Below are 127,504 nucleotides of genomic sequence, written 5' to 3' on the forward strand. Positions count from 1 at the left end.
TTTCAGAAATTTTAGAACTGCTGGTTCAGCTATTCCTTCCCCTAAAGGCAGATTTTCTTTTCGGTGGCAGTTATGAGTGACCTTGAAACAACCACACACTTTCCAGATGATTTGTGGACAGCGTTCATTAGCTGTCCCACCAGTGTTGTGAGGCTGAGGATATCTGGCCTGCTTGTGATGCTTCATGAATCTGTTAGCTTGTGTTTGGATCTTTCCTACGGACACCTCCAAATTCTACGGTCGCTTTTAGGGAACTTGCGTGACAGAACCGCAGGGCAAATATCGTGATTAAAATTCATTTGGATCTGCAGGAAAGTTACACCTCCTAGTTGCCCGTGTTTTGCAAGGAAAGAACCAATAACCCGTATCGGCCGTGAACAGTGTTGATCAGCGTGAAAACCAATACAAGGTTTTTGGCCCTTAATCTGGAACGGGAGGTTTGTTTCTTGTTTCCCCGATAAGGCGAAATCTGCCCCGGACTTGGGAAAATAACTATAATGAGACTTTAACTTGCCTTGGTAGGTTCAAAAAAAAGGGGGATTATTCAACTGAATGGTTCAGTAAGCACCACAGTCATTCTCCTGAGTGTAAAACCAACCAGTTAGTGTGAGTTGTATTTAAAAAAAAAAAAGGGGGGATTTCAGAAAAGCAAACACACATAGTGTCAAACACATACATTTGGTGGCAGTTGGTGTGTGCCTCATTGCTGGAACAATTTTGGGGGGAAAAATGCTTTATTTTTTTGCAGCTGACGTGGCTTCTTCCTGGTTCTCGCCTCAGCAATACTATACACAATTTGTGGTTTCACTTTATTGTATCTCTTTGACAGTATCACAATAAAAACTTTCCGTTGTTTTGTTGAATGTGACTTTTTATTTTCTCTCTCTCTCTCTCGGGCCACATTTTCCTCCCCAAATGGTTGATGCGTCATTTTTGTTTGGTGAGAAAGCAGTTTGGAGACGGGCCTCAAAGTCTTGCTCCCCAAGAGATAGTCCTTGACTTATGACTGTAACCGAGCCCAGGACTTGTGTTGCTAAGCGAGACAGTTGGATACAGAGTCAAGGTTTTATTCCCATAGATAGTCCTCGTCTTACAACCAAAACTCAGCCAAGAATTTCCGTTGCTAAGCAAGATACTTGTGGGTTTTGCCTCATTTTACAACCTTTCTTGCCACAGTCGATAAGTGAATCCTTGCAGTTATTAATTAACACGGTTGTTCAGTGAATCTGGCTTCCCCACGGACTTTGCTCGTGAGAAGGCCGCTAAAGGGATCACACAGCCCCCGGGACTCTCCAGCCGTCATAAAAATGAGTCAGTTGCCAAGCATCCAAATTCAAATTGCATCACAGTGGGGATCGTGTAATGGCCGTAAGCGTTGTGTCCATTTTTTTCAGGGCGCTTGCGATTTCAGTCACTAAACAGTTATAGGTCGACACCTATTTGCATTTCAGAAAATATTTCAATTTTTTATTTGTTTATTAAATGTATATGCTGACAACCCCCCCACCCCCGACAAGAACTCCGGGTGGCAAAAACGGATAGTTTGGGTTGTTTGAAAAAAAAAAAACCCACCCTACTCCTGTTCATTTTCTCCCTCCCTGCTTGCCTGCCTCCCCAGTGTGTGTGGCAACAGCACAAAGGCCGATTGTCACAAACCCTTGCTGATCTGGCAGAAAGATCCCCCTTTCTTCCCGTTGCGGCTCTAATCTGGAGGCGATGAGACACGGAGGCCAAGAATGAGGAGAAACGGCTGTGGGCACAATCCACACAATGGTTGGCGCTGTTCGCTTCGGCTCACCAACGCAGGCAGCTAAGCCGCATCGTCTCCCTACGACGTTCAGCCTCCCTCTCTTATCTGAGTTGTCCTTCCACCCGTCATCTCTGCGCTGAATCCTCGTAGAACTTTCCCTCTTTGTTTTTTGGAGAGCTCTGCGCCATCCCCACTTAAATCGATACGTCCGTGCAATAACTTGGAAAACCTCCAGTTGGTGCCCGGGAAAGTTTTATTTTATTTGTTGATAAATTTATATGCTGCTCGCTGTCGAGCGACTCCGGGCAGCTCACAGACATTCGCAAAAGCGAGTACAAGTCATCCTTCCGTCCTTCATCTTTGCGCTGGATGTCCTGAATTAGACTTTCCTCTGTATATTTGGAGAGCTTTGCGCAATCCCTGAACTGCAGAAGCTTCCCTATGGCACGTGGGGAGAGCCAATATGGACTGAGTCCCAACGGGCAATCTAGGAATCAAGGTGTGCTGTTGTGCCCTCTCTCTCTCACACACACACATAACTCTGGTTTAGTGGGTTTATTAACACTCCCCAGTAACTCCCTGCATCCAAAACCCAGAACTGTCCCGATTAAGTCCAGCCACAAGCAGACCGATGTTAAGTCTCCAGGACAATGGCCAAAGAGTCCGTGAAGCCCTTGAAAGTTTCCCAATCGAGATAAAACCCACCAGTCAAAATTAAATCCACAATACAAGAGGGTTCACGAGGCAAGGCAAGTCCAGAGTTTGCAAGACATGATCTGAGTTCGAGGCATGAGGTCCATCTGAAGCGAGGCAAGAATCACAACAGCCAGAAAACACACAGCTAGCAAATCGTTCCAAGCATCACACAGCCCATCAAGAGAGGCGAGGCTGCCTCCGCGTGAGTAATCTGGCTGCCCTATGTGTTTTTGGATCAAGTGCAGAAGGCAGTTGTTCCTCCTCCTTGTTGACTGGCTGTAGCTGCATCCTTTCCCCACTTGAAGCCTCTGGGCTGTCCTGCTGCAGCTGTGGTTGAGCCAAATCTCTCTCAGATAGCTGCTCAGGGCCACTGATCAAATCCTTTCCAGATGTGCCCAGAACCGGTTCATTATCCTCCGAGCTGACATCTGGAGAAAGGGTATCTGGGGAAGCATTCAGGAGAGTCGTCACACAAAGTGGGGACCAATCCTTTGCTTAAATTCCACAATTGCCCGCGGATGGTAAGTTTTCTTAGCCAGTTGATAAATACAAACGTGGGGATTGGCTAATTCAGAACCGGGTTAGCCAAAATGTTAAAAAAGGGTTTGCAAAGGAAAAGAGAAACCACGAAGACCGAAGTGCCCGTCAATTCATTTTCCTCCTTGCTCTTAATTCAATTTAGGGCTTCCTTCCCAAGTGGTTTGACATCACTTCCAGTTGAGAGACCATCACTGCCGCAGGGAAGCCGGTAAGCATTCAAGGCCGCTCTATCCAGCATTGTTTAGGACTTCCTTTTCCCGAAAAAAACAAAAACAAACCCCGTGTCTGAAACATTTGCCTCTGGTCTTTAAAGAAAGCAGGAAAGGCATCGGCTCAAAAAATTGCAGAGAATAGATCCTAAAGCATATAAAACATTCAACTGGAACAAAAGGATCATAGGGTCGCATGGGACTCTAAACCAACTCCCTGCTCAAGGCAGAAGACATAACCATCCCGGTCAAATGACTGTCCAGTCTTATTGTTGAAAACGTCCAGTTTGGTACCCTGGCAACATTTATTTATTAAATTTATATGCTGCTCACCATCAAGTTAACTCTGGGCAGCTTACGACAATGCAACAGCAAGTACATGAGGTTAAAACGTAGAGAAAAGAAACAGATTAAATAAGAAAAATCAAAATACAACAGGGCGAAGTAGGGATTTTCCTTCTCGTTTACTAACCATCTCTGGTGTGGAGTACCCCACCCATTGGAGCCCCCAAATATTTCTCCAAAGTAGAAGAAGCCAAGACTTGTTGGGGAAAACTGGGGCCTGAAGTCCACAGGTCTTAAAATTACCAAGATTGGATACTCCGTTCCAGAGCGGGATTAGATGAAAAGGCTGTTTTTATTTTTCAATTCAGCTGAAGTGGCTTTTGTTATCCTGGATCAGATCATTCATTGTAAAAAAAAAAAGAAAAGCATAATACCTGGAACCGATAATAGAATTACAAGAAAGACATAGTTTTGGTATAGGGAAATAATGAGTACGAGGGCACTTGGATCAGGAAAAAAAAAAATATTTCCATTTTTTATTTAGCTCTGCTTGGTTGTTCCGTGCCGAACAATGTCTTCTTCTGATCAGGAAATCATTTTAGAAATCGTGCATTGGAGTCTTCTATATAAAATTAGAACTTTCCAATAAAACATAAATAATACAGCCTGCATAACCTTTCTTAATAGGAATGACTCACTTGGCTGCAGACATTAAAAGCTTTCGTTAAATGCTCTTTATGGAAAATGGTTACAGCCACTAATGGCCCCTTTCTCCTGAGCCTTCAGAGTATAACTCAACCCCAGAACAATTTTTCAGGTTCTTGTTGGCTTCTTCCTCCAATGGAGCCCCTAAGGGATTGGAACAACTCCATCCAAGGTATTATAGGTTTTTCTTGAGGGCAGTACTAACTTAATACAAGTTTGTGAAGTCCTTGGTGCTCTCTGAGCTTGGTTGTTTTCTAGCAGACGTTTTATGACCTGCCTAGGTAACATCATCAATGCTTAGAAGGGTGTGGGGTCTGCAGAGTGGAGGAGAAGTGGGGGAGGAGGAGAAGATGGGGAGGAAGAGAAGGTGGAGGTTCTCTGAGCTTGGTTGTTTTCTAGCAGACATTTCATGACCTGCCTAGGTAACATCATCAGTGCTCTGATGCATTCATATAGTGCTGTTGGCCTTACTTTTGGGGGTTTAAACTGCCCTAAACGGTTTATGCAGCTTTCCTCAGCATTGCTCTCTGCTGATGATTCGCTTCACTCTTCTTTTGTTGGCCTAAAAATCAGTCTGCGGAAAACTGGGTTGTTTTCCTTCTTTACAACATATTCATACTTTTAGATCATTCTGAACTTGGCAAGTTTCACCAGCCTCCTTTCAGCTTCGTAATTTTTCTTCCACTTCTTGCCCTGCCTCCTTCTTTCTATTTTCATACGCAGGCAAAACTACAACCTTTTCTTCAAAAGGACTCGAGGCCCATTACAAACCTTGGAATGGAATGGAATAATGGGATGGAATGGAAGAATAAGAATAGAAGAATGAAAGAATAAGAAAGAATAGAATAGAATAGAATAGAATAATGGAATGGAAGAATAAGAATAAGAATAAAGAATAGAATATTAGAATAGAATAATGGAAGAAGAAGGAGGAGGAGGAGGAGGAGGAGGGATAGGATAGGATAGGATAGGATAGGATAGGATAGGATAGGATAGGATAGGATAGGATAGAATAGAATAGAACTGGAAGGGAGCCTTGGAGGCCTTCTAGTACAGCCCCCTGCTGAAGCAGGAAAACCTATATCGTTTCAGACAAGTGACTGTCCAGTCTCTTTTTAAAAATATGGGTGACTTCATTTTTCTGGCAATGAAATGATTGGGGTGGGGGAAAATCCTAAGTCAGCAGGCTTCTAGGCGAGGGGGAGGTTGAGCCCCAAACTGACAATCGGGAGACAAATGAAAATGTAAAACTTTAATGAAAAATATTTCACGGAATCCATCCCGCTTACAAATTTTGTGACCCAGGAAACTTGTACAAAAGTACATTGCAACAGGTTAATTTTTCAAAAGACCACAATTTGCACGGAGTATATACGCACTGTTTCCTCCGCAAATCCCTGAACAGTCCCCCCAAAATTAATAATAATAATAATTTTAACAAAGAAAACCAGTGACCGATCGGACTACACGGCTAGAATATTCTATCCAGGTAGCACAAGACTCAAGCAGATTGATTGCACCCAAAGCTAACTCTCCCTATTTTAGCTCGGTAGGACAAGTGGCAATTCTCATTTTTAGCATGAATGGAGTTAATTGTCATCTTCCTCCTGCTGCAGAACATTTGTCAATGAGATCATCCCCGAAGGAAAAAGTGGTGGGCGATTAAGGATTTTTTTTTTTTTTAAAAAAACCCAACCTCCCTGTGTGTGTTTTTTAGCTTGGAAGCTACTGTTAGAAACGGATGTGAGAGGCATCAGAAGTTTGACCCAAACTCAGTGTTTTCTGACATTTGAACGACAACTCTTGAGAGATTTTACTGACCTCTCTAGATGTGTAGGTTTCCCAGAAGGCTCAAGCTGGATGGCCGGTGCTGATAATTTCAGGAATGGACTTCTGAAACTAAAAGCACATGTCCCCAACAGTTAACTCCATTTGGGTGGAGATGGGGAACTAAGCATTGCCATCAAAGGGCAGTGATGAAGAAAAGGGGCTAAAATGCAGCACCTTTGTATCTTTGGGAAAGATCCTTCAACCCTTCATCATCCTCTTCTAACAATCCCATAATCCCTTGCGGAGTGGAGCTTGGGTAACTGAATGGAGCTAGCAGAGCGGTTTACTGGCCCGATGCCTTTCCTGTCACCAGTGCAGAGTTTTTTGTTCAGCAGATATAGTCTCAGTGTGCCTGGAGAGAGAAATATCTGCTCTACCTAAGATTGAACTCACAACCTCCTGATAGCGAGAGCTCAACCTCTTGGTAACCACACCACTCCAAAGATCCTCCAACCCTTCCTTGTTGCTATTTTGCCTTTCTTCACACAAACGCTTCCCAGTTACTGTTCTGTCTGCTCAACTTTTATCACTATTAGCAAGTAATCGATCACTTTACGCCCTTTGGTTTTGGATCAGTTTGCTTCTGGGGTCCAGAAATCCTTCTGTCTTCCAAACGAAGGGAGTTGAAATTCCCCAAAGAGGTAGGTAAGATCAAGTGGCTAGCTGGGTTAGGCCAATAACAATAACTCCACCGGGAGTTTTCCTAGAGGCCTCCTCAGATATTTTAGGCTACACATCAGAGGGAAGATGGGCCAACAGCTCTTCAGTAGCTAAGAGAAACTGGAGCAGAGCTGTGGCATTAGGTGGATATGTGTGGGGTGGGTGTATTTTGAAGCAGAATTCTCACTGAGCATCGGTTGAGGATCTGTATCCATCACCACCTGTAAACAAGGATGTTGGCTTGAAATGTCTAGGTGGGAAATCAACAGGCTGCAGAGATAAAAGTTTGTTGTTCAAGAGCATCTGGGCAGCTCTTCAAAATGGGAAGCGCCTGGGAGGGACTGTCGCTTCCCCCACCCAAAGTGTCTTCTCCCAAATTCAATCGCTCAGCTGTGAAATGGAAGATCTCTCTCCTTTCTTCTACTTGGAACACGCCTCACCGAAAGAAATCTGCAGGAATCTTTCTGGCTTGTCACTGACTTACAGGCACCCCGCGAAAAGCCTTAACTTTCCCCAAAGCTCTTCCCAAGCCCACAAAAGGCTGCCAGGGAAACAATATTAAGGGGAAAGATTACAGCCAAGAGTCTCCTATTTTTTTGGACGGCGGCAGAGGGCACAGACCTGGCTCTTCTCCATTCCAAGCTGGAAGGTTTGGAGTTGGTCCTCCCCTGTGGGCTACCACGAGCTGAAGTCTCCGAAGCCTCCCGTTTTCTTCTCCTTCTTGGCCAGGCCGCTGGTGGACGGTCCCTCTTCCGCTGCGCGCTTCCTGCGTCACAAAATGCCCAAGTCAAACCCTCCCCATTCCTGCAAACAGACCCTGCCTTTAAGGTTCTCCAGAAAGAGTGCAAGAGAGGAGCGGAAATGGACAAAGGGGAGACCAGGAGGACACATCGACCGGTAGTTTCCCCCCACTTTAAAATAAGTGAAAGTCTTTCCGCCTCTTCTTTCAGTGGAACATTAAGAAAAGTGAAGTGTGAAAAGTTCTAATGTCATTTTGAATGGGAGGTCAGGAGAAGCAGGAAGCGATTAATCGCCTTAAGGGATCTGGTCTCCATCCATTCATCTAACTGGCTCTTGGGACAAACTGATTCTGGTTTGGTCCTGTTCTATTCCTTTTCTCTATTCCATTCCATCCTGGTATTATGTTTTCCTATTCTATTCTATTCCCATAATTCTATTCCATTTATTTTAATTCTATACTATTTTCTATTCTATTCTATATATTCTATTCTATTTTATATTCTATTCTATTCCATTCTATTTCCATTTCTATTTTGTTCTGTTCTGTTGTTCTATTCTATTCTATTCTATTCTATTCTATTCTATTCTATTCTATATTCTATTCTATTCTTTCTTTTCTATTTTCTGTTCTATTCTATTCTATATTCTATTCTATTCTATATTCTATTCTACTTTTTTCTTTTCTATTTTCTGTTCTATTCTATTCTATATTCTATTCTATTTTTTCTTTTCTATTTTCTATTCTATTTATTTTAATTCTATTCTATTCTATTCTATTCTATTCTATTCTATTCTATTCTATTCTATTCTATTCTATTCTATTCTCTATTCTTTCCATATTCTATTCTTTCCATATTCCATTGTATTCGATTCGATTCCATTCCATTCATTATCCTATCCCATCCTTCTATTTCTATTTTTCACTACCTGAACCCACAAAAATGTTCGCACAAATTCAACAGGATCAACTGGCAGAGGTTATTTTTTTCTAGATCACATACACATGCAAGGATTGCTTGATCTCCCCATAAGAAAAGAACCTAGGAATTCCAAAAAGTAAAATACAACCAGAACTTACGCTGCGGCTATATTTATGTATTTCCCAACTCCTGTGCGGTAAGTTTTGGGTGCGGCAGGTTCCTTCTTTGGGACTTCTTTGCTTTCTCTCTTCGTTGCCTCCTCTTCCTGCTGGGCCTTCTCTCTTTCTTGGGCCACCTTGGAGAAAGTGAATGGAGTCAGATCAATCTTCCTGAAAAAAACCTTGAAAATGAGGTTTCAAACGGGCCACAGAGCACATCAGCTGAAAACATGAGGTGGGCAACAGCTGCACGAAGTTTTTAGTTTTTACAACTGTAAGGTGCTCAGAGTCATTGGTTGACATGAACAGCTATAGGAAGGAAGGAAGGAAGGAAGGAAGGAAGGAAGGAAGGAAGGAAGGAAGGAAGGAAGGAAGGAAGGAAGGAAGGAAGGAAGGAAAAGAGATAAAGAGGGAATTGGGAGGGTAATTTGGCAAATGAGTTCCTGAACTCTTTTTGTACTCTCACCTGGGCATCGGCCTCTTCGTATGGATCAACAAAAACTGTTGTGGACTCGATTTTTATTTCCTCCTAAAGTTAAAAAAAAAAAAGGGAGAGAACAGAGGAGTGGGGAAAGCTGCACAGGCCTTTCGCTGCTGCTTGGTGCAAAGTTAAAACCGTTAAATCGAGCCAAGGCTGTTTCGATCCCCCCGTTTGATTTTTTGCCCCACAGAGACTGACCTGGGGACGGTCCGTTTTGGGATCGCTCTCTATGTTCTCCATCGCAGTGAGGGTCTCAAAGCCGCCTACCACTCTGGGGGAAGGAAGAGAAAACCCACGCGGAGTAAGGACGTAGCATGAAAAGCCCAACCAACTTCAAAATTTGGGGGGAGGAGGGAGCTGGCGTGCCCAATGGAGGGAAGGAACAGAAGGAGGCCCGGTGGTGGACCTGATAAGTCCAAAGGGAAATCATAAGCACCAAATGGAAGGGAGCTGGGGTGTTTAGCCTGCTTCCATTTAGAATGGAATAAGAATAGAATAGAATAGAATAGAATAACAGAATAGAATAAATGATAGAATAGCATAATAGAATAGAAAAATACAATAGAATAATAATAGAATAAATAATAGAATACAACAGAATAATAATAGAATAGAATAGAATAAATAGAATAGAATAATGATAGAATAATAAAATAGAATAGAATAATAATAGAATAGAATAAATAATAGAATGCAATTGAATAATAGAATAGAATAAATAATGGAATAGAATAATAGAATAATAAATAAAATAATAAAATAGAGTAGAATAAATAAAAGAATAGAATAATAGAATAAAATAAATAGAATAGAATAATATAACAGAAAAATAGAATAGAATAATAATACAATACAAAATAGAATACAACAGAATAATAATAGAATAGAATAAATAATAGAATGCAACTGAATAATAGAATAGAATAAATAATGGAATAGAATAATAGAATAATAAATAGAATAATAAAATAGAGTAGAATAAATAATAGAATGCAACAGAATAATAATATAATAAATAACAGAAAACAACAGATTAATAAAAGAATAGAATAGAAAAGAATAAATAGAATACAACAGAATAATAATAGAACAGAATAATAGAATAGAATACAACAGAATAATAGAATAAATAATAGAAAACAACCGAACAATAATAGAACAGGAGAAAAGAATAGAATAGAATAAAGACTAGAGCCATGTGGGGACTCCTGGGAGCGGAGGGGAGGGGTGGGCGGGGCCAGCCAGGAGTGGGACTTGGGGGTTTCTCCAAACTGCACAGAATCTTCACTAGGGGGCTCCCCCGAACCCCCGTGGACCCCCAGCAGCCCGACCCTGGATAGAGAGAAAAGTCTCAGTTTACCTTCCAAAGATGGTGTGCTTCTTATCCAGGTACGCGCAGGAGCGGAAAGTAATGAAGCTGAAAAGGGGGAAAAAAAGGGAAAAAAAAGGGTGCCATGAAACGAACCCTTCAAGAGCTTCCAAAATACGGAGTTCAATCCCAGGTTTGACCCAAACAGCTGGGATTCCTTCTCCGCTCAAGGTACGCACAGGCAGTCCTCGACGTACAACGGTTCACTCAGCGAGCGCTCCAAAGTTACAAACGGCACCACTTTCTGACCCTTTTTCACACTTAAAAAGGCCGTTGGCAGCATCTCCCCCATTGCACGGTTTACGTTTGGGAGGCTTGGCCACCGACTCGCCTTTATGAAGGGGGCAGCCTCCCCGGGGAGGGGGTGTGTGTCACGTGATCCCCCTTTTTGCGACCTTCTGACACGCCGGGCCCACGGGGAAGCCAGATTCGCTTAACAACCGCAGGGGTTCACTTAAAACGTGGCCAAGAAAAAGTCGTTAAAAGGGGGCCGAACTCACTGAGCAAATTTCTCACATATATTTTGGGCTCAAGGAGCACCGTGTACGCCACTTACAACTGAGACTTGTTGGTGTTGGGCCCTGTGTTGGCCATGCTGAGGACACCTCGCCCCGTGTGGGACAAATTGGGCCTCAGTTCGTCTTTGAACGGCTTTCCCCAGTACGATTCTCCTCCTGAAATAAAAAACATGGACATGCCTTTAAAGCCGGCCCTCCTTCCACTTGACAAGAATGAAGACGGGGTGAGAAGGTTAAGAGGGACAGGGGAGAATTTTCCACATGAAATAAAAGCCAACAGGCTGCCTCGGAGCAACTCGTGGGTTCCACCATAGCTCCTCAGAAGCACCTTCTCTGGACGGTGGAGGAGACACTCCATGGACGGTGGAGGAGACATTCCATGGATGGTGGAGGAGACACTCCATGGATGGTGGAAGAGACTCTCCATGGATGGTGGAGGAGACTCTCCATGGATGGTGGACAAGACATTCCATGGATGGTGGAGGAGACATTCCATGGATGGTGGAGGAGATTCTCCATGGATGGTGGATAAGACATTCCATGGATGGTGGAGGAGACATTCCATGGATGGTGGAGGAGACATTCCATGGATGGTGGAGGAGACATTCCATGGATGGTAGAGGAGACATTCCATGGATGGTGGAAGAGACTCTCCATGGATGGTGGAGGAGACTCTCCATGGATGGTGGATAAGACATTCCATGGATGGTGGAGGAGATATTCCATGGATGGTGGAGGAGACATTCCATGGATGGTGGAAGAGACTCTCCATGGATGGTGGAGGAGACTCTCCATGGATGGTGGATAAGACATTCCATGGATGGTGGAGGAGATATTCCATGGATGGTGGAGGAGACATTCCATGGATGGTGGAAGAGACTCTCCATGGATGGTGGAGGAGACATTCCATGGATGGTGGAAGAGACACTCCATGGATGGTGGATAAGACATTCCATGGATGGTGGAAGAGACACTCCATGGATGGTGGATAAGACATTCCATGGATGGTGGAAGAGACACTCCATGGATGGTGGAGGAGACACTCCATGGATGGTGGAGGAGATATTCCATGGATGGTGGAGGAGACACTCCATGGATGGTGGAGGAGACTCTCCATGGATGGTGGAGGAGACATTCCATGGATGGTGGAAGAGACTCTCCATGGATGGTGGAGGAGACATTCCATGGATGGTGGAAGAGACACTCCATGGATGGTGGATAAGACATTCCATGGATGGTGGAAGAGACACTCCATGGATGGTGGATAAGACATTCCATGGATGGTGGAAGAGACACTCCATGGATGGTGGAGGAGACACTCCATGGATGGTGGAGGAGATATTCCATGGATGGTGGAGGAGACACTCCATGGATGGTGGAGGAGACTCTCCATGGATGGTGGAGGAGACATTCCATGGATGGTGGAAGAGACTCTCCATGGATGGTGGAGGAGACATTCCATGGATGGTGGAAGAGACACTCCATGGATGGTGGATAAGACATTCCATGGATGGTGGAAGAGACACTCCATGGATGGTGGATAAGACATTCCATGGATGGTGGAAGAGACACTCCATGGATGGTGGAGGAGACACTCCATGGATGGTGGAGGAGATATTCCATGGATGGTGGAGGAGACACTCCATGGATGGTGGAGGAGACTCTCCATGGATGGTGGAGGAGACATTCCATGGATGGTGGAAGAGACACTCCATGGATGGTGGAGGAGACATTCCATGGATGGTGGAAGAGACACTCCATGGATGGTGGAGGAGATATTCCATTGATGGTGGATAAGACATCTTATATATATATATATATATATAAGTGGGACTAGAACTCACTGGCTCCTGGTGATTGGCCCAAGATCATTCAGTTGGCTTTCATGCCTAAGGTGGGACTAGAACTCACCGTCTCCTGTTGATTGGCCCCAAGTCACCCAGTTGGCTTCCATGGCTAAGGTGGAACTAGAACTCACTGGCCCCTGGTGATTAGCCCAAGATCACCCAGTTGGCTTCCATGGCTAAGTGGGACTAGAACTCACTGGCTTCTGGTGATTGGCCCTAAGTCACCCAGTTGGATACAATAGGACTAGAACTCACTGTCTCCGGGGTTTCTACTCTAGTCTAATCTTAACCAATAAACCAAACTGCCTCAAAATGTGGAGACTGTCTCCTCCCCAAATCCTGAACGTTTTCTCAACTCTGCAGCTGAGATGCAGCAATGGATTCGGAACACAGGACCTTAATTTAAACAACAACATTATTATTATTATTATTATTATTATTATTATTATTATTATTATTATTATTATTATTATTAATTTCTATTAAGATAGGAATAATTTAGTTGATTAAATTAAGAATGCCAGTAGACTCCTCCTATTTTTGGCTACCATAGACTAACGAGATTCTCCCTCTCCTGCAGGGTCCACAAAAATTTAACATAAATCAAACCAGAAAGAAGAGAAAGAAAATCTCAGATATTTTACCTGTCCCCGTCCCGGTTGGGTCTCCACCTTGAATCTAGACATTCAAAAGATAAAGACAATGTTAAGGTGGGATGGGATTAATTGTTGAGATCATTCAAGGTGTTACTTTTTATCAGCTGGTAAGGGAACTCTGGCGCTCCAGGAAATGTTTCTCTTCATGTAAAGTGTTAAGTTTTACATTCCCTGCAGTTGTTGATCCAGAAGGGATGGTGACAACTGCACCAGGAAAGCCGTTAATCAAGACCCACAACTCTCTCTCTCCATCCTCTCTTCTCTCTCTCCTCCTTCTCTCTCCTCTTCTCTCTTTTTTCCTCTCTCTCTCCTCTCTCTTCTCTCTCATATGCCTCTCTCCTCTATTTTCTATCTCTCCTCATCCTCATCTCTCTTCTCTTCTTTCATTTTCTCTCTCATCCTCTTGCCTCTTCTCTCCTCCTCCTCTTTCATCTCTCTCTCTCCTCATCCTCTCTTCTCTCTCTATCTGTCCCCCCCCCATTTCTCTAATTTGCAGACCTAAGAGTGCAGAGAAGAGCAACCAAGATGATCAAACGTCTGGAAGATGAAACATACAATGAACAGTTGCAGGAACTGGGCCTGGCTAGTCTAGTGAAGAGAAGGGCCAGGGGAGGCAGGATATCAGCCTTCCAATATTTGAGGGGCTGCCACAGGGAGGAGGAAGGGGGCCAAGCTGTTTTCCAAAGCACCTGAAGGCCAGACAAGGAAGAATGGATGGAAACTGATCAAGGAGAGATTCAACCTGGAAATAAGGAGGAATTTTCTGGCAATTTCTGTTCCATCGGTTGGAATTTCCCCAACCGATGGAACAGAAATTGTGGGAACTTCATCACTAGAGTCTGGATTGCCGTCTGTCAAAAAAGGTGTAGGGTTTCCTGCTTGGGCAGGGGGTTGGACTAGATGACCTACAAGGTCTCTTCCAACTCTGTTAATTTGAATCTACCTTTGGCCTCCTGGTTCGATACTCACCACAAAATTGCGAATCGATCGGTGAAATATGGTCCCGTCGTAGTATTTCTTCTTGCAGAGTTTAATGAAGTTTTCGCAGGTTTTAGGAGTCTGGGAAAGACAGAAAAAAAAACCCACTGCTTAGAATGGAATTGAGTCTGTTTTTACCCAGGAAAGTCGTTCAGGGTGTGAACAAAACACTTGTTCTCTGTCTGTCTTTTGTTATCATATCAGATAGGTTCTTGTCATTTTTTTTTCATTGCTTATTTTATTGCTTTGATCTTCCATACTTTTGTTCACACTTAGAATGATAACTTCATTGTCACTTTGAATATACACTGATCAGCATACATTAAAATGAAATTTTGTGATGTACAGATCTCAAAGGGTCACCCCCTCCCCCCAAAAAGCTACATAAACATTGCAAAATAATTACTAAATTAGGTATATACCCACATATATTTATATGATACAGGGAAACAATTCAGTCTAGTTTGGTTCATTTCTTCATTTTTATTGTCTTAAGCCTCCTAGCGAAGCCCCAGGGCCAGATACAGGCAGTCTTTAACATAAGTTCATTTAGTGACCAAAGTTACAACGGCGCTTTAAAAAAATGGGACTTAGCACAGTTTTTCACATTTACGACGGTTGAAGCCACCCCATGCTCACATGATCAAACATTCACATCTTTGACAACTGCTTCATATGTCAGCGCTCCCGAAAACCTCCACTCCAACCAATAACTCCGAGACAGACAGCCTCTCCAAGGTTCCTTTTATTAAGAGTAGTAAACTGGCACATCCGGAAAATCCCAAATCTGAAATTTCTGGGTTTCCTTGCAATAAGTAAAAATTTACAAATCCACCCTCTGCACCCACATGCCCCAATCACCTTCTATCCTAACTTGAGATGTCCTCTCACCCAGGTGCAGAGATAACATGACCTTGACTTAGAAAAAGAATGCTATTAAGTCTAACTACATATACACTCCAAGAATTTTCCCCCTTCCATTTTGCCAGGCTCAGGAATGTGGAAGCGTCTGGTGCTAATATGGCCTCCAAAGCTGACATCATACTTATGATGGTTGCAGCATCCTGGGCTCCGAATTTACAACCTTCTGACAAGCGAAGTCCATGGGGAAATCTAGGTTCTTTTAACAAGCGCATTACCTAACTTAACAAATACAACGATTCACAGCAACGGTGGGAAGGTCATAAAATGGGTCAAAACTCATTTAACAAACGTTTCACTTGGCAACATAAATTTTGGGCTCAGCGGCATCCGTAACTCGAGGATTACTGTAATAAAATTTAACCAATAAATCATAAATAAATCACAGCTATGGCTGAGATTATAGGTAAAACTATTGACATACAATAGTTTTAGTGCTTGTTCAAAGGTGCGATGTTCTGAAAAAAAGTGACATGACCAGTTTTCACAACCAAATGTTGGATACTTGGCACCTGACTCATTATTTATGACGGTGTAGGTGTTGTTCTAACTTTCAACGGTCACTAAATGGATGTACATAAGTGCAGAACTATCTGCAAAAATGAATTTTCCTTGAAGGAAATTTTAAGCCCTGTTTGTGCGCTCAGCAAAGCAATAATGAATTTAAGCAACCGTGGAAAAAGAGATAAGAGGCGTCCTTCACAAACACCCTGTGGGCTGCAAATTATTTTCCACTGATTTTATTTATATTTATACACACGCGGTCTTTCTCTCTCTTTCCACACGCATGGAGAGAGAGAACTGGTTCCCATGGCCACTGCGTGTGCATCATACGAGGCGCATAACGTTCTGGCAAGCAAGCCAGGGTTGCCTTAGCAACATTCCTGAAAGGAAGGATAAGGGGTTGGAAAAAAACAAACAGCTGAAAACTCCCTTGGAGAGAGGAGCCCGTTCCTTTCTTCTATTTTTCCTGCCACTTCGCCACTTTTAACAAGTCCAGAATTTGGAATTTTTGGCTTTGAGCTCCCAGGAAGGGGGAAAAAAAACCCCCACAACCACCAAAATCTGATTTGGCTCACGGCTTCGACCCATTTTGCTATTGGTCAAAAGCAAAAGGACGTTGGATAGGGAGACAAAAGACGTTCGAAAAGAACAAAGCCTCAACTTCACCAAGGGAGGTTGTGGTTTTCCAAGATTAGGTGACCGGGGAAAGACAGGAGAAATGAAAGAAAGAAGATATTCTGATTAAAAAGAAAAAAGAAAAGAAAAAAAAAAACAACGAATAGGGAACATGGCAAAGAGGAATTAAAACCAGTTTTAGCTCTGAGATCCAGAAGCTCTTTTGGCCAGATCTGCAAGTAACCGAGAAGTCTTTGAAGATCAAATAACAGATTAGCAGAGTTGGAAGGGACCTTGGAGGTCTTCCAAACCAACCCCCAGCTCAAGCAGGAGACCCTATACCCACGATAGCGAACCTGTGGCACGCAGAGCCATTTGTGCTGGCACATGAGCCGCAGGCAAACTTACCTCGCTGCACATGCCTGCGCCTCACAGCTGATTTTTCTGCTGGTTTCAGGCCTTTTTGGCCTCCCAGAGGCTTGGAAAAGCCTCCGCAAGGCTTTTCAGGACGAATACGCCCGTTTCGTCACTTCCTGTATTACCGGAAGGAACGAAACGGGCATATTATTCACCCTGAAAAGCCTTGCAGAGGCTTTTTCCAAGCCTCTGAGATGCTGAAAAAGGCCTCAAACCAGCCGAAAAATCAGCTGTGAGGCGCAGTGCAGATAAGGGGGTGACGGGGATTGCACGTGGATGCGCAGGGGGCGCATTGCATTCTGGGTGCCAGCAGCCCCAAAAGGTTAGCCACCACTGCCCTATACCGTTTCAGACAAATTTCAGAGGCGTAAAGTTCTTTGCAGGTAGAATAACACCACCGCAGGACATGATCTGGGTTAGAAACCCGGTATATTCTTTTCTTTTTGCCATCAAGAAATGCAATGGCTCTACCTAACTGCCCAACTTGTATTATCCTTTTTTTTTTAAAAAAAAACTTGTCTTCTGATAGATCTAAAATGCTTGTTTTCTGTTCTAGGGAAAAACGCGCTTGGAAAAATGGAGATTCTCGGGTCATGGTTGTCCCAAAGGTGTTTTTTTCAGGAGGTAACTGGGCTTTGTTTTTCCTCGCTCCTCATCCAAGAAGCTTCTTCCGTTCTGACTGAAGAATCCTGAATTCCCCACCATTCAGTTAGAACAGAAGAAGCTTCTTGGATGAGGAGCGAAACCTCTTCGAGAAAAAAAAAAAGTCCACAAGGAAAAGAAACAAAGAAAGTTCACAGTTGCACCTTTGGGACCTTTGGAAAAACAAGCTCCATACGCAGCAAGGAAGACACCAGGGAGCTGGACAAAATCCTCAACGCGCATGGATCCCCACTAGAGATTTACACCCCTTAGCAGCGCTAGCCCTTTCCAGCCCACATGTCTTAACACACATCGCCGGGTGACGTTGTCTTCTTCCTTCTACCCGTGAGTCATAGCTCTTCCCAGCTACCTTCTGTGGTCCAAAATGGTCTCCTTCCGTGATTCCTAACCTCCTGGCTCCTGAAATCTTCGCAAGTACATTCAACCAGGGTTTTCGACGGAGGCCACAAAAACATGACATGGCTTCAACACCTCCAATCGAAGAGATGCACATGGCACCGGGCCACTGGAGGAGAGTGTGATTCCAGCAATGTAAGGCTCTCGACGGCCATCTGTCAGGGGTGCTTTAATTAGGATTGATGCGCGAAGGAGGGAACTGGGACCCATGGCCTCCACAAGACGGATGGATGGAAGGGAGGGAGGAACAGAAAGAAAGGAAGGGAGGGAGGAGATGAAGAGAGAAGAAAGGGAGGGATAAAGGACAAAGGGAAAGAAGTAAACAGAGAAGGGAGGACAAAAGAAAGGGAGAGAGGGAGAATAAGAAGGAAAGAGATAAATGGAGGAAGGGAGGAGATAAAGAGAAGAGGAGAAGAAGGGATAAGAACAAAGGGAAAGAAGTAAAGAGAGAAGGAAGAACAAAAGGAAAGGAGGGAAGGAGGGAGGATAAGAAGGAAAGAACTTCACAGGTGGGAATCCACATTTTGCCAAATCTGGAAAGATTTTACAGATGAGCTGGGCTGGCTCAGTGATTAGAATGCAGTATGGCAGGCTGATTCTGCCGGCTGCCAACAGTTCGATCCTGACTGGCTCCAGGTTGACTCAGCCTTCCATCCTTGTGAGGTGGGTCAAATGAGGACCCAGATTGTTGGGGGCAATATGTTGAGTCTGTAAATCACTTAAGAGAGGGCTGTAAAGCACTATAAAGCAGTATATAAGTCTAAGAGCTATTGCTATTGTTCTTCCTTCCTTCCTTCCTTCCTTCCTTCCTCCCTCCCTCCCATCCATCCACGGTGCACAGTGGTTAAAATACAGTATTGCAAGCTAACTCTGCCCCCTGCCAGCAGTTTGATCCTGACCGGCTCAAGGTTGACTCAGCCTTCCCTCCTTCCGAGGTCGATAAAATGAGGACCAAGATTATTGGGAGCAAAAGGCTGGCTCTGTCAAACTGCTTAAGAGAGGGCTGCAAAGCTCCGCAAAGCGGTATATAAACCTATCGGCTATTGCTATTCCTAGGACCATCCACCTTGACGCATCTGAAGGACCTTCTTCTACACCTGAAGACTTGGCAACCAACGGTAACGAGCCGACAAACTCCTTACCATGTCACAGTGAAGCTCCAGGTTGAGGTCCCCTTGGTTGGTGTGCAACCGGACGTAACCCTTCTTCTTGACATACCGGTACCGAACCACGTCATCATCAATGGCAGCTGTTCAGAGAGGTCACGGGGTTTCAAGTTATGCGTTGTTGTTTAGATACATTTCGTATTTCTAAACCGTCCGCCTCCCTCCCTCTCTTTAAGGCTGGTTTAATGTGTACGACTCCCTCTGCGACGAACCAACAGCCTTGCCACTTAAGCATCGGTATATCTGATGAAAAGGAGGACCCTGGGTGATACAAGAGCAGTCTCCCAATATCTCAGGGGCTGCCCCAAAGAAGAGGGAAGTCAAGCTATTCTCCAAAGCTCCTGAGGGCAGGACAAGAAGCAACGGGTGGAAACTAACCAAGGAGAGAAGCAACCTAGAACTAAGGAGAAATTTCCTAACAGTGAGAACAATTAGCCAGGGGAACAACTTTCCCCCAGAAGCTATAAATGTTCCAACATTGGAAGTTTTTAAGAAGAGAGTGGATAACCATGGGGTTGGACTAGAAGACCTCCAAGGTCCCTTCCAGCTTCTATTCTATTCTATTCTATTCTATTCTATTCTATTCTATTCTATTCTATTCTATTCTATTCTATTCTATTCTGTGATGTAGATGTATTGTATTGTATTGTATTGTATTGTATTGTATTGTATTGTATTGTATTGTATTGTATTGTACTGTATTGTACTGTACTGTACTGTATTCTATTCTAAAGAGAGGAGAGATTTGGAAAATACGATGAAGAAAAACTGCGTCCCTTTTCATTTTTTAGGCTCTTGAAAGCTGAATCAATTCAGTTCTATATGTTACCGATCAACACACAGTCCTCAAAGAGTGGAAATAACAGTAAATAAGAACGAAGTAAATATATAATAAATGTATATATTTATATATATATATATATATAAACAGAGCACCAGAAGGCAGAACAAGAACAATGGAGGGAAACTAACCAAGGAAAGACGCAACCTAGAACTCAGGAGACACTTCCTGAGAGTTGGAACAATTCACCCGTGGAAAGGTTTGCCTTCGGAAGTCTATTTTACCTGCTTCGTGGGTCGTCTCAGGTGCCATGGCAGTGGATGTGAACGAAGCGCTGACTCTCCCAGTGGAATAGTGAGCCTGTTAAAACAGCAACCGATGAGGACCTCAGGGTGAGAATATTTGCAGTACAAGGTAGTCCTTGACTTACAACAGCTCATTTAGTGACCAAAGTTACATCATCGCTGTAAAAAAAAAAAGCGACTTAGGACCGTTTTTCACTCTCAGGATTGGTGACGTGATTTACCTTCGGACGCGTGACAACTGACTTGTAGTTACGACGGTTGCAGTGCCCCCCCCGGGGTCGATTTGGTGACCCTTTGATGAGCAAAGTCAACGGGGGAGACAGATTCACTTAACAACCGCGGTACCAACTTTAACAGCGGCAGGGATTCGCTTGAACCAACGTGGCACAAGGAAAGTCGTGAAATGAGGCCAAGATCACTTCCACAAATTTCTCCCTTGGTGACATAGGTTTGGGGCTTCGTTGTGGTCGCACGTGGAGGCCCACTTGCATTGAAAGAGGAAGAGGGGTGCGTGTGTGCATACACCGTGGAGGATGCCAGGAGAGAGAGTTGTCTTTGTGGGAAATTGGCGGCTACGGTGGGCCAGTCTGGACTCCAAACAGGCGATCTGCATTGCTTTGTTTTCCTCTTCCCTCCTCATTGTATTTTCTCTTTTATGCCAGGTCAAGCCATCCATTTCAGTTTATTATAGTCATAGACCAGAGACCAGAACAAATAAAAACGCTCCATAAATATACAATTAAAAACTCTACTATAAACAGGGGTGGGATTCAACCGGCGTTACCGCTACGTTTTGCGCCGGAATTCTGGGAGCTGAAGTCCTCCGTTCTCCAGTCCCTTTCGGAAATGTCCCTGGACCAATCAACTCACCGCATTCAGCCTGTCCGTTTTCTTCTTCTCTGGCTCCTTCATGGTAGCCGCCAGAATGTCGTCCCCTTTGAATTCTTTGTACAACTCCAACAGCGTCTCTCTGGTCTCGATGTTGGCATTTTTCAGGTAATAGGAGGGGTCGGACCTGGCTTTTTCGTCATCTGCAAAAGATTGTTGACAGGTCAGGAATGGCCTTGCTCACCTGGGAAAACTGGCGAGGGTCAGAGCTAGAGGTGTTAACAGGGCGGCGGCGAAATATTGGAGGCCGCTTGAAGCTAATCAGCATCTAAAGCTGTCTTACTTAAATGTGGCAGCTTGAAGAGGCTTTAACTCTCAGAATTCCTCAGCCAGAATTCTTTTAAGATGGGTGGAATTCAACTCCCAGAATTCCTCAGCCAGCATGCTTTCACACTTATGACTGTTGTGGATCAAAATTTGGAAACTCGGCAACTTGACTCACATTTATGACGGTTGCAGTGTCCTTGGGGTGGGGGTGTGTGTCATGTGACCCCCTATTTGTGACCTCCTGACAATGGTGGAAGCCAGATTCACTTAACAACCGTGTTACTCACTGAACAACAGCTGAACCAGTGTGGCAAGAAAGGTCGCAAAATGGAACAAAGCTCACTTCATAAATGTCTCGCTTAGCCACCAAAGTTTGGGGCCTTCGTGGTTGTTGTAAGTCGAGGACTACCTGCAGTTTTCCACCATCCTCCTTACCCGGGTCAGTGACTTTCAAATTGTTCTTCACGTGAAAAAAGCTGGACACGTTAAATTTGTCCACGTTGGTGGGATCCTAAAATGAAATAAATTGAAAAGAGAAGAATGGGAGTTTTGGAACACAATGCTGAGCGGTGCTGCGCATCCGACTCCGTTCAGAAAGCTCAAACTGCCCAAGGAGTTGCTGATCCAGTTCTACAGAGGAATTACTGTCATCTGCACCTCTGTAACTGTCTGGTTTGGTTTTGCAACCCAACAGGACAAACACAGACTGCAGAGAGTAATTAGGACTGCAGAAAAAACAATGGCTAACAACCTGCCTTCCATGGACGACCTGTATGTTTCACAAGTCAAACGCGGGCTGTGAAAATATTAACGGACCCCTCACATCCCGGACATTAATTGTTTCAACTCCAACCCTCAAAACAATTCTACAGAGCACTGCACACCAGAACAACTAGACACAAGAACAGTGTCAGCTTTGGAAGCCGTATTAGCAGTTTCTTCCCGAACGCCATCACTCTGCTAAACAAATACTTCCCTCAACACTGTTCAACTATTTATTTAAGTCTGCATTACTATCACTATTACTATTAATCCTCCCATCCTTCCTTTCACCCACCCGCTCCCACTTGTGACTTATGACTGTAACCTTGTTGCTTGTATCCTTATGATTTATATTGATTGTTTCCTAGTAAGTTTTGATTGTTTATTGCACCCAATGACTATTATTAAGCATTGTACCTGACGATTCTTGACTCTTGATGAACGTATCTTTTTTTTTTTAACGTACACTGAGAACATTTGCAGCAAGACAAATTCTTTGTGCGTCCAATCACACTTAGCCAATAACGAATTATATTCTATTCGCAATTTTTCTTTTATTTTTTTTTTGGGGGGGGGGGGCAACCATCAGGACAGATGGGATTAAAAAAAAAGCTTTGTTTGCGTTCCGGCAATATCTCTTTTTGAGAGTGATGAAATGTGACGTGGACGGATTCCAGAGCAGTTTTTTTTTTTTTTCCCCCTCTGCCACTGCCAAATACATAAATAAAAATCCGGCACAGCGGGCAAGGATGAACGCCCCTTGGCCCGAATCCAAACCCAGAACTGAGAGAACGGTCGAAGGAAGAGGAAGGAGGAGGAGGAGAAGAAGAAGAAGAAGAAGAAGATGTCACAGTTGGAATGCAAATAGCAGAAGGGGGTGGTGGTGGTGGAGATGAATGTGGCATTGTGTCTTGCGATAAGAAAGCCTCTTCCAATAATATTCCACTGGCTCACTCGAGAGGGAGCGGATTGCCCCGTCTCTCATTAAGTGACATAATTGTGCCTTTCACTCAGCCCTGAAATTGTTTGCTCTCTCTGGTAAATAAATCTTTAGTTTTATGGCCCAGCAGTAAAAGTGAACTGACGTTCAGTAAGTCAGGAGGGGAGGAGATGGGGGGGGGGGAGAGAAAGAGAGTGAGAAAGAGGGGGATGGAAGGAGAGAGACAAAAGAGAAGAGAGAGAGGAGAAAGGAGAGAGGGAGAGAGAAGGGGGGAAGGGAGGAAGAGGGGACAGAAGAGAAGAGCGGGGAGAAGAGAGAAGAGAGTGGAGAGAGAGCAGGAGAGAGGAAGAGGAAGGAGAAGAGAGAGAGAAGGAGGGAGGGAGAAGGAACAGAAGACAAGAGGAGAAGAAAGGAGAGAGCAGGAGACAGAACGGGAGAGAGGAAAGAGAAGAGAGAGAGAGAAAGAGAAGAAGGGAGGGAGAGAAAAGAGGGGAAGGGATGGAGGGAGGGGAGAGGGAACAGAAGAGAAGAGAAGAGCGGGGAGAAGAAAGAGAGGAGAGAGAGGAGAGAGAGAGGAGGAGAGAGAGAGAGAGAAGGAGCGAGGGAGAGGGAACAGAAGACAAGAGAAGGGAGAAGAAAAGGAGAGAGGACAGAGAGCAGGAGAAAGAGAGAAAAGAAGAGGAGAGTGAAGAGAAAGAAGAGAGGAAAGAGAAGAGAGAGAGGAGAGAGAGGAGAGGAGAGAGGGAGAGAGAAGGGGGGAAGGGAGGAAGAGGGGACAGAAGAGAAGAGCGGGGAGAAGAAAGAGAGAAGAGAGAGGAGAGAGAGCAGGAGAGAGGAAGAGGAAGGAGAAGAGAGAGAGAAGGAGCGAGGGAGAGGGAACAGAAGACGAGAAGGGAGAAGAAAGGGAGAGAGGACAGAGAGCAGGAGAAAGAGAGAAAAGAAGAGTGAAGAGAGAGAAGAGAGGAAAGAGAAGAGAGAGAGGAGAGAGAGGAGAGGAGAGAGGGAGAGAGAAGGGGGAAGGGAGGAAGAGGGGACAGAAGAGAAGAGCGGGAGAAGAAAGAGAGAGAGAGAGAGAGAGAGAGAGGAGGAGAGAGAGAGAGAGAAGGAGCGAGGGAGAGGGAACAGAAGACAAGAGAAGGGAGAAGAAAGGGAGAGAGGACAGAGAGCAGGAGAAAGAGAGAAAAGAAGAGGAGAGTGAAGAGAAAGAAGAGAGGAACGAGAAGAGAGAGAGGAGAGAGAGGAGAGGAGAGAGGGAGAGAGAAGGGGGGAAGGGAGGAAGAGGGGACAGAAGAGAAGAGCGGGGAGAAGAAAGAGAGAAGAGAGAGGAGAGAGAGCAGGAGAGAGGAAGAGGAAGGAGAAGAGAGAGAGAAGGAGCGAGGGAGAGGGAACAGAAGACAAGAGAAGGGAGAAGAAAGGGAGAGAGGAGAGAGAGCAGGAGAAAGAGAGAAAAGGAGAGTGAAGAGAGAGAAGAGAGGAAAGAGAAGAGAGAGAGGAGGGACAGAGAAGAGGGGAAGTGAGCGAGAGGAGAGAGAGAGAGAGAGAGAGAGAGAAGAAATGGAGACTCTTAAAAAACTGGAAAGAGGAGGATGCCAAAACCAAAACCCGTTTCATTCTTTTTAAAACTTTACCTGCAATGTAATAATATCTTGCCTGGAAAAGGGCTCATCGCTCAACAGATCCTTAAAGGTCTTGGTTTTTATATTCAGCTGCTCAACCGCCTTGCAAAAAAAGAAAGAAGAAAAGGAAAGGAAGAAACGGGGAATCAATGGGAGGGTTGAGTGCGGCTCACTTAGCAACCGCCTTGCTTAGCGGTTGGGAATGCTGGTTGTGAGCTGGGGAACTACCATGTATCCCCCGTGTCTCGTCAACTGTGAACATGCTCACCTCAAAACCAAAGACGTTCCCGGTGGTCTTGATGGCCACGATGTGGGAGTTATTGGTGAAGACGGTGAAAAGCACCGGGCAGTGGTATTTCCCTAAATTGAAGAAGGAAAAAGAGAGAGAAATGAACTCATTTTCCCACCTCCGGGGTGATTGGCCCAAAGTCATCCAGATAGCTTTCGTGCCTAAGGCGAGACTAGAACTCACAGCCTCCTAGTGATTGGCTCTAGGTCACCCAGTTGGGTTTCATGCCTAAGGCGGGACTAGAACTTGAAGCCTCCTAGTGATTGGCTCTAGATCACCCAGTTGGGTTTCATGCCTAAGGCGGGACTAGAACTTGCAGCCTCCTAGTGATTGGCTCTAGGTCACCCAGTTGGGTTTCATGCCTAAGGCGGGACTAGAACTTGCAGCCTCCTAGTGATTGGCTCTAGGTGTCAGCTTTGAAATTCAGCTGCCACATAATTCAAGGGGGGTGTGCGTGTGTGGAGGTGTTGAAAAGTTCAAGGTTATTCTGTATGCCGCACTAAGAAATTCCAGTTGCAGTTAATTGGTTCTTGTGATTTAGGAAGTGTAGAAGTGGGAGGAGAGAAGGTAGATTCTATGTAACACTCAAAAATACTTTCACTTTGGGAAATTGCCTTAGACATACCAGATCTGTTCCTAAATAAATCAATTGGAGAGAATATGTCTCGGAGTGATTGATATCATGGATACTTTCTGGATGCCTTACACTAGGTCACTCACTAGGAGGCTGTGATTCCCTTAACAGCGGCAGGAAAGGTTGCAAAATGGAGCAAAACCCAGTTCACAACCATCTTGCGCAATGGGATTTTTAGGTGGTCGTAAATACAGGACTATGGTATTTCCACGATTGGAAATGGGGTGATGGGCATCCCCCAACCCGGAGCCCTGATTTTATGGGGGACAAAGGACTCATTGTGACAAAAAGGCAGAAGGATCACTTGTTCCAGGCTCCCCAGGGCCTCTTTGTCATCTGCACAATCCTCCTATCCGCTTTTTCATAAATTGCGCCGACTCACCGTCGTTGTTTTTGGCAAAGTTCAGCTTGATGAGAGATTTGGCTTCCAGCTTCTGCGGAGACAAAACAGAGCCAAAATTTTTAATCCTTCATTTGGAACAACCAACGGAAGCAGAAGTTGCCTTCGGAAGTGGTGGGAGCTTCATCCCTGGAGGCTTTCAAGAAGAGACTGGACTGCCATCTGTCGGAAATGGTGTAGGGTCTCCCACTTGGGCAGAGGGTTGGACTAGATGACCTACAAGGTCCCTTCCAACTCTGTTAATCTGAATCTATCTAAGATGATCAAAGGCCTGGGGACTAAAACATACGATGAACGGTTGCAGGAACTGGGCCTGGCGAGTCTAGGGAAGAGAAGGACCAGGGGAGACAGGAGAGCAGCCTTCCAATATTTGAGGGGCTGCCCCAGAGAGGAGGAAGGGGTCACGCTATTTTCCAAAGCATTTGAAGGCCAGACAAGGAATAATGGATGGAAACTGATCAAGGAGAGATTCAACCTGGAAATAAGGAGGAATTTTCTGACAGTGAGAACAATCAACCCATGGAACAGAAGCTGCCTTCGGGAGTTGTGGGAGCTTCATCCCTGGAGGCTTTGAAGAAGAGACTGGATTGCCATTGGTCAGAAATGGTGTAGGGTCTCCTTCTTGGGCAAGGGGGGGGGCTGGACTAGATGACCTCCAAGGTCCCTTCCAATTCTGTTAATCTGATCTAATCACTCTGAAGGATGGAAGGCTGAGTCCAACTTGAGCCGGTGAGACTCGAACTGCTGGCTGCCGGCAGTCACAGAACTGTATTCTGACCACAGAGGACATTAGAGGGGAGAATATTTACAGTACAGGTAGTCCTTGACTTACAACAGTTCATTTAGTGACCTTCGAGGTTACAACGGCGCTGGTTAAAAGTGACATAGGACCGTTTTTCACACTTGGGACCGCTGCAGCCTGCCTGTGGTCACCTGGCCAAAATTCAGGTGCTTGGCGCCTGGTTCCTATTTATGACGGTTGCAGCATCAACACTGAGAAGGAAAGTTGAAGGGGAAACCTAGATTCACGTCACACCTGTGTTAACTAACTTAATACTTGCAGTGATTCACTTAAACGCCGGGCCGTCAAAATCAGGGCAAAATTCCACCTCACCAATGCCTCGCTTAGCCGCCAAAATTTTTTGTCCTCGATTGTGGTCATAAGCCGAGGACTACTTGCAACAGGGACTTCCAACTTCCAGCATGCATGCCGGCTGGGAAATTCTGGGAGTTAGGAAGTCCGCAGGTTTTCAAGTGGTCGAGGTTTGAGAAATGCTGAACTACTGTGTTTCCCTGAAAAGAAGACACTCTTATATAGTTCTTTGCCACCAAAAAAGGCAACAGGTCTTATTTTCGGGGGATATCAACCACTGACCCATCCCACTTGCGTGTGTTGTTCCCCCACCCACCGGCCTCTTTTTCACTATCAAAGGCCTTCAGGAACTTCTTCATCCAGCAATCTATCATTATCTATCAATCAATCAATCAAATCTACCTACCTGTCTATATATGTATATCTATATATCTATCAATCTACCTATCTACCTATCATCTATCGACATCTTTCATATCTATCATATCTATCTGCCTATCTATCTGTATCTATATCTATCTCTATCTATCATCATCCTCTATCATTAATCATCTCTATCTCTATATATCTTCATATTTCTCTTTATATCTCGCTATCTATCTCTATCATCATCATCTCTATCAACCCATCATCTCTCTTTATATATCTTCATATTTCTCTTTATCTATCTCTATCATCATCTCTATCATCAATCATCTCTGTCTCTTTATATATCTTCATATTTCTTTTATCTATCTATCTGTCTGTCTGTCTATCTATCCACCCATCTTTCTATCTATCTATCTATCTATCTATCTATCTATCTATCTATCTATCTATCTATCTATCTATCTATCTATCATCTCTATCATTATCTCTGTCATCAATCATCTCTCTTTATATATATTCATGTTTTTCTTTATATCTATCTATCTATCTATCTATCCATCCATCCATCCATCCATCCATCCATCCATCTATCCATCTTTAATTGGTCGCCATCTGGCTTAATAAGATATTTCCATCTCAAGCAGAGATAGAAAACAACAGGGACAACGCCAACCACAAGCAAAAGGACCCAACAGCAGGAAATCAACACACACACACAGAATTAACGTAAGAGAGCAAAAAGAAAGAAAGAAAGAAAGAAAATGATCAACAGCAATGATTCAGCTCAGAGCTTGTTCACAACAGCAGGGTCCCATATGGGATTGCTGTTCCATGCGGTCCTGTAACTCAGAGCCATCTGTAAAAAAAAAAAAAAAGCACCCAATAACAACACACACACACAAAACTGCGGGGTAATTGTGGTGGCCAAGCCATATTGGGCCCACAGCTGCTGGTCGCATTCCAGGATGCTGCAGCTGACAAACTCTGGGCAATGGCCTGGCGAGGCCTGGCTTGGAACGAGGAAGGTTGCTGATGGAAAAAAAACCCTTTTTCCAGCAGAAATTTGGTTCCTGGGATCAGCAGAAGAGAAAAGAAATGGCTTCAGAGGAATAGATTGCAGAGAATGCTCTGTGGAAGGTCAAAGGCAGCATCGTTCTGCATACACAGGTCGTTTATTTATTTTCATTTTCCTCCTTTATTATTTGTATAAGTCAGACAAGACATGAACACACCTTTCTCCTTCTATTTTCCCCACAACAACCCTGTGAGGTGGGTGGGTTGAGAGTGGGGAACTAGCCTAAAGTCCCCCAGCCGGCTTTCATACCGAAGGGGATACTAGAACTCACCATCTCCTGGGGATTGGCCAAAACTTACCCAGCCAGTTTTCACATCTAAAGTGAGACTAGAACTCACAGTCTCCTGGGGATTGGCCCAAAGTTACCTACCCTGCTTTCATATCTAGAGTGGGACTAGAACTCACAGTCTCCTGGGGATTGGCCCAAAGTTACCTACCCTGCTTTCATATCTAGAGTGGAACTAGAACTTAGTCTCCTGGTGATTGGCCTAAAGTTACCTCACCTTGCTTTCATATCTAGAGTGGGACTAGAACTCACAGTCTCCTGGTGATTGGCCTAAAGTTACCTACCTTGCTTTCATATCTAGAGTGGAACTAGAACTCACAGTCTCCTGGGGATTGGCCCAAAGTTACCTACCCTGCTTTCATATCTAGAGTGGGACTAGAACTCACAGTCTCCTGGTGATTGGCCTAAAGTTACCTACCTTGCTTTCATATCTAGAGTGGAACTAGAACTTACAGTCTCCTGGTGATTGGCCTAAAGTTACCTCACCTTGCTTTCATATCTAGAGTGGAACTAGAACTTACAGTCTCCTGGTGATTGGCCTAAAGTTACCTCACCTTGCTTTCATATCTAGAGTGGAACTAGAACTTACAGTCTCCTGGTGATTGGCCTAAAGTTACCTCACCTTGCTTTCATATCTAGAGTGGAACTAGAACTTACAGTCTCCTGGTGATTGGCCTAAAGTTACCTCACCTTGCTTTCATATCTAGAGTGGAACTAGAACTTAGTCTCCTGGTGATTGGCCTAAAGTTACCTCACCTTGCTTTCATATCTAGAGTGGGACTAGAACTCACAGTCTCCTGGTGATTGGCCTAAAGTTACCTACCTTGCTTTCATATCTAGAGTGGAACTAGAACTTACAGTCTCCTGGTGATTGGCCTAAAGTTACCTCACCTTGCTTTCATATCTAGAGTGGAACTAGAACTTACAGTCTCCTGGTGATTGGCCTAAAGTTACCTCACCTTGCTTTCATATCTAGAGTGGAACTAGAACTTAGTCTCCTGGTGATTGGCCTAAAGTTACCTCACCTTGCTTTCATATCTAGAGTGGGACTAGAACTCACAGTCTCCTGGTGATTGGCCTAAAGTTACCTACCTTGCTTTCATATCTAGAGTGGAACTAGAACTCACAGTCTCCTGGGATTGGCCCAAAGTTACCTACCCTGCTTTCATATCTAGAGTGGGACTAGAACTCACAGTCTCCTGGTGATTGGCCTAAAGTTACCTACCTTGCTTTCATATCTAGAGTGGAACTAGAACTTACAGTCTCCTGGTGATTGGCCTAAAGTTACCTCACCTTGCTTTCATATCTAGAGTGGAACTAGAACTTACAGTCTCCTGGTGATTGGCCTAAAGTTACCTCACCTTGCTTTCATATCTAGAGTGGAACTAGAACTTACAGTCTCCTGGTGATTGGCCTAAAGTTACCTCACCTTGCTTTCATATCTAGAGTGGAACTAGAACTTACAGTCTCCTGGTGATTGGCCTAAAGTTACCTCACCTTGCTTTCATATCTAGAGTGGAACTAGAACTTAGTCTCCTGGTGATTGGCCTAAAGTTACCTCACCTTGCTTTCATATCTAGAGTGGGACTAGAACTCACAGTCTCCTGGTGATTGGCCTAAAGTTACCTACCTTGCTTTCATATCTAGAGTGGAACTAGAACTTACAGTCTCCTGGTGATTGGCCTAAAGTTACCTACCTTGCTTTCATATCTAAAGTGGAACTAGAACTTACAGTCTCCTGGTGACTGGTCGAAACTCACCCAGCCTGCTTTCATGGCCAAGGCAGGACTTGAATTCACAGTCTCCTGCTTTCTAGACCGAACTAATCCTGGGCCTACAACTATAATAGAGCCTGCCTGTTACTGTCATAAGTCTTGACAGTCATAAAGAGAGTGGTCTATGTGACTGACCTGATTTTACAAATTTCTGCAGTGGTCATTAAGCAAAATCACTGGGATTGTTAAGTAAACCCCTGGTTTACTATGGGGCATTTCTGACAAAAAGTGGAAATGATGCTGGCTGAGTGAATTCTGAGAGTTGAAATCCGTGCATCTTAAAAGTTGCCTATGATGAGAACTATTGCCCTGGAATCGATACCTCTGCCTATTATGCTGCTCAACAGTTGAAAAAGAAAACAAAGAAGAAAGGAAGAAAGAAGAAAGAAAAAGAATTAAAAAAGAAAGAGAAAGGGAAGAGTGAGGAAAGGAAGAAGAAGGAAGGAAAAAAGAAAGAAAGAAAGAAAGAAAGAAAGAAAGAAAGAAAGAAAGAAAGAAAGAAAGAAAGAAAGAAAGAAAAAAGAAAGAGAAAGGGAAGGATGAGAAAAGGAAGAAGAAGGAAAGAAGAAAGAAGGAAGAAAGAAAAGAATAAAAAAGAAACAAAGAAAGGGAAGGATGAGAAAAGGAAGAATAAGAAAGAGAAAGAAGAAAGAAAAGAATAAAAAAGAAACAAAGAGAAAGGGAAGGATGAGAAAAAGAAGAATAAGGAAGAGAAAGAAGAAAGAAAGAAGAAAGCAAAGGAAGAATAAAAAGAAGCAAAGAGAAAGGGAAGGATGAGAAAAGGAAGAATAAGGAAGGAAGGAAGAATGAATGAAAGGAAGAAAGAAAGTAGAAGGAAAAAAAGAAAGAAAAAAGAAAAGGAAGAATGGGAAAAAAAGAAAAAGAAGAAGAAAGTAAAGGAAGAATGAGAAGAAACAAAAAAGAGAAAGAAAAGACAAGGCAACCGCCCCCCCTATTATTTATTTATTTTTGGCGGCTCTCTTCCTGCTTCTGTGTCAAGCGCAGAGTCCACCCTGTCAGCTCAGCTCCTTTAGAGCCAAAGTGACCTACTTTCCTGCAATCCCGAGCAAGTCAGCCTTGCTGCGTTTCTGCTTGCCGACTTGCCAGCTGACATCATTCCTCTCATTCCCAGGACCGAGAAGGGCTCCCTCCTTCCCGCCGACTGTGTGGGTTACTGGGGCACTGGGGCAAACTCAAGATGAAAGAGAACAGGAAGGCAGCAGGGAACTGCCCTTCTGCTGCAGACGGGAGATCTGAGGCCCGTCTTGCCGCGGCTTTGTTTGCAACGGTGCCCGCTCTCCCTCTGATCCCACACCGGCTTGCGTCACCAGAACCGGTTAAAACATTTGTTAAGACTTTAAAGGAGGCCGTTAGGCACGGAAAACCCGCCCTCCTTCATATGACCATCCAGCATTAAGAAATTAAAATATTGCTATCTATATATAAGCGAAATGCCACTCGCGCATCATCACAAAAAAAAAGACCCCCACAGGGTAGCTAAAAAAATAAAATAAATAAATTTGCTGACAAAACTAGAGTTCCTTCAGGCTTTTGAAAGTTTCAAACTGGGGGTTGGGCGTTCGGCACGTGGCTGGATGAGCTGAAAGGTTGGATTTGCCCTAACAATCGCACAGGTCCTTTATAACCAAATCCCCACTCTGACAAACAGCTGACAGGAGCACAACTAATTTACTAGGAAGAAGCGTCTAGATTGTAGGCGTCTGAGGTTTTTAAACTTCTATTTGCTGAAAAGGCAGCATGTTCCTTTTATATGCGACGTCCAGCTGAAAGAAGCGAGGCCACACGCTTAAGGCAGCCAGAACTAGCATCCCACTATACCTAAGACAATGCTCAGATAGGCAAAACCTAGTTTAAATCTGAAATATTAAACCAATGCCAGGGATGGTTAGATGTTAAAGCCTACGAGGGTACCCAGAATGCTACTATTTCCACAGGGAACAAGAAAAGGAGAGCAACAGCAATAGCCCTTAGACTTATATACCGCTTCACAGTGCTTTACAGCTCTTTCTAAGCGGTTTAGAGTCAGCCTGTCGCCCCCAACAATCTGAGCGTCCTCATTTTACCCACCACGGCAGGATGGAAGGCTGAGTCAACCTTGAGCCGGTCAGGATCAAACTGCTGACAGGTGGAAGAGTTAGCTTGCAATACTGTATTTTAACCACTATGCACCGTGGATGGATGGATGGATGGATGGATGGATGGATGGATGGATGGATGGGAACCTTGGGCAGGTCAGGATTGGGACCGCGGCAATGGCCTGAATTAGCCAGCAATACTGCATTCTAACAGGAAGGAAGGAAGGAAGGAAGGAAGGAAGGAAGGAAGGAAGGAAGGAAGGAAGGAAGGAAGGAAGGAAGGAAGGAAGGAAGGAAGGTAACCATAGCCCATAGACTTATATACCACTTCACAGTGCTTTACAGTTCTTTCTAAGAGGTTTAGCGTCAACCTGTTTCCCCCAACAATCTGGGTCCTCATTTTACCCACCTCACAAGGAAGAAAGGCTGAGTCAACCTTGAATCTGTCAGGAACGAACTGCTAGCAGTGAGCATTGAGTTAGCCTGCAATGCTGCTTTCTAACTACTGTGAAGGGAGGGAGAGAGGGAGGGAGGACAATATATACTGCTTTACAGCACTCTCTGAGCTGTTTAGAGTCAGCCTCTTGCCCCCCCCACACAACAAACTGGGTCTCCTCATTTTACCCACCTCAGAAGGATGGAAGGCTGAGTCAACCCTGAGCCTGCTGGGGTTTGAACTGCCGAATTGCAATCAGCCAGAAGTCAGCAGTAGCCTGCAGTACTACATTCTCACCACTGAGCCACCGCGGAGAAAGGACGAATGTTTAGCGCGTGGAGAATTAATTGGCGGAAGTGATGGGTGCACACACATGTTCAGGGAATCCCGAACTTACAACCATTCCTTAAGCGACCGAAGTTACAACAGCACTGAAGAAAGTAACTGATGACCGATTTTCACACTTAACAACTGTGCTGCCAACGTAACACTTGCGGCTATTCACTTAACAGCGGTGGCAGGGTCTCTGGTCTGCGGGATTTAAAAGCATGAGTTTGGTGGTCCCTGAGGTCTGAAAGGTTGGCAACCCCTGGTATAGTGCAACTTTCATGCAATATCAGGGGTTTTCATTTCAATGTATAGAATATGAATGCGTTTGTGTTTATTTTCATAGTCATAATGCACAAGGAAGATAGTATTTAATTTCGTTGTATGAGGTGCCATGACAATAAAGTAAACTAAACAGAAGAGGTAAACGGGTGACCTGCCCTGGAATGGATTTGCTGCACATTTAAAGATCTGGCCAAGCTTTTCAGGCCAAACGATCCGACTGCCCCCTTGTGTTTGAAGAAAACAACAACAACCCATGTGTTCTACAATCACAGATCCAGGTTTTATAACTTTTTATGTGGCTAACACCGTCAGGCCTGCCAAGTTCGGGTTGGTGCCTCACAGGCACTCTGCCATCAGAGGCTAGAAGCGAGAGGAAGCATAGATAGGCAACAAAGATTTTTGTGTATGTGAATGGGAAATAAGGATAGGGGAATGACATGTGAGGAAGACCAGAGAAGCTTGGGACCAATTTGTACCAGCATCCAAGGCCAGGACTCCTGAGAAAGACTGTGGATTACTCCCAAATTTAAATTTCTGGATGTTACCATAAAAGAGGACCTGACTGAGGGCTCACATTGAAGCCCTGGTCAAAGGGGCCTAACAGAGATTATACTACCTGAGGCTTCTCAGGAAACAACAACTGAATGAAAAACTGCTGGTGACCTTCTACCGCTGCACCATAGAGAGTATCTTAACTTACTGCATCTGTGTGAGGTTTGCCAATTGCACAGGGGCAGATAGGACAGCACTCCAGAGGGTTAACGTCATTGTCCAGAAGATCCTGGGTTGCCCTCTCCCCTCTTTGGAAGAGCTTTAGAGCTCCCGCTGCCTTAAGAAAGTTCAAAACATCCTCAAAGATCCATCTCATCCTGGGAACCCTTTTTTTGAACTATTACCACCTGGCAGACGGTACAGGATAATAAAAACAAGGACAAACAGGCTGAAAAACAGCTTCTATATCCCCGGGCAGTAACTCTTTCGAATTCTACCGTATAGTGCAATATTAATACAATATCCAGGGTTTTCAATTCAATGTATAGAATGTGAAGGATGTGTGTTTATGTTTTATTTTCATGGTCATGATGTGCACTGAAGATGGCATTTAATTTCATTGTACAAGGTGACAATAAAGTTTATTTAGTTTATTTATGACAATAAACTAAATTAAACATATCAGCATTCTCAAAACACTTCGGTGAGTTCCGACTGGCTGAAGATGTCACAAGGGGAAGGCTGGGACGAGGGAAAACCTTTCTGTATCTTTTGAGTGAGGGAAACCGAGAGTTTGCCAAACTTTACTGCAACCAACATCTCTTAGTAAAAGAACTTTTTGCTTCAACCAAGTGGAGTCAAGGGTCTTTCTTTCCTCAGTGGGGCAGGTCGGACAAATACGGTTTTACTATGAAACACAGAACGCTGCTCTAAAAACCTTGCAGACCCCATTGAAGTATTTAAGGCTATCAACAATTTTAGCAAATCATCCAAGACCATGAGAGCACACACACAAATCTGTGGGGTTTTTTTCCACTTTTCATTAGAAGAACAACAACAAACGGAGTGAGGGAATAAGTCTCTAAAACTTAACGGGCCTTGCCTCTCATTATCGTCCCATGAGCCATGATTTCTTGAATCAATGGTGTAAGAAAGAGAGCAGACTTTAATACAGAGAGAACTTGCGTATCTACCATTTTATAAGACAAGAGAGATGGCTTTAAAGGAAGTTTTCAGCAGCTGTGAGATAAACACCAACTTAATCCCGAAAGAGAGGAAGAAGTGAGGAAGAAACTCAAGAGTGCCCCGCTTTGATTTTCTTTAGTATAAGGAGGAAAAGGGAAGACTTCTGTCAAGCTTTCAAAATTCTGTAATTATACTCTGCCATAATAGAATTCCAGTAGATCTCATGGTGTCTTATTTCCTGATTTGGCTTATCCTAAAGAACTGACATATTCGGGACTTTTTTTTTCTTGTTACTTTGCACATATCCAAAATGGGGTTTTCCACCTGCTTTTCACGCTCTCATTTTTGGAGATTTTAATATCTGTAGTTTGAGGCTGGAATGGACCCCACGTTTTAAAATCCAACAATACTTACCTCCCCTGTGCTTGGATTGGTTCCATACTTCTTTATCCACGGAACAATATTCCTAAAACAAGACAGATGCAGAGTCAGAAAAGGACATTGGTTTCTACACTGAAGTACATTTGGGGTAAAAGAAAACAACAAAAAATAAAACTCAAAGGGCAAAATTGAGGGACCAAAATTGAGGTGTTGGGGTTTTTTTTCTGGACAGTTTTCTACGTTTCTGTCCTATCCACACACTTCAATCTCTCTGAAATTTCCAGACTTTGTTTCAGTATGGACTTCGTATGACGGATTTTTTTGTTACCGTCTTGGTTTCAGTATTTCAGTTTTTATTTCCACTTTTTTATCCACATATATAATCAGGCCGAATGCTCACTTAAAGGGTTCCAATCCTAATACAGGTGGTCCTTGACTTACACAAGTTTGTTTAGTGACATTCAAAGTTACAATGGCACCGAAAAAAGTGACTTATGACCGTTTTTCACACTTACAACCGTTGCAGCATCCCCATGGTCAAGTCATCCGAATTTGGATGCTTGACAACTGACTCGTATTTATGACGGTTGCAGTGTCCTGAAGTCATGTGATCCCCTTTTTGTGACCTTCTTATAAGCAAAGTCAATGGGGAAGCCAGATTCACTTCACAATTGTGGCAAGAAAAGTTGTAAAATGGAGCAAAATTCACTTAGCAACAGAAATGTTGGGCTCGATTTCTTGCCCTGTTTAACTGGGCCACAGTATCCCAGAGAGATACTGGGAAGAAACTGCCAGTAGAGGCTGCCATTAGTGCATCCAAACAAGCCCATCAAACAACTTATGCAGAGAGAATGAGACTCTAAGAAAGGAGAATATGCGTGGCTGAGGATTGACATGAGGGGACCTTGGTGCTTTCGGAGGTTCCATGACCCAAACTAGGTGACATCATCAGTGCTAGTAAGGAGTGCAGTTTGGTATCAGTTTATATTCTGAGGACTTGCCTATCGTTGTGACAAGGGCCAGCGAATGCACTCCTTACTAGCACTGATGATGTTACTGATGATGTCTGCAAGAAATTAGGAAGCTCAGAGATGGATTGGATTGGGATTAGGTAGACAGGTAGACAGTTAGGTAGGTGGATAGGTAGAGAAGTAGGTAGGTAGGTAGATAGGTAGATAAGTAGGTAGGTAGACAGATAGGTAGACAAATAGGTAGATAAGTAGACAGAGGTAGACAGATAGGTAGGTAGACAGATAGGTAAATAAGTAAACAGATAGGTAGGTAGATAGGTAGATAAGTAGATAGGTGGATAGGTAGATGGGTAGATAGATAAGTAGGTAGGTAGATAGATAGGTAGATAAGTAGGTAGGTGGGCAGATAGGTAGACAAATAGGTAGATAAGTAGACAGAGGTAGACAGATAGGTAGGTAGACAGATAGGTAAATAGGTAGACAGATAGGTAGATAAGTAGGTAGGTAGGTAGATAAGTAGGTAGGTAGACAGATAGGTAGACAAATAGGTAGGTAGACAGGTAGGTAGAGGGAGGGAAAGAGAGGGTGGAATGTAAGAGAAACTGGAATAAAGAAAACTTACAGCAAGTCAAAAATGGTCCCATCTGGTGTGCAAACTGGATATTCAAAGGGTTGCAAAGATAAGCTAGGATTGAGAAAAAAAAGGATTCCATTTCAGTATAAGAAAAGCAGAGTGAACTTATTTGGCATAACATTAAGCCAACACACAAAGATGAATGACCAAACCCATCCATATAAACTGATTCCAACTAAAAGCTATTAAAAGCATGAAGGAAAGAAATAACATTTTATGATATTTGTTACTCTATGGTTTCTTTCAAACTTACCTACAGTGATCAAAAGGCAGGCGCCGGAAGTTGGACTGTGGAATTTCTATTCAAAGGAAAAAAAAAAAATGTCTCACACATTCACATATTCATCTTTGCATGAATACCCTATAAATACATTGTAATTAAGTGACTTTGGCCAATCTCCCTTTTAGTTCAGCCTATCTTACAACTAGGATAACAGGAGGCAGATCCTGGTTTGAATGCCCTGGGGAAGGGGGACCCAAAATATAAATTAGATATGCAAATGAGGCAAAAATTCAACAAGTCTAGTCACATACCAACTTTCTTTCCGCCATAAAAATGGGTATATTCTGTACATGTTATGTACCTGAAAGAGAAAGAGACAATTAGATGAATATGTACCTTGACTTATGTAGCTAGAAGGCAGGCAGATAAGCTAATTGAAGCATTGGGTTCTAATTACAGACTCTTATGTCCTTCCTGACATGCTGGGGCAGTGTTTCTCAAACTTGGCTACTAAGATGTGTGCACTTCAACTCTAGTTGAAATCTTGAGTTGAACTTTAGATTTCTTAAAATCTCCAAAGCTGAGAAACTCTGCTAGACTAAGCACATTCCCTACAGTTGTTCCTTTTGCATACAACAGATGGAGCCAGATTAGAATATATCCTACCTGGTCTGTAAACCAACAGGTGGCAACAGGTGGCAAGAATTCTGTTTTTTTTCCATTGCCATCTAATGGTCCTCTCTAATATTGCACACCCAAATGTGATGGGTGTGGGAATAGTCTACCTCAACAGGGCATTCTACACCTCTTGCACTATGGCATACTACGCTAACCAAGTTAAACTGCCATAATTAGTGGCATTGGGTACTGCAGATTAATCACCATCATGTCTGTGGTGTGTGCGTGCAAGCACGTGAAGAAAGGGTGGAAAACTGGAGCCAAATCACTATGTAACACAGGGGAGTGATGGGAAATATACCATAACAGTCATGCTTTGAGGAGAATCAACCTATTATCCACCCACCCATCTATCTTCCTATTCTATCATATCTATATCATATATATCTCTATCATATCTATCTTCCTACCTTCTCATAACTATATCTGTCTGTCTGTCACATTTGTTTATCACATTTATCTACCTATCAATCGTATCTATTTGTCTATCTGTCCCATTGGGCTACATTTACCTAACTATCTATTGCATTTATATAGCTGCTCATCAAACAGCGATTCTGGGTGGGGTACACAATAAAACAATCCAAACAGATAAAAATGAAAATACAACCAAAATGAGCTAAAAAGCTTAAAGAACAAAATCCACATATACAAACACACAAGAGAGCGACTTCCTGTTAACCAACAGATAACCATCTACCAGGGTCCACTCCCTCAGGGGATCTCTATAAACTGAATGTTTTATATATTCTCTCTCTCTCTCTCTCCTGTGTACATGTGCATGTATATGTTATGTATAAACACACACACATACATATACACACACAATACATTCTATAACTATATCTGCCTGTCAGGCGTATCTACATATTTATGTATCTATCTTTTCTATCTTATCATTTATCAATCCCTATTTCAGTTTATATCTCTATCTTACACCTATTTCAGTTTATCTTTTTCTCTCATTTATCAATTTCAGTTTATCTCTAAACCTATTTCAGTTTATCTATCATTTATCAATCGCTATTTCAGTTTATATCTCTATCTTATACCTATTTCAGTTTATCTTTTTCTATCATTTATCAATTTCAGTTTATCTCTATACCTATTTCAGTTTATCTATCTATAATTTATCAATCCGTTTCAGTTTATCTCTATCATTTATCAATCACTACTTCAGTTTATCTATCTATACTATTTCAGTTTCTCTATCTTTCTATCATTTATCAATCCTTATTTCAGTTTATCTGTTTCTATTATCTGTCTGTCTATCACTATTTCAGTTTCTCTACCTACCTACCTACCTAGTCTATCACAGTGAATAGTTCCTTGGCTTCCCACCTCGCCTTCAGCTTTGCCAGGACAGTCTAAAGCCAAAAAGAGGCGGTGCCCGGACTGAAACCCTTCCACCAACCCTTTTCCTCCCTTTAACAACCTCCCTGCCAGGTAGGCTGGACACAAATGCCACCTTCACCGCCACACCGACTTCCGGAGAGCTTCCAAGGCGCCCCACCGCCCCTTCAGTTCTTCTTCGCTTACATTTTGTCCTTCTGGTGCTGCCTTTTCCCCATGGCGGCGGCGGTGGCGAGTCTCCCTTCCTCCGCTCCGCAATCCCCCGGCGATTAAAGCCAAACGCTGCCCGAAAAAGCTCCACTTCCGGGAAAAGACACTCCGCGGCTCTATTTCCGGTTTAGCGCGGTACAGCGCGCAAAACAGTCCCCCACTGGGGAAACAGGAAGCTGCTATTAAAGGTTCCGCTTGTTCTTCTTGTTTTGGTATATGTTTTTTTATTCAAGTGTATTGTCGGGGCATATTCTTTACAGAAGAAAGAACAAACAGGGATATTAACACATATAGTAATAGGTATAGATTCTGCTTCTTCTTCTTCTTCTTCTTCTTTTATTACTTAAGGGCAGAGACTGACAACCTTGGCAACTTTGAGATGTATGGGCTCTGACTCGCAGAATTGCCAAACCAGAATGGATTTTTTTTAAACAAAATATCCTGTAATAAAGGTGGATATTTCTTCAGCTGGCTGGTGAAACTATTCAAGGAGAGAAGCAACCTTGAATTAAGGAGAAACTTCCTAACAGGGAGGACAATCAACCAGTGGAACGGCTTGCCACCAGAAGTTGTGGGTGCTCCAACACTGGAGGTTTTTAAGAAGAGACTGGACAGCCATTTGTTTGGAATGGCATAGGGTCTGCTGCTTGAGCAGGGGGTTGGACTGGAAGACCTCCAAGGTCCCTTTCAGCTCTATTCTGATTGAAGGACTCTAAGCTAAATTGAGGTTAAGGCATCTGCCCAACCACTTCATTATTGTTGCCAAAAACAATGTAGACATGCATAAATTCATAAGCTTAACTGAGAGTAGCTTGCTGTTCCTACTTTGTTCTACGCTCATTCTATAGGAAGAAAGGGAAGCAATGCCACTCTTTAAAAAAAGCATTTTTATTTTTTTCCAGTAATAAATATGGATCTCTCTTCAGTTCACCTCCGAGATTCAGCTATAAAACCAGTACATAGAAGATGACTGATAGAATGCTTCTCAGAATTTTCTCCAATTTTGACTTTACTCTCTTATCAGCTTTTCCTAGTCTGGATGGGTGACAATAAATATCACGAAGCAATCTAAATGCACCTACCTACTCTCATGGAGAATTTTATAAGCCAACACAGCATATATTACTTGTCCTGTTTTAGAAGATCTAGTCATGACGAACTCTCCATCCAACATCATTTAACTCTGTTGCATTTCCATCCTTGAAACAATTCAAGGTATATCGTGAATTCCATGGCGGAGTGAGGACTCTGTTCTGAATCTCCCCAGTCTTAAACTGGACTATAATATACTAAATTTTTAATCTCTTTCCTTGGAATGTGTAGAGAAGCTTTTAAAAAAAGATGTGTCTGTCCCATTCTTTTTCCCATCTGTCAAATCTGACCCATCTCCCTAAAACAACATTATGTGGCTTTTTAGAAGAATCCCTCCTAACAAACTAGGTTGAAAATCCTGTCTGGAAATCCCCAACTAGTATTCCTTGGAAATGATTAAAAAAAAGACACATTTATTACAGGACAGAATATACAGTTGCAAATGGTGGTGGGATCTTAAAACCAGCAAGATTATACAGTACATGTAACATTCTGGAGACCATTGGACATGTAACATCAGGAAAGCTGTTTACATGAGTGTTGCTTCATTATGTCATGTGTTATTCATTGTTGTAATCTGTTATTATCTTCCTTGCTTAGTAAACTGCTTTGGACTGGTGCTACACAAAGACCCATGGCTCAAAATAAATAAAACCGACTATTCGAACGCCGAGTTCAAGATTCGTTTTTACAGGTGGAGGCCTGTACAGTTTAACGCTACCACAAGCAGCACAAAGAGATTCACGTATGTTCCGAAATCAATGCAATGTTCATTTATTAATTGTACTTACAAAAAAAAAATGCCTTCCCTCCCCAAACCCTTTCCGTTTTTAGCTATCCCTTCCCATTTTGCCAATACCTTTTACAAATAGTTAAAAAAAAAGAGAGAGACATTTATTTTGGTACAATTGTTCAGCAACGTAGCTGTCATAATTAATGAAGTTACGTTTTGATACAAGAGGACTTTTGGGTGGAGGGAGAGGGTGGGGGACGGGGGAATTATTGGCCAAATAAAATTCTCATATTACAAGTTAGCAAATTCTAGTATAAAAATAGTCCATGGTGATCCAACAGCCTCTGGTTTCGAATTGTTATCCACAATTTCAAGAGTTTGTGGGCTGCATAACTCTGCAGGAATTTCAGGATTTGGGGAGGCTCCACCTTTGCCTCCCCAATACATAAATCCTCAGTAAAGAACCCCGAAATGAGGGCTTTGTATGACATTCAGTTTAGCTTCTTGTAATGTGCTTTTCAAAGGATATTCAAAAGGCTCACACACACAAAAAAGTGTCTCTTTGATATCTGGTATATCAGATCTGGAATACAACAGTCTCTTCTCTTTGAAGACCATTCTCGTGCCCTGACAGCTACAAGCTGTGATGCTTGTGAAAGACCAGCAGAAGCACATTTGCTTCCCCAAATGTTCACACTTCCCTCTCGTGATCTTCTTTTAAAAACGGCAACATTTTAGCTTGTTAAAAGACTCCCCCCCCCCCCCATGTGGTTCCTGCCCCGCGTCTTTTTCCAGGAGTGTTAGCTTCGGCCAACGGACCCTCTGCTTCTTCTTCCCTGCTCTCCTATAGGCTGGAGAAAGATCTCAGAGGAGGCTACTTGTCTTTCAAAATGTCCAGCTGCTCCTGGTATTCCGTAAAAAGTCGCTGGAAACGAAGGTTCTGCCCGATGACGGGCAACAGTTCCTTGAGCAGGTCCCGTTTCCTCAAGCCCTGCATGAAACAAACGCACACAAATAAGCATGTCACTGTTGTGGCACTGTTGAGCTGGCAGCAGCAGACTTAGAAAGTGAGGAGGTTGGAGAAGAACGTGGGCCAGTCCTGGAGTCTGGGGAAGGCTCGGACCAGTGCTCTACGTTGGAGGCAGAGATGGGGCCAGGGCCACCTGGGAGTCGGAGATCAGTGGGGCAGAAGAACAGCTGGAGCCTGTTCCCAATGTGCACATGCACAGAGCTGCCAGGAGAAGGGAACAGCTAAGGAACAAGGGTCGACTTGGGAGTAAAGCTACAGGTGGACAGTGAATGGCCCCTCCCATAGGGAATCAAAGAGGACTTAAAGGGGAGTGGAGTTTTGCAGGAGACAATTAGTTCATTTGGGTGAAGATCTGTTCCTGCATTCTTGCCAATTATTGTCTGGTACAGCATTGTGCTTGGAAGCTATCGGCCTGGCAACTCTCCGAGCCCGATAAGATCTGTAGTTGTGAATTCACATTAGCTTAATAAAGAGGGGTTTGTTGGGAGGAAGAGTCTGCTTCGTGATTTTGTGAAGCCTAGGTCAGGATAGTTATGGAAATCAAAGTCAGAGAAGCAGGATGGACACTGCGCTGAGCTGTTCCCTGTTGCTTGTCTGCATGGAAACACCCTATTTCTATAGAAAGAGACTCGGGAAGAAAGCTTCTACGGTACTTTCCAAAATGAAAATCTGTTCCCAAGACACTGTACGACAGAGGTAGTCCTTGACCTACAACAGTTCGTTTGAGTGACCATTCGAAGTTACAACGGCACTGAAAAACGTGGGACGTAAGACCGTTTTTCACATTTATGACCCATGGTCTCCCGATCAAAATTAAGATGCTTGGCAACTGACTCCTATTTATGACGGCCGCAGCATCCCTGGGGCCATACGGTCCTCTTTTGCGACCTTCTGACAAACGAAGTCAACGAGGGGAGGGAAGCCAGATTCATTTAAGAGCTCAGGTACTAACTTAATGGCCGCCGTGACTAAAACAAACTGTGGCAAGGGAATGTCGCAAAATAGGACCAAATCCATTCAACAAAAATGTCTCAGTCGGCAACAGAAATTTAGGGCTGAATTGTGGTCGTAAGTCGAGGACTATTTGTATGTCACATGTTCCATTCTGTGTGACTAGAAAAGTGAGCCAGAGGGAGGGAGGGAGGCGGTCAGGCTGATGCAACTGAGTTAGGGAGGGAGGGAAATACAATTTTTATGTGTCTCCTCTCCCCCCAAAAAAAAAAAAAAAAAAAAAGAAGCAACACTTACCACGACGGTTGATTCCCACTGACTTCCCGAGGAAGAGTGGACAGGACCTAACAGATCCTTGCATAATTCCCTCAAGCGATATTCAAAGCCTGAGGAAGACAACAAGGAAGAAGACTCACAAAGGAGGAAATACTCTGCCCAACTAATTTAGAGACAATAGGTGCCTGGGGTGTAACCCCCCCAAAACGTCTGGAGCACCATTTGGATATCATCGGCATTGACAAAAATCCCAGTCGGTCAATTTCAAAAGGCAGCTTTGCTTGGAGCAGCTGACATCCGGCAATGAGACCTTTGAGACAATCAAACAGAAACGTTGGCCTATCCTAAGTCCTCGGGGAGGACTCAACGGGTGGGTAAAGCTGTCAAATCCAGGCCAGACATCTGGCTGACTGTGCAATCAAAGCATAATCGTAAGAATCCCCAAAGATCTGGAACACCATCGGCATTGACAAGAATGTCGGTTAATTACAAAAGGCTGCTTGACTTGGAACAGCTGACAGCCTGCAATGATACCTCTAATACCCTCAAACAACATTTGCCTATCCCAAGTCCTTAGGAAGGACTCAAAAGTTGGACGAAAACACCAAATCCAGTCTAAACATCTGGATGATCAACCATAACGCTAGCATTGACAATGTCTCCATCGGTCAATTGCAGAAGGCAACTTTGCTTGGAACAGCGGACATCCTGCGATGATATCTTTGATATTATTAAAAAACATCTGCTTATCCCAGGTCCTTAGACTCGATACTTAGAACAAAATGCAGACTGAACATCTCTGTATAGACAACCATAATAAGAATCCTAAAACAATTAGAGCACAACCGGAACCCCACTGGCATTGACCATATTCCCATTGGTCAATTGCAAAAGGCAGCTTTGCTCAGAACAGCTGACATGCTGCAACAAGACTTTTAACACTATCGACCAAGCGCATGGTTCCTTACCTTCCTTAACCAGGTACCGTGCATAAATAAGCAGCCAGTGACGATATTCATGACTAGACTGTAAAGCCAAGGCAGAGGCCACCTGACTCTCCAGGTACGCTGTGGTGGTTTCTTGCTGCACCAAATGAGGCATGGAGAACAATTTGGCTGCCTGCCGCCCAGAGCTGTGGGAAAGGAACAAAGGGGAGGCAGTTTTTAGGAGTTGAGAATGGAAGGAAGTGCAGGAGATGATCAGGCTGAGCCTGAGGGAGGAGGTCAAACGCATTACAAGTCCCTGTGCACCCACGAGAGATCTAAGACCAGCCCACCTTCAATGCCTTTCTTATCTCCCGCTCATTTCCCTTGACTGTTAGTTGGCCAGATTCTTGTCTAGGGCTTAAGCTTGCAATAAATCTGTTTAAAGGCAGTCCTGGACTTACGAACACAACTGAACAAAGGATTTCTGCTGCTAAGTGAAACCTTTGTTATGTGACCTTTGCCACATTGTACGACTTTTTCTTGCCACTGTTGTTAAGTGAATCATAGCAATTGTGAAGCTAGTAACACGGTTGTTAATTGAGCCTGGCCTCCCCATTTATTTTGCTCGCCAGACGGTCGCAAAGGGGGGGAAATCCCATGTCCTCGGGACACTGCAACTGTCATCAATAGGAGTCAGTTGCCAAGCATTTGAATTTGGATCGTGTTATCACGGGGATGCTGCAATGGTCATAAGTGTGGAAAAAAAAACGCTCCTTTTTTTCCAGAGCCGTTGTAACTTTGAATAGTCACTAAATGAACGATTTTGAGTCGAGGTGCCTGAATCTTCTGAGTTCCCTGGCTCTTGACAGGAAGGTAAGGAGGAGCTTTGGGGGGAAAATCCGCAGAGTTCCAACAGAGGCTGCATTCAGAGCTCAAAGTAGGGGTTCCCCAAGACTTTTGGGGGCCAAGAGCCTGTCCTGTCCTGGTGGCCAGAGGGCTAAGGACAGAGAGATAGAGTGAGACAGACAAAGCCATACTTAGACATTCGTCCTTGAATGATGGCTAAAGGTCCTGAACACAGCATGGCCTCCTGCGATGGTAGACTGCTCCTGAAGTCTGCACACTGTGCCAACGTTTCCTGCTTGTCAGAGATGAGGTTCCTGGAAAGGCAGAACAGGGTACAGTTAACCCAAGTGGGGGGAAGAGACAGGCCGCCTCGCAAAATTAAAACACGTGCAAGTTGGAAGCTGAACCTGTTTCATTTCCCATCCAGCCAAATGGACGAACCTCAAAGCTCAGCCCTCTGCTTAAAACAACAGGCTGGTTAACTGCAAAAACAGACTCCCCGTTTTTATTTTAAATTGTATTCTTCTAATTGACAGCAAGCCCGAGGAACTGTAGGACAAAGGGTGGCAGAACGGGAGGGCGGCGTCAAGAGCGGCATCAAGCCTAGAATCCCGACATAGCCACAATTGGTTTAAAGTCCAAAGTCCCCTTGAATTTCCGTCTAACCCTTATCTAATTCCGAGCTGGTGCTAACCGTGAGTTGAGCATAAGACACGAGTAGCAATAAAATCAAGTTTAATTGGAAGCTCACGGGTCGACCTGGTCTGTTGTGCAGGACAGGAACGGAGCCAAATAAAATTGCATCTTATTTGCCCTGTGAACTTTAAAGAGTTTGTCCCGGACATGTTAATGGAAGATCGATCCTGCTTAGCTCTTTAAAGAATCACCTCCCCCTGTACCTTCCACCTTGGGGGCTCACCAGGATGATAGAGAAGGATTAAAGCAATATGCTCTTCCGTCCGACATATTCATCACAGGGATGCCATGCTGAGTCAGCAAGATTTGAGAGACAGTGGTTTCACTTCCTGCGAAGGTCAAACATACCCATCAGTTTTCTTGGCAGCAGAAACAGGGGGTGGGTCTTGTCAGCTGACCGGCAGGGGACAGGTGTTCCAGCAACCCCTCTACTCCAACCAATAACTCCGAGACGGGCATCTTCTCAAAAATTCTTTTTATTTGGATAGTAAACTGGCACATCTGAAAATTCCGGGCTTCCTTGCAATAAGTAAAAACTACAAAATCCATCCCATGCACCCCTCATCGCATCACATGGCCCAATCACCATCCGTCCCAACTTGAGACTTCCCCTCACTTAGGCGCAAAATAACATGACCTTGAATTAGAAAAAGAATGCTACATACACTCCGAGAAATTCCCCCCTCCCCCTTCCTCAGGCTCAAAATGTGGCCGCGTGGGAGTATCTGGTCTCAATATGGCTTCCAAAGCTGTCCTTGACTCACCATTGTTCATTTTACTGACCATATGAAGTTACAGTGGCACTGAAAAGGGCAACCTACATGCAGTCCTTGTACTTACTTCGTGATTACCACTTGTCACCATTCCAGCTCATGTCTGACTTCATGGGCGAAGCCAAATTTGCTTAATGACTATATTCTTTGCTGAACAACCATAGTGACTAGAATTTCTGCTGCCCAGGAAGCGGTGAGTAAGGAAGCCAGGCCAATTTTATGACCTTTTGGGCCATGATGGTTAAGCAAATTGCTCCAGTTGTTAAATGAGCCATGCAGTTGTTAAGTGAATCACATCGCTCTAGAACACACAACTGTTGTAAACAACACAGGCTGGTTGCCAAGCACCCCAGATTTGATCACACGATCATGGGGATGCTTCTGGCAACAGCCCTAAGTCTCTTCATGCATTATCTTTAGCGAAGCGTGCAAACCAGCGTCTGCATTTCCTGCATCGGAAGAGGAGAGCGCATCTCTCTCCTTCTGTCCGGGGCCACTTTTGACTGAGCCACGATTGAGAGTGTTTTAACAAGCTGCATCCCTGTTTGGTTTGGTGGCAGCAGAGCGCCTGATAGAAAGTCCCTACAGAGAGTGGTGAGGACAGTGGAGAAGATCATAGGAAGCTCACTTCCTGTCATTCAGGATACTGCTTATAAGCGCTATGTACTTAGAGCTCAAAGTATTGTCAAAGTTTTTATTCTATTCTATTTTACTCTGTTCTGTTGGTTCTGTTCTGTTCTAAGTGCAAGGACCAGTCCTAAGTAATTTTTTTGGCACTTTGAAATCTTCGAAGAGTTGCTAAACAAATGAATGTAAGTCCAGGACAAACTTTAAAGTGAATTTTGAGGGTCCTAGGTGGATTTGAATGTCATTACCTGCTAAAATGGTTTGTAGGGACTCATCTTTCACCACCACTGACTGCTTCCGCACGTTCCTAAAAGGGGAAAAGTTGTGGAAGGGGTTAAAAAAAGGGGTAACTCAAGTTCCACGCAACACACGTCTTTGCAAAGGAAGACGTGAATATATGATCTGGAGGAGGGAGAGAGAGAAGTTCGGTGCTTACCAAACAGAGAGGGTTGCAGCAGTTGTGAGAGCCATGATGTAAAACCCTGTACAGTGTAACGTGGAGATGGGGGAATGGAGAACGATGGGAGGGAGAAGGCGACGGCCAGACGCCGAAAACACGGAGAGGGTCCGCTTTTCACAGGCCACGCTCACCACTTCGCTGGAGGGGAGGAAAGCACAAGAGAAATAGACATTTTGGTACTTAGTGGCGAAGGGTCACGGGTGATGATAAATTACGTATGCCAGAGTTGGCTTGCTGTCAGGGTTCCGGCGATTGCCCTAATTAAATCGTGAGACTCAAGCCAAGCTTCAAGAAGAACTCAAAAGATTTATCAGGAGCAACATGCCGGCATTAACCTAAATGAAACCAACTCTGGCACATGTAATTCACTATCACCTGTGGCCCCGTTTCCCCCCTCCCCCTGGATGTGTCATGAATCAGATTCTCCAATAAAGCACGCTCACAGGCCGGGTGTCATCAATCACATTCTCCAATGAAGAATTTTCAAGGCCAGAAGGCCCGGTAGACTGGCTACAATCTTTTTTAAAATAATGGTGGAATGTACTTCTGGTTTTACTGCCCTACTGCTCCTCCAGATTCCCCTGGCAACTTGAAAGCAGACATAGGAATGTTTTACGAGTTGACATCAGGCTAGAAAGCGGGAGACGTGAGTTCCAGTTCCACCTTAGGCGTAAAAGCCGGCGGAAGGACTTTCAGCCAGTCCTCCGGAGACGGCGAGTTCTAGTTCTGCCTTAGGCATGAAAGGTGGCCAGGTGACTTTGGAACAATCACCGGGAGTCACCCGGCCAGCCTTAGCCATGAAAGTTGGCTGGGGAACTTTCGGCCAATCATTAGGAGACTGGGAGTTCTAATCCCACCTTAAGGCATGAAAGCTGACTGGGTGACCTTGGGCCGGTCCCTCTCTCTCCAGCCCAGCTCGCCTTACGGGATTGTTGTTGTGGGGAAAATGGAAGGAAGGAAGGAGTGCTTGTTATGTTCACCATCTTAAGTTTGTTATAAAAATAATAAAGGTGGGGATTAAAAAATCTAAAAGAAAAAGGCACATTCCTCAACTCTTCCAGCAACTATTTTCAACAGCATGCAAAACAATAACAATGTCAACTCATGAAATATTTCTTTAGTCTTTTTAGAGTTGCCAACAGAAAGGGAAGGGTGGGGGGGGAGGAAAGGGATTTTGGAAGTTTGACTCAAGACTCGTGATTTAATTGGGGTAACTGCCGGAATCCAGACAAACAAAGCCAAAATAAAAATCAACATGCAGGTTAACCAGGCATATCAACAACAAAAAACCAACCAGCTTCCACGATAGAAAAATCATGCAAAGGTGATTCTGGATCATTTGCTTACAGAAGTGAGTGAGAAAGGCTTAAAATGCAGATAGTTGACCCAAAATATTAGATTCTGTGTGGGGTGGTCATTCAGGGAGTTTCATCCCAGGACAGAGAAACTGTGAAACTGCATTTTTAATCCGATGTCCCAAGTTTTGAGACTGGGCACCTGAGCATTCTCTCTTTATTGCGCACCTCCTCAGACCCTCCTAAGCTTACCAGCTCCCCGCCGCAGAGAGAATTTGGCTGGTGAGCACCGTTTCCCACTCTTTCCCTTCTCGGTTGCACTTCAGTCTGCTAAGTTTGGCTCCTCCCACGGTTGTGATCTCGTTCTCCACTTCAATGTACATGGAGGGATCGGAGCTCACCTGCAAGAGAGAGATTTCTTTTGAACCCTGAGAAATCCCAGTTCGAGCCAGCAGAGAAACCTGTAGGTTTGTGAAGAAACTGATAGGGTGTGTAGTTAAAAGGGCAGCTGCTGGTCTGATAGAGAGATAGAAATAGAGACAGATAAGCTGAAAAATAAATGGATGGATGGATGGATGGATGGATGGATGGATAGATATATAGATAGATAGATAGATAGATAGATAGATAGATAGATAGATAGATAGATAGATAGATAGATGATAGATGAGAGAGATAAACTGTAAGGAATAGATAGATGGCTAGATAGATTAGATTAGATTGATGAACGAGAGAGATAAACTGTAAGGGATAGATAGATGGATGGATGGATGGACGGATGATAGAGAGAGATAGATAAACTGTAAGGAATAGATAGTAGAGAGAGAGAGAGCGATAAACTGTAAGGGATAGATAGATAGATAGATAGATAGATAGATAGATAGATAGATAGATGATAGATGAGAGAGATAAACTGTAAGGAATAGATAGATGGCTAGATAGATTAGATTAGATTGATGAACGAGAGAGATAAACTGTAAGGGATAGATAGATGGATGGATGGATGGACGGATGATAGAGAGAGATAGATAAACTGTAAGGAATAGATAGTAGAGAGAGAGAGCGAGCGATAAACTGTAAGGGATAGATAGATAGATAGATAGATAGATAGATAGATAGATAGATAGATAGACAGACAGACAGACAGACAGACAGACAGACGGACGGACGATGGATGGACAGACTGAAATAGGTAGATAGATTAGTATAGACAGATAGACATTATGTATCTGTCTGCCTGTCTGTCTACCTATGACAGACAGAGAAATTCTTGGAGGAGTGGGAGGGTGTTAGCAAGAGAAACATAGAACGAATGTGCACAAATTGAGGCAAATGTGAAATCTCTAGTTCTCAGTAAGCTTTATCAAACTTTCTTAACCAATGTTTCTTTCCATTAAGACAATAATTCTTTTTTAAAAGACAATAGCAGTAGACAGGTGGGGAAATAACCTAAGGTTTGCTCATTATGATTCCAACACCCATTACCCAGGCGTCTGTACGACTCTTATCACTTTCTCCCTCTTCTTTGAATACGTACGAATCTAAACATCGGTGCATCCATTTGTCTGTAGGGCTGCTTCCCATTATTTACTGGAGGGAATTCTTCCAGCATGCATTTTTAAATAAATAAAAAACTGCAGTGAGTCTGAATTGGTTTTGGGGGTCCTGCGTTTTATTCCACAGATAGAAAAATGGCAGGGTAAAAAACCCTAAACATAAATGGAATCCACCTCTTACCTGCAACGCAAACGATTTCTGTAGGACTGGAGTCGGCAGTTTAAGTGCTAACGGTGTACTGTGGCAAGCACCATCCTTGTCAGATGATAATATAGCCGGAGACTGGGAGACAAAACAAAACTAATGTTAAGATGCCCCCCTCTCAACTCCACTCCGGCACAAATTTTATCAACTGATGTGATTTAGATGGTCTTCAGAACAATTCTGTAGGGTGAATCACAGCCAGTTTTCAAGAAGGTCAATTGGGCTGAAGCACGAGTGTGTTTTATGAAAAAAAAATCTTAGGAGATCTTGGGAGTCTTAGTGCACAACCAATTAAATATGAGCCAGAAGTGTGCGACAGCAGCCAAAAAAGCCAACACAATTCTAAGTTGCATTAACAGAGGGATACAATCAAGATCAAGTGAGGTACTAATACCACACTATAAAGCTTTAGTAAAGACCACACCTAGAGTCCTGCATCCAATTTTGATCACCACACTGTAAAAAAGATGTTGAGACTCTAGAAAGAGTACAGAGAAGAGCAACCAGGATGATGAGGGGACTGGAGGCTGAAACATATGAAGAACGGTTACAGGAACTGGGCCTGGCTAGTCTAGTGAAGAGAAGGACCAGGGGAGACATGATAGCCATCTTCCAATATTTGAGGGGCTGCCACAGAGAGGAGCTATTTTCCAAGGCATCTGGAGGCCGGATAAGGAATAATGGATGGAAACTGAACAAGGAGAGAGTCAACCTGGAAATAAGGAGAATTTTTCTGACAGTGAGAACCATCAACCCATGGAACAGCTCGCCTAAATAAGTTGTGGGAGCTTCATCCCTGGAAGCTTTCAAGAAGAGACTGGACTTGCCATCGGTCAGAAATGGTGTAGGATCACCTGCTTGGGTGGGGGGTTAGACTAAATGACCTACAAGGTCCCTTCCAACTCTGTTAATCTGTTAAAAATCAGTTCTTAGAAGAGTGGAATTGATTACATCAAGTAGAGATATAGAGACCACCAACTGTTCTCAATCTCAATAGCAAGTGCTAGCAACAGCACTTGGACTTATCTATCGCTTCACAGTGCTTTATAGCACTCTCTGAGTAGTTAACGATGCCAGCAGATTGGCCACAACAATCCGGGTCCTCATTTTACCAACCTCAGAAAGATGGAAGGAGGACAATCTTGAGCCCCGTTAGGATCGAATTCCAGGCTTTGGAATTCCAGAGTTTGCCTGCAATGTTGCATTTAATCAGACACCCGTAAGCCAATAGAAGAGAATATTGGCAGTTCAGGCTGAACTATGGTGGTCTCTGAGCTTCGCTTGTTTTTCTTGCAAATGCCTCATTACCCAACTAGGCAACATCATCAGTGCCAAGGTCAACTCGTAAAATATTTCTATGGTCTTTTTAGAGTTGCCAACAGAAAGGAAGGGGGGGGGAAAGGGGTTTGCTTGGAAATAGAACGTGCATGCCATAAATAGTTTTTCAGAGATAGTCACTTTAACCTTAGACTGCCTACTATTGACCTCACCCCTTTCCTCAGAGATCTGTAGGGGGCGTGCATAAGCGCACCAACGTGCCTACCGTCCCTGTCCTATTGTTTCTTTTATTTTTTCTTACATGTACCCATTTCGTGTATTCATAATTATGTATATACTTATACCTATGATCTTGTAAGTGATTGACAAATCAAATAATAATAGATGGCTGAAGTTTCTGCTGCTCTAATATATAACTGGAGTACATGATTGATGACTCTGGGCTATGGATGTGTCCCATTGGAGAATAGGAATTATAATACACCCGGGGGTGGAGGGAAAACCAGGGTCAAGGGTGGCAATGAATGATGTGTCTCAGAGTCAGCTACACCCAGGCAATGCTGGCATGTTAAGTCCCAATAAATCCTTTTGAAGTTTTGGAAGTTCTCGAGACTCGTGATTTAAATGGGGACAACTGCCGGAATCCTGACAGCCACTATGCAATAAACCATGATGATTGGCTTAAATGTGCCTGCAGCTAGATTAAGAAGACGCAGCCTGGTTTCTGAAATGGAAAAAAAAAAAATGGATTTGTGGTTGTGTATCGAAGAGAGATGGCTACGGCCTTTTGGGTTACCTGAACAGTTAAAGTAACAGGCATGAGCCGGGAGTCTTTCCGAGGTCTTCCTTTCTTCTTCTTTTCGACTTCAAGGTCCAGCTTTCGCTTGGAGAGCGACAAGGGTTTGATGGCTAGCTTTTCTTCGCTATCGCTGCTGCTTTCTAGGAGATCCCTGGGCTTGCTTTCCCGAATGGAGTTCTGCTCCTTCAGTCTGCGGGGAAAAAGAATAAAACAACAACAACCACGGTGCGATCCAGTCGTTAAGGAATCAGGCTAGAAAACGAAAGACTCTTGAGTTCTAGTCTCGCCTTAAGCATGAAAGCTGGTTGGGTTTAGGTGACTTTGGGTCAGTCACTCTCAGCTCAAGGCACCTTAGAGATTCGGATGATCAGAGTTGGAAGGGACCTTGTAGGTCATCTAGTCCAACCCCCCGCCCAAGCAGGAGACATTCCCCCCTTTAACAGTTGTGGTGGAGAAAATAGGAGGAATATGTCTGCGGTTTTGATTTATTTCTAAAAATTATGAAGGCGAGATGCAAGTAAATAAATAAATTAGATAATAAATTAGATAATAAATAAATTAGATAATAAATTACAATCAAGAATGTAAACAGTTGGCTGACCACTAGAGTGCACCAAAGAATGAGTGTTTCTGGGTCTCTTTGCTGCCATCTAGTGGACATTTACATTTGTGAAGGGCCTATCATATCTCCCTAAACCAGCATTCTCTGGGCTGCAAAACAGAGGAGACTGACTAGCTAGGTGCTTCCTCCTTTGCTTAAAAAAAAAAAGGCGTCCAACTGCAATGATTTTTTTTTCCCCAGTTCTGCATCTCACCTGTCCAAGGTAACTTGATTGGTTTGCGAGACGGGGGAAGTCCCTGAGGTTGCTTTGGATCGCTCTGTAAACCGAGAATCGAAAGCTTTCATGGGCTCAATCTTAGAAGAGGTGGGTATCACTGTGGACGAAGAGGCTGGGAGAGCTGCTGACGTCGAGGTAGCGTTCACACTGGGAAAAGAGAAAGCAAAAACGTATTTGAAGCATCCCACATAGCCGTCAGGGGTCCAACTCTGCTCAGGACTGGCAAGAAATAACATTACGAACCGCCGTGGTTGCTACCCGCTGCTACCCCATTGGATTTAGGGGCAAGGGCCACACTCAACCCAAGTACCATCCCTTTTCTAAAGCGCCGTTTCTCAACGGAGGCAGCTTGGAGATGGGTGGATTCCGACTCCCGGAATTCCCCAGCCAGAATTCTGGGAGTTGAAGCCCACCTCTCTGCAAGCTGTAGACAGTTGAGACACACTGCTCTCGAGTATCCAGGACTGGGATAGATCCAGATCAGACCAGTGGATGGGCTCGCTTTGCGTGGGTTAACGTTCGAGACTGGGGGCAACCTAAGAGAGAGGCATCAGGGAAGCCACATCCAAGTCCTTCGGAAACTTAAACCTGACCTAACCGCGGAATTTCCGTGTGTGTATCTAGGTTCTAGGAGCAAGCAAAGAAGGACGACTTGCTGCGGCCAACTCACTATTGCCTAATCGCCTTGGCCATGGGCAGTTTGCCACAGGAGAGCTCGCTGTGGAACAATTCCATTTAATTATTCAAAATAATTTAAATATATATATATATAAATATGTATATATATATATATATGCAGGACTTCCTCCTCACTAAGCCAACCCATAGATCTGCAGTGAACGGGTCCTTAGTCCCCTCCCCCGCCCAATTCGTCAGGAGAAGGCCTTCCGTTTGATGCTCACCCATCCTTGTTGGCTACGTCTTCCGCCGACTTAGCGGCCGCTGCCATGGGCTCTAAGGCAGGCTTAACGGTGCCCAGGGAGTTGGCCGTGTTGTAATCTAACGCTATGAGCTGATTGGTCTGGGAAGCTGACATCATGGACCCGGCTAAAGACCCCGAGAGTGGGATGCTGTTAAAGAGGGCTGTCGAAAAATCCCTGTGGGGGAAAAAGAAAGGCGGTCAGGGGAAATTGGGGCATATTATCCCCGCCGGACCATCATCTCCTTTTAATGAACCCCATAATCCCTTGCGGGGTAGAGGCTGGGCAACTGAATGGAGCTAGCGGAGGTTTTGAATGGCCGGATGCCCTTCCTGCCGCCAATGCGGAGTTTTGTTCAGCAGATACAGTCTCAGTGTGCCCAGAGAGAAATTTCTGCCTCTACCTAGGATTGAACTCACAGCCTCCTTGACTGTGAGGGGAGAGATCCCCCTCTAAGCCACTGCATCACTTCGTTATCCCCGCCGTACCAAGCGGGACAATTTCTATATAATTGAAACAGGACTGTGGCCTACACCTTACAAGCCTTTGTTTAGTGACTGTTCAAAGTTGCGACAGAAAAGTGACTTATGACCCGTCCTCAAACTAACAACGGTCGCGGGGGTCCTTGGGTCACAGGATCAAAATTAAAATATTTGAAAACCGACAGGCCGTTGATGACAGCGGTAGCATCCGGTGGGGTTGATCTGATGGCCGCTAGCGACTTTGCCAACTGGCTTCGGACAAGCAAAATTCATGGGGGAAGAAAGACAGGGTTCGCTTAATGGCCGTGTTAAAGACCCAGGATGGTTCGGTGAACCAGAGTGGCAGATTTATTTAACAAAAAGCACGGTTCGCTTAGTGACTGCGGCGACCTGCCTAACGACTGCGGGACAAAGATCGGGCGATTGGGTGCACAATTCACTGAGCACACTTAAACAACAGAGCCCCTCCTCCCGTTGTTCCCAATTCTGGGCGTAAGCTGAGGACCATTTGTATGGGCTGAAATCTGCGATTTTTTTTTAAAAAAAGGAGAAGTGATATTTGGAAACACCTTGTTCGTTCTGTGTGTTCCTAGCAAGATGGAGAGAGCGGGGGAGGTCCTTTTGAAAGTGGCTTGGTCTGGCCTGCTTTATCCTAGGGCTGGGGGGGCTTTGCAAGGTGGGAGGCATTTTGTCCAATGCTACCGTTTGGTTTCAAAACAAAATAAAAAGTCCAAAATACTTTGAAAACAGTACCCTGTGTCCAGCTGCGCTATGCAGAGCGGTGTGATCCTTCGCCGGCCGTCGGCTGTCCTGGTCTCAACTTGCTTCTTTAATAGGTTCTGCCAGGAAGAAATGGGATGATTAGGATTTGGGGTTTTTGTAGTCACAACAGTTTGTCTAAGTATCACTTGGACAAACGCAATACAGGCTCCCGGTATCCCTTGTTCAGGTTGGCGGCCGTATGAATGGGAGGGATAAAGAAGTGTTAGATGAATAGATATATCAAAAGATCTCTACGTTGATATGAAAGCTCCCTGTTTTCCATTAGCCATTGGGTTTTGTTTTGTTTTTTTACTCCCAATGACGTGTTAAAAGACGGTTAATCTACTTTTAAGGGCAGTTTTGCTTCATCTCTTTACAATGGACTGCCTCAACCTTGTGTTCCCTAGACACAAAAGAAAGAAAGGAAGGAAGGAAGGAAGGAAGGAAGGAAGGAAGGAAGGAAGGAAGGAAGGAAGGAAGGAAGGAAGGAAGGAAGGAAGGAAGATATACTTGTATACAAGTAAGATATACAAGTAAAGAGAAGACAGAGAAAAAGTAGATAAGAAGATGGATAGAAAGGGGAGGGAGGGAGGGAGGAAGATATACGTGTAAAGAGAGAAGGAAAGATATAACAGAGAGGAAGGGAGAAAGGGAGGCAGGAAGGAAAGAAAAGAGAGGGAGGGAGGAAGAGAGAGAAATAGGGAGAAAGAAAGGGGGATAGAAAGGGAGGGAAAGATGGGGGAGGGACGGAGACAGAGCGGAAGGGAGATAGGAAGAGGGACAGAAAGGGAGAGAGGAAGGCAGGAAGGGAAGAAGGAAGGAAAATATACTTGTAAAGAGAGAAGTAAAGAGAAGACAGAGAGAAAAGGAGATAGGAAGAGGGATAGAAAGGGAGGGAGGGAGGAAGATATATGTGTAAAAGAGAGAAGGAAAGAGATGACAGAGAGAAAGGGAGAAAGGGAGGGGGATAGAAAGGGAGGGAGGGAGGAAAGAAAGAAAAGGGAGGGAGGGAGGAAGAGGGACAGAAAGGGAGAGAGGAAGGAAGGAAGGAAGGAAGGAAGGAAGGAAGGAAGGAAGGAAGGAAGGAAGGAAGGGACAATCTTCTATCAAAGAGGCATCAGATCTTCCATAGCTACATGGCAGGACAGGTATATTGTATTTTATCATCAGTTCACCAGAGAAGGAAGATCAAAGAATAGAAGAGGGCAGAGGAAATCGCTACCTTTCTAATGTCCTCTAAGCTTTCTCCATTCACCATGCTGGCCAGCTTCGGCGCCATTATCGCTGTTCCCGAACCCGTTCCGTCTCGAAGGGCCTCGTTCTTCTTCTCCACTTGCTGTTGCCTTTGCTGGTACTTGAGCATCTCCGGATTCTCAATGATAGCCGTCGAGAGATGCGCCTCCGTCATGATAGCTAAACTTTTACCGTAAGTCGACTGGTGGATGTTGCTCTGAAGGGGGCAAGAGCGTCGGAACGTAAGATCAGACCATCTAGGCCAGGGGTGTCAAATACTGGGCCCCCGCGGTGCTTAGATCTGGCCCTCAGGGCCACCCTGCAAATAGACCGGCCCACGGTGCCTCTGACAGGGAAAATGGGGCTCTGTTTTTCCCTGGCAGACATTTGCAGGAGGCTGTTGCAGCCGGAAACGGAGCTTGGGAGCCCGTTTTCCCTAGCAGAGTCCTCGGGCTGCCACAGGTGTCCCTGACACAGGTATCATTAAGCTGGCCACACCCACCTTGGCCACGTCCACCCTGGCCCTCCGAGGTCAAACCCGACCCTGAGGTGTCCCTCAATGAAATCGAGTTGGACACCCCTGCTCTGGGCAGTCTTGAGTGTCAACTCTTAAAATAGTTCTACGGTCTTTTTAGAGTGGCCAGCAGAAAGGGGGAAAAGCGGGAAGCAGTGCAGCAGCTTGCAAAGCGAAAGTGCATTCCGTAGATGTTTTCAAAGATAGTAACTAGGTGACTGAAGTTTCTGCCGATCAAAAGTCTAACTGGAGAAGACGATTGATGACTCTGGGCTATGGATGTGTCCCATTGGAGAATATGAATTACGATACACCCGGAGGGGGTCGGGGGAAAACCAGGGTCAAGGGTGACAATGAATGATGTGTCTCAGAGGCGGCTACACCCAGGCAGTGCTGGCATGTCAAGTCCCGACAAATCCTTGTTGGAAGTTTTGCTCGAGACTCGTGATTTAAATGGGGTTAAGCGCCAGAATCCCTGACACTGAGAATATTTAAAGCAGAAGGAATTAGAAAGGTCAGCATGCTCAGCGTAAACCGTAACCACCTTTTCTTCGTCGCTCAGGGGGTCTCCAAGCTCGTCTTGGGAAAAATCCAGAAATGCCACGGATCCATCCATGGAGCACACTAAAATGCCAAGGCCGTTCAAAGTCCTGGAGGAGGAGAAGAAAGAAAAAAATATCTCGCTCATCCAGATCATGGTTGTCCCAAAGAGGCTTTAAAAAAAATAAACTTGGTTTGTCCTTGAAGACGTTTTGCTTCTCGTCCAAGAAGCATTTGAAAACCCCGCAAAAAAGGTAACTCTGTGAATCATTTCTGCTTTTCAGAAAATGTGGGCTTCGCTCAATCCTGTTTCACCCCTCTGGGAAAACTCTTCTGGTGTGGATTTGCAATTCTAACACTGATGAAGTTACCTAGCTGGGTGATGAAATGTCTGCAAGAAAACAGCCCAAATTCAGAGAGCTCCCAAGGATCCCGCAATTGTAATTAAAGAACGTTTGGCCTACGGTAAATAAATAAATCCCATAAACCACTTTTTGGGTTTGATCATTTAAAGGTGGCAGGTCATGATTAATTTTCATCGTAAAAATGTGCTCTTAGAATTATACATGTGGATAGCATGAGGAGTAAAGTAGCTAACTGAATTCTTTGCGTGCAGATTTGGTTGTTCTGACGTAAACGCTTAAAATAACATTGAAGAGGGGAGACTTTTAACAGGATAACAGAGTTGGAAGGGACCGTTTAGGTCATCTAGTCCAACCCCCTGCTTAAGCAGGAGACCCTGTGGCATTTCAAACAAGTGGCTGCCCAGTCTCTTCTTAAAGGCCTCTGGTGATGGAACACCCACAAATTCTGAAGGCAAGTCCCTGAGAAAGCCACCTTACCATGAGATATCCATGATGGATTTGTCAAACAGCTCATGTATGACGACCAATGGCCTTTTCAGACACGTCAACTAAAAACAAAATTACAGGTATTATAAGTAGGCGTCGCGTGTCCTAAGATTTAAAGGCATATTTAATTTAGCATACATTCATCTTTGCTGCAAGAGTGTCCAACACTGGAAAATTTAAGCAAGTTGCTGGGAACCTGCAGCCTTCCAATCATGTAGTCCTCGACCTATGTCCACTTACGGCATTCCGCAATCTCACAAGACAGCGGTGTATGATGGTTTTTTGCCAAAACCCATCACAATGGGCAAAATGTTGCTGCAGTAAACAATGGGTTTGCTAACACAACGGCGTCTTCGTGCACTTCGGCCACTTAAGGAGTGCCACATAATATTCCATTAAAATCAAGTCGGCCGCTTATCTGAGCCCCTTTTTTTTATGATGGTTACAACTTACAACCGTGATGGACATTACAGTCGTAATTTGAGGACCAGCCGTATAATGCAATTCCAAGCAGCTCTGACTGGCAGAACAAAGGGCCGCCAGGAACTGCTGTTATTCAGCAAGATCTGAGTTTCAGAACAGCATCAGGGCCAGAAATTCCATACGTTTGAGGAGAAATGATGAGGTTTACAACCTAGTAGAAATTTTAAATTCTGAGCCACCGGCCAGTTTGGCTGCAAATAAAAACTGCTTTGATTGGCCATTGGTTCCTCACTGTTGTCTTTTTTTAAAAAAAAACAAATGAACAAGGGAGAGACCAATGAAACTCAGGAATCTGAATACAGCTGTTAGATTAAGGTTGTTGCCAGAAACCGAGGATGAAGCGTTAGATATGCAGCGCAGAATTAATCCTCCAGTTTTCTTAACCGATTTCTGCATTTCTTCCCTTCTGTAGGTAGACTGGTACCCCGACATCCTCTCCTTCGTGTTGAAAGGAGAAGGGATTGAATACGCACCGTGTTTTAAAAACCCAATACTTCGAAAGAGAAGCTAAAATAACAGAGCTGGAAGGGGCCTTGGAGGTCTTCTAGTCCAGCCCTCTGTGCTCAAGGAGGAGATCCTATATCATTTCAGGCAAGCGACAAGAACCTTGGCAATTTTAAGACCAGCTCCCAGAATTTCCCCAGTCAGCCATGCTGGGAGTTGGAAGTCCACAAGTCTTGAAGTTGCCAAGGTTGGACACCTCTTGCTTAAAACATCATCCCAAGGAGGAGGGCCAAACGATTCCGATTGCTTCCCAGGGTACAAAAAGACGGGACACACAAAAAGACCACCGACCCCTTCAAATCTGACCCGGCCTGTTACTTACCCAGACAGAAAGTGACCGGTCTTTGCTCCCAACGGCACAACAGCAATAAGGGCAGCTTGGTTTGGTGGAGCTGCCATTTTTCTGCTTCTTCTTAAAGATTTTTGGATTGAATTTCTGGGGGGAAAAAAAAAATGGGTTGTTTTTTTCTTTAAAAAAGAGATACCAAAGAGATAATTTGCAGGAGATACTTCGAACCAAGAGATACTTTGCAGGTAGTTTTTAAGCGGCTGTTTAAAATTACAACAGCGCTTTTTTTTTTTAAAAGGCAGTTAGGACTGGTCCTCTCACTTATGACCATCAAAGCATCCCTATGGACAAGCGACTCACATTTATGACAGTTGCAGTGTCCTGGGGTCACAGAATCCCCTTTGGAAACCTTCTGACCAGCAAAGTCAATGGGGGAAGCCAAGTTCTCTTAACAACCTTGTTAATCATTTAAACAACTGTAGGAATTCACTTAGCAAATGTGGCAAGAAAAGCCGTAAAATTGGGAGGGGGGGAGAGATTCTCACTTAGCGACATGAATTTTGGGCTCCATTGTGGCCGTAAGCTGACCTGTACTTTCTTAACGGGAATATTCTTGTGTTTTTTAAAAGATAATATAAAATAAAAAGGAAATGCTGTTTTTGCTCCAGACTTATTTCTTTTAATATGAAACTCTGATAACAAATAACAGATAATCTGTTATTTGTTATCAGAGTTTCATATTAAAAGAAATAAGTCTGGAGCCAAAAACAGCATTTCTCTTTTTTATATTATCTTTAAAAAACGAAAGAAAAGGGAGGGTGTCTCAACATCTTTTTTCTAGAGTCTCAACATCTTTTTAATAGTCTGGTGACCAAAACTGGATGCAGTACTCTAGGTGTGGTCTTACTAAGGCTTTATAGAGTGGTATTAATACCTCCTTGATCTCAATTATATCCCTCTGTTAATACAACTTAGGATTGCATTAGCTTTTTTGGCTGCCACCACACACCACTGGCTCATACTTAGCTGGTTGTCCACTAAGACTCCAAGATCTCTCTCACAGTTACTGCTATTGAGCCTGATATTCTGAGTATTTTGACTCTTCCTTCTTCAATCTACCCATATCAAAATTTTATTTATCAATTAAATTGTTACGATGCCCATCTCCCCTGCAAGGCGGCTCCCCTAATTATGAACCCTCAGGCAGGACTTCTTTCAAAGCCTGACTAATCACCTTTTTCTTGGACGCCATTAACTTTGGGAGCAATCTACCTTCTGGATGGGAGAGAACTCACCACGACGGTCACTGCTTTGCGGTGGCCGACAAAATCCATGTTGGTTTTCCATCCGTCCCTCTCAATGATCTGGGCGGTGGGCCCAGAGTTATTCATCGCATGAGCCGAGACCAGGTAGTGCCCGTCAGGAGACCAGCTGATGCGCAACACATGTGTTGTGCCCCCACACTGAAAGAGAATGAGGGCATTGTGCACAAAATGAAGTCAGTGTCAGCATTCCCGAAAACTTCCACTCCAACCAATAACTCCGAGACAGGCATCTTCTCAAAGGTTCTTTTTTACTTGGATAGTAAATTGGCGCAACTGGGGAATCCCGAATCTGCAAGTTCTGGGCTTCCTTGCGATAAGTAAAAACTACAAAATCCACCCCCTGCACCCATCATCATATCACACGGCCCAATCACCATCCGTCCCAATTTGAGATGTCCCCTCACCCAGGTGCAGAAATGACATGACCTTGACTTAGAAAAAGAATGTTGTTATGTCTAACTACATATACACTCCAAGAAATTCCCCCCTCCCACTTTCCCAGGCTCAAAAGGTGGCAGCGTGGGAACATTTGGTCTCAATATGGCTTCCACAGCTAACAGTCAGAAAAGCCCACCCCTCCCAAGAGTCTCCACATGGATAATGTATGCAGGTAAGTGCAGGGTCCACACGGAGACTCTGGGAGGGCAAAAATGAACCTTCCGGAAGTTCGGAAATGGACCGGTTTCCGGAGGACCTCCGGACCCCAGAGGCAGTTTTCGCCCTCCCAGAGTCCTGAGGTAAGCCTCCAGATTCTGGGGAAGGTGAAAAATGTGCTCCTGAAAGTTCTGGTAGGCCACGCCCACCCAGCAAACCAATCGCTGGGATTTTGGAATCCCGCTCCTGCGCCTGACTCCTCCCTCGGGCTCAGCCTGGTCCTCTCCTATATAGCAGTATCTGATTCCCCAACCCCGCAAAAGGTGATGCGGAGTCTGGACATAACGACTCTCTGCAACTTTTTTTCCCAAGCAGCTGGGTCTCTCCACTATCCGATTCCAGGAAAAGATGCAGCTGCTTTAAAGGGTTTCGGGCAGTTTTTGAAACTGACTTGGAAGCCCCGACTGTGGAAGGATGGAAACGATGCATGAAAAAAGATCATCGTTACTGCAAGACGTACTTCATCAAAAGGTTTGGTAATGCTGGTTTCTAGCTGCCAATCCATGGTTCGCCAGACTTTCAAACTTCGGTCGTCAGCTTGAGAGGCAATATATTTCCCAACAGGGTCCCAGGTGAGCCCCTTCACCAGGCCAGAGTGACCTTTCAGAGTGGCCAGGATTTCTGCGGGGAGGACAAAAAAAGAGAGAGAGAGCGTGGAAAGATGGCTAGAAATGCTTTAGATTAGAGAAAAGCAGGGGATGAGATCTTCACCCATGGGCAGGACAATTCAGTTAGTGCTGGTCCCTTACTAGGGAATTTGGAGGTTCAGATTTTTTGAAATTAATATAGCAAAGCATCAAGTACAAAAATATAAAGCAAAATGAAGCTGAGGTAGGGAAGGAAAGGAGGAAGGGAGATAAGTGTAGGTAGATGGGGGAAAGAAAAAAAAAATAGCATTGACTTCCGAGTCCTTTTGATGCAGTAGAATAAGACAATAACATGAAACCTTGACTTTTTACTTTTATACAATAGTATATAGGAGCCATTCCTATAATATCAAAGAGCAACAGCCCTTAGACTTATATACCACTTCACAGTGCTTTACAGCCCTCCTAAGCGGTTTAGAGAGTCAGCCTCTGGCCACCTTATTTTACCGACCTTGGAAGGATGAAAGGCTGAGTCAATCTTGAGCCGGTCAGGATTGAACTGCCGGCAGTGGGCAGTGATTCAGTCTGCATTATTGCATTCTAACCAGAAGGAAGGATGGAAGGATGAATGGATGGATGGATGGGAGGGAGGGAGGGAGGGAGGGAGCAATAACATTTAGACTTATATACTGCTTCACAGTGCTTTTACAGACCTCTCTAAGCGGTTTACAGAATCAGCCTCTTGCCCCCAACAATCTGGGTCCTCATTTTACCGACCTCGGAAGGACAGAAGGCTGAGTCAACCTTGAGCCTGGTCAGATTCGAACTCCCCAATTGCAGGCAGCTGGCAGGCAGCAGAGGTAGCCTGCAGTACTACACTCTAACCACTACGCCACCTTGGCTCTTATCTACAAATCTATCTAATCAGCCAAACCCCAAAATCAATGTTTCATTTTCCCCTTCCCCGCCATCACAAGCAGAAAGTCCAAAAGCAGCTTCCAAGTATCCTTACCAGGGAATTTGAGAGCATTCCAGATCACAATCGTGTTGTCCACGCTGCAGGAGGCTAGCCAAGCGTCGTGAGGGGACCACGCCACATCCATGACGTCTACGTAGAAGTTTTAAAAACACGATAATATGAATTCCAATTGGCCCATACCAATTAATCCTGTGACACTGCAATGGGTTGCAAGGGCAAACCCATGGCCTAGCGCCCAAATTTATGGTCATGTGACTATAGGAGTGGTGTGTTGCAAAGCACCAAGCAGGTTTGAGGGACTGATGGGAGGTCAAATGTATGGATATTTCTGGTTGTAGCCCAAAGTCTCCAACTTTGGAAACTTTAAAGCCTGTAAACTTCAACTCCCAGAATTCCTCAAGCAGCCTGGGAAATAGAAGCTCACGGGCCTTAAAGTCACAAAAGGTTGGAGACCCCTACCCCAGACTACCTGAATAAACTAATACAGGTAGTCCTCGACTTACAATGGAGCCCCAAATTTCTGCCGTTAAGTGAGACATTTGTTAAATGAGTTTTTGCCCCATTTTACAACCTTCCTTGCTGCCGTTGTTAAGCGAATCACTGCAGTTGATAAGTTAGCCAGCTGGCAACATAAGTATGAGTCAGTTTCCAAGCATCTGAATTTTGATCCCATGAGCATGGGGATGCTCCAAAGGTCGCAACTGTGAAACACAACTGTAAGCCACATTTTTCAGTGTAACTTTGAACGGTCACTAAACAAAATGTCGTAAGTCGAGGACTACCTGCCTAGTCTGGATTTTGTTGGTTTCTGTTCTTACTCCGCTGGGCAGAGGGTGCAACACCCCAACTGGACCTCCATGATGTACATAAAAACCAAACTGAGCTTCAATTGTGACATCCCAACTGCCTTTGTGAACCATATCTTGCAGATATCCTTGTTTTGGGGGTACCTAATTACAGGTATGACCATAAGAGAGACCAAAATTTCTACTGATAATCCAGACAGTTGTTAAGTAAATTTGGCCCTGTTTTGCAACCTTTTGTCAGGATTCCGGCAGTTACCCCCAATTAAATCGTGAGTCTTGAGCCAAACTTCCAAAACTCCAAAAGGATTTATTGGGAGTTAACGTGTCTGGCACTGCCTGGGTGTAGCTGACTCTGAGACACATCATTCATTGTCACCCTTGACCCTGGTTTTCCCTCCACCCCCTGGGTGTATCACAATTCATATTCTCCAATGGGACACATCCATAGCCAAGAGTACTCCAGTTACGGTTTTGCCCGGCAGAAACTTCGATCACCTAGTTACTATCTTTGAAAACATCTACGGAATGCACTTTCGCTTTGCAAGCTGCTGCACTGCTCCCCTTTTCGGCTGGCCACTCTAAAATAAAGACCTTAGAAATATTTTATGAGTTGACACCTTTCTTGCCACCGTTGTCCAGTGAATCTCTGAAGTTGTTAAAATCAGTCACGTGGTTAAGCGAATCTGGCTTATCCCTTCTGACTTCGCTTGCCAGAACGTCGCCAAAGGGAATCACGTGACCCCCTGAGGCCATCATTGGCCAAGTGTCTCAATTTGGATCACATGACTATGGGGATGCTGCTGTGGTTGTAAGTGTGAAAAATAGTCATAAGTCATTTTTTTCCAACACCGTGGCAACTTCGGTCACTAAAAGAACTGTTGCAAGTTGAGGACTGCCTGTAACTAGACCGGAATAACGCGATGCCAAAAAAAGTACAATTTCCAAACGTCATCGACCTGTGCTGGTCAGTTTCAAGCACTCTCACCTCCTGAGTGGCTTCTCAGAATTGAGACACACCTCCACTGCTCCACATTAGCAAGCTTACTACTGGAACCAAACACGGTGCTGGGCCCAATGTACCTAGCGGGGAAACAGAGGAAGGGAGTCAATAAAGGAGAATATTTGCAGTTCGGAGTTGAAATGAGGGGTCCCTGGTGCTCTCTGAGCTTGGATCGTTTTCTTGTAGGCGTTTGATGTCTGACTAGGGAATATCATCTGCACTAAAAAGGAGTGGAATTTGTGGGGAGGAGGAGGAGGAGGAGGAGGGAGGGAGGGAGGGTTTGTGGGGTCCTTGGTGCTCTCTGACATTATTTTTTTCCAGACATTTCATGACACAATTAGGAAACATGATCAGCTGAGGGCGGAAGGAAGGAAGGAAGGAAGGAAGGAAGGAAGGAAGGAAGGAAGGAAGGAAGGAAGGAAGGAAGGAAGGAAGGAAGGAAGGAAGGAAGGAAGGAAGGAAGGGGCAGAAGGAGGGAAAGAAGGAAGGAAGGGGTGGAGGGAGGGAGGAAGGAAGGACGGATGGACTGGGGGCTCCTTGTGGCTCTGACCTTGGATAGTTTTCTTGCAGACATTTCATTACCCAAACTAGGTAACCTCACCAGTGCTAGTCTACCTAGTTTGGTAAACGCGTATGGAGATTCTCCGTCATCCAGGTCATGATTGTCCCAGAGGTTTTTCCAAAGGGCAACTTGACTTTCTGTTTTTTTTTTCTGAACCATCTGACTGGATGGATCATCTGGTCAGAGCTGAAGAAGCTTCTTGGATGAGAAGCGAACCGTCTTCAAAGAAAAACCAGGAAGTCCAATGGCCTCTGAAAAAAGCACCTTTGGGACTGGTCTGGTAACATCATCAGACAGACGAGCATCATCGGACTAACACTAGCACTGATGATGTTACCTAGTTTGGGTAATGAAATGTCTGCAAGAAAAACAACCAAGCTCAGAGAGCAACCAAGGACTCCTCAAACAGGTTAGCAAGAACTGCCAAATTGCAGCATGGATACAAAAAGCAACGGAAACTCATTTTTAAAACAAAACACAGGTTTAACATCCTCTCCATAGACAAGCCTTCCTTCGAATTCATGTTTACCTAACTCATTTATTTAACATTAGGACATCTAGAGAGGTTGTGCAATGAGTGGTACGTTGGCATAGAGGTGGAATTCTCGCCTCACAATCAGGAGGCTGTGAATTCGATTCTAGCTAGAGGCTGATATTTCTCTCTCTCTCTCTCTTGAGTACCATGAGAATATATCTGCTGAACAGAACGCCACATTGGCAACAGAAAGGGCGTCCCGCCAGTAAACACTCAGCTTCATTCAGTTGTCCGGGCTGCCCCCCGCAAGGGATTATGGGGTTGTTAAAAGAGGATGATGTACAGAGGTCATGCAATCACCTACATACGACACTAATAAGCACAAACCCAGACTTAAGTTTAAATAGAGCGACAGCAAAATGTATGCAAAGGTTTTAAGTTTCTGGGTGTTACCCTAAAAGAGGACCTGACCTGGGGTGCCCACATTGCAGCCCTGGTCAAAAGGGCCCAGCAGAGATTAGACTACTCGAGGCTTCTCAGAAAACAACAACGGAATGAAAAACTGCTGGGGACCTTCTATCGCTGCACCAGAGAGAGTATCTTAACTTACTGCACCTCTGTATGGTTTGCCAATTGCACAGGGGCAGATAGGATGTCACTCCAGAAGGTTAAGGTCATTGCCCAGAGGATCCTGGGTTGCCCTCTCCCCTCTTTGGAAGAGCTTTAGAGCTCCCGCTGCCTTAAGAAAGTTCAAAACATCCTCAAAGATCCATCTCATCCTGGGCACCCTCTTTTTTTGAACTATTACCATCTGGCAGATGGTACAGAATTATAAAGACAAGGACAAATAGGCTGAAAAACAGCTTCTATCCCAGGGCAGTCGCTCATTTGAATTCTGCTGTATAGTGCAGTGTTGGTGTGGTGTCGGGTTTACGGTTCAATGTGTGAAGGGTGAAGGATGTGTGCTTGTGTTTATTTTCATGATCATGGTCATGATGTGCACCGAAGACGGTATTTGATTTCGTTGTACGAGGTGCAGTGACAATAAAGTAAACTAAACTAAATGTGTGAACAAGACAGTAAGCAAGATAAAGTATTAAGGTCAAACCATGATAAAATATGGCATCACAGAGTCACTACAGGATAGATGTTATAGTTACAGATGTTTACCCAACCTTGAGCATAAGATAAAGAACTTTTTCCCCCCCAAAGAGCACAAGGAAGATACCAAGAATTAAATTTAGTGTGGGGGGGAGAGGGGAGGAAAATACACTTACGCTGCTCTTTTCCAGACCATGATCAGTTTATCATCCCCCCCAGAAGCAAGGTATATCCCATTGTTGGACCATCGCACGCAATTCACACAGGCTGAAACAAAAACGGGAAGATGATGATGGTGCTTGAAAAAAGAAATAGCCCCAGAACACATTCTTACGCTAAGGTTGGAGCTTGTATTAGTGGAAGAGCTACCACCCGGTGATATTTTCAAAGCACAGGTGGTCTTTTTAATCCTCCAACATGCAAGATGAGCTGTCCGGCATTGGATGATATGCCTTATTTGTATCCTGCCTTTGTTATTTTTACAAGGTGGTGAACTTATCCAAAAACACCCTCTTCCTTCTCCTATTTTCCCCATAATAACAACCCTGTGAGGTGGGTTGAACTGAAAGAGAGGGGCTGGCCCAAAGTCACCCAGCTGGGTTTTGTGCCTAACTCGGGACTAGAACTCGCCATCTCCTAGGGATTGGCCCAATGTCATCCAGCGGTCTTTCATGCCTAAAATGGGACTAGAACTTCCAGTCTCCTAGTGATTGGCCCAATGTCACCTGTCTTTTATGCCAAAGGTGGGACTAGAACTCACGGCCTTTTGCTTTCCAGTCTGGTGACTTAACCACTAGACCAAACTGGCGCTCCAATTACGCTAGCCCATTAGTTCCCCCAAAAGAAAGATCTATTCTACCATACCTAAATGATTGTCCATCTGACAAAGCATTTTGGGTACATTCTCGTTCTTTTCATCCTCCTCCTCGAGGACAGGAGCCATATTCCATATTACAACTTTTCCGGAATCTTGTCCTAAAGGCACAAGGAAGAATGAACTTTTCACTGCAGTTACTACAAAGAAGAAAAGGCTGTGTATCTTTGCTCACTGTCCTTAGAGCTTCCTTCGAAGCAGAGAGTGACCTCCTCCTTAATTTAGCAAATAACAGAGCACTAGAAGCGTCTGCTTATACAGCAGGGTTTCTCCACCTTAGCAACTTTTAAGCTGTGTGGACTTCAACTCCCAGAATTCCCCAGATGGCCTGGCTGGGGAATTCTGGGAGTTGAAGTCCACACAGCTTAAAATGAGAAGGCCCAATTCCACTGAGGCTTCTGCTGTAGCAATAGGATCTTAACAAAAATACACTACAAAGAAACGCTGCCTTTCCAATCCAGTTTAGGGCTGCATCTTTTTAAGTTTAGCTAAAAGTTGCAAAACTATGAAAAAACATAGCTACAACCTGGATTCTACAGAAAATGTAACTTCTGTAGAGCAACAAACATTTTTAATGATAATTTAAGGTCTCAGGAAACACCTATGGCACTTAATTCACAGTGTTTTTTTTTTTTAACTCTGTAGCTAGCATCACTTTAATTAGGGGGAAAATGTACCAGCTGCCTTTGGAGTTGGACATTAGTGAGGCAGAAGAATAGCTGGAGCCTATTCCCAGTGTGCGCATGTGCAGAGCTGCCAGAAGAAGGGAACAGCTAAGGAACAAGGGTCGACTCGGAAGTAAAGGCACAGGTGGATGGTGAATGACCCCTCCCATAGGGAACAAAAGAGGAGCTAAAGGGGAGTGGGGTTTTGCAGGAGACAATTAGTTCATTTGGGTGAAGATCTGTTCCTGCATCCTTGCCCAGTATTGTCTGCTACAGTGTGGCGTTTGGAAGATATCAGCCTGGCAACTCTCCAAGTCTGATAAAGGTCTGTAATTGTTGAAATATCTTGACTGTTAGCTGTTATATCTTGACTGTTAGACTGCAATCACGTGACCGTGGGAAGCTGCAACTCCCGTAAGAGCAGTTTGCCAAGTGCTCAAATCATGATCACGTGACTGGGGGGGGGGCGTGCAGCGCCATGTTTGTGGACCAGTTTTGTGTCCTCCCTCCCACCACTGCGAGTCTGAACTGTTGCTGAACCAGCGGCCCCCTAAGCGAAGTGTACCTGTACAGGTTAACTATTTAAGTTCCTTTGACAGACTAGGTGCCGGAGTTTAACAAGAATCCTTTTCGACAACCCTACCTTGCCCTCCGGTTGCAAACTTGGTCCCATCTGGATGAATGTCAACTGAAAATATTGGCTTGGCTGTGGGGGGGAAAAAAACAAGAGAGAGAAAAATTCTTTGAGCAGAATATCCTTGGCTTGTAATGCACCATATAGCAGAGAGGGAGAGAGAGAGAGACAGAGAGAGACAGAGATACAGAAAGAGAGAGAGAGAGAGAAAGAGACAGAGACACAGAGAGACAGAGACAGAGAGAGAGAGAGAGAGAGAGAGGTTATCATGAACGAAGGGATAAGTCAACTAGCAACTATCTAAAATAAAACTTCAAAGCTTCCAAGTTAAATTTAAAGCGGAAGAAGCCAAGCATTCCATTCTGGTTTTCCAAAGGGGTCAACGATCAAGGATGCGGGACTCCAGGGTTTCTCAAACTTGGCCAATTTTAAGACAGGGGGACTTCAACTCCCAGAATTCCCCAGCCAGCAAGTCAGCTTACACAAAAAGCCGAAGTCCCATCGCTTGAAGTCCAAAGGCTAAAGGTATAAACATTAGTTTGGAAGAGCTATTTCTAAAACCTCTGAGCGCAAAACGGAAAGTTTTCTAGCAGCCAGTCGCTGCCTCAGCAGGTTGCCAACCAACATATGGCAGAAAAAGAAGGAAAAAAAGCTTCATCCAAAGAATAAGTGCAAACAACTTAATAATACACTTTAAAACCTACACGTATCACACCCTCTGGGGGCGACCTCTTTGATGGCGAGGTTTGCACGCTGGAGGTCTTATTGATCCAACGCCATTTTAGCTGACTTTCAAAAAAGAAAGCACAAGGATCCAGAATGAAACTCTGCCATGAGGCTACTTTGAGGGGGGCCCTATCCACCAACCCTTTGGATGGGAGGGACATCAAAGACTCCTTCCTGGGAAACCCAGCAGGAAACTCTGGATATGGTATGGATATTTGGAGCCCTTTCTTCACCTCCGGAAGGGGGAAAAAAATGCTTCCAGATCCTTCTTGACAATGAGGATTAAGGGATCAAGCAGTGCGCTTTGGAGATCTGCTCAATCTATATTCTTTAGAGGTTAATATGTGATCTTCTGTTATCAGACCCCCTTGTTGGTATCTTTACAAATCTCCCAGCAAGAAATCTCTAACGCAAAGCTTAACTATCCAGGAGGCTAAATAAAGTTCAACAATGCATAACTAAAGATGATCTTTGCTTTCAGCTTTCCATAAACCCAACTAGACCCGTTGTAAAATGTTTCTAAGTTAGTGATGCTGACATTTGTCTTCCTAACAGGAAATCTATGATCTGTTCAGCAGTCTAAAGTATATTCTAATACTTCTTCCAGGGAATGTCCCATAGAGGGTCCGAGCGATTCTGATCTGGATGGAAAATACATTTCCCTTCAGAGGTCATGAAATGGTCACTTATGCACTAAATTACTTCCAAAGAGTTCTTTTAAGTTTTCAGGGGGGCGGGGGGAGAGACAGTTTAGCCTTCCCTGGATGGAAATAGCACAATGCTAAAATAGGAAACTGCACTTCAATGAAAGTATTGGGAAGATGTGCACTGTCTCAGGTTTGCAGAAAGCAAGCAGTGCAGTTTTCCAGAAACAGATCAGAGAACCAGAAAGTGTCTCTTCAAATGCTGAGTTGTCACTAACAACTTTCTTTCTCTGCTTAACAAACAAAGAGACAAACCAGGAAGCCTAATTTAAATGTCAATAAATATATCCAAGAAAAATCTACAGAGATTCTTAAGCATCCAGGTCACAGTCGTCCCAAAGATGTTTTTTCCCCCGCAAAAGCCAACAAACTGGACTTCTTTGGTTTTTCTCTTTGAACTGAAGAAGCTTCTTGGATGAGAAGTGAAACTTTTTCAAAGAAAAAAAAACCCATGAAAGTTCATTGGTTGAAGAAATGTGTACCATAGAAATAAAATTTTAAGTACTACAAAAGCTATTGCCATCAAGCATATTTTTTTAAAAAAACGTTTTTTACATGCAAAACCCTACAGGTGAGGGATTATTTTTTAGAAAAACACTAAACTCTTTAAGCAAAAGTTTTCCGTATTATTCCTGCATTTCAAGGTCCTGATATGAAAACCCAGGACAAAGGAGAGTCAAAACTGCAAGGAGCCACAGTGCTTCAGCCACTAAACAAAACCCACTGCCCTATGCCACATATTCTGATTTTCCTTAGGAATGGCGAACTTTGTACACTTAGAGAACGTCAGGTTTCAAGGTGACAAAACTCTGGAAGATGCTGCCAGTTGGCATAAAAAGCGAGAGAGAGAACAGTTGTTTATTAAAGTATGCAGGCATTTTTCATCTTAAATCGTTTCCTTATGTCAGGGGTCCCCAAACTTGGCAACTTTAAGACTTGTGGACTCCAACTCCCAGAATCTCTCTTCTGGGAGTTGGAGTCCACAAGTCTTAAAGTTGCCAAGTTTGGGGACCCCTGCCCTATAGCCTCCAAACACCAAGATTGCAATGTGTGGATGTGCTCTCTGTCCTCTCCTTTATTTCCAGATGGTTGTAAGTCGAGGACTTAGAGGTAGTCCTCGACATACGACCAGGATTGAGCCCTCGACATTTTTTTTGTTGCTCAGTGAAACATTTGTTAAAGTGAATTTTACTCCATTTCACGACCTTCTGTTAAGTGAATCCCTTGCAGTTATTAAAAAAAAAAGTAACACGGTTCTTAAGTGAGTCTGGTTTTTCCCATTGACCTGGCTTCTCAGAAGGATGCCAAAGGGGGGGGGGGTCACGTGACTCCCCCGAGACACTTACAAACCGTCATCAACGCGAGTCAGTTCCCAAGAGGCTTGAATTTTGATCACGTGACCGCAGGGATGATGTAACAGTCGTAACAGTGTGAAAAACGGTTGTAAGACTCTCTTTTTTTTCCAGTGCCGTTGTAACTTTGAACGGTCGCTAAGTGAACTGCTGTAAGTCGAGGGGTGTCTATACTTGCGTTTTTGCAAGCACTGTATACTGAGGTAGCGGTGAAGAGGTGCTTATGTGCTGTAGCAACTCAACAAGGAGTGGAATAGTATTCTCCAAAGGAAGGGGAGGCTGGCGCTGCGCTTTCCCTGAGATTTCAAGGACACAGGCCAGGAGAGGGGAAGGGAGGCTGGTAGCCTCTGAGCATGAACAGAAGGCCCCCCCACTCGGTTGATTTCCTGGGAGGAGGAGCCCGTCCAAGGGTTCCTTGTCGCAGGGCATTCTGCACTTGCTCAGAGGACCCTCCTTCTTCCCTGACACCCCCCCTCATTGATATAGGACCAAGGACAACCCCTTAAGTCTTCTGCACATGCTCAATGGACCCCCTTCCTCTCCCCACAGTGGGAGTGGGGGCAACAGTGCAGTGCATGCTCCCCCCACAACCTTTCTGCACTCACTCAGAGAACACCCCCTCCCCGCTCACCCACCTGTGGGGATAAAGCTGAGGACACCCCCCCAACACTCTGCACGCACTCAGAGTACCCTCCATTGGATATGGGAGCCAAGGACACCCCCACCTAGCCTTCCGCTGTTGCTTGGGGACCCCCTTCCCTTTCCCCACAGTGTGACTGGCGGCAGCAGTGCAGTGCACAGATACACACACCCCTACCTCTCTGCACATGCTCAGAGGAACCACCCCTCCGGTGAGTATGGAGGAAAGGACCCTTCTAACCCTCCGGACTTGCCCTTCTCTCCCCCTCCAGCGGGTGTGGGGGTAGCAGTGCAGTGCACTCCCCCCACACCTCTCTGCACTCGCTCAGAGGACCCCTTCCTCCTTTCCCGCCCACCCAGCAGGTAAGTGCGGAAAACCCTCCCTTCCCACTCTATAGCCCTCTGCACTTGCTCAGAGGAAATCCCCCTTTCTCCTCAACGCCCCCCATAGGACATGAGAATCATTGACGCCCCCGTAGCCCTCTGCACTCCCTCAGAGGACCCTCTCCTTCCACTACCACCCCCGAGGATAAAGCCAAGGTCCCTCTGCCAGCACTCTGCACTTGCTCAGAAGACCCCCCACTTTTATCCTCAACCCCTCCCCATTGAACATGGGAACCATTGACGCCACCCTAGCCCTCTGCACTCCCTCAGAGGACCCTTCCCCTTTCTCCTTCCCTCCGAGCCTGGGGGTCCCCTGGCATTTCCCCCAGCACTCTGCACTCCCTCAGAGGACTCCCCCTTTCTCCCCGCCTTGAATATGGGAACCATCGACACCTCGCTAGCCCTCTGCACGTGCTCAGAGGAAACCCCCCGCCGCCTTGAATATGAAAACTGACATCTCCTTAACCCTGTGCACTGGCTCATAGGACACCCCCACCCTCCTTTCCCCTCCCCACGTGGGGATAAAGGTGAGGACCCTCCCCCAGCACTCTGCACTCCCTCAGAGGACTCCCCTCCCCCTTTCTCCTCCATCCCCCCATTGACTAAGGGAAGCACTGACACCTCCCGAGCGCTCTGCACTCCCTCAGAGGACCCCACTCCCCCGCATCTCTCCTCCTTCCCTCCCACGAGCCTGGGGTTCCCCCTGGCGCCTCCCCTTGGCCCTCTGCACGCGCTCCGAGGACGCCCTCACCGTTGTGGTTGACCCAGGTCGGTTTCAGGAGCTTCATTTTCCCCCCCGCCGCCTCCTCCTCCTCCTCCTCCTCTTCCTCCGCCTCCTCCTCTTCTTCTTCCCTCCGCCGAACGGCTCCTCTCGCTCCGTGTCGAGGACGGCCGCGGGCCGGGGCAGGCGGGACGGCCCCGGCTCAGGCTGCCCTGGGCAGGCGGGAGGAGGAGGCGGCGGCGGCGGCGGCGGCAACCCCCGGCCCTCGCCCCGGCCGCCCTCAGCGCCGCCTTCCTCCTCCTCTTCCTCCCTTCTCCTCCGCCCCGAGGCCCTCAGGGCCGCCTCGCCATCGCCCGTCCCGCCCGCAGCAGCAGCAGCCGCCGCCACCCGGCCGCATCCCCCGCTCCCGGCGGCTCCCCGGCAACGCCGGAAGTCAGCGGAGGGCAACGACCCAAGCGGCCCGGCGGGAAACAAGGGACGACGCCCAGAGAGGCCCGGCCGGGTGGCGCGGCGGGGGGGCTTCCCGGGAGGCCGCCAAAGGCGACGGCCGGGGGCGGCGCGAAGGGCGTCAGGACCGCCGAGGGTTCCCGGAGAAGGAGGAGGAGGAGGCGGCGGGGTAGAGGGAGGCTCGGGGGCGGCTCAGAGGCCCGGGCGGTCGGCATGGCTAAGGCAAGGGCTGGGAGAGGAGAGAGGGACGGCCCTGTCAGACGGCGGGAAACTACAGCTCCCGGGATCCTCCGCTATGGCGGCTGGCGCTGAGGCATGCCGGGAGGTGTAGTTCGGCGGGAGGCGACAGGGAGCGAGGCGGGGAGGGGGTGACGTCATGAGTGTCCCTCCAACTCCCCGGCTCCGATTTAGAATAGAAATGAATTGCAGATTGAAATTAGAATAGAATAGAATAGAATAGAATAGAATAGAATAGAATAGAATAGAATATATGGAATGGAAATAGAATAGAATAGAATAAAATAGAATAGAATAGAATAGAATAGAATAGAATAGAATAGAATAGAATATATGGAATGGAATTAGAATAGAATAGAATAGAATAAGGAATAAAGAATAAAAAATAAAAAATAGAAAGTAGAATAGAATGAGGAGAAGGAGTAGGAAAGATGGAAGGAGAATGAATAAAAGATAGAATAGAATAAAGAATAGAATAGAACAGAATGAAGAATGAAGAACAGAGTAGAATACAATTCAATAGAATCTAATTCAATAGAATAAAATAGAATTCAATAGAATAGAACCTTTATTGTTACTTTAAATATACACCAGTCAGCATACATTAAAATGAATTTTTTTTTGCATTCAGGCCTTAAAAGATAACCATTATGCATATACCTCCATACACACATATTCAAGGCATACAAATATCTATTTATATATTTCATCATATGGTATTTATGTACTTTATTAAATTATATCTTAAAATTGATTAAAATGTATTTATCCGTTTTACTGTTCAGGTAGTTCTTGACTTATAACAGTTCATTTAGTGACCGTTTGAAGTCACAGCGGCACTGAAAAAAGCTACTTATGACCGTTTTTCACACTTATAACCCTTGCAGCATCCCCGTGGTCACCTAATCAAAATTCAAATGCTTGGCAACTGACTCATATTTATGACTTTTCCAGTGTCCCTGGGCCGTGTGATCCCCTTTGGCAACCTTCTGACAAGCCAAGTCAATGGGGAAAGCCAGATTCATTTAACAACTATGTCACTAACTTAACACCTGCAGTGATTCACTTAACAATGGTGGCAAGAAAAGTCGTAAAATGAGGCAAAACTCACTTAGCAAGTATCTTCCTTAACAACCGAAATGTTGGGCTCAATTGTGCTTGTGGACTACCTAATATTATACATAATAAAATAATATGTATTTTTACTAAAATAAAAACATTTTATTGTAATTTATTAGCCTCCTATCTTACCATAGGGGCGTGCATAAGTGCATCCCTGTCCTAATGTTCTTTTTTATTCGTATCCATTTCATGTATTCATAACCATTTATTTTTATTTATTTTTTTGATTTGTCAATCACTTATAAGATAATAGGTATAAGTATAAACATGAGTAAGAGTACAGGAAATAAGTACAAACTAATGGGGACAATAGGACAGGGACGGTAGACATGATTGTGTTTATACTTATACATGTTTATATTTATACATGTTATACTTATACTTTCATGTTTATACATGTTATCTAATGAATGCTTAAAAGTTAGAATTCTTTATTGGCCAAGTGTGATTTGGACACACAAGGAATTTGTCTTGGTGCAAATACTTGACAAAATAAATAAATAAATAAATCTCTGGGCAGCTTTATAAATTTGTAAAGATTTTTTTTGTTTAGATACTCTGATTTTTTGTTTGTTTACACCACCCATCTCATCTTGCAACCGACCAAGCAAATAAAACATCAAAATAATAAATATTAACTAGGGTATTAACGGGGGGGATGCGCGCGCAACTTTTCCGGAACTTCCCCGACGAGCCTTCGGAAGCGGGAGAGCAGCAATCGGCGTCGGACTGCGGTGTGTCGCTGGAGCGGTCCTCCATTAGGAACGGAGGCATGTGGGCCCCGGGCGCGTTCAACCTCCTCGGGAGCCGGACGGCAGGCGTTTTATTTCGGTAAGCGGCCAGAAGGGGGTCCTTCGGGTGCTTCCAGCGGCGATCAGTAGGTTTTGGGGTGGATTGAGGGGGCGGGGAGCAAAGCTCGCCCTTGGAAACGCCCCGCACCAGCCCCGCCATGAAAACCCTTCATATAGCAGAATAACAGAGTTGGAAGGGACCTTGGAGGTCATCTAGTTCAACCCCCTGCTCAAGCAGGTGACCCTGTTCCATTGCAGACAAATGGCGGTCCAATCTCTTAAAAACGTACAGTGAATGGGTCACCCACAATTTATCATAATTTTTAGAACGTCGAATAAGGTTGGAAGGGAACTTGGAGGTCTTCTAGTCCAACCCCCTGCTCGAGCAGGAGACCTTATCCCATTCCAGACAAATGGCTGTCCTGTCTCTTCTTAAAAACCTCCAGTGATGGCACACCTACGACTTCTGGAGGCAAGTCATTCTGCTGATCGTTTTAGAATTAGAATTAGAATTCTTTATTGGCCAAGTTTGATTGGACACACAAGGAATTTGTCTTGGTGCAAATGCTCTCAGTGTACATAAAAGAAAAGGTACATTTGGCAAGAATCAAGAATCATCAGGTACAACACTTAGTGATAGTCATAGGGTACAGTAAGCGATCAAATCATACTAGGAAACAGTCAATATAAATCGTAAGGATACAAGTGCCAAAGTTACAGTCATACAGTCACAAATGGGAGGGGATGGGTGATAAGGAGTAATGAGAAGATTAACAGTAATAGTAGTGCAGGCTTTGTAAATAATTGGATAATGTTGAGGGAATTATTTGTTTAATGGTCAGGAAATTTTTTCTAGGTTTGATAAGCTGCTATCTATTATTTCTATTCATTTGTGCCTTTATTACTTTTACAAATAACTCATGGTGGCAGACATATCCAAAACACTTTCCTTATTCTAATTTCTCTACAACCACCCTTGATTGACATTATATACACTTTTAGTTCTCAGTTAATCTGGAATGGACAACTCCGAGCGAACCACTGGCAGTCTTCCCTCCTGGAACTGAGAACAGCTCTGCCCATGAGGTAAAGTAAATCCCAAATTTTTATTTGATCCTTTCTACCTGTTAATATAAGAAGAGCTATTAAAATGTATTATTTTCCTTACCTTCTCTGAGAAATGGTGGAATCTTGTGGTTAGGTTCTCCATTCACTTATTTTTATAATCCCAAGAATTGAACGAGGTTAACTTTGGCTGAAACGAATGAGCTGAAATTATTCCTGGATGAATTGTGATTGAAATCTTCATCCTGTTAATTACTTCTGAACATTTCTCATGTGTTTTACCATTTGTTGAAACATAGATAAATAACTATAGCTTTCTTGGCTTAGTCCTGTGAATGAGGCCAGCCAGGCTCCTTACAATTAATATACATGTTTTATCTTTACAGTGAACAGTATCTTAAGGAAAGGTAATTTGACTGGGAGAATCCATTAAATGTTCTGGAGTGAGGAACTCTGCTTGCTTTTCCAAGTTCACATTTCAAATTAATCCAATGCACTTAAGTTAATCAATATGGATGTAATGTAATTTCTGCTTATGTAGGAAAAAGTGCAGCTGAATCCAACAGGATTTACATTTGAGTAAACACACACGTGTGCAATCTCAACTTCTGACCCTAATGGAGCCTGGAAATCTGTCTTATATGACTGACTCAATTTTACAATTTTTTTCTATGGGTACTTTTTTTTGGGGGGGGGGGGTAAAATCGGCCCCAAAGACAGGAAATAGCAAAAAAAAAATGTCATAAATCAGTCATAGGATTGAACAACACTACAACCTTCCGTGACTTTGAGATTTTTTTTCCCATTGAAGTCATTCTGAGACGGCGAAATAGCATTCTATCAAATTCAAGTGACGGCTAATATTTAATTTATCCCCCTCCCCATCCATTAGAGCCGAGCCCCCGAGGAAGAAGAAAAGGGTAGATCCAAAGAAGGACTACGCTCAAAGAGAACGGCTGAAAAAGAAAATCAGAAAATTGGAAAGAGCAGCTCAAGAGTTGGTTCCTATTGAAGACTTCATCATCCCATTCAGATTCATGGATGAAAAAAGGTAACGGGACACTGGGCAGGTGGGATCATTCCGGATGGTTACTGCCACTTTTTAAAAAATTTATTGAGCATGTTTGTTCATGTCGGCTGCGGGATGAGTTGATATCCACACGTCTCCAAGTGACTGAACAAAGATCATATACTGTCATAAATATGAGTCAGTTTGCCAGGCATCTGAACTTTGATCTGAACTTTGATGCTGCGACAGTCATTAAGTGTGAAAACTCATCATGTCATTTTTTTCAATGCCATCATAACTTTGGTCACTAAACGAATTGTTAAGTCAAGGACAACCTGTGAAACTACTAGCTCAATACCTGTGCTTCACTATGAAACTATGTGGTCGGGCTTAGTTTTTGGGGAGGAAAACAAGGGGAAAAAATTGTGCCTCTGCCTACCAGCATCCATCGGTATTAATCTGGCCAGCGTCCTGTCAGTGTGTGAGAGTTGAGGGCTATTTGGAAACTGAAGCAGTATTTGCTGTGTGAGCAAGGAGACAGCAAGGAGCCTGGGCGTGGCTTAGCTCAACTGTTCTGTACTAAAGCTGCTTGGTGCTCTGAAACTGAAACTCCTCTGTGTTTTGCATTTGGAAGAGATTTCTTTTCAGGTGGGGAGGGGGAGTAGAACTCCTTAGCATCAGAGTGTATTAATAATAATATAGGAAATACAAATGCTCTGATGGTCATTTTGAAAAACCCTTTCTTAGTGAGCCCCTAGAAGCTAAGAGGAACATACGTGCCAAATTTCAAGTTTGTAGGCTTTACAGTTCTGGGGATTTTGTGATGTATGAGTGGGATTTCGCTTTTATATAGTAGATAAAAGAACTCAGTTTAGAAAAATGTCCATGTGTTTATTATTATTATTATTATTATTATTATTATTATTATTATTATTATTATTAGCGGCCTGTTTTTCTCACAGGATCCGAGAGCCTAAACCGCTTTCCCTTGAAGAAAGCGAAAGGCGAACTAAGCTTTTGAAACAGTGGGCCGCCTATAAGCAACGACAGGACCTGGCCGAGATGGACACCATAAAACGTCTCGTTGCTGCCCAGGAACAGGCTTTAAGGGAATTGCGCCTGGAGTCGGAAGAGCTGTATCAGGCAGCCATTCTGCGGGACGATTGCTTGTTCCCTTTCGACAGGCAAGAACCCCTGCACACCCCTCCTCAGGCTACGTACGAAGCCCCTGAAGGAAAATGCAACGATCTCACAAGAACATACACATATTGATTTTGGGTTGTGGGAAGAGCGACACCACCAGCCAGCGTAAACGTGCTAAATTATGTCCTGCCTGACCACTGGCTAGATCTCAAGCACCCATCCAGTGTAGCTGTTTGATAAACCTACCATTGAGACACATAGATCATACAGGAGTCAGTGGAAAACTTTGAATGCTGACTCTTTTAAGAGTTTAATCTTCCCATCTTTGGGTGGCCACACACACGTTTATCCAATAAATAAAATCTTGTGAGCTACCTAATAAGCCAATCATAAAGGATTAATTGTCTTGGGGGATTGAAAACACAAAGCAAGGAGTGTTGTGGTGGCCTAGAGTTGGACCTGTCACCTCACAATCAGGAGGGTGTGAGTTCGATCCTAGGTAGAGGCAGATCATTTCTCTGTCTGGGCACACTGAGAATATATCTGCTGAACAAAACTCCCCCTTGGTGACAGGAAGGGCATCCGGCCAGTCAATACTCAGCTCCATTCAGTTGCCCAGACAAGTAATTATGTGGTCATTAAAAGATGATGCTTGAAAATACAAAGCATCTAAGACGCCATCCTAACTATTCTGAGCTGATTCTTAAGAGATTAATAGTAGATGCAGTTAATGTATTGATCAGCGTTTTGTAGGAATTCCATTTTCTAGTTGAATAAACTATACTTACCAATCTAGTTTTGCCTGACACAGAGTGATGATGAAAAGCCGTTTTGTACAGAGTAGTCCTCGACTTAACGACGATTGAACTCAAAATTTCCATTGCCAAGACAGTTGTTAAGTGAGTTTTGCCCCATTTTACGTTTCTTGCTGTCGTTAAGAAATCACTGTGGTAGTAGCTAGTAACACAGTTGTTAAGGGAATCTGGCTTTTCTAAGACACTGCAAGTATAAGTACATGCCAGTTACCAAGCATCTGAATTTTGATCACGTGACCATGGGGATGCTGTCACATTCTTAAGTGTGAAAAACCATCTTAACTGTTTGGTGACTAAATGAACCGTTGTAAGTCAAGGACTACCTGCATATCTGCATTGTGGAGTTGAATGTAATAGAATTGCCAGTTCTCTATACATCCAGTTTCCTACCGAGTTCATACATCCTGTTAAGCCATAGTGTATTGATTTTTTTTAGGTTTATATAAACACAACTCTGTGGTTTGTAAAGGATGTTTTAATCCAGACCTGAATGTTGCATACAAATAAAGAATTCCCAAGTTGTCCCTTTATCAACCAGCCACGGTATTTTCGCAGCTAATTTGCAACAAAGACGGAGCTTGTGAACCGCAAAAATATATCCTTTGCAATGATATGTGGTGAAAGCCCTTTGAAATTTTGCACTGACTTCAGAACAGTTCAACCCAGCTATGACCAGGTGGAAGCACAGATTTATGGCGGGAAAATGCCTCTATTCAGGATGAAGAGTTTCTTAAAGTTGCTAGAATATCAGAGCGCCTCATTTGAAGTTTTCTCCCTCAATGGGTGAATTCCAATCGGGCGGAGGACTTTTTCTCATTTTCCACACTGGTGCATGTTTCTGTTTCGTGGCCATCCGTTCATGCTCGCTATGGCACAACTGTTCCTGCAACAGATCAGAGCTGTTGTTAATAATATCCTAACACTGGATACACGTCGTGCTTTTCAGAGTGAAATCTATCTGTGGGGTCCTTGGTGCTCTCTGAGCTTAGTTGCCTTCTTACAGATGACCCAAACTAGGTAACATCTACAACTATGAGCTAGTTTCCTTCCTTCCTTCCTGCTTTCCTTCCTTTCTTCCCTCCCTCCCTTTCTCTTTCCCCCTCCACTTTTTTCCTTCCCTCCCTCTCGCCCTTCTCCACTTTAGCCCTTCCTTCTTTCCTCCCTTCTCTCCCTTCCCCTTCCCATCCTTCCTTTCTCTATTTCCCTTCTCCCCTTCCTTCTTGCTTTCCTTCCTTCCCTCCTTCCCTTTCTTCTTCCCCCTCTCCACTTTTTCCCTTCCCTCCCTCTCGCCCTTCTCCACTTTACCCTTTCCTCCCTCTCTCCCTTCCCCTTCCTTCCTTTCTCTCTTTCCCTTCTCCCCTTCCTTCTTGCTTTCCTTCCTTCCTTCCTTCCCTCCCTCCCTCCCTTTCTCTCTTCCCCCTCTCCACTTTTTTCCTTCCCTCCCTCCCTGTTGCCCTTCTCCACTTCCTTCCTTCCATCCTTCGCTCCTTCTTTCCACCCTATCAAAATATAAAACCCCAGAGCAGTGCATTCTCTTAAAAAAACACCACAGCACGAAGCCACGAATAAACGTAGGAGTAAAAAATATATTTCTATAACTTCCCATCTTCCGGATCCCTCGCCGGATCCCATACTGCACCTTGGCCACGGTGCTTTGGGTTCTCTCCCATTCTTTGCAATTCTTGTAATCCTTTTTCCACTGCGCGCAAGATGGCATCTCCCCGTAAGTGTAGTAGTGATGATATAGATTACGGATGCTCCGGCACAGCTTCCATTCGGACCAGTAATCTGTGCAGGCTCGGGGCGGCTGTCGGGACGCAAAAAGCACAAAACATACACTACAGACCAGGAGGGGAGACATTGCCTAGGGAATAGTTAGATAATGGACAGCCTAGCTTCATAATGGGTAGAGAAAGAGACTCAACGAAAGAGAAGGGACCCTCCCCAGTTTCTTGGGCTGTAAAGGCGGCGGCTATGATGGTAGGTGGGAAAGACCTTGGGAGTTGGGGCAGAAAAATGAAAGGAGGCAACCTTGGGAGCAGTCAGATAAGAGTCAGCATAGCCCACAGCTGCTGACCTTATAGATCATCTAGTCCAACCCCCTTGCCCAAGCAGGAGACCCTACACCATTTCTGACAGATGGCAGTCCAGTCTCTTCTCGAAAGCCTCCAGGGATTCGTTCCAAGGATGGGAAAGACTGTTCAATCCTGGAGAAAGTCATCATCAGGCTGCTTTCACACGACCTGCAAACACCCCTGTCCTGCATTCGCACAACCTGGGAGCTCCACACTCACACAGACAACACAAACACACACACGAGAAAGGCTTTTGCTTCCTGCTGGCCTTAAGGGATGACCCTCCCAGGGGCCAGTTTTTCAATATTAGCCACGTATTATGGGCTAATTGTGACCCGGGAAGGCTCACCCGCCAAGATGCCCTTTCAGCGGCCATCGCGTGGCTCTCCTCTCCGCTGGAGAAATGACCCGGCAGGGGCGGGGCTCCTGGGCGATCGTCCCCGCCCACCTTTGTCCCAATGGGCGGGGCAAGGCTCCGTTTGGAACTTTACCAGGGACCCCTAAGGGCTACGGTCAATAGCGCGCAGCTGTCTCTTCCGGTTCTCTTGTGCAATTGGAAAAGCGGGTGGGGCGGGGGGAAGGCTCGGAGGGGAAGTTAAGAGCTACAGTCAGTGGTGAACTACGTCATATCCGGCTCCCAGATGTAAAGGAGAAAGTTCTTATTGTGCGGGTTAAATATACGTGTGTGTGTGTGTGTGTGTGTGTGTATATATATATATCTATACATCTATATACATATATGTATATCTATATATGTATAGATGGATGGATGGATGGTATTCAGCTTTGTTCAGGTATTTTCCCACGTCATTATAGTTGTGCTTTTAAAGTTGTAGCAATGACGTGGGAAATACCTGAACAAAGCTGAATACCATATACATACATACATACATACAATGTATATGTACATATATATATGCACACACACACACATATATATATATACATACACACACACACATATATATATACATACACACACAAATACAAATACGGCCCTTAAAGCTTCGAATTTCGAACAATGAATACAAATCAGTATAATGTAATTTTGCCAGTCTGATCCTTTTGAAGCAGTATAGCCATGTGACTTTCTGGGAATTGTAGTTGTAGGGTGGGGACAGGAGGGTCTTATTGGAACTCAAGTTAAAAAAAATATTTATTGCATTTTTTAATGGTTTGGGCCAGTGTGTTATTTACAATTCGCACCCTCGCTCTCTTTAAAGCAAAACAATTTGACAAGAATGTAATTTTGGCCGTTGGAAAGAGCCAGAGTTTCTCAGCCTGGAAACCTCAAGACAATGAAACTTGGGAAAACTAAACAACAGATTATCAGCGGTTATTTGTTCTGATGTTGGCTGGGGAAGTGGGCTATGATAGCTTGCCCTCTGGGTCATCTGTATTCCCCCCCAGCACCAGAATCACTCTGCTTCCTGGGAAGGTTAAGGCAGGCAGGCAGGCAGGCCTTGTGTTAGAGCCCAATGCTCCCAGATGGTTATCAAGCTGCTGTTAGTTATCACTGCTTCACTTTCTTTAAATGAAATATCCCAATAGAAAAAAAATATTTGTAGCTCAGGGTTTATCTGTGTGCTCTATGAGCTTGGTGGGGGTTTTTGGTGGATGTTTCATTACCCAACTAGGTAACAACATCAGTGCTACATCAGATGGAATAAAAGGAGGAGGAGCAGGAGGACTGTGTTGGGTCCTTAATGGTCTCTGAGCTTGGTGGTATTTTTTGAAGACGTTTCATTACCCAACTAGATAACAACATTAGTGCGGGATGGGAAGAGGAGGAGGAGGAGGAGGAAGAGGAGGAGAGGAGGAGAAGGAAAAAGGAGGAGGAGGAGAAAAAGGAGGAGGACTGTTAGGTCCTTGGTGTTCTCCGAACTTGGCTGTTTTCCTGCAGACATCTCTTTACCCAACTAAGTCACATCATCAGTGCTGGAAGGGGGTGGGGGCTTTGCTCTCAAAACTGAAAGCTCTTCAGAAACCTATTTTCATTTTCCGTTCGAATTATCAATGCCCGAGAAGCAGGAATACAAACAGTCTTGCCAGAAATGCTACAGGATTATTTTATTGTCGTCCGAGCATTAAGAGTTCAAGGTTTTCGGCCTTTCTTGCGAAGGGACTGGCCTTCCCCGGAAAAGGCGATAAAACGATTGGTAGCATCATCCTGAGGAAATGGAGAAAAGGGTAGAGAGAGGTGATTCGGAGCCCAATTATTTTCTGGAATCGCACTCCCAAAGTCAACAGACCAGTGCTGTTCGGAAGAATAATTTTCAAACTTATGGAGGGTCCAGATATATTTTTGGTGGGAGGTACCAGAAAAGTTTACACAAACCATTTCTCGAGATTTTGGCCCGCGAGCTACATTACAAATACAACGTTAGCATCAGATTTCCGTTCCTTTCAATTTCTTTTTTAAAAAAGGCATTGAATTATTTATTCTTTCTTATGCCATCTATCGAGACTGCCCAGAGTTTTAAGATGGGAGTTTTAAGATCCAAACGCAATAAACAAATAAGAAAAAAAAATGCTTTGGAGGGGCTTGGACTAGATGACCTACAAGGTCCCTTCCAACTCCATTAATCTCTCTCTGTTATAAAGACATGTCATTGGATTTTTTTTTAAAAAAAGCAAACACAAAATATTCACCACATTTTTGGATATATTTGTTTCTCCCCCACCCACCCCTCATCTTTTTGGTTTCTTTTAGAAAATGATATCTTCCTGATGTTTGGAACGCGATGTATTTACAGATCACAATAATCAGCTGCAACTTCTCTGGCTGGTTTGGGCGGCATTTGTTTGAAGGTCACAATCTGAGACCCAGCTTTAAATAAATAAATAACTCCCTATCCAGCTTCACTCACCTCTTCTATTTTCTTGACCAGCGGCCGGGAATTTCGAATGAATGTGATCTTGCCAATTTTGAACTCGTAATTTGGAATGCCCCTGCAAGGGGAAAAGGGGGGAAAGTTACCCGTTTAAAAAGACGGAATTCAGGAAAAAGATTTATTGCGGTCGATTTTGCATTTCAGGGCTCCGCGTTCTCACGTTCTCTTTTGTTCTAGGCCTTGGGTACTTAACGTACTGAAATTTTACTTTATTTTGTAAGATGCTATAAGTCAAAAGGATGCTGGCTGGCACAAGCATTTCAAAATCCACCCATTCAATCCTAGGAAAAAAGGCAGATATTTCTCCCTCTGGACACACTGGGAGTATATCTGCTAAACAAAACTCCTCATTGGCAACAGGAAGGGCATCTGGCCATTAAAACTCTCCGTTATCTCCACTCAGCTGCCCAGACTCCATCTTGCAAGGGATTATGGGGTCGTCCAAAGACGACGGCGATGATGAATCCGATTGCTGGATTCTCGCAACACGCTGCTCTACTCCTACCTACTTTAGTTTAGCTCAACATAATTTGCAAAGCCAGACGTGGTTTGTGGCCCCGTGTACTGGGAAAACCCAGACAACTATGGTTTAGGTATTAAACTAGGCCTAAACAAACAAGCAATGAGCAAACCACCAGGAAAAAACAGCAACGATGTGAGGGAATTGGGGTGGAAGTAAGAGAAAGAAAAGCCCAACTGACCGACGAATATCTCCTGGTTTAATTGGAGAAGGACTTGGCTCAACTCCCTTCTTTTTTCCATCCAACCTGTTCCCACATCCAGAAAACGCCTAAGGAAAGAAGAGAGGAAAATAATCACTTAAATTTATGCATCTGGCAAGAGTGCCATCAAAACTCGACTGAATATATTTATATCTGTTATCAAAGAAAGCTGGAAGCCGTTCTCTTTTTGCTTTTACAGGCAGTCCTCGAGTTATGACCATAAAGGAGTTCAAAATTTCCGTTCTTAAGTCGCACATTTGTTAAGTGAATCTTGCCCCATTTTACAACCTTTCTTGCCACAGTTAAGTGAACCACGTCAGTTATTAAATTAGTAACTTGGTTGTTTACTGAATCTGGCTTCCCCGTTGACTTCGCTTGTCAAAAGGTCGCAAAAAGGGGATCACTGAAACCATCATAAATATGAACCAGTTGCCAAGCATCTGTGGGCATGTTATAAAAGCTGTAAGTGTGAAAAACATCAGAAGTCCCTTTTTTTCAGTTTCACTGTGACTTCAGATGGTCACTAAATGAACTGTTGTTAAGTCAAGGATATTTTTTTTTGTCTTGCTTTTTGTTAGATTCTCCCTTGTTTCTCTATTTCCTGGCTTCTCTACTGTTTTTGGAAATTTATTGAAATTGTATTTTGAAAAAACTTCAACAGAACTGATTTAAATCTGATTTTATTCCGAAATTCCCCGAAGCCAGCCCCCGAATATTGCTTTTTTCACTTTTCTTTGCAAGCTTTCAGGAGTTTGCAGTCTGACTGAGGCCAGCTTTAAACTCCAATGTTTAACGTAAGTAAGTCTTATCTCAATGAAGAGACTTACACGGAATCCCAGATCGCTCACATAGCCACTGTGGTCTGCTTCAACATCCTAAAAAGCAAGAGGAAAATATAAATAAATAAATAAATGAAGCTATTTTATCGAGGCTTCAGAAGGAAGCACAGATAAATCGGAATAGTCCTCAAGAAGAATTTAGCTCTTATCAGGCTTATCACAAACTCTGTTTCCAACTTGTCTGCTGTCCGAGCAAGAACCGAAGGAACAAAACCTCTATTAAACCGGTGTTTTATGCTCAGAATAACCCCGAGATTCCCGAAGGCACAAATCAGATTAAATCAATATCTTTATTATGTTCTTTGACCAGCCTTTAGAGTAAAAGAGAGGTAAGTTTGATACAACCATTCATTATAGGGGAAGGGAGGGGGGGAAAAACCTCAACAATGAAATGACGTATCTAATTAAAACTTTTGCACAATTGCATAACTTGGTGAAGGTATCTGACCCCTGGTTTGTTAGTGTAGGGTTAGCATCCCTTCAAGAAAAACAGACACGAGGATGTAATTCGGAAAATATTAAGAATATGCAGAGATGGATAGATTGACATTAAAAATAAAGGACAAAGAAGATACAGAATACTACTTAACATGGAATAGATTTTACGAGTAGTTAGAGATAAGAAGTGGAAATTAGATGAAGAAAGATTATTGCTATGTATGAATTAAATATAAAGATGGTTTATAATTATAAATATGCCAGTATAACTAACAGAATTACAAATAAGCTAATACAAAGAAAAATCTGCTTACAACTATTCTGTTACACTATTATTATTGTTATCAGTATACATGTTAGTATTTCTGTTTGTTCTTCCTTTGCTCTTCTGTAAATTATATGCCCTGACAATATTCAAAATGTTTATGAATAAAAAACAGATACTAAACAAAAAAGAAGAAAAACAAGACATAAAATGTATCAGGGTGGCCCTCGTATTTGGAAATGATTGGGGTGATCAGAGCAGTGACACCGATGGATCTTTTTAAAAAATCCAGCATCCTTTAATTGTGCCAGGCTGTCATGTGAAAAGAGAAAGGAGTTGAGTTAGCTGTTCCAGTGGACAGAAACTTTTCATCTTGGTCCCATGATTCCTATGGCTTAAAAGCAGAGGTCCCCAAACTTGGCCACTTTAAGACTTGTGGACTTCAACTCCCAGAATTCCACAGCCAGCATAGCATAGGAATTCTGGGAGTTGAAATCCACAAGTCTTAAAAGTGGCCAAGTTTGGGGACCTCTGCTTTAAACTCTCCAAAGATACTGAAGATGGAATGGGTCATTATTTCTCTCAAGTGAAAGGGAGAAGTTGTGTGTGTGTGAGTGTGTGTGTGTGTGTTTCTCTTGCCGGAGAAGGAAGCCAAGAGCCAACAACAACACAACAAGAAGCAACTTACACCAGACTCCTCGTGAGGCGCTTGTCTCTCGGGCTCCTTGTAACCCAAAGGTGCATCGAAGTCGACCTGAATTAAATCAATGCGACACAAAAGTTATACCCGGCTCACAATCATCATGGTGCCTATATAACCACCCTATGTCAGGCACGAACGACCAGACACACGCATGTGGAGTTTAAAGAAGCTACTTTATTGTTCTATGCCTATAATACAGGAATCTTCCTAGATAGGCAGATTTCACCTGGGAAAAACCACGTAAGCTTCCAAAGCACTCAAGTGGTGGGAGGGGTCAAACCTTGCCCTCTTGTGTTTACACGATGAGTCCAAGCTACTTCCCTATTTGATCCCTCCTTCCAGCTGGGCCAGTTGCTTTCCTTATTACAGATTGTTTACAAACCTGGTTTATTTAAAGAGTAGCTCTTCCCTCTCAAGAGACTTTTAAGATGGATGAATGTCAACTCCCAGAATCCCCCAGCCAGCATTGCTGGTTGGGGGATTCTGAAGTCCACACTTCTTAAAGGTAGCTGACAGCGAGAAACACTGATTTAGAGTCTGCTTGTTGGAAGGCTTTGCAAGACCAAGTTTTGTGGTGTTAAAGAGTGTTGTAAGCAGACTCGAAAACCCTACCAGGCCAAAGTCTGCTTTCTTCCATTTTGGTCTTGCGTGGTACATCTGCCCTATCAGCACCTAAGCCAAGATGGAGACTGCCCATCTCTGACTTACATTCATGTCACATTCAATGATGGACACAGCTTTGTCTGGTTTGGTCTCCATGACTCGAAGTTCATAGATCTAAAAGAAACAAGGGGTGTGGGGTGGGGAAAGAAAGGATGAAGAACAGGCTGCATGGAAGTCTTTCTCATCCTGTAAAGTGGGGAATTCTGGGAGTCGGAAGTCCACGCAGTGTAAAGTTGCCCAGGCTGAGAAAACACCGCAAATAACTGAGGCTACCTTCTCATTGTAGTTGATGGCGATGACGTCTCCAGTGGTGAGGCAAGCAAAATTTCGGAGTGCGTTTTCCAATCTTCAGAGAGCGTCAAGGGGAAATACAGAGGCCTCCTGATTGCAGCGTAAAAACATGAGGAAACTTTGGAAAACGATATATAAGTTACTGAATGCAGCTGATCTCCCCCTCCCCCACATACAGGTAGTCCTCAAGGAGTGGTGCGGTGGCCTTGAGGTGGAGCTCTCGCCTCACAGTCCGGAGGCTGCGAGTTCAATCCTAGGGAGAGGCAGGTATTTCTCTCTCTGGGCACACTAGAGAATATATTGGCTGAACAAAACTCCACACTGCTGACAGGAAAGGCATCCGGCCAGTAAACACTCAGCTAGCTCCATTCAGTTGCCTAGACTCCACCCCGCAAGGGATTATGGGGTCGTTAGAAGGAGATGATGATACAGGTGGTCCTCAACTTATAACCATAGCTGAGCCCGAAATTTCCATCGCTAAGCAAGGCAGGGGTTCAGGGAGTTTTGGCCCATTTTACAGCCTTCCCTGCCACGGTGGTTAAGGGAACCGCTGCAGAGGTTAAACTGGGAACATGGTTATTAAGTAAATCCGTCTTCCCTACTGACTTTGCTTGTCAAAGTGCTGCAAAAGGGGGAACGCCTGACACCGGGACACTTGCAACTGTCGTAAATATGAGTCGGTTGCCAAGCATCTGAATTTTGATCCCATGACCAGGGGGAGGCGGCAACGGTCGCAAGTGTGAAAAAACTGGTCCTAAGTCGCTTCTTTCAGTGCCGTGGTAACGTTGAACAATCACTAGATGAACTGTTGTAAGTCGAGGATGACCTGGAAGCAAAGCATTCCCTCTCTAACGAATCAAGGTGTTCCCGTCTTGAAGAACCACCCAAAAAGGATACACAGCTTTAGGATTGGTGATGTCGAGAAAATCTGGACTTTGGGGCTGAAATTTGGAGTAGGTGGCTACTTGGAGGTTGACACTTTCCACCTGCACCAGGCCTTCTTCCTCCAGAAGAAGATTCTGCATCATCTTGGGGAGAAAAACACAGCCAAAGTGATTTCATGCAAGGCCCGAAGCTCAATGTGTTTTTCTATGAAGTTTGCAAACTTTAGGAATAGGAGGAGGAGGAACACGTAACAAACGGGATTGCAACAGCAGGGGAGAAGAAATTCATCTCTAATTTTCCCATCAGAATAGAACAGAACAGAACAGAATAGAACAGAATAGAGTAGGGTAGGGTATAGTAGAGTAGGGTAGGGTGGAGGAGGAAGGAGAATGGAATGGAATTGAAAAGAACAAAGAATGTGAATAGAATAGAATAGAATAGAATAGAATAGAATAGAATAGAATAGAATAGAATAGAATAGAATAGAACAAAGAATGTGAATAGAATAGAATAGAATTCTTTATTGGCCAAGTGTGATTGGACACACAAGGAATTTGTCTTGGTGCATATGCTCTCAGTGTACATAAAAGAAAAGATACATTCATCAAGAGTCAAAAATCATCAGGTACAACACTTAATAGTCAGAGGGCACAAGAAGCAATCGAATCATACTAAGAGACAGTCAATATAAATCGCAAAGATACAAGCGACAAAGTTACAGTCATACAGTCACAAGTGGGAGGGGATGGGTGATAAGGAGTGATGAGAAGATTAATAGTAATAGTGGTTCAGACTTAGTAAATTGTTGGACAGTGTTGAGGGAGTTTTTGTTTAGCAGAGTGATGGCGTTCAGGAAAAAACTGTCCTTGTGTCTAGTTGTTCTGGTGTGCAGTGCTCTATAGCGTCATTTTGAGGGTGGGAGTTGAAACAATTTATTAGGAAGGATATCTTCTCCCCAGTATGTCCACCGTTAACCGGTCCACCTACAATTCCAGAATCAAATCTTTTTAGTAAAAAGAAAAAAAGAGGTCTCAAAATTGAGTGTGGAGGAAAAAAAATGGGTGAAATTGACCATGAATAGATAGGTGGCTATTAAAATTGATTATTTACCACTTTTACTTGAGAATAAAAATAGAGAAATAGGAAGAGGAGGAGGAGAATTAAATTTGAGCGCCGTGTCTCTAATTTAATGGAACAAAACCATCTACTTACCCAGTGTGGAAGGTAACAGATGCCTTCATCAGCCACAAATTCCAGCACGCCACAATGAGTCATTCGGTCCGAATTTTTATTCGTCAGCTTAAACAACATCGGGTAGGTGATATTAAGCCGACCTAAGGGAAACAAGTAGGGAGGAAATCTGCAAAGTTCATTATATCCAAGGAGACAATTCTCCTAGGACAGCTAACACCATCGTTTTGTCTTTTAGTGTTTTTTAGAGGGTGGTTTTTAAATTTCCTTAAACTTAATTGCTCTCCTCCTTATCCCCTTTTTTCTTTTTCTAAAAATGTCTTTGAGACTGTATGTTGGTGGAGAGATGTTATCTTTGTGCAAAAATGGAATTTAATTTTTTATTAAAATTTAATTTCTAAGGTTAATTTTATACTTTTTAAAAATTTATGTTATATTACATCATACGTTGCCCAGGATCCCTCTTTGAGGGAGATGGGCAGTTTAGAAATATGATAGATATAGATATAGGTATAGGTATAGAGATAGATAGATAGATAGATAGATAGATAGATAGATAGATAGATAGATAGATAGATAGATAGATAGATAGATAGGAGAGGGAGAGAGATGCTGCCAGACAAATCATTTTGGTCAAAGAGGGGACAACAGTCCTTTACAGAAATAGATGTGCAATAAGAGAATATCAAGTGTGAAAACATATTAAATATACACAACTTACTGAGTTGATCCAAAGCAGAAGGTGGCATAATTACTGCAGGAAAAAGATAAAAACAACTTGTGAAAAAATGTCAGGAAAAAAAGACACCATCTGGCAAAAAAAAGAGAGCAATTCTAGGACATTTAAACCACAGACTTCAACAATTCCCCGAATACTGAAGATATCAGGATACCATTTTTCAACTTTTCCATGATTGTCAGGATTGTACAGGTAGTCCTCTATTTACAACAGTTGACTTAGCGACCATTCAAAATTACAACGGCACTGAAAAAAAGGTGATTATTGGCTCTTTCTCACACTTACATCCCCATGGTCAAGTGATCAAAATTCAGACATTTAGCAATGTCTCATATTTATAACGGTCACAGTGTCCCAGGTTCTATACCAGCGCTCAATTTGTTTTTCTTTTTGTGATGTACAGGTCACCTTCAAGTAGTGAGGGGAGCCAAATGTCAACTTATAAAACATTTCTATACATGTTTTATAGAGTTGTCAACGTGATCCCCTTTTGCAACCATCTGACAAGCCAAGTCAATGAGGGAGCCGGATTCACTTAACAATCATTGTTACTAAGTTAACAACTGCAGTGATTCACTTAACATGTTTGCCATGTTTGAAGACCCCTGCTTTAGACTTCTGACAACAGACAACCAAACATGGCAGCTTTAAGATGTGTGGACTTCAACTCCCAGAATTCCTGAGCTAACATGACTAGAAGAGGAATTCTGGGAGTTGAAGTCCACAAGTCTTAAAGCTGTCATGGTTGAAGCCCGCTGGTTTAAGTCAAGATGTAAAATGAGGCTCCCTATGAGGCAACCAGATAAAACAGGATGTTCCCACAGGACAACAGCTAAGGGACCCGCCCAGTCAGTTGGCAAACAAGTATGGGACAGGAAACACAACACCCAAGAAGAAATGATGACTCTTTTAACCAGAACATAAGACCAGGTTATCCAAACATGTTGAAAGACATAAATCACATTTTTAGCAAACACTGGACTGTAAACAGATTTACAAGCTTTGGCGGCTGTATTGAGTACAAACTGATCCAGTCTTTTTTTTTTAAAAAAAAAAAGCAAATTAAAAAAAGGGAAGATATAGTTATTAATGATTAATAGCCATGTTGTCTCCAGGTTTGTTTGTTTTTTTAAATTGGAGGCACTGAGTTTCTCCTTAGCTGCAGTGTATAAAATCATTACAAATCGACTTTGAGAGGCTTGGAAAACAAAGTGCTTTTAAGAAAAGTCAAAGAGGAGATATTGATTAAGCTATATTTATTAATATATTATATATATATAAGTGAAATACCACTCTTGCATCATCACAAAATCTCCAAAGCCTACAAACTTGAAATGTGGCACGTATGTTCCTCTTGGCATCTAGGTACTCACTAAGAAAGGATTTTTCAAAATGACCATCAGAGCATTCGTAGTTCCTGTATTATTATTATTAACACGCTCTGATGCTAAGGAGTTAGACTCCCCCTCCCCACCTGAAAAGAAATCTCTTCCAGATGCAAAACACAAGCAGAGGAGAGGAGTTTCAGTTTCACAGCAGCAACCAGCTTTAGTACAGAACAGTTGAGCTAAGCCACACCCCAGGCTCCTTGCTGTTCTCCTTGCTCACACAGCAAATACTGCTTCAGTTTCCAAATAGCCCAATTCTCCCACAACACTGACAGGACGCTAGCCGGATGAATGCCAATGGATGATGATAGGCAGAAGCACAGTTTTTTCCCCTTATTTTCCTCCCCCAAAACTAAGCCCAATCACATAGTTTTGTAGCGAAGCACAGGTATAGAGCTAGTTACTGCTATTTCAGATGCTAATTCTTCAACCTGCCTGAGAGGGAAGTTAAATTAAATTGAAAACAAAGCCAAACAGCGCATACTTTTTCCGCCTTTCTCCACATCGGATCGGTCATTAGGGCCAGCGAGCATGGAAACAGAGAAACAGCGGTATTGGGTGGAGAAGCGATTCTGGAAGACGCGGGGAATGGGATGGTCAAACATGCTGAAAGAAAACTGGAAGGAAGAGAAAAACAGGAGGGGTTAAGATGAGCACAATCTATTTGCCATAATCAATTCTACTAATGTACGTTTTTAATTTACATCTTTTTTTTAACCTTTTACAATTGTATGCTGCCCAGAGTTACTATTACCTGAGATCAGATGGGCGGCCAATAAATTTTACAAACAAGCAAGCAAGCAAATGCAGGCAGTTCTCGAGCCCAAAATTCTTGTTTTTAAGTGAGACTTTTGTTAAGTGAGTTTGGCACCATCTTACAACCTTTCTTGCCACAGTTGTTAAGTGAATCCCCATTGCCTTTGCTTGTCAACCATCATAAGAGTCAGTTGCCAAATACCTGAATTTGGATCCTATGATCATGGGGATGCAGCAAAGGTCGTAACTGTGAAAGAGGGTCATTAGACCCACCCTGTCAGCAATGGGTTTTGTACCTAGGTGGGGTTTGTAGTCCATCCCACCTGCATGGGATTTGCAGTCCATCCTGCCGGAATGGCATTTGGTAGCCCCCCCACCCCACACCTTGCTGGGATTTGTAGTCCATCCTCCCTACCTGGGGCTTCCACTTGGATGGGATATGTAGCCCAACCTGCCTGGCATGGGTTTTGCAGTCCACCCCACCCAGATGTGGTGTGAAACCTACCCTGCCAGGATGGGATTCCATACCCCAACAAACTCTGGGTGGGATCTGTAGCCCATGAGGCCTGCCCGGGGATATGCAGTCCACCCCTCCCGCATGGGATTTGTAGTCCAACCCCCTGTCAGCTTCAGAGAGTCAAGCTCCTTCCCGGCCAGATGAGTCTGCATTTTCCCTCCCTGCCAACATCTGGTCCTCCCTCGAACCTCCCCCCCGCCCCTCTGGATGTTGGGGGTCCCAAGGCCCGTACCATGATGGCGACGCCTCCTCCGGCCTCCCCTCCCAGCCGGCCAAGGGTTCCCCCCCTCAAAAAAACCGGCAACCGCCGAGCCTCTTCTTCTTCGCCCGGCTAGGAAGCCTCTCGCAGCGGATGGGAGACGCTCTTCGGCCTAGGCCCAGGTCTCGCCAAACACGCGGGGTCCCCCCCAACTCCGGCCTTCTCGGGGAGCAAACGGGGATCGAACCCCCGTCCTCTCTTCGGAGTATGGATCACTTCTGCGGGGCAGAGCAAGAAGGAAGCTTTACTTTAAAGGAGCGGAGGAACTACGTCTCCCAGAATGCAGTTCGCCCCCCATCGGTCCGACGGTATTTTTCTTCCGGCTGTGCGCAAACGACTCAAGCGGAACCGTAAAAAACCTAACCTCTGTTTTCCCTCGTAGTCGAGACAAGCCGAGTCTCCTTTAAGATATTCTGAAATACAGGAGCGCCCTTATGGCTTTCCTCATTTTTAGGTTATTTTTAGAGGTTTATCAACTCAGACAGAGAGCGGGGGACGGTATAAGCAAGGGAATGCCCTCATCAAAGATGGCGGGAACCAGTTTGCCCTTGCTACGCTGGCCTGTGTTTTTGTTTTCCTTCTTGAAAGGGCAAAAAAAATAGTAGGCAATCCTCCTGGCCCAAGAGTTAGGAAGGCTTGCGTTGCAACATCTACTACCAGTACTGTTTAGGCGCTAGGAAAATGGATGGGGATAATTGATAAATGAAAGGAGGCAACGCATCAGAAACTTCTTTATACAGATAGTCCTCAACTTACAACAGTTCGTTTAGTGACCATTCAAAGTTACAACGGTGCTGCAAACTCTGATTCTTCACACAACAAATTTCACCTGATCAAAATTCAGATGCCTGACAGCTGATTCATATTTATGATGGTTATGGTGTCCCCTGATCCTCCTTGGCAACCCTCTGACAAGCACAGTCAAGGGGGAAGCCAGGCTTGCTTAACAACCGGGTGACTAATTTATCAGCTGCAGCTTTTCACTTAACAACCGAGGCAAGAAAGGTGTAAAACAGAGCAAAACTCACTTAACACATGTCTCACTTAACAACTTAAATTTTGGGCTCCATTGTGGCAGTAAGTGGAGGGCTGCCTGTACGTTATACTGCACAGCATATAAATAACTTTGAGCACTATAGAATGCATAAAAGTGTAGAAACAGAAACAGAAGTCTTGTTTACTTATTTATTTGTTAAGGGTAGAAGTTTCAACCTAGCAAAAGTGATAAAATGAAAACAAAACAAAATTTTAAAAAATGAGAACTGTTCCTTTTTATGTATTCTGATTTAATTATTTCAAGGAAAGGAATGGTTTCCCCTTCTGCGATTATCTATAAGCACCTACCTACCATTTCCACCCTACTCGCCCCCCACATATGGAATGATGCTGCTTGGGAGCCGGAAGTCTCTGTCCGAAACCATATAGACCGCATCCCCCTCCTTTCTAGTTCTCTCCGCAGCTTTGAGACGGGCGGTGGGGGGGGGTGGGGTGGAAGAAGAGGGCGGGACTGAGGGGGTGAAATCCCGCCCGCCCCGAACGACAAGGGCGATACCCTCGATCTCCGATTGGTCGGTTTCCGGAGCGTCCCGGCCAATGAGGAAAGGAGTTGCTTTTGGCGCCTTCCTTTGAAGTGGGTCTTTCTTCTCGCGCTCCGCCGCCATTGTGGCTTTTCCCGGCCGGTCATGTTCCTGACAGACTTTCGGAAGGAGTTTTACGAGGTGGTCGTGGGCCAGGTGAGGGGGGGGCTGGAGCCTCTCGGGGTCAGGAGGAGGAGGAGGCTTGAGGGCGACGGCTGAGGAGCTTGGGGTTTGTAGTCCGCGGCGTTGAGAAGCTTCGCCCCCCCAATGGGTCTACCCGATCGGGCTGTTGTGCAAGTTTAACACTTGCTGGGGACGGGGTGGGGTGGGGGTTAAAGGAGGGAAGTTGGGCCTGGGCAGATTCTATGGGTTTTCCCTTTCAATGCTGAAAGAGGGGACGAGCCAGAATCCTGGTTGGGGAGGATGGGTGTTGTAGTCTGGCTCTGGGTATTGTAGTCCAGCTTTGCACCCACAGGCTGGGTTTACAGGGTCGGGATGAGGCGGATGGAGGTGGACAGAGACCAGGGATTGGTTTGGGGATGGAAAGGGGGCAGCGGGGATAAAAATGACTGGTGGCTGGGGAGGATGGGTCTTGTAGTCCACCATGGACAAGCTTGGGGCTGCTCTGGTGGGGCTGTTGTGTGGGACACAAGTGCTGAGGCCCTGGAGCTGGGCCTGGGAGAGGGTTCCCCTTCAGGGTTTTCAGGGCTGGGGAGGATGGGTATTGTATTCCACCCTGTAAAAGGCTTTGCGTCTGTGGGACTGTTGAACAGGCCTTCCTCTGCCAGGGTGATGGAGCTGGGCTTGGTGTGTGTGTGTGTGTGTATGTGTGTTTTAGGGACTGGTGGCTGGGGAGGATGGGCATTGTAGTGCCTTGGGCTTAGAGAGTGGCCAGTGAGAACCAATGAGCCAAAGCTCCGAAATGGGAGAAAACTTTTCAGAACTGGCTTTGTGGACATATAAGCAAAGCCCTTGAAACTATGGAGCAGAAGATGAAATTGACTAGATTGAAGAGGGATTAAGGGATCTGCTGCCCCTAACTAGGAAAAGCAGATAAACCAACCTGGTGCAGGTAATCCTCGTCTTACAACAATCCACTTAGTGACCATCTGAAGTTACAACGGCACTGAAAAAAACATGACTTATGAACCTTGCCAGCATCCCAATTGGTCACGTGATTGACATTCAAATGCTTGACAACTGACTCACATTTATGACGGTTGCAGTGTCCTGGGATCACATGATCCCCTTTTGCAACCTCCTGACAAGCAAAGTCAACGAGGAAGCCAGATTCACTTAACCGTGTTAACTAATTTAACTACTGCAGGGGTTCACTCAAAAAATGTGGCAAAAAAAAGTTGTAAAATGAGGCAAAACTCACTTAACAAATTTCCCCCTTAACAACATAATGGACTCAGTTGTGGTTGTAGATTGAGGACTCCCTGTCGTTGCTGACTAACATCTATATTTTCTTACAGCGGGTGCTGCTTCTGGTGGCTTCGGACATAGATGCATTATGTGCTTGTAAAATCCTCCAAGTAAGTCTGCCCTTCAAGTTTTTTGAGTGTACAAGTGACAAAATATTGTGCAATAAGGGAAAAGAAGTGAGCAATGAATATTTCCAAATAAATGAATATACTATTACTATCTTTCTTGCAAAGCAATTATGGACAATGGCTTGGGGTGAGATAATTGAGGAAGTTTGCCTTGTTTTCTAAAAAATACATGATTTTCAGTTACAATTACCTCCAAATACATCCCAGATCTTTCCTATAGAAAGTGTTCGAGGATGCTTTTGTAATGATAAATGAATTAGTATGCAAATGTGTAACCTAAAGTGGTTGGATATGAGTAGGATGGTAAATTTTATAAATATAAATCAGTAAAATTATCTTGGTGGGACAACTTTAAAGAATGAGAAAAGAAAATCATCCTTGCATGATTTTGATGATTATTATGATTTCCACGATAAAATGCCAACTTCCAGCCTGTAAATCATTTGTTAAATATAGTAAAAATACAAAATTAGCAAAGTGTTAAACAACATGAGCGATTAACAAAGCTCTACGATTCTAGCTTATTTGTTTTTAAATATAATTGATAAATGTACAAAAAACTTGCTTGGAAGCTGCTGTTGCTATACTCAGCTAAAGTGAAGCTACAATATTAGCCTTGCTCTTAAATTTAGCCTTCATTTTTCTCCAGGCTTTATTCCAGTGTGATCATGTGCAATATACATTAGTCCCAGTATCTGGATGGCAAGAACTGGAAACAGCATTTCTAGAACATAAGGATCAGGTAAAGAAAAAATAATAAATGGGATTTAGATATACTGTATAAAAAACAAGGGAAATTAAAATACAATTCTCTCGCATCTGTTGTACATTTTGTTTAGAAAATCCTATTATGGGGAATGGAACTTGAATAAGATCTTTTTAAAATTCTAATTTTTTATCATGGCAATTTAAAAATTTTTCTTGAAATATAATTGTTGGTATCTTGTCCCAAGAATTTAACTATTCTCAATATAAATTGCACATCCTTTCACGCAGATTTTTTTCCACTACCTATTTGCTTTTATTTACAGTTCAAGTATTTTGTGCTCCTGAACTGTGGGGCCAACATTGACCTGCTGGAAATCCTTCAACCCGAAGACGATACTCTGTTCTTTGTTTGCGATACTCATAGACCTATCAATGCTGTGAACGTTTACAATGAGACGCAAGTAAGTTCTCCTTTTTGACAAAAAAAAAGAAAGAAAGATAAATTCTTGTCTTTCACCAAGATCATTACTGGGTTTTACAGTGGTTTTATTTAAATTTTACTAGATCAAACTTCTGGTCAAGCAAGATGATGACCTCGAGATTCCTGCCTATGATGATATTTTCAGGGAGGAAGAAGAGGAGGATTCTGGAAATGAAAGCGATGGATCAGAACCAGCAGGAAAACGTAGACGATTTGAAGAGGTCAGATTTGAGCAAGTTAAAATAAAATGGCATTTTAAAGGAAAGTCATATTTATAAATAGATTAAGGTGATTTAACAGTGACTGTACTAAGAAAAAGAAGACGCAACAAAGTGTACGAGTCTCTTTCAGGGAGTAAAAGTGATTTTTAAAGATATTTTCTCCTTTGTTTTGGTTCATGGATATCTTGTATCATTTGAAACTAACTCAAGTTGTAATCCTTATCTTTTAAGGAATGTGTGGTTTTTTTTTTAAGTTAAAATTGTTTCATTGTCAAACGTTAAAATTGTTGCCAACATTGAATATATTTATTTTTAGGGTGTTTTCCCTACATTGATCATTGTTTATCATAATCTCTCCTAGGAAGTGGTGGAAAGAACAATGAAAAGACGTGAAAGAAGAGAGTGGGAAGCACGCAGGTATGTGACCCAAGCTATCTGCTTACTGGATATTTCTATTTATGACCATTGCAGAAAAAAATCTTACTGATTTTTCCCATCCCCCACCCCCCTTTTTTTAAAAAAAAAATTAGGCAAGAAATTCTTTTTGACTACGAACAGTATGAATATCACGGGACATCGGTACGTATCGAATCTCATCTTCACAGTACGGTTTATTACTTTTTTTAAGTAAAGCGGTTATTGCATGATAAGGTTTCTTAATTTCTAGAAAACTAACTGAAAGGTTTATACCTGTGGAAACCCACCTGGTTTTTGAACAGTTCCTATGCGGGTGGTCCTCAACTTACAACAGTTCATTTAGTGACACCTCGAAGTTACAACGGCGCTGAAAACCATTTTCAGTGCACACTTACGACCATTGCAGCATTCCCATGGTCATGTGATCAAAATCCAGGAGCCATGTGATCCCCTTTTGTGATCTTCCAACAAGCGAAGTTAATGCGGAAGCCAGATTCACGTTAACCATAGCAATAGCACTTAGACTCATATACTGCTTTTCAGTGATTTACAGCCCTTCCTAAGCGGTTTACAGAGCCAGCCTCTTGCCCCCAACAATCTGGGTCCTCATTTTACCCACCTTGGAAGGAGGGCAGGCTGAGTCCACCTTGAACTGGTCAGGATCAAACTGCTGGCAGTGGGCAGAGTTAGCCTGCAATCCTGTATTCTAACCACTGTGCACCAAGGAAGAAAGGAAGGAAAGAGGAAGGAAGGAAGAACAATAGCACTACCACTTAGATTTATATATCACTTCACAGTGCTTTCAAGCCCTCTCTAAGCAGTTTACAGAGCCAGCCTCTTGCCCCCAACAATCTGGGTCCTCATTTTACCCACCTTGAAAGGATCCAAGGCTGAGTCCACCTTAAGCCTAGTGGAATTTGAACTGCCAAATTGCAGGCAGCCGATAGTCAGCAGAAATAGCCTGCAGTACTGCACTCTAACCACTGTGCCACTGAGGCCCATAACCATAACTTAACCACTGCAGTGATCCACTTAACAACTGTGAAGAAAAGTCATAAAATAGGCAAAACTCACAACAACCATCTCACTTAGAAGCATAAATTTTGAGCTCAGTTGTGGTTGTAAGTTGAGGACTACCTATAATCCAAAACCCCGCCAGCTTTTAAGTTAAAAATTTTAACCTGTTGGTTCAGGTTCTATTATTATTATGGGAAAAGGTGAAACTCAGATGATGTATGGTACAGAATTTACTTTCTGGCTGTGGAAGGTCTTCCTGAAAAGGTTTTCTTTCTTGTTGGTGTCACACATTTTCTCTACTCTGATCGCTTCATCATTTTCCCCTTTTACAGTCTGCCATGATGATGTTTGAATTGGCGTGGATAATGTCCAAAGACTTGAACGACATGCTGTGGTACGTAGTCTTGTCTGTGAAATTGCCAATTGTTCCAAAGGTGCTTTTTTCAAGACGCAACTGGATTTTCTGTTGTTGTTTTTTTCTTTGAAGTCGCTTTGCTTCTCATCCAAGAAGCTTTTTCAGCTCTGACGGGATGGATGGTGGGAAATGGAAGGATTTATATTCCTTGAGTACAGAACATTGCTGTGTCCCAAAGTCTTTTCCAATAAAACAAACATGAACAGGAACAGAAAGCTTTTAATGTTTCTTACAAATCCCCGGTTAAAAGGCTGCTGCAAACTAATTAACTTTGATAAGCACAAGCCTCGCCAAAACTGTGCGGGCTGCCAAGAATCACAGATAAGAAATATTTTACGACACAAAAATCTTCAAACACCGACTAAGATACTGCAATGTCCACAAGGCTCGAGTTTCAAAACATCTTTGCTTCCTGCAAAGAAGGTCCGATTCATAGCTGGCTTTTATCTTCTTGAAGGAGGGGCCATTACCTGGCAGCCTTACTCCCGAGTTGCCCGTGCTGTTGCAGCTGCTCTTTCCTGGGCACTTGGCACAGGCTCCTTGGGAACCTCCTCATCGCTGCTGCCAGCCCCCACAATCTCTGAAGGCAGCAGTCCACTCCCTAATGGTCCTGGCCCCTCATTGGAGTCATCGCTCTCCTCAGCCGTCCACACCTGCTGCCGGCTAGCCACAACAAGTTCATGTAATCACTTCCTTTGTGTGTGTGTGTGTATGTGTGTGTTGATCACGTGGCCTTGGGACACAGCAGTGATCATAAATATGGACCACTTGCCAAGCATCCGAATTTCGATCACGTGATCTTGGAAATGCTGCAAAGGTCTTAACTGAAAAACGGTCCTAAGTCACTTTTTTTTCAGTGCCGTTGTAACTTTGAACAGTCACTAAATGAGCTGTTGTGAGTCGAGGACTTCCTGTGCAGGAAAAAAGGAATGTGTGCAAGCCTCAATTCTTTTTCTTTTGTGTAAGGTGGGCTATTGTTGGACTAACAGATCAGTGGATCCAAGACAGAATCACTCAGTAAGTTAACACCTTCTTTAAATCGTTTGCTCTCCCAGTGAATTTCATGGTGTTTCTTGAGCCAAAAATTTGTTCCATATGGAACGGAAATCGTTCCAAAACAAACTCTTTCCTTAACCTTTCCCCAGAAAAACATTTTCATTTCCTGAGCTTCGAGGTAGAAAAAGAAGTGAGGGAGCTACTACCATCCATCGATAATATGTTGCCTTTATTTTTCTTGAATGGAAGAATGAAGTATGTGACGGACGTCGGGACTCTCCAGCGTCATGTCACGAGGCATAATCATCGCAACGGGGATGAAGAGAACTCCCTTTCTATCGACTGCATGAGAATCGCCTTTGAGTACGAGTATCCTTCCAAAGGCTGGTGCAAATTGTTTAGGACTTCAGCTGCCACTTGACACAAATTGAATTTTCACTGTGAAATCATTGGCCCGGATCACTCGCGATGGGAGCCACTTCTCCCACCCACAACCCTTGTAGCTTTTGAGCGTGTGAGCTTGTGTCTGTCTGTCTTTCTATCCACCTTTTCCTCTGTCGTTCCAGTTTCAAAATCTAGCCCTAGTTTTTAAGCAGTATTTGACTGAGAGTGCCTTGGCTCCAACATGGTTACTAATTGTGGCCTAGGAAACCAAGATATAACAATGATTGGTGCTTCTGCATTCACAAAAAAAATGAGACAGAGAGAAAGCGCAAATTAGTGCATCAATAATCGTACTGTATAGCAGCAAATTATGAGCAAAAACGGATTGTGGTTCAGAATATTTTAAAGGGAGGCTGGAAAAATGTTCCAATGCTTTTCCAAAAGGCCTCTGCGTTTCTTCTTTAATTTCCACATCAGAAATACTGGGGGGGGAAAGGCCTAAAATTTGTTCACAAGCCTAATAAGAATTCTAAACAGGCTGTCAATATTTTCTAGAAGTATTAAACCTTGTTTAATCTGCCTAAGCCAACCTAGTCGCATTTATGGGGAAGAAAATAACAGAATAGGGGAAATAATCCCAATCCATCATCTTATGACCCCATAATCCCTTGCAGGGTGGAGTTCTGGCAACTGAATGGAGCTAACAGAGAGTTTAATGGCCAGATACCCTTCCTGTCGCCAGTACAGAGTTTGTTCAGCAGATAAATTCTCAGTGTGCCTAAAGAAAGAAATATCTGCCTCTGCCTAGGATCGAACTTGCAGCCTCCTGATTGTGAGGCAAGAGCTCCACCTCTAGGCCACCCCACCACTCTGATCCCAATCACAATTATTCACCCTTAATTCTTGATGGCCTTAGCTTGTGCCTTGCACTGTATCAGCATTGGTCTCTGTACGAAAGTCTCTGCAATACTTGCTACACATCTGCCAGCTTCAAGCTTTGGTCTGTTCAAGGCCAGAAGAGGTTGCAAGAATTCTTGGCTGACATGGGGTGAGTTAATCGGGAGAGCTGGGTATTGAAAAGGAAAAAAAAAAATCCAAATCATGATGATCAGGAAATCTCTAAATGGCCATGGATGGAAATGCTGAAGGAATTATGAGCATGGGTAGTGTAGTCTGTAATACTGGAGTAGGGGGTCTCCTCAGCAACTTTAAGACCTTGTGGACTCCTCATAGTTGGGAGTTGAAGTTCACAAGTCTTAAAGTTGCCAAGTTTGTTGCCAAGATCCATGTACCAGAGTTGAAAGCAAAGTCAGCTTGGTATCACTTGGTTATCCAGAGCCTCTGTTCTTTCACAACCTCTGCATGTAGAAGGTTCTAGGTTTCAAATCCAACATTTCTGTAGCAGTTAGGAAGAAAACATCCCAAATTTTCCAAAATTCCTACTATTGGCCAGCAGAAAACACAGGGGCAAGTAAAGTAGTTTCCATTGTTCAATAAAAGCCATTATTCTTAGAAACTAGCAATAAAGGTAACCTGGCTGTTAAGTGAATCTGGCTTCCCCAATGACGTTGCTTGTCAGAAGGTGATTACATGACCCTGGGACACTGCAACCGTCATAGATATGAGTCAGTTGCCAAGCATTTGAATGTTGATCCTGTGACCATAAGGATGCTGCAATTGTAAGTGTGAAAAATGGTCATAAGTCATTTTTTTTCATTGTCGTAACTTTGAACGGTTATTAAATAAACTGTTGTAAGTTGAGGACCGGCTGTACTTAGCGGATCAGCAGGAAGAGATTGGCGGTGTCTTAGTTCAGTGTATCAGATGAACCTTTTGGGAAGTGTTCCTGCCATCATTCCCATGTACTTAATTCCTTATTTTGATTTTTTTAAGGTTGCCTTTAAAGCAAGTCAAACAGAAATTTCATTCCATGGACATGTCCTTGAAAGAGAACCTTCGGGAAATCATTGAAGAATCCGCAAATAAGTTTGGGTAAGATGCTTTTCTTTCTAATGATACAGAATTCTGAACTGATTTTCTCATCTATGTATTTATTGGTAAAATTTATATAGGTCTCTTCAAGGGTAACTCTGGGCGGCTTACAATCATAAAAGATAAAAACTGTATAAGTTAAAAGACATAAATAACGCCACGGTGTTGTATGAAGTTGTTTGAACATCTCTAACGCCTCCCCTTTGTTTTCCAGAATGAAGGATCTGAGAGTGCAAACCTTCAGTGTCCATTTTGGTTTTAAAAACAAGTTTTTAGCCAGTGACGTCGTGTATGCCACGGCGGCGTTGATGGAGAACGTGGACAAGGAGGAGAACAGAACCGATAATTTTATCAAGGCTTTGGATAGCCTTTCTAGGTAATGTACATTTTCCCCTCTTGTAATCCTAGCGTATGTGGAAGAAGCCAGCAAGCCACTGTTGCTATAGAGCCATAGTTCTCAACCCTGGCAAACTTGAAGAAGTCTGGACTTCAGCCCCCCGAATTCCCCAGCCAGGCGAGCCTGAATTCTTAAAAGTTCACATATCTTCAAGTTGCCACTGAAGGAAAAGGCAAAAGAGCCCACTCTAAAATTGTAGTCTCTAGAGAAAATTATTATTTGCAGACATTTGCTAACGTGTGGAGGGGCTTAGCTAACAAAATCTTCAAAACAAGCGTGCTCAGGGTGGAACAAGGTAACTGTGCACATGAAAGTTGAGGTTCACAAGAACGAGGAACATATCACTGTGCTAATATATATATATATATATATTAGTATTAATTACTGTATGGCATATTGTGCTACTTGTTACTGGGAATGAGGGGCAAATGTGCTGATGATGGCTAGACGTTGCAAATGGGAGCTAAGCAATATGAACAAACCTTGATAAGGTCACGGGATGATCTAAGAGGGATGGGCTAAAGTGATGTGATTCACTTATCAACTGTGTCGAGAAAGGTCGTAAAATGGGGCAAAACTCTCACTTCACCAATGACTCACCTGGCAACAGAAGTTTTGAGTTCAATCGAGGTCGTAAGTCCAGGACTACCTGTTTTGCTAATTTCTGGTAAGGATGCCTTTTATCGAATATCGGAAACTACTTTACTCAGATTCAAATCACAGTCCCTGTTCTCTGCTGGCCAGCTTCTGCAAAATTTCAGATTGTTTTCTTCCTAATTGCTCCAGAAATGTTGGGTTTGAACCTAGTGTTGTAGATACTGTCCAGTTAACAAGCTACCAGTATTGGGCCCGCTGAGGAACCTCTGCGTTAAGGGTGATAGTGAGGAAACATTTTCTAAGAATCGTACGAATGACTTTCCTTCTGGGTAAAAGCCATGTCTTCGTTTTGCTTCTCCTCCCAGGGTTAATCTGGACCAGTTGCTTCAAGGACTGGAGCTGGCCAAAAAACAGCTGTGCGCCATCCAGCAGACTGTGGCCAGCTGCATCTGCACCAACCTTGTCATCAACCAGGGACCGTTCCTGTACTGCTACCTCATGGAGGTGACAATCGCCTTGCACTCACTCCTTTCTCCTTTCCAGTCTATACTATTCTCTCTCTGTGTGTCTGTCATCTATCTACTCTACTTACCTACCTCTATCTACTGTATCTATTATATATCTATCTACTGTATCTATTATATATCTATCTACTGTATCTATTATATGTCTGTCTGTCTGTCTATTTACTGTATATCATCTATATCTATCTATCTATCTATCTATCTATCTATCTATCTATCTATCTATCTATCTATCTATCTATCTCTATATTGTATCTACTGTATATTATATATCTGTCTGTCTCTATTGTATCTATCGCTATCTCTCTGTCTATCTTATCTACATAACTATCTAGTTATCTATTATCTACTATATCTATCGTATATTTATATACTGTATCTATATTATATATCTGTCTTTCTGTTTCTCTATCTATATCTATCTATCTATCTATCTATCTATCTATCTATCTATCTATCTATCTATCTATCTATCTATCTTTATCTATCTATCATCCATAATCTATCTTAATTTTCTACCCAGCCATCCATTTACTTAGTTATAAATATTTATTTTTCAGGGTACCCCAGATGTGAGATTATTCTCCAGGCCAATATCCTTATGTCTGCTCACCAAGTGCCTACTTAAATCCTTCGTTTCTTCTGTAAGTAAGCTATTAGTTATAGTTTCTTCTGTAAGTAAGCTATTAGTAATACGGCATCCACCATTAGGAGCTTTATTTTAAAGCATGACCTTTAAGCCATCTTAATCAAAAAATACCATGAACAAGGCCCAGATTAGATATGACTCACACACCATAAAGTTTGCTTTGAAAAAAAGAGACGCATCAGTGCTTCTCTTAACTCATACACACAATGTTTTGTAAAGAGGGAGCTTCCTCGAAATTGCATTAGGATTGGGTGAAAAACTAAACATTACAGACTTCCTACCTGATGTCATTTCTGTAATCCACCCCAGGAATGTCTTTTAAAAAAAAATATATGCAGATTAACTGTTTTAACATCCTGCCTGGTTTGGCCCTAAATTAAATTATTCAGCGCTTTAAGATAAGCACTGAAAAACAATGAAACAAGAAAAAGGCAGGGTGGCTTTTAGTTCTAAATAGTTCTTAGATAGCGTTGGATTCTCAAGTGAAGGAACGTTGCAAATCTAAAGCAGTATCTTGCAAAAAAAATTAGAGAAGTATGTTCAGTGAGGGAGGGAAATGATGACATGCGACGATGTCATAACGTGCAAATAACACGAATCACACATGAATTCTGTATGTTTGCCCCATTTGTGCAGTTACATGTACCTGTCATTTTGCTATTGTCATAGCTGTTGCAAATACCAGTTAGTGTACCTGAATATGGGTAGTCCTCGACTTACAGCAATTCAGTCTAAACTTTATGTTGCTCAATGAGAAATTTGTTAAGTGAGCTTTGTCCTGCTTTATGATTTTTCTTCCCGCATGGTTATTAAGCGAATCAGGCTTCCCCCATTGAATTGGTTTGTCAGAAGTTTGCAAAAGGGGATCACGGGACCCCAGGAAACCGCGACCGTCGTAAATACGAGCCAGTTGTCAAATCATCTGAATGTAAATCACATGACCGTGCAGATGCTGCAACTGTCATAAGTGTAAAGTGGTCCTAAGTCACTTTTTCCAGTGCTGTTGTAAACTTCAAGCGGTCACCAAATGAATCGTAAGTTTAGGACTACCTAGATCATCCATTCACCAACCCATCCATCTGCTCTAATCTGGTGCTAACCCTACTTGGGTGGGTGGCACCTTAAAAGCATTTTAATCTTGTTCCAAACTATTTTTATGGCTGCGAGGTATGTCAATCTCCATTTTAAAAGCAACGAGAGATAAAAAAAATATATATCTCAAACTTAACAGTGCAATGAGACTGCAACGGCAATCAGTGGAAGCGAAGTCTGTTTAGGGTGCTTAGCTAAGTCCCACCTTTGTTCTATCTGCAGTCTTCCTCAGATAGCATTAATCCTCAAATTTGTCCTTCGCCCGTACTTCAAACAAAACCAGCACCCCAAACCCAGCACCTCGGTCTTAGGAATCCGCCTTTGAGCTTCGTCTTAATCCTTTTAGACTTTAAACCCCTTTTCTGATGTTTGATTATTTTATTTTTTTTAGACCAGAAACAAGCGCTGCAAACTTCTGCCCATGGTTATGGCGGCCCCCATGAATCTCGAGCAAGGGACAGTAATCGTGGTTGGGACTCCGCCTCACACAGAAAGCTCCGATAAAAAAAAGTAAGGGCTTTGTCTAACCTACAGGAGGGTCTCTTTGATCTCATTCTTTGAGTGTGGAGAAGATAGGCCTGCTAAGAGCAACTGTTTCAGTGACTGAAAGGAACTTCAGGAATGTTATGGGATCTAGCATGGAGAGCAGTAATAAGTGGCGAGCGAGATCAGAAACGTAGGACGTGTAGTTTGCAAAGTATCTGACCAAGATGTGTTTTTCTCCCTTTCTAGCTTTTTTGGGAGGGCGTTTGAAAAAGCTGCCGAAAACACAAATTCTCGGACTTTACACAACCACTTCGACATGTCCAGTGAGTAAAATTCATTGGCGCTTTCTTATATAGGGCACATATATATATACATATATTTTCCCCTAAAGGATGGTACACAAAGCGCATGATGCTTTATGATGGAAGCTAATGTATATTGTCTCCCTGTATTTATAAATCAGCTGCTAAACTCTGGCAGGTGAGAATTTTACTTCACCTTGCTGGCTAAGCCATAAGGAAGACCATCGATTGCTTAGTTGCAGGCACTGAAAATGATACAGCTTAATGTTTTTTCATACTAAATGAATTTGCATAAGCTGCTTTAAATTCTGAATTGGTTCTTAAGAACATAGAAGTGTATTAGGGTGTTGATTATTAGAGACCTGAAGTTTCCAACGTCTATGGAGATTGTCAGTCATCCAGGTGACAGTTGTCCCAAAGGTGCTTTTTCAAGAGGCAGGTGTTGTTTTTCCTTGAAAGACCTTTCGCTTCTCATCCAAGAAGCTTCTTCAGTTCAGTGGAGGATGGAAGGATTATATTATATCCCCCACCATTCAGTCAGAACTGAAGAAGCTTCTTGGATGAGAAGCGAAAAGTCTTCCAGGAAAAACAAAGTCCACGTGCCTTTTGAAAAAGCACCATTGGGACATCTTGGAAGAAGGTGCACTCAGGATAATGAATTATCCCTCTTGACACTTATTTCCTTTATTATTTTAGTAATCGAATTGAAAATGGAAGACAGGAGCAAATTTCTTGATGCCCTTATTGCTCTTTTATCCTAATGGTAAGCAGTTGAAGAATGTTGGTTTCTCTCCCACTATAAGAAATTTTTAGAGCCACTTGCCATGTTTCACATTGTGGCATTGGCTATGTTTGGAAAGGTTTTCTCTCCTTGGTAGAGGGGAACTGAGGCCTTGCCATCCGTGTGTTTTATTTTGTACATATGAATCTGTAAATACTTCGTGTCTACCAAAACTTTGTCTCGATTTTATGCCAGTCTGTTTTAAAACACTTTTAAGAGTATTTGTGTAACCAGTGCCAGTCTGTGCTTGGAAAAATGTAATGAAATAAATTTTTACATTTTATATCTTGTTCGATATAGGACCCTTTCTTATTTAAAGTGCATTAACATCATATTAGCAAAACATTATTAATAATTACATGGGAGACGTTTCCTTTTACTGTGGCTTCTACATGCATTCGTATTGGTTGAAAGACATGATAAAGCGCTAAAAGTTTTGTTACTCAATTGGCTAGGTTCACTTTTTTTTAAAAAAAAAATTATCTGTAATGCAGCCTTTCCTTGCTTGTAAATCATGGTTTTCAGCCAAATTTATTGCATTGAACTCAGCTAGTTGGGTTATATTGAAAGAAAAAAATTCTTATGAGTGCAAACCACTTTCATGAGTGTTTGATCAACTGAATTGGCTTATTGCTATTCTTATAGCTTCCTCTTTTGTAGTTTAAGGATCTAGCTAGATTTGAAGCAATAACAGACGATTTTCACAGAAAGTGGCTGGATTTGCACCACATGCCGAGTTCCAAACTAGGCCATTAGTTTAGTCTAGTACGGGGCTCTCCAAAACTTGGCAACTTTAAGACTTGTGAACTTCAGCTCCCAGAATTCCTCAGCCAGCTGTGCCAAGTTACCAAATTTGAAGACTCCTGGTCTATATAATATGCAAACTCAACCAGGTATCATGTATACAGGTGATGCTCCCTTTCCAGCTGCAATTGGGACTAGAATCTTGTGGCTCAATGTCACACGTCCGTGCTGACTGACAGCATCAATTCCAACTGCAGTTGTTAAGTGAATCACCACGGGTTGTTAAGCACAACGTTATACAACCACACCTTACGACATCCGGCTGGTTTCCCCATTGATGGAAAGTGATTATGTGAAGTTCGCAAACAGTGATCGTAAGATTGCGGGACTCTGCGACCATCCTAAATGCACACCAGTTACCAAAGAATTGTGATTGTGCATTGTTATTGTGGAAACGTTGTGATGGCGACACCTTGAGAACTGGTCATTGGTGTCTTTTTTTCAGCTGAATGGTCATTGAACAAGCTGTTGGTAGGTTAGGACTACCTGTAATATGCTTTCTGTCAATTTTTAGCAAGCTGGCTGGGGAATTCTGGGAGTTGAAGTCCTCCTGCCATTTTCAAGTTGCCACGGTTGAGAAACATCAGCACCGGAGTATTGTACCTATGTCTCACAACAAAGCAACACTGATATCTTCTAGGGATCTCAATGACAAGGATGACTAAAAACAGATATTTCAGGACCTTGGACAGAGCTCAGAGACTCCATGAATGAAGCTCTTTTCTCTCTCGGCAGACTAATTTCTCCTGACTATCCCTTTCCAGACTCACCTTTTTTGTAACTTGCTCCACCTTTTATTATTTTTTAAGTAACTCGAGCATACCTAATACTCTTTCCTACTGTTTTCCCCACAAGAACAAACCTGTGAGGCTGAGAGAGCGATTGGCCCAAAGCCTAAGTGGGGGACTAGAATTCATGGTGTCTTGGTGATTAGTCCAAAACCATCCAGCTGGCTTTCATGTTTAAGGCAGGACTAGAACTCACCGTCTCCTGGTGATACGTCTTTCTTGTCTAAGGTGGGACTAGAACTCCCAGCTTCCTGGTGATTGGCCCAAAGTCACCCAGCTGGCTTTCATGCCTAAGGTGGGACTAGAATTCACCCGGTTTCTAGGTCAGAACCTTAACTACTATACCAAACTGACTTTCTTATCTATCCATCAGAAAAAAAAGACATTTTATGATCTTTCTTTCAATGGTGGCATGAATCTTTTTGGTAACTTTCTTCACTCCTCTTTCTCTTTACCACAGTTAATGCGATAATCTGTTTCCTTTTATTTATTTATATCTGTGTATTTTCTTGTAATATGCTGCTTCAAATACATTTTGGTTCCTTGTTTATTTCAAACCAGATGGTGACGAGGAGCTATTGTTGCTATAACAAATCCTGTTTTTGTTACTTTTTTATTTTTAAAATTCCTCCAGACAAGAATACTTTGTAGTATGTCAACGATTCTTTCTTACTACCTCTAGACATTCTTATCAGATGCTCTGTGGGCCAATTATGAAGGATTTCTGGCTTTTTCTATGGAAGCTAAATAATCAGGCTTGAGCTTGCTTTTGTAATTATGACCGTAGTGTTTACAGTCGCTTTATAGATAGTAAGATCTTCCAGTTCAAATGCCATGACTTGCAACAGGAATCAATACCCTCTTACTGTGGAACTTCTGTTCTGCAGAATTCTCTTTGTAGTAAATAACAGGACTCTGTAGTACGTGTGGAATTTTAAAGACTATAAAGGAAGGAGAAGTCCCTCTTTTCTGGTGTTCAAAGTTTTTATTATTGGTTTATCAAAATGTAGTTACAAAATACAAAAGAAAATAATGGAGGGAAAAGGGGAAGAGAAAAGTGTAGGGCAAAGAAGAAAAAAGAAAAGTGTTGACTTCCAACTCCCTTTGGTGCATTAGACTAAGATAATAGCATCAAACCTCAACTTTTTTGCTTTTACATAATAACGCAAACTAGTCATTTCTATAACAACAAACCTGTTTAATCGGCAAAACCCAACATCAAAGTTTCGTGTTTTTTTCTCTCCATCTCAAGCACAAAGTCCAGAAGCGGTTTCCACTCAGAAACAAAAGCAATTGTGTTCTTTTTTTAAAAAATCAGAGCAGTCAATTTAGCCATCTCTGCCAACTTTTGCAGCCATTCATCCATTGTGGGAGAGAAGTCCCTCTTCTTTTTTTGAGCAGTGGATGGGCGATGGGTGAGAGAAAGCCTTATAACGCAAATAAGGTGAATTGGATATTTTTATTTTATTATCAAATTTAGAAACTACCCATCTGTCTCACACAGTAACTCTGGGCGGTATACACATGAACTATTAGAACGTCAAAACTATATGCAGACCAGAACTGTGAGGCCCAAATTTATGTTGCTAAGTGAGAGATTCATTAACTGAGTTTTGTCCCATTTTTGACTTTTCTTGTCACCTTGGTTGAGTGAATCCCTGCAGTTGTTAAATTAGTAACATAGTCGTGGAGTGAATCTGACTTCCCCGTTGACTTTGCTTGACAGAAAGACGCAAAAGGGGACCAACTGTCATAAATATGAGTCAGTTGTCAAGTGTCTGAATGTAAATCACGTGACCATGGGGATGCTGCAACAGTCGTAAGTGTGAAAAATGGCCATAAGTCACTTTTTCCAGTGCTGTTGTGGCTTCAAATGGTCACTAAGCGAACTGTTGTATGTTGAAGACTACCTGTAAAAAAATTTTTAAGAGGTATTGCCTCTTTTCCTCTGCCTTTTACTTTAAAACCTGATGTCAACTCACAAAACATTTTGTATACACATTTTATAGTTGTCAACAGAAACGGGGAGGGTTTTAAAGAGCAGGCATGGAATCGAAAGTACATTCCATTCATATTTTCTTCAGAGACTGATTAGATGACTGAAGCTTCTGCCACGCAAAAATCTAATTGGAGAGCATGATTGATGACTCTTGGCTAATGCTCTTTAGTTTTGGGAGTGTGGCTCGAGGCTCATGATTTAATTGGAGTAACTACCAGAATCCTGACACCTCTATTAAGTTTTAGGCTTACAGTGTAGCTGAATTATAGCAGTGCAGTCAGAAAATACACATAAAAGGATTCACGGGGGACTATACTTACATGGCCAAAAGCTAACCACTGCAGCTATATAAAACCTTAAAGCTGGGATAAGATGAAAATATGAAAGAGAAATTTGGGCTTATTATTATTCCCATCCCATTCGCCGGACTGAAATCCCAGGTATGCAGAGAGGTAGGCACAGATTAATGGCACGAAGCGACATGCCTCCGCTGATATTCATTCTGAGTTTCTTCCCAGAACTTTGCAAATGAACTGAAATTTAAGCTTGCACTGCCCACTTGCCTGCAGACATCAAATCCGGCTTAAATATTTTAGAGTTGTCTTGGTGATAGGCATAGTTTGATTCTACTATAAAAGAAGGTTCGTAGCTCATGTTTGAACCGTGGGGTACCCTGGGTACTCTCTGAGCTTGGTAGTTTTCTTGCAGACGTTTATTATCCAGCTAGGTAACATCATCAATGTTAGAAGGAAGTGGGGTTTGCCGACTGAAGACCAGGGAGGAAAGTGGCTATGGGATCCTTGGTGCTCTCTGAGCTTGGTGGTTTTCTTCCAGATGTTTCATTACCCAACTAGGTAACATCAACAGTGGCGGAAGGGAGTGGGATGTGCGGAGAAGAGAAGGAGGAGGACTGTGTAGTCCTTGGTGCCCCCTGAGCTTGATTGTCTTCTTGCAGGTGTTTCATTACCCAAATAGATAACATCAGTACGAGAAGGAAGTGGGCTTTGCTCTCCTGTTGCTATACAAGCAGCTTGCCCTGTGAGCATTGGTGGGAGTTTTCCTGGTGCTTCCTTAATTAGGCTGTTTACTGTCTGAGTTAGCAGTTCCTTAATTGGGGTATTGTTAGATTCTTTTACATTAAACATTCTGGTAAATAAATCCTTTATTTGGCTGTCTTTCAAAATAGCCTCCGTCTAGTTCTAGCAAAATGAAACGGGGGGCTACCAGGGTGGAGCCTCCCAGCCCAGTGCTAACATAAAAACTTCCAGACGTTCTAGAAATACGCATTTTGCCAACAGGAAACATTAAGACGCTTTAAGTGCACCAAGAACAATGTAAACCTGGTAGGGTGGGGGAACCTCTTCCTTAATTGGAAACAGAAGGCTAGTCATTTGTGAGCGTTTCGGCTCCCTAATTACCGTTTGCAATTTGGCACAGGGAGAGAAGTGAGGCAAAGATTAAGGATCAAGAATGCTGAACGATTTTTTTTTCTTTAAAAAATTTTTTAAAATTTTTTGAGGGGAAGGGTATGAGGTGCAGAAGTAAGGAACTTGTCACTCTGCCTTGTCATTCATTGCCCATGCAAAGAACTTAAACAATATCTAAGGAGTTTGTCTTATTAAAATCCTTAATTCTAAACACTCCCCTTTTTCCTTGCATTAATTTGCCAAGTTTCAGGGACGTTCTTTGGGGAAGAAGTGAATAGAAACCACAAGATGGAGGATTCTGCGATTACGGTCTCCATTTCTTCGGGAGGTTTTGTTGGATTGGGTTGAGTGCTGACAATGACAGAGCCAGAATTAAAGGTATGAGAACAGAGTCAAAAGTAGACGTATTTTTTTGTTTCTTTCCTCCAGCTGGTTAAGGTACCTAGCTAGAACCCAGGAGATGGTGAACTGTAGTCCACCCTAAGCATGAAATCTGAATGGGTGACTTTGGCAGAATTATTACAAGACAGTGAGTTCTAGTTCTGCTTTATGCATAAAAGCTGGCTGGGTGACTTTTGGTCAATCACCAGGAGACGGTGACTTCTAGTCCCACCTTAGGAATGAAAGATGTCTGGGTGATTTTAGGCCAATCATAAAGAGATGGTGAGTTCTAGTTCCATCTTAGGCATGAAAGCCAGCTAGGTGACTTTGGGCCAGTCCGCACACTCAGCTCAACCCACCTTACAAGTCTGCTGTGGGGAAAATAGGAAGAGGAAAGAGTATTAGGTATGTTAACCTCTTTGAATTATTTATACAAATAATAAAATGAAATATAAATAAACAAACCCAGGATTTTTTTTCTCTGATAGTTTTCAATGCTTTAGACAGGAACTTCCAAAATAGATAATGATGCTTTATGAAATAAATGATAATGCAGTTTCACACAATATGCTAAGCCCTACATCTTCATTTGGTTGGATTCAGACAAGAAAACTTGGTGCTTTATTTAGTGTAGATGTGTCAATGTAGCCCATGACTATTCCCTCCAGTAAGCCAAGATTTTTTTAAAAAATATGTTGATCTTAGATCACATACAATTGGTTGATTGTATTGCACAGACCTAAGTAGCTGGATTAATTAAGTAAATTAAAGCTCAATTAAATTGTGGGGAGCTTATTATGTAACCTGTGGTCACCGGTGCCCTTTCCGGAACAGAGAGAATAAGAGAGAAATTCGTCACCCTGTTTCTTTAGATTAGTCACTAAGATGAATATCTCTGCAGACCTTGTAAGCGGTTAGGCATTTCCTGCAAAATGGCTGCGTTCATTTTGCACCCTGAGCAGGCAAATCGGAAGTTTCCGGCAGAATAACTGGAAGAAAAAAAATGTTTGGAAAGCTTCAATGTTTTTTTGCTTGCAGGGTGTGGTCTTACGAATTCGGTACTCTTGACTGGACCTGACATGCTCTCACAGCTTAGGTAGGAAAGTGTTTGATTTTTCTAGCTAAGAAAAAGGGATATTGGTTTTTTTTTTAATGATTTCTTTGCAAAAATTGGAAAATGTGCTCTATAGCAGGCTGGGGAATTCTGGGAGTTGAAGTCCACAAGTCTTAAACTAGCCAAGGTTGGAGACCTCCCTGCTCTATAGGGTCCCTTAACCCATGATGAGATTTTAGTCTCCTTTCTCATGATTTCTTTTGAAACTACTTGACCTGGGTATTTTAAAAAAAAAAAAAACCCTGAAGGAATTAAGTTACATAGGTAGCCCTCACAACGGCTCCATTTGAGAGTGGAGTTTCCATGCTAAATTATTGAAGTCATGAGTAAAGTTAGACTCAATTTTACGACCATTTTTGCACTGGGGTTAAGCAAAACACGGTCACTACGTGAATCAGCAGTCCTTAAGCAAATGCTGCCATCATAAATGCGAACCCATTCTTCTAAACTGGCTTATTCTTGCCAGAAACCAGCAAAATAGGTCATAATTTGCAATGTCGTGTGACATCAGAACGCTGCATCCAGTTATAAATATCAGCCAGTTGCCAGTTATGTTCATGTGACCATGGAGGTGGTATGATGGTCATAAGCATGAGGACCAGTCATAAGTACGAGGATTTTTTCAGCACCATTTGAACAGTCACTAAAGAAATGGCCATAAATTATAACAGAATAAGAGTTGGAAGGGACCTTGGAGGTCTTCTAGTCCAACCCCCTGCTCACCCAGGAGACACTACACCATTCCAGACAAGTGGCTGTCCAGTCTCTTCTTCAAAAACCTCCAGTGATGGAGCACCCACAACTTCTGGAGATTCCACTGGTTAATTGTTCTCACTGCCTCCTTAGTTCTAGGTTGTTCCTCTCCTTGATTAGTTTCCATCCAACGGCTTTTTGTTCTGCCTTGAGGTGCTTTGAAGAATAGGGAGGAAAAGGGGAAGAGAAAAGTGGAGGGCAAAGAAGAAAAAAGAAAAGTGTTGACTTCCAACTCCCTTTGGTGCATTAGACTAAGATAATAGCATCAAACCTCAACTTTTTTGCTTTTACATAATAACGCAAACTAGCCATTTCTATAACAACAAACCTATTTAATCGGCAAAACCCAACATCAAAGTTTCGTGTTTTTTTCTCTCTCCACCTCAAGCACAAAGTCCAGAAGCGGTTTCCACTTAGAAACAAAAGCAACTGTGTTCTTTTTCAAAAAAAAAAATCAGAGCAGTCAATTTAGCCATCTCTGCCAACTTTTGCAGCCATTCATCCATTGTGGGAGAGAAGTCCCTCTTCTGTTTTTGAGCAGTGGATGGGCGATGGGGTTAGAGAAAGCCGCATAACGCGGCTCTTCTTTGGGTCAGATTCACCTGTGAGTCTCCAGACAGCCTTGGAGAACAAGCCCACCTCAAAAGTCATTTGTCCAAGCCACCATCTCACAAAGATTGAAAAAGCTGGAAGGGTTTTGTCATTCCAGCCAAGCCCACCGGTCTCTTTGAACATACAAACAGTTGGTGCTATAGAGATAGTCTTTAACTTACAACCATTTCTTTAGTGATCATTTGTTTAGTGATAATTGGAAACTGCAACAAGCACTGAAAAAAAGTAACTTATGATTGTTTTTCACATAGCTATGTATTTATGACCGTTTGCAGTGAGGACTACCTATATACAATACTAGTCCTGGGTAGTATGAATATCACTACGAGACAATGTTGTTCCTACTATTGTGCATTGTGATTTTAATAAGCCCAATTTGATTTTGGTAAGCCAAAACCTGGAGCAATATTAAAAACCACTGTATAATAAATACAGAAATGGGAGGGAAGAAAAACCTTGCCCAATCATAGATTTGGACACTTGATTGCTGAAAAACAGCCGGCAGGGAAATCTTGAGAGAAATAAAATGACCGGCCTCAGCTTCATGTTTCAAGCTGGCACGTCTCAAAAGACTGTTAAAAAGCTTAAAGGTGACATTCTTGGGAGCGTACAGATTTCAGCTGGTAGCCAAGGAGCACAATGTCCAGTTCTGGAAAACGTGTGTCTTTGGTAGCTTGAATGGGGCCGTATTTGCATTGTTCTCCCTCTCTCTCTGTTTTCAAGACCTGGTGATAAATCAGAAACAGCAACAGCTAACCCTCTTGCTTAAAGAGGGTAAAGTAAGACGATATTTATCTGGTTTGTTGTGAGAACGCAGCCTGATTCAGAGGAGTGGAGGCCAACTTCTTTCGGTTGCCTTTCCTTTAAACACACCGAAGCAGATTTCAAAAAAAGTTGGTTGAGCCAGAGCGAAGAACTGGTCCTTTCTAGGACAAAGAGCCACGTTTGATTTAGTGCGTGTGTCTTCCTCGGAAACAATTGTGACTTGTTTCTCAAGCTGCATTATAATCTTCCCTTCAACTTGGCCTGCTATTGACATGTTGCTGCTCTGTTTCCCTCTTAACAATGGCTTATTACCTCCACGTTTGCTGGGTTCCTGCGTATATTAACCGAAGCCTGGGTGTGGAAACCCTATCATGTGAGTTCCCACGCCATTAAGCCTAACCCACACCGTGGCTTGATGCAATCTGGCAACCCTTCAGCATTTTTGCCTGTGGAGATTCTCAATCGTCCCGGTTTCTTCCCAAAAGTAACTGGACTTTTGGGGGGGGTTTCCTCTGAAAATGTTTCGTTCCTCATCCAAGAAGCTTTTTCATAAACCAAAGCAGCTTTTGGGATGAGAAGTGAAATGTTTCCCCCAGAAAAAGAAGAAGAAGTCCAGCTGTCCTTTGGAAAAAGCACCTTTGGGACTTGAGCATTTACTCTCCAGGGCTTCCTAGCGGTTTCAGATCAGCCCTGGGGGTGTGATGACCCGAGGTGTGACACAAAAATAACCAAGTCACAAAAATAGAAGAAAGTCCCTTTAATGCCTCCAATGTGGCCCCAATGTCCAATTATCTTCCGCAGGATATCAAACTCTTAAAGAAAACAGTTTATGGAGGGAGTAAATGCAGTCCTCACCCAAAGTAAAGTTAATTTGAAATAAAAAAAACCCAACACACCACACCGAAGGAATTACTACAGCAGGCAAGGATGATTAATTGCAGACTTCTACCAGATAATGCAGCAATCACAGTTGAGAGGAAGCCAAAACATAGATAAGCTCCGACAAAAATCCATGCTTTGCTTCCAGCACCTTTGCCATACGCAGTTTATCCTTTTAACCAGTCCTCCCAGCTGCAGCCCATGAAGGGGATCAGGGCCCCTTCCTCCCCCGTAGACCATGCAACTCACGTTTCTCCCTTATCCGCTCCTCCCTGCATGCCCTAGGATGAAGAGGGGATGGGCCTGGGTCTTCCTCTGAACGCCCACCCGGCCTGTGCCCTTCCCCAGTTTCCTCCACAACCACCAGAGCCACACTCCCACTCCTTGTCAGCTGTTCCATCTCCTCCCTCAGACTCAGACTCCAACAGGGGCATGACAGGTGGAAACCCAACCTTGGATCCGATGGGACTCTTACCTAATCCAGCTGGATTTTTGTGACGTTCTAAATATAGGAAGTCCTCAACAACAGTTCATTTAGTGACCATTTAAAGTTACAAAGGCCATGAAAAAATGTGACCTATGACCATTTTCCACGCATATGTCTATGGTAGCATCCCCATGGCCATGTGATCAAAATCCAGGTGCTTCGCAACTGACTCTTATTTATGATGGTTGCGGCATCCCAGAGACACTTGATCACCTTTTGGGACCTTCTGACAAGCAAAGTCAATAAACCACTTTTCCAAACAGCCTCCGTGTTTCCAGCGTCCTTTTCCCCACTTGGAACTGAACCCAGAAGGATAATTCTTCCAACCATTTACCAACGGTCTTGCTGGAAAACTCTTTTAAAAAGTTGATGACCTACCTGTTGGCTGTAACTCTGCTCAAGCCACGTCTTTTTTTTTCTTTCTTTTCTTTTCGTACTTTCTTTTAAAATTTGGAAAAGGATATCTGCTGCGTGAGCCAGGAAAACCCTTTGCCCTTCCCTATCAGCTCAATAGCCTATTATGGGGGACAATGATAACAGTCTTTTATGCCCTTATCTCCAAACAGAAGGCAAGGATGAGGGGGGGAATAAGATAAAAGCCTTGCCAAAGGAGATAAGCGATTCCTTCTTGCCAGATTTCCTGCGATGATTTCCTTGGAAGTATCAGCCAAGATGGGGCCTGCCCAAACTCTAGCGTGCTCAAGCTGTTCCTACCTTCATTTTAGGCCCCTCACGCTTTTAATATTTATTTATTTGTATCCTGCTTTTATTATTTTTTTTACAAATAGCTCAAGCCGGCGAACATATCCCACACACCTTCCCTCTCCTATTTTCTCTACGACGGCCCTTGTGAGATGGATTGGGCTGAAAGAGAAGGACCGGCCCAAAGCCACCCAGCTAGCTTTCATGGCTGAGACAGGACTAGAACTCACACTCTCCTGGCGATTGGCCCAAAGTCACCCAGCTGGTTTTCATGGCTAAGGTGGGGCTAGAAATCCCGGTTTCCTGGTGATTGGCCCAAAGTCGCCCATCTGCTCTTGATAATTTAAAGCGGGATTAGAACTCACACTCTCCTGGCGATTAGCCCAAAATCATGACGAAGGCAGAACTAGAACTCCCAAGTCTCCTAGTGATTAGCCCTAAGTCACCCAGCCAGCTTTCCTGCCTTAAATAGCGCTAGAACTCACTGTATCCTGGTGTCCGGCCCAAAATCACCTATTTGGCTTTCATGGTTAAGACAGGACTAGAATTCACAGTCTCCAGCTTTCTAACCTGATTCCTTAACCTGATTAGACCAACCTGGCTTTTAAAATAGAACAGCCAAATGTCGCTGCGGTGTGAATCCGGGTGGTGTTTGAAGGCAACGAAATAAACCAACATGTGTTGAGCTTATGGTGCCTTCGCGATTCTGTCCCCGTGTTTTGGGGGGCAATATTATGGAATTACTGTGCCGTTCCCTTCAGAGATTGTCTTTTCCTTTCCAGTCTAGCCCTGAGTCCTGGGATTTCCTTGTGGTCTCCTTTCCATAATATTTCAATGGATCCGACCTCACTTGGGCTCTCACTTTGAGATCCATCTGGGTTGACTGAAAGGCTGGAAATGAAGCTTTGATTTCTGTAGTGTTCAGTGTGAGGCCAGCAGATGCACACGCACACACACACACACACACACACACACACACACAGGCTTCACAAGCTCTCTACCCTACTTTATTGTTTAAAACCTTGTTTTCCTTTGAATCGAAACCCTCAAACAAAAAGGCATCACAATCAAAGTATGCTAAGGATGAGGCTCAATAAAGTGACATTTTTTTTGTAAGCCTTTGGGATAGGGGCGAACGGCGCTTCTAACCTAGAAGCAGAATAAGAGAATTGCAAGGGGACCTGAGAGGACGTCTAGTCCAACCCGCTACCCTGCTCAAGCAGGAGACTCTATGCCGTTCCAGACCAATGGCTGTCCAATCTCCTCTCGAAAACCTCCGGTGATGGCGCGCCCGCGACTTCTGGAGGCAGGCCGTTCCACAGGTCAATGGGTGTCAACCATCAGAAAGTCCTTCGTTATTCCTAGGCCGGTTCTCTCCTCCATTCCAGAATCCCAGAGGTCTGAATGTAAACGGTCTATTTCTGTTTGACAAACAAATTCAGGGCGTTTCTTTATAATCACAGCATTTCTGTCCTGAAGGCCACTGGATCCCAACAAAGGATCTTCAAAGCAGGCTTATAATACTCATCAACCCCATAGTTAGACTCTGCCTCGCCTCTCCGGTTCTTTAGTCAAATCTTTAATTACAATGCAGGGCGATTTCAGCCAGCACATTGGAGGAGGTGAGGTGGGGGAAAAAGAGATAAATGTCCCCATGGTAACTGGGAAGCTTTTGAGATTGCTTGGCTACCCAACCCTTGTTAGGCCCGTTCACGGAGAGTCTGGCAATAAATCAACCCAGGGTTTGCATTATTATCCCCTGGCATTTGGGGGGAAACCTTATTTGCAATCCACACTTTCTCCTTGTATTCCCCTGAGAGCCCTTGTGACCCTTGAGATGGGCAGGGCGGGGAGGAAATTCAGGTTTAAATAAAAGCTTTTCCTGTCATATCTGGGGGAGGGAAACGGCTGTTCAAATCAGCTCTGAGCCCTTGAGGCTTTGTCTGCTTTTATGAGTCAGAAAACTCAGAATTGAAACTGCTTTTAATGCCTTTCTTTCTTTCTTTCTTTCTTTCTTTCTTTCTTTCTTTCTTTCTTTCTTTCTTTCTTTCTTTCTCTCTCTCTCTCTTTCTTTCTTTCTTTCCCCCTCTTTCTCCCCTCTTTCAATCCCTCTTTCTCTCTGTGTCTGTTCCTCTTTCTTTTTCTTGCTTCTCCTATCTTGCCTTCCCATCTCCTTTCTTTCTTTCTTCTTTCTTTCTGTCTGTCTTTGTCTTTCTTTCTTTCTGTTCTTTCTCTCTGACTTCTCCTTCTCTTCCCTTCCCATCTCCTTTCTTTCTTCTGTCTGTCTATCTGTCTCTATCTATCTTTCTTTCTTTCCCTCTTTCTCTCTCTCTGTTCTTCTTTCTTTCACTTCTTCTTCTTCTCTTCCCTTCCCATCTCCTTTCTTTCTTCTTTATTTCTGTCTCTCTCTCCCTCTCTTTCTTTCTTTTGTTCTCTCTGACTTCTTCCTTCCCATCTTTTTCTTTCTGTCTGTCTGTCTTTCTGTCTCTATGTTATTTTCCTTCCTTCCTTCCTTCCTTCCTTCCTTCCTTCCTTCCTTCCTTCCTTCCTTCCTTCTTTCATTTTTCCTTCCTTCCTTCCTTCCTTCCTTCCTTCCTTCCTTCCTTCCTTCCTTCCTTCCTTCCTTCCTTCCTTCCTTCCTATACATCAGTATAAAATAAGGGTGAAAATCTATGTGCTCACTAAGAGTCAACAACAATTTGATGCCACTCAATTCTTTGGACATCTTCAGAAAGGGCCACAGTCTGCTAAAATCTGGGTCATAATTGCCTTGAAAAGCCAGCCTATATTATCCTATGGATAGACGTGCTTATCGTAGCATTACAAGTTCCTTTGATTCCTGTTAGGTGATATGGAAAACTCCCCATCCAATTCTTTACATTGCTGTATTCTAGGAAAACAAAGGGCCCCCAGTTGAGGAATGGCAAATACATCAGCATTACGATATAACGGAAGGGGAAATGCTGTCCTAAACATTCTGTTGAAAAAAATGACCTACAATTTCCTTTTTCCTTTGCCTGGTGACTGCTGCATTTCCTGGTCATAGAACAGGCAGGTTTGAGCTGGATTTGCTAGGCTATCTGGAGGGTACAGTTAAACCCTTTCATGGTTAACTTAACCCTTAATTATTGAATGCTTGATTGAAAAGGAAAAGCAACTGAAAATAACCTGTAAGAAAACCCCCTAGGTCAGCTTAGAGACGGAAACCGCCTGTCACGAGAGTGAAAGCAAGGAATTGCGATTAACTCTAAAAATAAATCTATTTTTGCAGGGTCCAATCTGTGTTGGGGTCCATCTTAGAGACAAGTTCCCTGAGGATGGGCTACGAAAGCTCGGAAGACAAAACTTTTAGTTCCAGTGACCGACTCAGATTGGATCCTACAATTAATTTATCCTGGGACACGTAGATCCACCTTCATTCATGAAATCTGTTTTTGTTTTAAAAACAAAAACTTCCCATTTGGAAGTTTAAAAGCAACTTCCAAATGGGAAGTCAAGCCTTGAACTAGATGGACGGAAAGCATGTTGTAGGCCATTCAAGCCTCAAACTGGGCTGGTTCCTCACACGAAGACTCTTGTCAGGATTGCTGCAAGTTGGGCTTTGAGTGTATTTCTTTCCTGAAAAAAGCTTTTGTTGCCATAAATAAGTAAATAACCTCCATCAAGCCCTCACTTGTAAATGCATTTAACTCCCATACAAGATACCTCTTCTGATAGAACAAGTATCTGATCAGACCCCTTGTGTGGCTAGAAAATCACTATGTAATCACCATCTTCCGCTACTTCACAGAAGGGTATAATGTGTGTGTGAGAGAGAGAGAGAGAGTGTGTGTAGTAGGGAGTGGAGAGGGGTAGAGATGGTTTGGGCTGAGAGAGAGAGGGACTGGCCCAAAGTCACCCAGCTAGCTCTCCGGCCTAAAGTGGGAACTAGAACTCACCCTCTCCTGGCGATTGGCCCAAAGTCACCCTGCCAGTTTTCATGCATAAGACAGAACTAGAACTTCTAGGTCTGGTGCCTTAACCACTAGACCAATCCCAGAATCTCAAAGCTGTGTTCTGGCATTGGGACTTGAGGGGCAGCAGGAGAAAATTGTAAATTGAGGACTGCGATTTTCTCTTGGTCCCTCCCCTCAAGTCCCGGTGCCAGAACACAGCTTTGGCATTCTAGAGTAGTTAAGGTACCTGGCTAGAAAGCAGGGGACCGTGAGTTCAAGTCTCACCTTAGGCGTGAAAGCCAGCTGAGTGACTTTTGGGCCAATCCCCCGGGAGGCTGTGAGTTCTAGTTCCACCTCAGGCCTGAAAGCCAACTGGGTGACTTTGGGCCAGTCACTCTGTTAATCAACTCGCCTCACAGGGTGGTTGTGGTGGAGAAAATAGGAGGAGGAAGGTCTGTTGGATACGTCCGCCACCTTGACTTATTTGTAAATATAATAAAGGCGCAACAAATAAATAAAACTTTGCTTTTCATCACAGTAGGTTCGAAATACAACCTTCCCTTACTGACACCTTCCAGATGAGCTCAGAGTGATAAGCAACGCCTATAGATAGCACCAATTTGGAAAGGTTGATGTCTCCTTAACCTAACAAGCTTCTTTCAAAACACAATCTTGTTCAATTTGTCCATGTACGCTTTCTTTCCTCTCTCTTTCATCCTTGTCCTTTTTCTTCCTCTTTTCGCTATGTCGAAAACAACCTGGATCCCACTTCCCCAAAGATTTCCAGCCTTAACTCACCTGCTTCGGTTCCAAATATTCTAGCCTGGGGTTATATACTCCCAATTGAATGTTGAAGGTTATTCTGAGTTATAAGTTTGTTCCAACAGGGCTTGAGATAGGAACAGTAACTTCTTGAGATCCCCAAACACACCCTGTCTTAATCCACAGAGATCGTACTAATAGAAGGTTAGTGTGTTTTCTGGACTTTTATCCAGTTGTCCTGCTTTATAAAACTTTGGTTATTTTCTTTCTCTTTTTTTAACCTGTTGCTGCTTTGCACCAATGCAAACCATTTTCCGCACTCAGCCCTGTGCTCTCTACTCGGCTTCCAGCCAAGACAGATTTAGTACCTTGAGGTTCTCAGATCCAACTAAAGGCAACCTAGCTCTCAACTCCATCATCCCATTTACTATTTCTGGGACTCCTGTGTAGGCAGTTTTGCCAAACCACTCATTTCCTTCCTTGTTCCTTCTCTCTATCTGAAGATTCCCGATCGCCATCACCAGCTTGGATATTGTCGTTTTCTGCATCTCAGTCTACGTTGCCCTGGTGATGATGCAGACCAATGGAACCAAGTTTAACAAACCGTGGTGGCGTTGGGGATTGTATCTTGCTTTGCCTGACCTCTGAGGGTCTGATCTTGATTTTTATCTGTATTCAAAAATTTGATGCCGCAGGAAAGGTTTAGCCACGTTCCTACAAACACCAGCTCCTGCAAACATTGCAGGACTTACAACCCCTAGTATAGCAACCATTCAAATGCCGCTGGAAAAGAGTGACAACTGGTCCTTGCATTTCTGACCGTCGTAGCATCTCCAGGATCACAGGCTCAAAATCTAGGCCTTGCGCAATCGGCATTTATTCGGGACAATTGCAACCTTCCACGGTCATGTGACTTTCCCAACTGGCTTCCGATAAGCAAAGTCTTTGGGAGAAGCCAGATCTGCTTAGCGACCACATGATTCGCTTAACAACAATTTGCTTTATCGCCAGGGCGAAAAAAAGAAGAAAAGTTTGTAAAGTTGGCCCCGATTCATTTTAACAACTGCCTTGCTTAGATACAAAATTCTGGGGTCTCAATCGTGGTGCTGAGCCGAAGATTATCTGTACAGCTAGTCCTCAATTTACAACGGTTCATTTAGTGACCGTTCCAAGTTACAACAGCACTGCAAAAAGTGACTGATGACCGTTTTTCACAGTTTTGACCGTTGCAGCGGTCCCATGCTAATCAAAATTCAGACGCTTGGCAACCGGTTCACACTTACAACAGTTGCAGTGTTCCCTTTTGCATCCTCCTGACCAGCAAAG

General features: G+C 43.6%; 6 protein-coding genes across 8 annotated transcripts; 2 read left to right on the plus strand and 4 right to left on the minus strand.

Annotated features, from left to right (window-relative positions):
- Positions 1–2,871: 2,871 nt before the first annotated feature.
- On the minus strand, positions 2,872–39,894 carry PPIL2 (peptidylprolyl isomerase like 2). 2 transcript variants are annotated; one of them, XR_015739625.1, is made up of 21 exons: positions 39,753–39,894; positions 37,847–37,896; positions 37,566–37,611; positions 37,301–37,363; positions 35,741–35,792; positions 25,890–25,941; positions 24,853–24,944; positions 24,597–24,686; positions 21,702–21,777; positions 20,982–21,142; positions 20,091–20,166; positions 19,002–19,108; positions 14,335–14,424; positions 13,354–13,387; positions 10,901–11,018; positions 10,336–10,392; positions 9,174–9,246; positions 8,961–9,023; positions 8,495–8,631; positions 7,297–7,441; positions 2,872–2,889 (listed from the first exon to the last, which is right to left on the minus strand). XR_015739625.1 is itself a non-coding variant. In XM_087913348.1 (20 exons), exons 1-20 carry the CDS (start codon positions 39,782–39,784, stop codon positions 7,351–7,353), a joined length of 1,560 nt encoding a protein of 519 aa, XP_087769474.1. In that variant the 5' UTR covers positions 39,785–39,894; the 3' UTR covers positions 5,423–7,350. The 2 variants fall into 2 exon arrangements, 1 of the variants encoding a protein (XP_087769474.1); XM_087913348.1 differs by lacking the exon at positions 2,872–2,889 and having other exon boundaries at positions 5,423–7,441.
- Positions 39,895–41,626: 1,732 nt separating this feature from the next.
- On the minus strand, positions 41,627–75,562 carry HIRA (histone cell cycle regulator). Of its 2 annotated transcripts, XM_087913327.1 has the most exons (25): positions 74,955–75,352; positions 70,408–70,470; positions 69,090–69,200; positions 68,402–68,492; positions 66,073–66,167; positions 64,315–64,410; positions 63,176–63,336; positions 62,032–62,199; positions 60,770–60,883; positions 59,452–59,522; positions 58,614–58,719; positions 57,545–57,772; positions 56,314–56,399; positions 55,061–55,255; positions 54,135–54,305; positions 53,317–53,509; positions 51,219–51,320; positions 49,734–49,882; positions 48,163–48,324; positions 47,975–48,033; positions 46,550–46,655; positions 45,822–45,944; positions 44,827–44,990; positions 43,880–43,968; positions 41,627–42,592 (listed from the first exon to the last, which is right to left on the minus strand). In XM_087913327.1, exons 1-25 carry the CDS (start codon positions 74,989–74,991, stop codon positions 42,476–42,478), a joined length of 3,057 nt encoding a protein of 1,018 aa, XP_087769453.1. In that variant the 5' UTR covers positions 74,992–75,352; the 3' UTR covers positions 41,627–42,475. The 2 variants fall into 2 exon arrangements, with proteins under 2 accessions (XP_087769453.1, XP_087769454.1); XM_087913328.1 differs by lacking the exon at positions 55,061–55,255 and having other exon boundaries at positions 74,955–75,562.
- Positions 75,563–77,408: 1,846 nt separating this feature from the next.
- On the plus strand, positions 77,409–81,533 carry MRPL40 (mitochondrial ribosomal protein L40). Its single transcript, XM_087913329.1, has 4 exons — positions 77,409–77,561; positions 78,524–78,607; positions 79,479–79,637; positions 80,558–81,533. The coding sequence occupies exons 1-4, from the start codon at positions 77,503–77,505 to the stop codon at positions 80,865–80,867; spliced, it is 612 nt and encodes a 203-aa protein (XP_087769455.1). The 5' UTR covers positions 77,409–77,502; the 3' UTR covers positions 80,868–81,533.
- A 477-nt stretch (positions 81,534–82,010) lies between these two features.
- Positions 82,011–84,178, minus strand: C15H22orf39 (chromosome 15 C22orf39 homolog). Its single transcript, XM_087913330.1, has 3 exons — positions 83,978–84,178; positions 83,193–83,360; positions 82,011–82,436 (listed from the first exon to the last, which is right to left on the minus strand). The coding sequence occupies exons 1-3, from the start codon at positions 84,002–84,004 to the stop codon at positions 82,311–82,313; spliced, it is 321 nt and encodes a 106-aa protein (XP_087769456.1). The 5' UTR covers positions 84,005–84,178; the 3' UTR covers positions 82,011–82,310.
- A 1,495-nt stretch (positions 84,179–85,673) lies between these two features.
- Positions 85,674–96,400, minus strand: UFD1 (ubiquitin recognition factor in ER associated degradation 1). The gene is made up of 12 exons (XM_087913332.1): positions 96,152–96,400; positions 95,131–95,263; positions 93,241–93,273; positions 92,541–92,662; positions 91,341–91,471; positions 90,426–90,498; positions 90,198–90,266; positions 89,475–89,540; positions 88,072–88,119; positions 87,224–87,312; positions 86,499–86,580; positions 85,674–85,798 (listed from the first exon to the last, which is right to left on the minus strand). The coding sequence occupies exons 1-12, from the start codon at positions 96,152–96,154 to the stop codon at positions 85,724–85,726; spliced, it is 924 nt and encodes a 307-aa protein (XP_087769458.1). The 5' UTR covers positions 96,155–96,400; the 3' UTR covers positions 85,674–85,723.
- Positions 96,401–97,789: 1,389 nt separating this feature from the next.
- On the plus strand, positions 97,790–111,053 carry CDC45 (cell division cycle 45). Its single transcript, XM_087913356.1, has 18 exons — positions 97,790–97,911; positions 99,234–99,293; positions 99,961–100,053; positions 100,343–100,480; positions 100,584–100,721; positions 101,083–101,138; positions 101,252–101,300; positions 102,488–102,549; positions 103,537–103,587; positions 103,816–103,935; positions 104,867–104,998; positions 105,844–105,942; positions 106,157–106,318; positions 107,302–107,440; positions 108,021–108,104; positions 109,593–109,711; positions 109,934–110,010; positions 110,686–111,053. Exons 1-18 carry the CDS (start codon positions 97,861–97,863, stop codon positions 110,748–110,750), a joined length of 1,695 nt encoding a protein of 564 aa, XP_087769482.1. The 5' UTR covers positions 97,790–97,860; the 3' UTR covers positions 110,751–111,053.
- The last annotated feature ends 16,451 nt before the right edge of the window (positions 111,054–127,504 follow it).

This window comes from Pseudonaja textilis, chromosome 15, assembly GCF_049901715.1.
Source record: "Pseudonaja textilis isolate UNSWEBS1 chromosome 15, rPseTex1.2, whole genome shotgun sequence".
NCBI lineage: Eukaryota > Metazoa > Chordata > Lepidosauria > Squamata > Elapidae > Pseudonaja > Pseudonaja textilis.

Bases quoted from the DNA above. Each gene is read 5' to 3' on its own strand.
- PPIL2 (XM_087913348.1), bottom strand. From the start codon at position 39,784: ATGGGGAAAAGGCAGCACCAGAAGGACAAAAT. The intron at 25,942-35,740 runs GTAAGTATTGTT...TTGTCTCCGCAG, and splicing joins CCAATCCAAGCACAGGGGAG to AAGCTGGAAGCCAAATCTCT. The intron at 8,632-8,960 runs GTGAGAGTACAA...ACTTTCTCCAAG, and splicing joins ACGAAGAGGCCGATGCCCAG to GTGGCCCAAGAAAGAGAGAA.
- HIRA (XM_087913327.1), bottom strand. From the start codon at position 74,991: ATGAAGCTCCTGAAACCGACCTGGGTCAACCACAACG. The intron at 57,773-58,613 runs GTGGTTACGGTT...TGCCCCCTTCAG, and splicing joins CCCTGAGCGACGAAGAAAAG to AGCAACATCCACCAGTCGAC. The intron at 56,400-57,544 runs GTAGCGATTTCC...TCTTCCTGGCAG, and splicing joins GCTTAGAGGACATTAGAAAG to AACCTATTAAAGAAGCAAGT.
- MRPL40 (XM_087913329.1), top strand. From the start codon at position 77,503: ATGTGGGCCCCGGGCGCGTTCAACCTCCTCGGGAGCCGGACGGCAGGC. The intron at 77,562-78,523 runs GTAAGCGGCCAG...ATACACTTTTAG, and splicing joins ACGGCAGGCGTTTTATTTCG to TTCTCAGTTAATCTGGAATG. The intron at 78,608-79,478 runs GTAAAGTAAATC...CCCATCCATTAG, and splicing joins AGAACAGCTCTGCCCATGAG to AGCCGAGCCCCCGAGGAAGA.
- C15H22orf39 (XM_087913330.1), bottom strand. From the start codon at position 84,004: ATGGCCGCTGAAAGGGCATCTTGGCGG. The intron at 83,361-83,977 runs GTGAGCCTTCCC...GCGTCCCGACAG, and splicing joins CTGAAAGGGCATCTTGGCGG to CCGCCCCGAGCCTGCACAGA. The intron at 82,437-83,192 runs GTGCAGTATGGG...GATCTGTTGCAG, and splicing joins CCCAAAGCACCGTGGCCAAG to GAACAGTTGTGCCATAGCGA.
- UFD1 (XM_087913332.1), bottom strand. The intron at 89,541-90,197 runs GTAAGTCAGAGA...GATTTAATTCAG, and splicing joins TCATTGAATGTGACATGAAT to GTCGACTTCGATGCACCTTT. The intron at 88,120-89,474 runs GTAAGTTGCTTC...CTTGCTTTTTAG, and splicing joins CGCCTCACGAGGAGTCTGGT to GATGTTGAAGCAGACCACAG.
- CDC45 (XM_087913356.1), top strand. From the start codon at position 97,861: ATGTTCCTGACAGACTTTCGGAAGGAGTTTTACGAGGTGGTCGTGGGC. The intron at 104,999-105,843 runs GTGAGTTAATCG...GATTTTTTTAAG, and splicing joins GAATTCTTGGCTGACATGGG to GTTGCCTTTAAAGCAAGTCA. The intron at 109,712-109,933 runs GTAAGGGCTTTG...CTCCCTTTCTAG, and splicing joins GAAAGCTCCGATAAAAAAAA to CTTTTTTGGGAGGGCGTTTG.